General features: G+C 37.9%; 1 protein-coding gene across 6 annotated transcripts; it reads right to left on the minus strand.

The window, feature by feature from the left end:
- Positions 1 to 334: 334 nt before the first annotated feature.
- Positions 335 to 86,288, minus strand: GALNT1 (polypeptide N-acetylgalactosaminyltransferase 1). Of its 6 annotated transcripts, none has more exons than XM_021528776.4 (14): positions 86,148 to 86,286; positions 61,072 to 61,246; positions 44,884 to 44,993; positions 44,552 to 44,784; positions 36,924 to 37,098; positions 23,513 to 23,679; positions 17,613 to 17,820; positions 15,973 to 16,143; positions 14,395 to 14,512; positions 13,345 to 13,525; positions 6,289 to 6,428; positions 5,202 to 5,300; positions 4,307 to 4,441; positions 335 to 1,963 (listed from the first exon to the last, which is right to left on the minus strand). In XM_021528776.4, exons 4-14 carry the CDS (start codon positions 44,688 to 44,690, stop codon positions 1,817 to 1,819), a joined length of 1,680 nt encoding a protein of 559 aa, XP_021384451.1. In that variant the 5' UTR covers positions 44,691 to 44,784; positions 44,884 to 44,993; positions 61,072 to 61,246; positions 86,148 to 86,286; the 3' UTR covers positions 335 to 1,816. The 6 variants fall into 6 exon arrangements, with proteins under 6 accessions (XP_021384451.1, XP_085429792.1, XP_021384452.1 ...); XM_085573666.1 differs by lacking the exon at positions 86,148 to 86,286 and adding an exon at positions 66,618 to 85,857; XM_021528777.4 differs by lacking the exon at positions 44,884 to 44,993 and having other exon boundaries at positions 61,072 to 61,241; positions 86,148 to 86,288.
- Positions 86,289 to 110,742: the final 24,454 nt, after the last annotated feature.

A 110,742-nucleotide genomic window follows, 5' to 3' on the forward strand; every position in this document is an offset into this window, starting at 1 on the left:
TTTTTTTTTAAGTTATCTTGGTATACTTCAATATATTTCTCATAAATTACTTTCCTAAATCCACTTCAATCTCATAAGATTTGCAGGGCTATCCAAACAAAGGGGTCAATAAAAGATAGATATTTGGATGTTTTATCTAATATTAAACCCACATTGTCTCATCCTATGTATTTTAAAGTAGTGATGAAATAGTACAATTTTTTAGCCTTTCTCCTGTTTTCTGTACGAAAACTCTTGTGTATTGCTGCAGAAATAATGGAGAGAACACTGACAACAGCAACTTGGGATAGTAAATCTAAAACAGCCTTAACAGCCAAATATAATTTCACACAACTTTTGCATGAGTCTAGGTTTAATTTGCTTTACAGGACAGTTGGCCAAACAATGACATTTATCATAAAAATATCCTCTCCATTAAGTAAATCTCATTCTCCTTTCCAAAAGAAAATTCAGTGTATACTCTGAGCTTTCAGTGGCTCATTTTCAAGATCAGCTCACACAGATTTTTCTTAACAAAACAAAGCAATTCAGTTAAGAAATGCAAACCAATGTAATGACATAGTCATACTGCATTTGGCTGTGCTAACTTTAAAAACCATGCCAATTTCACAATTTTTCTTTAGGTTTTATTAGAAAAAAGCAGCAGATCAACATTACAATTCAGAGTCTAATCTAAATATGCACTTGACAATGAAGCACATCTGAATATGAAGTGAAAAAGGATTCCAGAAAACCTTCAGTTTTGCCAATCTTCTACGCAAATCATGTATCTTTTCTTCTGGCTTTCCGATGACTGAAATCAAACAAGGAACAAAAGATTTATTGCTATGAAAACAAAACTGTAGTACAGTAGTAGAAGTCTTGGGCGCTAAAGCATACTGAAGTTAACTTAATCTCAAAGTGTACTTAAATCTTTTGTTTGGCCATGAAAGTCCATAAGCTGACTCACCCAAGTATAAATTGAAATGGCAGGTCTGGAAAAAAAATAGTTAGACAGCATGTTAACCTCCAGTTTTCAGACAGTAATAAAAAGATACAATTCCAACAGCCAAGAAATTAAAATTAAAAGGAAAGTGGATCTGACATTCAAGAGTTCAATTTATTCTTATGCTCATTTTGTTTGCGCCCAAAATAATTTTAGACTCACCAGGACAAAAAAAAGTATTTATGGACTATCACACAATTGAAAAAGAGAAACAATTGCCTTTTGACTTGGTTATTTTCCCCCACTGAGGTATAAAATCTACATATAAATTTGATACTTCACTATAACAAATTGTACTTTTCATAGTTCTGATTTAGTTTCATTAAACCCTGTTTACTTTTTGCTTTTAAACCACAGAATTCTTACGTCATGATACTGACTCTGGTTTGCAGCTCTTTCATTTATTTGTGGATCTATATTTAGTAGTCTGATTACCACTGCTAACCAGGAAAAAAAGAATTCTTGAAACTTTCTTCATTACAACAGCACTTTCAGCAGAGGTTACTGATGTGCAAGCAAACTAAAACGATATGTAGCTCTTCAGAGAGACTATTTCATTGATTATGCTTCCACTGTCCAAAGGTTCTCTAAATTATTTGCTGGAAGAGACTCTTTCGATCTTGTAAACATGGGCACAGTTTCACTGCTACGTGTGGTAGTTTCACATCCTTATACGGAAGGCTGGTTCACAGATACTGAGAAGCTGCAGGAGTTCTAACAGCTGAGGAACTGTGGATTCAGAAACTGAAGTTTCTTCTGTTGCTACTTAACAGCGTAGCCAAAGTATTAGCCGAGGTAGCCCAGTCAATCCTTGCTTTTCTTTAGAACCTCTCAGAATATTTCTGGAAGGGTGACGTTGCGGAGCAGCCACTGCTGGGAGCGGCTGCCGGTGCAGTCTCTGATGCTGGGTACCTGGCTGTCCTCTTCTGTGGCTTTGTCCAGGCACTGGTTACTGTTCACATGCAACAGGGTTAGTTTCTTGAAGAGAAAATAAAAAGAAATTAGCTTTATAAAAATCACCAGGCATAAGGTAACCAAAAAATTTCTAGTTAGCATCAAAACTTTTCCATAGGCAAGTAGGAACTAGACAAGACCCTGTGGTTGCTGACTGCAGATCCCAATCCTAAAAAACACTTAAATATCCTACATGACATTGTAGACACTAAAAGCAGTGCTTTATGCAAACCAAAACAGTCTTAACTTGTAAATGATGCTCTTTGTCAAGCAACATCCACCATTCTTTAAATAGGACTATACAGCTAGGGATCTTTGAAGAGTTAGAAATTACAAGTTGGTAAGATATACAACTTCAGCTATTAGTTATAATAGTAGCTTTTACCAGATAGAAATGAACACATTGAATATGTTTTCAAAACTACTTTTTTTCCCTCAGCTGGTGACACAATACTGACCTTACCCTATGCTCTTTCAGCACTTTTTGGGCTCTTTTTTAAAAGTATGTTATTTTATGAAAAGTATGTGCAACTTCACATAAGTGTATATCTTTTGCAGTACCTACTAATCCCTCTTATGCAACCTTTGGTAAACCACTCTACACCTCAGCACTATCCTCATGGAAAAGCGATCCTCAGAGGCTGCATTTCCTGCCACTGTTCTACAGATACTCCTCAGTGCGCCAACTTGCCTATGGTACCACAGGCATTACTACCTGTATTTCCTCTCTCATTCAGCAGCTCAGCCAGGGCAATGGAATGATTGAAAAGTTGTGGCCTTACGTGCACAAGTAGCAAAGGATAATAGGAAAAAATCTAATTCAAAAACCTAAGCACATCAATCTCCTGCACTCATAGATGTGCTGAAAAATGAAGGTGGGTGTTGAACAGAGGAAGAAAGAAAAAAAAAAAAAACACAGGAAAAAAATCACTTAGCTATGTGGGCAGGAGTTCTTTTTAAGTGCCCTATAACTTTTTTTTGTGCTTTTTTAGCCAGCTTTCAGTTATGTTCTGAAGATTATGCCTGGATTTTCTACTGACAAATTAAAGAGAAAAAACATATATAATCAAATTTGTGGCTGAGGATCAACATAGGGGAAGTCTGTGACAATCACTTCAAGACAGATTATTGCATTTAAGTGTCTAAAGATGCATTTTTATTATCACTGATAAGGTAGAAACCTAATGAAAAGCACTTGCTCTTTGGTAAATCACTGTAGGTGGTAGTAATATTTATATTATCTGCTTAAGTCAGACAAACTAACTGCATTAAAACCAAGAATGAATGGTTCCCAAGACTAACTTAATCCTGCAAGTCTTCAGCTTTCTTCAGTGTCCTGTCAACAACTGCCAGCAATGTGCAGAAATCCTAGCAGAGATCCATTGTCTTCCACATTAACTGCCATCCTAATCACAAAATCATCATATTTGCTCTTGGTCTAAAAGGCTGCAGGCTTTGTTAACATCTCAGCTACTGAAGTCTATAGCAAGTGTATTTAGTCAGAAATAACCCCCACCTTGCTTTTTAATTAGTGAAATGATTTTTTAGTAGCTAAATATCTGACAATTCTTTTTAAAAATAGTCACTGCAAATACTGGCAAGATTCTTCATCCACAAATTGTCTCACAACTGCCTTTTGCAATAATTGATTTTAAATTAACAAGCTCAAGAACTACTTTCTTCCTAACTATCCATGAAGTCAGAGTTCTTGATTGCATTACTCAATCATGAAATCATTTCTAGAGCTTGAAAATCAAACTAATGATGAATTAATCAATGGACAATTTCTAGATTTCTAGATCTGACAGTTCAACACGTGAACTTCAAAGTAAATTTGAACATTATGTCAAAGAGAGAGTATGATTTCAATAAAGATGTTTTAAGCATCTATACCTTAGACATAACATTATTAGAAAGGTAAAATAATCTTCATAAGTTTGCAAGGCTCATTTTTTAATTAGACAAGTATTTCCTTTTAACTTTGTGCAAGACATGTTACCAAGTGCTACATTTGTCACCACATCATTACTCTTATCTTTTCTTGCTCCAGTAGACACCTGGAATACTTCTCCATATTTGATCTGATTCTAACACAACACTACACTGGCAGATAATATTTCTCCAGAGGGTCCCAAAGCACATACCAAATGTTATTCCAAAAGCTCCCCCAAAACTCACCAGGTAATTAAATCAACACAGATGTCCACTGAGTGACTACATAGTGAATTAGTAACAGAGGAAACATAATCCTGACTTTATTTCCTGTTTTGTCTGTCCAATAGTGGTCCATACCAGAATATGTTGCTCTGCAGGCTCATGTAAAAGCCAAAGTTGCCTCATTTTACAGCCAAAAGTCATAAGACTTACCACTGGATCATATTCCCAAAGCTGATTTCCTTTTAGATGGTGGCACTTGAGCATCGTTACTGGGCCGTTAAGTTTGGATACATCTAAACACAAATCATCTGTTCGAATTTCTTTGTTGGCAGTATATGAGAAAACCTAGACAGAAAAGGAATGAGAGGAAATGAAAAAGAACTGCTTCAACCAAAAAACTCCTCGAGTGGGGGTAAAGGGGAACGTTTGTACATTACTTCATTTATTCCCACTATTTTTTTTTTTTGCTTCCTGTTCCCTTCATAATAGCGAGGTATGGAAAGATTTTTAAATTTTTTTTTGGGTGGAAACAAGTATAAACAATCACAAGCTATTCAGTCAAAATAGACTTTTTTGAATTGAAGACTGTTTGCTGTGAAGGAACAGGAGCGTCCCTAAACAGATGTAATCTCTGTTTATGCAAAAATAATTCATCAAGAATCATTAAGAAAGTAGAACAAGAAAACAGATCCCACAACTGACACCCAGAAAAAGATACATTAAAATATATTTCAGGCACAGGCATGTTTGGTTTTGTTTTTGTTTTTTTTTAAGTAATAATGCCAATCAGGAGTTCCAACTAGAATGCATTTCCAAAGAACCTACAGTGATGAAGTCTAACTCATAGCATTATTTTCCTCCCATTATTTTGTTTTTGAATTTAAAGTTGATGTAAAATGTATTGCAATCAGGCCTGAAAAATATACAAGCAGAAACCACCACCAAATCTTCTCATGCATTTCCTCTTACAGGCACTTTCTTTAATGAGGGTTTCCTAAGTATATTTTGAGGATAACTACTGAAAACATCCAAGAATTGTCCCAATGAGTACTACTGTCTCAAGTAATTCAATACATTAAGAAAATTCCTTTTGAAAAATTATCACCTGATTGCCACCCATTCCATGGCAGTTAAAGATTCCAACTTTCTCATTTTCTTTTCTTGCCATGTTATCTAGACATTGATTTGTCTCCACATTTCTTATCTAGAAGGGAAAAAGAGCACATCACCAAAGGTTGATATTTTTAGAAGATAATTAGGTCCTTATCAAACCACAAAGGCATCAGTCCTCTCCATGCACCAGAGGTTATGTGAAATAAATGATCTATATTAGCAATGAGGCATCATTGTCCAAGATTCAAACTCTCAAGCAAATGCTCAAGATACCAGGTTACAGAACCATGATTGTTACTTTGCTTTATTTGGGGGATCCTTCCACCTTGGGGGTACTTCTTGCTCAAAGATTCAGCTACAACAGAATGGACACAATTGAGTCTGCAGCCCAAAACCTTCAAAAGTAGTAATGTCTATATCATTATATAGTAAGCAGGCATGAATATCAAGTCTCTTGATAGTCATGAAGAAGCATGCTCTGCTAATAGTGTTTCTTTTAAAATCAACAGTACAAAATCACTCTACAGAAAACTTGATATGTAGTTCAACATTACTTGTAGAGGAGAAGGTGCCTATTTATTTAGGACAGGATCATCTGTACTATTTCTACAGTTAAAATGATTAAAGAAAAAAGAGAAATGCTCAGCAAGGCTTAGGGGTCACTAGAATTTGCTGGTCACTGGTGAGGGTTCTGGGGATAAAGGTCAGAACAGCTTTTAGGCAAAGACCTTGCTTGACTTAGTATAGCTTTCAAGCAAAACTTAACTCATACTCTATGCACAGAACGTTATACAGAAAGTCATCCACAACTACATTTCTGAAGGAATATTTCTAAAGCCATTTATATAACATTTTGTACTGTAGTAGAAGAAAAAGAAAACATTCAAATTACAGTTCTGTATACCAAGTTCAGTTGTCTGCCCCACTAAGAAGCCAGATTTGTCATTCTACATGGGACAGAAACACAGGTGCAAGATACATGAACTTTGCTGGAGACAGCTTGCATTCACTACTCAGTTCAAAACACAACTTACTGCACAATGTACTTTACATTGGGAAAACGAAAGATGCAATCTTACCTCTCCCAGAGAAAAGTAGTGGCGTGGAATTTGGGAATCAGGATAAACATTCTCCAGGTACCAGGAGAAAGGCTTGCACTGGAGCTTGCGCCTTAGCCCAAGTCGTGACGATATGTCCCCATAATCAACTTTAGTAACTCCTGAAAAAAAAAGGAAGTTGTATTCAGTGTCTGCTAAGAAATACAATTTAATTCTGCTTCATAAGAAAACCCAGCAGTATAATTTACTACTTCCATGAAAGACTTTCTCCTTAAAAACTATCTCTACACAAAGGGGTTTTTGTTTAATGTAGCATTATGAACATATCTGTCAAGACCTGTGACTTCTTTTTCTACAACAGATAAGATCTCTACATCTGGGCTGTGCATGACAATCTCTTACCTGTGGTTTGTGGAACAATTTGAGTATAGTTGCTTACTAAGTTAATAGAGGAGAAAGGCTGAAACCTTTTTAGTAACTAATGCCATTCTATCCCCAGTGGTAACTGGAGTGCGTACCTATGCAGCAAAACACAGCACTCTCCTTCCGTGCAGCAAGCAGAATTCCAATTTAATTTATTTCTGTAAGCTAGGTACCACCTGCTGGACTCTTCATCATCTATCTAACTGCACAAAGAAGCAGGCAGAAAGCAGCCTTCATACAGAGCACTAAACCTTAAATAATTCAGCATTTGTTCAATATAACCGCAGCATTTGCAGGAAGTATGTTCTCCATTATGACTGTTATCATTTTCTTGTGGTAGTTTGCTTGCCTTTTTATTCCTTTGCTCCTCATTTATCAAAGTGCTCCTTCTTCCTGTATCCTCCCACTTCTTTATGGTTGCTTTAATTCCTTCTGAAAATTAATTTGTGCAAGTCCCATCTGCAGATGGGTTAAGAATGGTGTGCATGAACAGTAGGTAGTTTTGCTTCACCTGAATTCAGCACTGTCGTAATTAATGTTCAGTGATAATAATAATCAATAATAGTAGGATAATTTCTACTTTTCAAGCATCATGTATTTTTTTCCGTTTCCCACACCACACTCCATATCACACTGGTCAAATGCACTATACTACCAAAACACTCAAACAAAACAAAAAAAAAAGAACAAAAACTGGCCCCAGCAATTTAAATTCCCCTAACAGACTACAAATATGGCTCAGCTGGCCAGTACACTACAGACCTCCAGCTGCACACAGTTTTCAGAAATCTCTCCACTTGGAGGACTGTGATTTACCTCTAAAATTCTTGACCTTGGAAAGAGTTTGAGACATTTCTAAGCTGGCACACTGTGTATTAAATGGACTTGCCAGCAGATGGTGTCTTTCTACTCAAGTGAGACAGATAATTGGATCAAACTTTAGCTAACTGTCTGTAAATGCCAACGAAAAACACAATATTCCAGAAAGAAAAAAAAGTTAGTCAGGTTTTTAGGCTTTTTTTTTTTTCTTTTTTAAATGAAAGACTTCATTTTAATAAATATATTGGAAAGCTATAGTGGTAAGGGAATTAAAGCAAAGGAAATTGTGTTTGTATAGAATCCCAGAAAACTTCTGTCTGGGCTTTCAAGTCACAGAAGAAATCCCAGACTCAAGAAACACAAGACAAAAAAAACCAAACCAAACCAAAAAGCCGAAAAAACAAGCCACAGAATGCTGCTCTATCTTCATGAAAGCAAATATTTGCTCTACAAGGAAGCAATACTCTCTCAAAAGCTAATGCAAGAACAGAAAGGTTCCAACCACAGCTAAGTATTTGATTCTTCATTTTTCAGTGATGAAAAAACAGCTGATAGATGAAATAGTTAACATTCCACTCTCACAACAACATTACAACACTCAAAGCATACTCAGGTTGCTACACTGACCTCCCAAACCAGCACTGTGAAGGCTTTGTCACATCACTGAGTGGTAATAAGAATTAAAGTCACATCCATAAATAATTCAATGTAAAGTAAGACTTAATAGCATACAAGCAAGCTGTTTCTTAAAGTAGTCTTAAATGTCACCACACACACAAAAAAGTGCCAGTTGATTTTTCTCTTTCATTGTATTTCATGAAACCATTTTTATTCAGAAAGGTTTTCAAAAAATCCTCTCTGAAGTCAGGTCTGCACCAAACCATACACAAAGACTACAGTTAGCAGCAGGCTAGCAGAGGCACTGAAGAGCAGAACAGTTAGAGTTGCCCTTGAGGTGTCCTCTAGTAAGGCTGAATGATTCTTTTCCCAAGGTTTTGGTACCTTATTACTCTAAACCAGCTTGAGTATTTCTCTCTTGTGCAGTGCCAGTTACTTAGGGGGAATTTCTGTTGGGGAAAAAAGAATGGAAGTATAAAGCATACCAAAAATTAGGTACAGGTTTAAATCACTATTTCCTCCACAGAGCAGTAAAATTTATATGTATACCTACAACAGTGACATATAAGCTTCTAGGGGTTTTGGACATTTGTTCAAAGGCTAAAAAACAAAAACCAAACTGCAAAATGTAAATTAGATCCGATCTCCTCTGAGAAGACAATTATGCCAGATTCCAAAGGAATAACGAGGAAGACAGTCATGTCCACTTGTTTTTTCAAACCTTTTGTCCATTAAAAAAACAATTAGGAAAAAAATCATATAACCACAGAACAGTTTGGATTGTAAGGGACTTCAGGATCATCTCATTCCAACCCCTCTGGCAAGGGCAGGGACACCTTCCTCTACACCAGGCTGCTCAAAGATGCATCTAACCTGACCTTGAACATTTTCAGGAATAGGGTATCCACATCACACAAATCAGAAATAGTATTTAAGAAACCTTGCTACTGTTGCCCTTATTTGACAATAACTATATTTTTCCTCAACCTCCCTGCTCCTAACCCTAATCACATGTAAAAGCCTGGGCCTCCCTGGTGATTCTATTTGTCACACAACTTACTGTGGGACAATCACATGCTTTTTTTTCCACACACATGCTTAAAGACGTACTCATAATATAAATATTGGTAATGCAAAAAACATCTACTTCAAATAATCCAGCCACACCACAACCAGCCATGTTGCAACAGTCATGCCATCCTCAAATTTTCAAGAGCTGAAGATTTCCTTGCACAAGTTTAATGTGTGGCAATATATTTATGCTAAACTATTTTGAAAAAAAATAGCACGTTGTTATCATCATGGTTATAAATTGCTCAGTCATTTGCAAAAGCAGAGTATGAAAACTATTTCATCTAAATCTAGCCTTCTGATAAAAATAATATAACTTGTTTTTATTTAGTATTATGAAACTCTATAAACAATCATTTAAAACCGATTTGAATAGCTACATTATTTGCATTCTCAATTAATGCTAATAGGGAGTAGTAGCTGAACACAAAACCACATGGAAACATTTAGTATGTACTTTGAACACTTAGCTACACTGCAAGATGTGGACTCAGTCCCTCCTCTGTCATCACTATTATTTATGGTTATAAATAATGTTTTCCATTTCCAGTCTCTACATACTGAACCTTGACCTGCTGTGCCTGGCTGGAGCCCAGGGCATGCAGTGATGAGATACAAAGCCTACAGATCCATTTTTCAGGATGATGGACTCCTGTCTCTATCTAGGTGACTCCAGCTTAGGTAATTCCACAGTACTGTCTTTTCAGGCTTCCTGCCAGCACACTTAGTCCCAGGACAATACACCTTCTGGGTACATCCCAAAATATACCTCAGAATATACCCTTTGGGGCAAGGCTGACCAGCCTAGTGCTTTGCAGCAGCTGTTGCCAAAGGGGCAGCTTTCCCTTGCTAACCTTCAGATTCCCGCTGTACCTCCTGTGCTGACACAGATTCTAACTTAACACCAGGGAGCCAGCCCACAGAAGTAACCCTGACAAATCCAGAAAGTCATAGAAGCAGTTGATGCAGATGAACGATCAGCAGGTGAGGCGAGGTGAAGCCCTATCACCTTCCCTACCAGCACACCTGCCATGAAAAGCAAGGCACTCCCCTCACAGCAAGCTGTGAGCCAGGCATCGTCATCTCGTGATGCCTCCTCATCCTGGACAATACAGTCCTAATCTTTTAGTCTAGAGAAAGTGATGAATGGCCAGCACTAGAAATAAAGAAGTGGCAGAGTCCACAGCAAGAATGACTGGAGCCAGGAAACAGATTATTCACATGCTGGATTTGTTTTCTGAAAGCTGCAGAGAAAATGGTCTGGGAAGCAGGGCCCTGGTGTAGCACATGACTGCGAGGAAAGCTACCAGCTAATGAGAAAGGGCTGCAGCCAGTGCCTGCACTGCTGGGGACAAGAGCTGCTGCCTGCAGAGAGACAGGCTGGATTCTGGCTGAGCTGCAGCTGCAAAAAGGTCCTGCCCAACCTCCATCTGCACCTCACCGCTCTGGAGCAGAGTGATGGTTTCTAAAATGCACACAAGCTTCATACAGACAAGCAGCCATTTGTACTAGGTTATACTTATAAAAGAAGGAAAGAATTACAGGCTTACTTTCCAAGAGGGCAGCTTTCCATTTAACTACATTACATCAATAGTAGAAAGTCTCTTGTGTTCCTATCATTTGGGAAGCAAGACTTTTTTTCCCAGACAACACAGATTACATGAAGTGGGAAAGCTACCTGAAAATCTTACATTTGCTTTCCTGGACAAATCCCTCTGCGATTCACTATCTTAGGGGAACAGAAAAGAAAGTATAAAGGAGGAAACAAACGTCTTGTTAGCTAGGCTCAGTGATGCTTGTCAGTATATTATCTCCTCCAAAATCCAATTTTTCGCATCCATATCAACTAGTGAGAAAAATCCTGGGTGCACAGAGGATTGCTTGTTTTCCTCTTTCATCTGCACCCAAGGCTTGAAAACCAGCATCAGTCTAAGAATCCTCACCTTGCTCCTTGCAAGGGCTCGCGACACTGTCACAGTAATACTGAAAGTACACATTTGTACTAGCAAACAGTTTGATAGGCTGTACACTGTGTTCTGCTTGAGGGTTACTACACCAGCATTCTGTAAGAACTATACATTTAAATTTTTATCACTGAGTTCCTAAACAACTAGTGCCTGCAAGGAACTTAATGAAATTTGTACTGATGCTATTTGCTGTCAATGGGCAAAATCACAGTCTGCAACACTCAGCTAAGATTGGAGATACCAGAATTACAAGAATAAGCTGTTTGTGACGTTCTCAAAATAGCAGTCATTGTTAATTAATATCTACTGGCTCTCACAATTTATGTGGATTTGGGAGGGTGAGTGGCATGAGTGGCTCTGAGTACATTTGTGTGTTCATTCTCTGAACAACAGGTTTTCATCAGAGCTAAAGAATGACCCGCAGTGCTGGGCAATCTCCTCACAGCCCCAGGCAACAAATCAATTTCAGAATAACCCAATTTATTCAGATACAATATTATCCTATTCTCAAAACACTTGAAAATTCTGGCACTGAACTTCAGTGCACGGTCAATACGGTCACGGGGACACAAGCAAGAGCGTGTGACAGGAGGCAGGTGCAGATGCTCCAAGAGCAGCTTGGCCAGAGCACATCCCTGTCCAACAATCACTCAGGCCATTAGCATACAAATTATGCAGACATGCATCTTTTGAAAGGAAAGAAAATATACAGTGCAGTTACAGCTAATTGCTTAACTTACTTCCACCATTTCAGAATTTTTACTGCCTTTGGACAATGCACGCAAATTGTACAGTACTGCAATGCTATGAAAATCCTATCAAAAAAACCCAATCAAAGAGTATAACTCCTTTTGTAGCTTACGCTTACTACACAAAATGGAAGGCACAAAGAGGTGATATATAAAATAACAGAGCCTTATCATGGCTTATCAGTAATTTACATTTTTAAAAGAATTTGATTCTTTTTTATAATTAGGTCTTCCTGCAACTTTTAAAACCTAGCTTGACATGGATGCATAAGAGCAAACTTTACCAAAAAAGACTGCACCTATTTATACACAACTTTCTGAATATTTCCACGTGCTCATGTTTGAATTCATAATGCTGTATTAATTACACAGGGCAATAACAATAAGCTGTTAGCTTCTGATTTCACCTAAAAAACTTTGAATAGTAGCAAGACTTTTTATTAATTAAAAGTCTCATTTGAGTAAAACATTCTTTTAAGGCAAAACCACCATAAATCTGCACTGTCAGTTGCTTTCACATACATCTGTAAAACCCATAATCTAAAATTTGAAACTGTTCCGACTCACATTACATTGTATTACAGCTTTTAAATGTCAATAGTAATATAGGTTTAATCGCAGGTCATAAGTACTAGTTTTAAAGAAATTTCTTTGGGGAAGCAGATGCAGCATGTAAAACTACCACTTAATACACAAAGTTTAATGACTCAAGTATTTAGAAAGGTTGCCTGTTGCTACCTGAAGTTTGTCTTTTTATATAACAATAAAAATAATCTGTAGTTGAAAGTAATAATTCTATATTTCCCAGGTATCCTTTCTGCTGCTGAATTTTTTGCAGAAAATCTGAGTTCATGGGAAATTTTCGCTCATATTTTATATCGTCCTGTTTTGCTAACATGCACATAAAGAAACAATAGTAAATACCATCAAAGTTAATTAAATTGGCGGCTTGCCCCTATACTCTAGATAGTGAAATACAAATTCTATCAAGACAGAAGATATTAACTTCTGCCACTCCTCCTTCTGGGTTTCACTTAAATCACTTGTGATGTATTCAACATGGAATGCCTACAACATGGGAGCCAGAGCCCAAAATTCAGCACATTGTGATATGACTTTGGATGGCTGATTTTCAGCACTACAACTGAGCTCTTTGATGTTCCACTGAGCTTCAATTCTATTGCACAGGAAGCTCATTCATAAATCATGTTCATGTTAAAAAGAAAACAAACAAAAACCCCTTCAGGGTATGTCTCTGGCTAACAAAATTATTTTTCAATTAAGACCTTACTTTTTGTACACCTTAAGTGAGTTCTGTCTTAGCAAACTTCAAAGCAATAACATTCTTTTATAAATACTCATGTTATTTCCCAGTAGTAGCAACATTTTAATTCTTAAGAAGTATTTCTTATAACCAAAGACACACTCACCTGGGGAAATAATGTAGAAAAAGTTTTTGAATTCATCCATCCAGACTTCTGCGAGCCGCCTGTTATTTTTGTTGATTATCTGCCCTGTACCGCCTGGGAAAGTGTAAGGTGTTGCTTTTCTGAACACATGCCCAACATGTGAACAAGTTACAATTTCCAAAGTGCCACCACACTGCCAGATCTGGAAGAGATAGAACAATTATTGCATAGTTACAAATTGTTAAAAAAAGTTCCAAAACATTAATCACTTCCTTCTGTTCAAGGTGGGGAAACAACATTAGCTGAGGTCTAGAATGCATACTGCATGGAAGAGAGCTGCATATTTTTTCCTGCTCAACAGCTAAAGATGCTCACAAGCCCAAGCAAGGCAGCATATGAAAGTACTTCAGCCCCTGGAGCAATACTGCATCAGCCAGAGATTACTTTAAAGAACGGGGCAAGCTGACCACAAAGGAAGGAAAAGGCTCACATGAGTCACAGGAACTAACAGGTGTCCAAAATAGTCCAGAATCTTCATGTAAAAAAACCCACACACTTCCCAAGTCTGAAAATACTTTCCGTTTTATCTTGGACCTTGATAAATAGCAGATTCAGAAAGCTGAAGTACTTCAGAAAAATCCCCACCTGTGTACTTTCTGCTGATAAGTAAAATGAAAGGATATTGTGCCATTTGGTAGGAACAAAAATGAGAATACCACGGGTTAGGGTCCATAACCAAATGAACACATGAAATCATGAAGCTATCAAAGAGCAAGAAGAAAGGGGTTTTAATAGAGGTGCTCACATGTCATTGGCACATTAAACAATGATGACACCACCCTTAACTGATGCTCCCACAACAGCTTTTCTACTTGAATTCCTTTCAACACATAAACACTCATTCTTCAGAATAACCATCTTAATCTTTTCATCACAAAGCTATACCAACAATTCATAGCTGCAACAGAAGAGGATACTGTTGCAGGTCACAGATCTGTGTTTTACAGAACTCCAGGTGCACTGTCCTGATTAAATAAATTAATGATTAAAACACTGCAGAGTTTTACCTACCCTGAAGGAAATTTCTAAGTTTTCTCCACCCCAAATATCCATTCCAGCATCATATGTTCCAATTTCCTGAAAGTAATCTCTGTCTATTGAAAAAAGGCCTCCTGCCATTGTAGGTGTCCTGGGGGGAGAAAAAAAAAAAATCACATTGGTCACTGTAAAAATATACTTCGATACATTTCACACTTAGACACTGACAAAACAGCTGTTTATATCCCAAGTTCCTAGCCTATTCCTTCTCAGTAAACTTCCCTTCAAACTCTGTTACTGTTGGTGTATTTGCTAACTCAAATTTTTCCAGACATGGAATTAGGTAGTGGCATAGCGGCAGTTCTCCTTTTCTTCTCATTTCAAACTGGTGTCTGGAGAGAGAAACAGTCCCTAGAAAGCTGCTGTCATTCCTGAGAAGGACTTCTGCCTTCAATGCTGGTAACTCATGAAAAGAAAACCAGTTTCACACAGGAAAATTATACTTCAGGCTACTGTTCTTGAAATGGTTTTGGAAGGCCATTAAGCAGCCTGATTGCTTTCACTTTTATTGCTTCATACAAGAGAATTGTACAGTCAGGGTTGCATCCAGATTTTCCTTATAGATTCCTTATTGGTACAAAAAAAATAAACCTCTGCTAGCAGTTTCTCAGAGCTTTGGAAGCATCTCCCAAATTTCAAGTTTTTCAGACAACAAATATACAATAAATAAATTACATGTTAGGCCAATGACATAACTTTGTAGTTCAATTATTTACACTTTAGCATAAATTATTTTTTATTATCACTATTTTCCTGATATGCTTAGAGCTTTTTCTGAAAGACACATTAAATATAAGCTAGGTCACAAGCTAATTAAAAACTTATATTTCTTTCCCCTGCTAAAAGGAAACAGAGGGAAGAGAGGATTACAATTAACAATATCCTGAGAAGACTTTTTAATTTCTTAAACTAAAGATAAACAAAAACCTGCAAAGGCAAGATCCTGAGCTTTACTGTAATAATGCCCAGTTTTCAAAAAAGGACAGAAAATCTAAGTTTGCAATTGTTAAAAGGTACACATTACACACAAACTGTCTTCCTCATTACCTTTCTAATAAACCTACATGACATCCGAATCTAAATTCACCTCCCATCCCACCTTTTAAGACTTAAAGTTTGCATATAAATGAACATGCATAAGTATATATACACACATGCATATACCAAAAATCAATGCATGTTTACAAAATACAGTTTACTTTGTTATAATAAAAGATAAAAACAAGGTTCAATTTTAAAAAAATAAAAAAAATCTTTGTTAAAAACATGTTCATCATTATAAGTGCTATCTGAAAACTAGTAATTCTGCAGTAATTAACACAGAACTGAAAAATATTTCCAAAGTGACAAAGTGATTGATTCCTTTATTGCTACCAAAAGTTACCAACAACCAATCCATGCAAGAACTGTTATGTTGTTCCTTCAATCAGACAAAAAAGATGCTACAATGTTTGACTAAGTACTTAATAACCTTAAGTACTTACTTTTGAGTTTATCATAGAAAGCAAGTATCAGACAAAGATTTTAAGCAATTTAATGATTTCTCATTACCTAACAGGGAGGGTTCGGTCTCCTTTCCGTCTATCCATCTCTCTCTGAGGAACAGGGTACCAACGAAAATTCAACTTCCAGTTGAATCCACCATAGGTCATGTCAGAACCTGCCATATATTCAAAGGTGTCATCACTGATTACATCAATGATGGGACAAACTACTGTCCTCCTAGGAAAAGGAAAGAAGCAAAATTATTACATTTTAAACTAATAAAATCTATTAGTCAAAAGAGTAAAGAGGATGCTTGGGGTTTTTTTTTTAATTATTGTTTTTACACATACAGTTGAAATTTTTATAATACCATCTCTTAACATTATTCAATAAATTATTAACAGGAAAATTCTGTCTTGCTAATTGTAAATCTGATACAATTTTGGCATTACCAGTAATAAATATTCGTCCCTCCACAGACAGAAATAATGATCCCAACTTTCTCATTGCTACATAGTGATTAGATAGAAAACAAAAGGTTCTTTTTTTGTAGTTGAGTGGTAAAAATAACTTGCATGTTTTGAAATTAAAACTTGGATATTAACTCTGGGTAAGTATTGTTATACATCCTCAGGACTAAGAGATGACAGTAGTTGTTAACAATGTACAACTACATCACAGTCAACAGGAAGTGGCCTAGTTGTCCACTGTCCTGACATTATTAATACATATATTCGCAGAAACCAATTCTAATCCTCTTAAAGACATTTAAGCAACCATGCTCAAAGCAGGCTTCCTGTCATGGGAAGCTCGGTAAAAAGATTCAGAGGCTGCTTGCAACTGAATTCAAAGGACTTACGAGAGTTGCACAAATTATAACAATGTATGTATTGTAGTGTCACAAACCTAATTAATGATTACAAAGTTTACTTTGTCTTTGCACAGTGCTGAATAAAGATTCTTCATTGTTTGTAGCATTTTCATGATGTAACACTATTTGGTAACATCAAATTTTAAGTGTGATTTTTATCTATTACAATAAAAAACTAGTGATCTTTAGCACCCTGTTTTATTCTATTTAATATGTAGTCTATTAATAGACTAGTGCACAAGTACAGCTACTGTTCAGATGTTTTTAAAACATGGATATTTTATAATGCAGACAATTCTCTCACCTTCATCCCCAATACAATTTCCATCATGTATATAAGTGTAGATCAGCATGACTACAATAATTATTCTAACTTTAGAAAACACACCCCAGAAGATCAAGACACAGCCCACATTTCCACAATCAAAACCATTAGGTAATAAAGAAATCATAATGAGAGCCTGAAAACAGTTCTTGTTCACAATGTTGGTGCTACATGAAATCAGGGCTTGATTTCTTCCTCAAGAATATCTACCCAAACTCATGAAGGAATAGGCCAAGCTGCAGACTGAAGACCTCAGTTTCCTCTAATTCCTCAATTTCATTCATTGCTCCCACTATTTAACACATTACTTCATGCATCCCAATATAGACTCCATTTGAAACAGAATTTTACTTTTAGAAGTTTAACTAAATTAGCCTTTTATCCTTACATCAATGACAATTTATTCAGCTCTTCAGAAAGTAGATATTTGCTTGTAGAATATTTTGTAATACTTGGAAAATTTCTTAATAAGTGAAAAAACCCAAGATGGGTGAATAGATTGATAATTACCTGTCAGCTTTGATCCTTGCCAGCAGAGGTTCAAGCCAGCCTACTGTACATTCACAATGAGCATCTAAGAAGGTGATGACCTGGCCTTTAGAAGCAGCAGCCCCCTTTAATCTTGCTCTAATCAATCCAGAACGCTGTTCCATTCGAATCACATGAACAGGTACTTTTAATTTTTTCACATAACTCTCCAGTGGTCTTTTCAAGAAGTCTGTGAAGAATGATCAAAACTGTTAGTTGCATAGTTCAGCTTCTTTTTTTTTTAATGAAGAGACTTGAATTAAGATACATTTCCTCTGGTCTTGTCTATCCTTTTTCTACTTTCTCGGATAATTTCCTCTACACTTAACAATGCTCCTTTCCACATCTCCCAAGTGTTTCATTTGATAACACAGAAAGTTCTTCCTCCTCTTTATTTCTTCATTATGGAAAACCCAAAAAGGAAGAGAAGGTTGAAAGCTTATACAAAACCCAGATGGGATTCACAAGTTTTTATGGCAGAGAAGATGTGACACTTACTTTCAAAAAAAGGCAGCTTGGACTTGTCTACCAAGAAAATACAGAAATGGTTCGACTAGCAGAATATAATGAATTGCCTCCTACAGTAATGCAACTTACAGATAATTTCTTTGTGAAAAGTTTAAAGCACAATCAAACTCCTTTTTCAATTGTGCTTTCTCTAGGGTTTACTGGCTAATATTTTTTATATTAGATTATCACCATAACACCTAAAAAAAATAAACTATACATAAATGAGAATCTGTAACACCAACAAATCTCAATGTAGCATGAATTATGAAAAACAAGTTATTCAAAATACAACAGTCAGTTACCATACACCCAGAGACTCAAAGTTTCTTGTACTCCAAAGAGCTATTGGGTTGTGATGACTGATGTCAAAGGAAGAACAAAGAAGTGAGGAAGAAAGCAATGGACAGTCACAGAAACAGACATCTGCAATAACTTAAAGTTTCAAAATGTGTAAAAAAGGCAAAATAATCTTATTGCTTAGCTATGGAATATTAGATTGTACACTCAAGGCACATGGGAATTGAAAGCTGTATCACAACAGTGCATGGCTTGTTGTAGGATTCACATAAGGTAGGAAGTACCTCATACAAAAATAAGTGTGACACTGGAGGAGTGGGAGGGGAAAGCTCAGCATGAGCTCTTAGTGACTCTTTTCTAAACCTCAAGAAGGAGGGTTGACTTGAAGGTTATTACCATTCCTTACCACTTCTCCAGATGAATGAGTTCTAATTACCTTCTCATGTTTTGCTGTGCAATGTTGCGACTGCCACTAAAACCCACAGAAATAAGTTCTAAAATGCCTTAAAAGTTAAACTGTGCTAAAAGTACATAAGAATTTGATACATTTAAATATTTGTCTCTGGAGAAACTTAAATCAAATTAATTCTTATTTTGCACATGAACAGAGACTCAAATACATACATGTTTCTTAGTACAAACCGAGTGTACATGTCTGAACATTTTACAAGACTGGGATTGGTTGAGCACAGAGATCACAACCGAGTCTGCAGCAAATATAGTCTCATCTCTTTACAGTGTAGCTTTCCAAAGCCACTAATTTAAAAGAACTACTATCATGGCAATGTTTATAGCTTTAATGCACAGAGAGACTGTGCAGCATTTCTCTCTATGCTCACCATCTGATGAGCAAGACACACAAATCAATGTTTCTGTGCACATCTCAGGTGTAATACTGATAAGCTTTTAAAGTAGCTCCATCCACTTTAAACTTAAATTAATTAATACGGTGTGTGACATTGGTTCTTGAATGTAGTTACATTAACAGAATGGTAAAATTCTGGCAGAGGGAAGAGAGAAAGATTGCAGTAATACAACTGCAGCCAGTCAAAAACTTGCATAAAACACAAACTTACATTACAGAAATTCATGCTCAATGTATTGCACATGAAAATCTTGAGTCCTACCTACATTTTCTCGGCAAAGTGTTTAAAATTTCATTTTATCAAGTACTTTTAACTCCTTTTTTCTCTAAGAAAGAATCAGAGATATGTGCGGTGTTTTCACTACAGAGGGGAAAAAGGTTAAGAATAGTCTTTCTCATGTTTAACCATGTCCATAAGAGCATTCTTATGAACTATCACCTTGTTCAAAACTGCTAGGGACTATTCCCAGAAACAAAACATTGTGACAGACCTCCAGTAACCGTGTCCTTAAAATATCACTAGAGCTCCAGCAAAATATGCAGAAATGATAAAGCTTGATCTCTCATCCCTATAAAAGCATAGTAAATAATTCAGGCATCAAAATTTCCGAAGTTCCTCTGCTACCAGCACTTAGGGTAAAATGTTCAAATCTAAGCAGCTATTTTCCCTCCAGAACACCCTCTCTAAGAGCAGTACACATCCCTTACAAATTGCTCCCTTTGTTCAAGTAGCAGAAAACTAGCTTTTTTTATTAGTCATGCATCCAGAAACTAGTAATAGTTTCTTATAACGTAAAACTTGATTTTTCCCTTAAACAAAAAAATCCAAATATTTGAATAATCTTTTAATAAATGTTATACACTTTGGCCTACAAGAAACATCACGATAAAGCCATGGAGATGACTTTTATACAAACTTATTGGTCAAAATAATTTCTATATTGAACACTGAGATGAGAAGCCTTATGCATTACAGAATCAGCTGCTTATAAATGACCCAGGATTAGAGCTGACTAATTTTTTAGCATTGCTTCGTATACTTCCAAGAGTGAGGTTTGGTAATATTTAAAAAAACCAAACATCTCCACAATACTCCTAATTTGGAACATTAAGAATTCATGTTATTTCATAGGTATAACTCTTGTGGGTAGAGGTATAACAATAGATTCATAGGTATAACTGTAACTTTGTGGTGGATATTGTTTTCAAGCCTTTTCACAGTCAAAAGGGTGCATAGTTTTACCTAGGACTGAGCATCTTCTGTGGAAGTAGCAGAACTAAGGAAGATAAAAGAGCAAATATATTCGGTTCAAGTCAACTAAGTGCATTAGTTGAAAAATATCTTGCCAATTCTATTACCAAGTCACGCTGATATGAATATAAATGAAAAATTCGGTTTCAACCCTTTCTATTATTAAACTACAATAAACACAGATTTATTATTTTTATGAGCATGCAAACATGTTTTTCTTAAGAAGTATGAATACTTTTTAATTATTGTTGGCAGGATTTAGTTGCAGTCATGTTGCTCTGACCTGTATCTCTGTAGCTAAGTTCTGTGGATGTGGTCGATGTCGATGCAATCTGCCTACCACACTCGGCTAGTGGGTGCTGACCTAGTCTGAGGTGCCAGCTAATTGTGATTTCTCCTGTTAATTGTTTCAAACTAGTTACCAAAGATCAATACTTCAAAACAAAAGTTGCAGTTCTGGTCAGTAACTAGAGAACAATTTTACAGATATGTCTTGTTTCTCCAACGCTTTTCTTTTGGGTATAAATAAATGCCTGCTATTATGCAAATTCATTCTTCTAAGAGCATGACACTAGCAGGTACAAAGTGTGCTTCAGGCAGACTGAATGCTTACTTTATTTCAATTAAAATTACTCTGATGTTAGAATTCAATATACAATACCCAGGCTGAACATAGTATTTTTCTGGAAAAGTATGCTGTTTTAATTCAACACAAACAGAATGCTTAAGTAGCAAACACAAACCCTTCACATCTTCAGGCATTGAACCCTTCTGTTTTGTTTAATGTAAAAGCATGCTTGATGGAACCATAACAAGTTCTTGGAAAACAGAACAAAAATAACCCCTCTCAGTAATTGTTGAAAATAACAACAAATAAAAGATGCCTAAGTGATCTGAAATGAAGATCACAGGCTTCACAAAGAAATGCCGGAACAGGTTCAGTAACAGCACCAAATAAATTATGAAATGCTCTGTCTTTCAGCCTGGAATCAAGTTAATATGTTTTTATTACCAAACACAGAAACAGAAAATGTATCTAGAGAAAGCCACATGCTTTTTTTAAGTGGACTAAAATTCTATGATTCATAGTGAGGACATATTATTGCTACATTGGAATTGATTTTTTCTAAAACAGAAAATGAAGAGGCAAAACATAAGTAATATGATGTCTACATATTCTAATATTAGCTTGCTCTTTATTTCTAGGTCATACTGAAAGCTGACCTATCACAAATAATAATTAGCACTGATTTGAATTAGTGCCAAGAACTGTTTTGATACATAAAATTTAGAATTTTTACATAAAGGTTAAAAACTACAACAAATCAAGGAGTACACAAATTACCCACAAGTGCAAAAAGCAAAAATTGCATGTCGTGCCTTTGTAAAAGCAAAAGTTGATCATGCCTCTCATTTAATGTGGAACACGTTTCTGTGGCATTTTGCATAGGCATTTCTCCTCTGCTGCCGGAATGTAATTGTATTTAATGCTTCTGTTCTTTCTTCCAAATTGCACCGGAATTAGCTGAAGCACTTAAGAGTTGGGTAAAAAAAGGAAAAGCAAAAGCAAGTGATGGTGCCCAAGAGAGAGGAAAGGAGCAGAGACAAGTGCAAACACAACCTGGGTACGTGTGCTGAGCTTCCTCAGGAAAGCAGAGCAGTGCAAGCTCAGCTGTGCCCCACACCGACCCAGCCAGCACGCCAGGCATCGTGCACACACGCATAAACTGAAGGGGCAACTTGGTATGTGTGCTACCACCTTAGTGGTAGAGCAACAATCCACTTCTAATGCTCTTCAGCTACAAAAGGTCCCGTTAACCATGTTAAGTTCCTATCTTAAAGCCTCCTATTACACTATAACCCATGTATCATAGAGCTACTTGGGGCAAATCCAGCACCTTTCTTTGTACACACAGATCTTGGGCAGATCTTGTCATCTGGACAATAGTCAGACATCTCACTCTGAAGCAGGAATTACCATAGGCAGCAATACATGAATTTTGCATCACTAGAATGAGAAGCAATAGGCTGGGATGTCAGTATGCTGTAAAACCCTTCTGTGTCTTACACACGGGAATTCCTTCTGATGCAGGCAACAGCCTACAACTGGTGATTGCCAAGACTTTTTCTCTAGTGGCCTACCACATTGGTTCCAGTAGGAAACTTTCAAAAGAGAAGGAAAAAAAAGTGGATCAATATAAAAATATAGACATGTATATAGACATGTTTTATTTAGTAAACCTGTCACCTCTATTTGCTAACACAAGAAAAAAATACTTCATAAGCCATACCATCAAGAAATATTATGTAAAGAACAAGCCAAATATCAACTATTAATCAAAATTAAATGCTAAGTATTATATAGAATATTATTTTTATTTCTAATATTTCTAATTTTAAAAAACTATAAAGATTAAAATCTAAATAATAATAGTATATTTCACAAAAAAATCAGTTTCAAGTTTTGCTTATTACACAAAGCAAGTGTCATTCTGTAGCATGGAGTATTCATCTGGAGTGCTATTTATTAAGAAATGGAACCTCCTGCAGCACAGAAACTGAGTTTTAACTTCCCACAAACTGAATAATCAAAATTGATCCCTCTGAACACCGAGCCTAACAGTGGCAGTGATAGTAAATTTAAATGTGTGCAACAAACAGAGTTGCTTTTGCTATTATTCACCAGGTGATTCAAGTATTAAACACCTTCAAGCTGTATGAATGTGCTAAAATTCTAAATGCAAAACACAAAGTTCATGCTGCCAACAGAAAAGTAACCGGACAGCTGAAGTTACACCAGCTTTCAGCGCAGCATGATTCATCTGTATTCCAAAATGGGCATTCCTCCCTCTGCCTTCCCTGCCCCAGGTGCTGTGCTTTGCTAAAGAGGGCTAAGCCCACGTCAAGCCAGCTTTGGTTTTTGAAATGCAGCAGGTTAGGCACCGGCGCTGTCCTCACCTCTCTCGCTGGCGTCGTCGACGAGGACGATCTCCTCCAGCATGTGCCGCGGGGAGCGGTTGATGACGCTGTGCACCGTCCGCAGCAGCGTGCTCCAGGCCTCGTTGTGGAACACAATGACAACGCTTGTCGTGGGAAGGTTGTCCGCGTACACCTTCGTCTTACACCTGCAAACCAAAGTAAAGCAGGCTTTGTAAAGGTCAAGGCTTCAGTTAGAGCTGCAAGTCTGAGGTTTCTCTCTTGAGGATTGCTACTAACATCCTGGATATGTCAATTTTATGCAGAGTGTGACAAAGGAGCACACAATGCATATATTATACATGCTCAAAGTGCTATAAAGTTTGCCAAATTAAAAGAGAATTAAATTCACTTTCCAAAGTTAGCATGGAAAATAATAGGTTTAGCTTTCCTAACAGCATAGATAGGACATTTATATAAACTATGGCATACGCTTCAAGTAACCCCACATGCAGCCGAAAGTTTTACATTTCACAATGCTATTTTAAAATAAATGATGTTTTCATTATCTTTTAGAAAAATCAATACGCTGCATCCAAAGTGCTGATCACAATTCTGAAAAAATTCCAATTCTGCTCTAAAAATTAACCACACAAATTTAAGTGTTCTCTGCACAGATCTGTTTCTCCTGCACATTTAAAAATGACACTGTTACTTATGTAAGATTTGATGTTATTAATCCTTTAAGAATCCAAATTGAAGAAATATATGCAGATCTCAAACAAAAGGAAAACACCGAGGTGGAAAAATAAATATATTCAACGGAGCTCCATTCCAACAGAAAAGCTTTTACTAGATCCCAAATCGTTGAGTCAGTTCACTTTAATGTAACCTGATCTAAATGCTACAATACATTAACAAGTATTCATGATTATCATCCTAACAGCAGCACTGTCCAAGGGCTTGAACAGCACAGAGTGCATATCCTCTACCCTAAATATCCACAAGCAGTGCTTAAGGAGCAGCCTGCTAATACAACAGGATCACGGTGTCAGCATCCAATACCACGCCAAACAGTGACACGAGGAATGTCAGCCAGAACTAGGCTCCCAACATCAATATTTTATTAGCTGGATAACTCATTTAGCCAGAGCACTTCTCAGAGCAGCTCTCACAGCAAGCCAGCATTTCAGCTCTGAGGTGGTGACAAAAGCCCAGCACGCACAGACATCTCAGAAGGGATCAGTAAGTCCAGGTGCAAATGAAGAAATACCTGGAAAGGCTTCTGTGAAATCATTTCTGAGAATTGAACCAGCCAGATCAGGCACTATCTGCCTTCGATATTATGCCTACTTATTATACAACTATGCCAAATTTAATTATTCATCACATTGAACTGAACATTATAAAATCTTTATGGAAAGCTTCCATATATCCCTACATTATCCTGATTTATTTCACATGTTAAAAAAAAAAAACCAAACTTGCAAAGCATGCCAAATGAAAAAGCAACTTCTTTGGTATCCCTTGAAAAATAAAACAGCTTTTCACAAAAACACTATGAATTTCAGATGAAAAATTCAATCATAAGCCAAATAATTTTATCCCCATGTTTGCCATTTGTTCAGTCTACTTTGCTACTTTAAACCCGAAATGTTTTATTCCTTCTGCTGCACTGCTCCCTAAACCAGAAAATAAGTTTCTGACTGTAGACCTTTAGCTAAATAGTAATACAAATCCACCAATTGCTCTGCTACTTTTTGGAAGAATATTTGTAAAAAAGTTGAGAGAACCTGTTAGCAGTTCTCTATGAAAAGCAGTAACAATGTGTCATTCACCAGGAATATCATGCTGGGATAGCCACAGGATCTACTATTGTAGTATGAAATCTGTCATCTTCAGCCTTACCTTTTATCATGGTTTTACACAAGATTTTATTTTACTGAGCTCAAATCAATGAACTGGTATAAACATCAGCCAAGTGATCAGGGCCTACAATGTTTATACAGCATTGCACTGTCTGAAATACAAATATATTAAAACATTTGAGATCTGTCATTGAGGAGGAACTTTTTAGCACTAATAGGAAGTCTTACAGGAATTTTTTGGGGATCTCCTCCCCATTGCAAGGCATTCCTCCTGCTCTGTCCTGCAGAAGATGAATCTTCACTTTGCCAAAATGAAACATGTCTATTCTCACCCCCAGAGGCCAGCCCTTCCTGGGATAACAGCTTAGGAGTGACCCTACACTGGCACTTGGCTGCTGGCTAGGTTTAATCCATGACACTTGTTTACCAACATGAAAAGGGCTGCCAGGAGAAACACGGGGTGGTTTCATAACAAAACTTGCTGAGCATTTTTGAATGCTATACTTAAAGTGTTTGGTATGAAATTCATTGATGCAGGCAAGACAAATGAAAGGGTTGAAAATATGAGACTTGTTTTTTAATTTTCCATTTACCTGCCCTTCTATATATATTCTATTTTAGCTGTATCCATACAAATTGCTATGAATAAATACAAAAAAAAACTTGTTTTGAATTTTGAAAACCTCGGTAACTTCTGCCCCAGGAATATATTGCTGCAGAACATAAGACAAATAAAATAGAACACTTGATGCCCATGATTAGACATTACCCTTCTAAGGAAACCTCATGCTTTATTCTATTAACAAACATTTAAATAAAGAATTATTTTGTCTTTCATTTGAAAACAAATTACCCCAGAAAGGAGTACTACAGAATTTAAAATAAAGCATTAGCTTCAACCAAGTTGTGCAACATTAGAAGCAGAATAAAACCATGAGGGGTATGACACACAGGCAATGAATTAAGGACAATTTGAATTTTAATGAGCCACTAATACATTATGTTCCTTTTGTTGGATCGTGCCTCAAACTGTTTTAAAATTGAGTGCATAACATTAGGAAGGCATACCATCTCCAGTAATTTAATGAAGACTCCAAACAGCAGCTGAGAATGTCTACTCCTCATGGAATGCATCATCCTTTCCTTAATCTACAGCATTCACTGTAGATTATGCAAACTCTCATCTAATGAGACTCCATATATTATTTAGATTGTGGAAACTCCCCAGAAACATCATATAATTCAAATATAAACAGAAACTTGTGTCCTAAAGACACTGAAGAAAACCAGGCCAGATTGTTAAATACAGAGTAATGGTATTGTCTTCCCAAGTCACTGTTACAGGTGATGGAGCCCTGCTTTCCTGGAGATGGCTGAACACTTGCCTGCCCATGGGCAGTGGTGCATGAATTCCTTGCATGTGTAGCTTTTGGTGTCCTGATTAAACTGATTATCTCAACCCATGCATTTTTTTCCCTTCTACCCTTCTGATTCTCTCCCTCAGCCCACTGTGAGCAAGTGGCTGCATGGGGCTTATTTGCCACCTGGGGTCAAACCACAAAAGAAATAGAGTGGAAAATTACATAGAAAATAGAATTAAAATTATGAAAGAGTTTTAATGCCCCATCAAAAATCAGATGTGAGAAAAAAAATTACATTTAGTATCTAGGCTTTTTAAAGCTATTTTAGAAACACACAACTATAAAGATATGACTTTGCTCTGACCTTTGTAAGATGCTCACGCTTACTCTTCACAGAATTTCATCTTTTTGTAATCTTACATCATATATTCAGAATATTGAGTACTGCATTCTGGTCTGGGGCCTTCAACATAAGGAGGGCATGCACTTGTTGAAGCAATTCCAGAGGAAAGCCACAAAGCTGTCTGAGGGCACCTCTCCTATGCAGACAGGCTGAGAGAGCTGGGGTTGTTCAGCCTGGAGAAGAGAAAGCTCTGGAAAGACCTTATAGCACCTTTCAGGACCTAAAGGGGGTATAAATGAACTGGAGAGGGACTTCTTACACGAGTTTGTAATGATGTGATAAGGGAGAATGGCTTTAAACTGAAATAGGGTTAGTTTAGATTAGATAATAGGAATAAATCCTTTACTGTGAGGCTGATGAAACACTGGAACAGGTTGCCCAGGCTGTGGATGACCCTGAGAAATGTTCACAGCCAGGCTGGATGGGGCTTTCAGCAACCAGGTCTAGGAGAAAGTGTCCCTGTCCACAGCAGAGGGGTTGGAACTAGAGGATCTTTAAGGTTCCTTCCAACCCAAACCATACCTTTCCATGATTCTACGATTCTCTGATTCCATGAGAACAGTTTGGCCCAGCTCATTGTAACTACGTAGTTCACATCTCCCCAAGAACACAGGGCAGTGTTAGAAGCTAGAATACTTTATAACTTGAAAACAAATTTAATGGACTAAAAACAAAGAAAGGTGTACAGATCCTAGCATTTATCTGTAACACTGCTAAACAAGAACAGTAACAGCAAAATAAGCACATGTTGTCCCTGACAACCTGTAGCCAGAATCCAAAGTTTTAAGTCTATTACAAAAGCTTTTTAAATGAAAGGCTAAAAGCTACTGCGAGGTTTGTTTTGCTTGTCCATTATTGCGACTCTTTGTGAAGGTATAAGTTGAATCTTTCATAGAAGGTCTGCAGGTTTTACATGGGAAGATATTCAGAGAAAAAACCTGAGAGAATTTTATTTAATGGACTAGGTATAATCACTTGAAAACTACCTGATGCTACTTCAAATGCATCTGAAGAGCCTCTGAATAAACTGCTTTCCTAAATTTGCTTTCAACCCAGAGTACAAACAGTCCACAGGAGATGTTACAAAAATAACCAGAAGAGACAACAAGTAAGGCAATTTTGTCTAAATAAAATTAAGCCATTAAATCTCATAGCATAATTGTTGCTTCAGCACAAACTTGCAGGCAAAGAAGACAACTTTTCATTTTGCACTTTCTAGAACATCACAAGCATACACACTCAATCCTTTTTCACATCTAACAGAACTCTCTTCTCTCCTTCCAGCGAGGGAATAAGGAAACAAATGTACTTCGCCACTGCAAGGGCAGAAGAAATCTACCAGATGATCCTACAAGATGCTTCAATTAAATTCATCAGAAGGTGAAATTCTTCTGATACCCATCTGATCTCCTCAGTGTCTAATTCAGAGATAAAAAAGCTACCCACTCTGGCCACAGCCAGGCATGCAGAGACTCAGGAAACTTGGGACAACACTTGTGCTGTCCTCATGCTGCCTCTCTCCGTTTACTGTTGGGCCTTTGACAAACATTCCAAATAAAACATTAGCAAAACCCTGCAACTGTGCAGCCATCTTACTACAGAATAGCACTTGGCATTTTATCAATATTATAAAATTGCATTCATGGATCAATTTACTTAGATATTATTCCTGAAACCCAAGATTGAGTGCTACATATGTAATGTTGGCAAATCTTGAAAGACATATTTACAGTGTTAGTAGTGATCTCTGCACACCCTTCAAAGGCATACTAAATCATCTCTGAAAGTGAAAAACAAGGATTTACTATTTGGATAGCTCTTAAATACCTTCTCATAGACTAAAGAAATTACATCCCAAACAAAGCTACAAGCAGGGAAGAGGTCTTGTAGAAAATCAGTTATACACTACCATAATGCTCATGCAGTGAGACACAATGAGGAAAACCTCATTACTGAGGCAAAATATGAAATAAATTTTAGGTCATTTTCTAGAAATGTGAGGGCATAATTACAGTCTGCATTAGAAATAAATGCTAAATTTCTAAAGTACTACAGGACAGGTTTCTACCCCTTCTGATGCTGCCAACATGTTGTTCTCCACAGAGGAGAAATGAGACAACAAGATACACATTGGAACTTGTTTTTTAATATGGATTGTTCAGAATAAGGCCACTGATATCTAGCTAATCATGAAAACTAACAGAGTCAGACACTACCTGAGATATGATTTGCTCTACTTCTTTCCAGTTCTATTCCCATATTCCACCAGCCTTTCAAAGGAACAAGCCATGAGCAATAATTTACAATGGCTCAAAAACATTAACAGCAGTAAAACATGTATGCAATCCTTGTTTTCTAGCCCAGTGCACACAGCCCAGAGCACTCTGATAAAGGACAGAGATGGAACACAAGTAAAAGAGTCTCCTGTGCTCTGAGCAGCTCAGTTGGGCAATCCCAGTGGAGCTCAGATTGGTGCTCGTACGTGCAGTATGATAACACAGTGCCAATGCATTTCTGAAAGCTGAACTAGCAACAGACTGGGGAAGGAAGGGAAGCGTGTTTAGTCTTCTTACAAATTTAATACAATCTCTCATCTTGGATACTACAAACAACAGTTATAAATAAAAACTGCAGTTATAAATAAACGGCATCCCAGGACTTAAATTTGACAATGACACATAGGAGTAATCCAAGTCTTGCTGAAAATCAGGTTAGAGCTGAAGTATTGACAAAATACTACACAGCACAGCCTCTGTAATAAATTTGTTTAATATTACTGATGCAGTACAAACAACTCACGTTTCAGTATTAAAATACATTGAGAGTCTCTGGAAAGTAAGCATCAGTATCCTTTGCCTTGAAAACACACATTTATTTTCCTTTGAGGTTACAAAAGTTAATTCCAGATCAATAGAAAACAGAATCAGAAAATCTGAACTCCCCTCATGAAGCCTCAGGTTTAATTACTGATATCTGATGAATATCGCTGCAGCACTATAAAATGTCAGTATTCCATTGCTTATTTGTTCATATGCTTTAAGTTATAGCCTGCAATAAAGTTAATGTTACAGAGCTGAGGCACAGCTATGCCTGACAAGAAACCTCCTCTCTACTTAAATCCAGGTGAAAACAAGTTTTGAAATAAAACTCAGAGTCACCCTGAAGCTGTTGAGACTGACCTAAATTTCCATCAAGGGAGAATACCCTGTAGCAGGATATCAGAGAAAATGTCAAAACACTATATCAAGAACCACCAGGACTCAAGTCACGGGGTGTTTTTCTGGTAAACACTGACTTAGTCTTTCCTGGATCACAGAATCACAGAATGTGCTGAGTTGGAAGGGACCCACAAAGATCATCAACTATATGCAGCAGCTTCATAATATCATTTAACAGGGGGTGCTAATGAATCTGCTTTTTACATAAGTTTTAAGAACGCTCCAAGCTCCTAAATTGAAGACAGTCAAGCTGGATAAAAATCTGATTTTCATATAGAAGCAATACAGTTAAAAAGACTAAAAGCAATTCTTCTGAGAGATAGGATCACTAGCTGTTGAAACACGCCAAACCACATTTCACTACTTAGATTTTGCATACCACCACAGCTTTAACTTGCAACTGAACAAAGAAAAAGCACAGCAGATAAGGTTGCAACAAAACTTCATACTACCTTGAACGTGGTTCTTCTAAGCAAATCAGAACAGTTCATTTTAGCAAGAGATTTTTTTTCTGTAATTCAGAATTCTTTTCTGTAACTCATATCACAACTTCAATTATTCTTTCTGAACAAGTGCCCTGGATGCAGGCAAATCCCTTATCCTTATTTAAACATTTCAATGCAGCCTGCTTAATATCTTCCTTCAATAGTATTACATAATTTACCTGACATCAAGAGTATGAAATTTTCCTTTCTTCTGATCTCAAAGATTTGGATATAAGAAAGGTCGCATTATCTCATGAGTCAAGTAGAAATCTTCTTAAACCCTGAAAACAAAATCCAAAATGGTTCTTAAAACCATTGTGGTTATAGAATTCAAGCAGAATTTCACAAAAATAATAGTAGCTGCAATTGACTATTTTCCTTATCCTGGAAGCGATCACAGAAAAGCATCTCTTGACAGAAAAAAGACCAACTCTGTCCTCAGAGTCTGAAGTTGAACCTAGATCTCTAGACCAATTATTTTCCATACCTGACCTAACAATCTGAATAAATTTCAGGATATGGTAGCTCATCCAAAATAGATGAGCATGAATAAGAAGATTGCAATTAAGAATGAGACTGCCAAGTGTTTGTGCACATATTCATCTGAGTGTGTGTGCATATATATATATATAGCTATATATATATATCTGTGTGTATATAGTGTAACCCCTTCCCACCACCAAAAATAAAAAACCAACAGTTTACAGGAAGTAAGCTGATATTTAATGCTATTTTTTCTGCTCTAAGCTTTCTCTAGGGAAAAGGTTTATAGAGAATGTCTTTCAGCTAACTCACTAAATCAATGTGAACAAGAACAATTCCAAACATTGATTCTGCAACAGGCAGCAGAAGCTATAGGCACCACAAAAGCCAGATGAAAAAGCATTCCTGCTTGAAAGAACGGTGAAGTCTCTAGTACCTCTCATGCTTTCTGGCTTCCATGACATTGCTGCAAGTTACACTGCTGGTGATGAGGTCAGCAGATTTCTTTACAGATGCCAGGTTAATTAACAGTCTGGATTTCTAGCTTGAGTCAAAAGCTCCACTTATGTTGAAAACTTTGCTCTTTTTTTAATTGTTTTTACATTACTATGACCTGAGCTAAATGATTACCTGAAGTTCACAAAGTATATCACAACTTATGGAGCTATTTAAATCCCCGTGGCTTTATGAGGATTTTAATGCTCAGGGTCTAAGAAAGCTTTCCTCCCCACCACGTTCCACATAATCCAGTGCAACTGTGGGCTGCTGCCAAATGCAATAAACCCACCTTTTGCCATTACAGTTTAGTCTCATCCCCTTCTTTCCACCAGATCTGGTAATCAAAAATGTGTGTCTTTCTTCAGTTTATTGAATCAACAAACAATACTTTTTTCTACTTTTTTGGTGTCCATCCAGTCAGTGAACATCCAGGCCACACAATCATCAGATTAGCATCAACAGAAGTGATGAGAAAACTTCTTTCATCTGCAGTCCGCATTTATACCAAATTATATGTAGTATAAAACTATCCCTTAGCTATTCTTTTGAATTAAATAACTAAGTAGGAAGCACACTTTTACAAGCCTCATATAGAAACAAATACCTTGAGTGCTGTCTTTTAAAAAACCTATGACATATTACACTTGAGTCCCAAGACCACACTCTTGCATGTGTGCCTACATTTGTTTTACTATGAATAGTTCTACTCAAGCTATTTTCCTCACATTGAGATTATGTTAATTTTATGGATGTGTTATATTTTGATTCAAGTATAGTATCCTAAAGTATAAAGCAAATAAAATTGCTTTGAGAAGATATAATTCTGAATTCCAGTATATTCTCATGTGCATATGTCATACTTAAAATCAGCATTATATTTTTAAAGCACAAATATGAAAACCAGATTGTTGTAACTGAAAGAAAATATATTTTATCATCTAATTAACAGTGCTGAAATCTAAATTCTATTATTTCTAACCAAAGATATGACAGAATCAGTCAAAATTACTATTTTACTAGATTTCCTCAGAAAGAAGACCAGCATAATTGCCATAAACTCCACAACATACATGTAACATAGAATATTGGCTTTTAACTTGGAAAATTGTCTACTTCCTCCTAATTGTGGAAGTAAGCTTGGCAGCAGGAACTAAGCAGGGTAGTTTGATCCAGAAAAAAACACCTTTAGAATAATAACAATCTGACAACATTAATGTACTAGTTAAACACAAAGATCTCAGAGATATGCACCTTTCTTTTTTCCATGAAGTGGCTGAAGTTGTAATTTGTATGGATTTAAACAAAGCTGACTCAAAATATGTAGGGTCATCTGGCTAAAAACTCTCATTACACCTTAACATGATTTATAGCACTCAAAATACCAGCACGCCTACCTTCCTGAGTACAGACAATTTGAGGAAATTATAGTTAAAAGATCCCAGACTCTATGCAGAACTAACTGAGGTATAATAAGATGCCTGATAACCTTAATTCTGGCAAAATTATACCAACTGGAAAACAGAAAAAGGAAGATCTCTTATGCCAAACTGTATAGAACCTGTAGCCTTGGAAAAAGGTTTGCTGAGGGATCAGCAAGGAGCGTGGATACTCCTGCTTGCTGCAGGTCTGCCTGGGGAAGCCCATCACCATCCAAGAAATATCAACCTGCAACTATGACACCCTGCTAGCACTGCATCACAAGCTCCAGTGGGGACCAGAGCCCACATGAACACAAAATCATTCTGTCGCAGCTATGCCTTCATTCCTTGAAGACTTGATTGCTTGTGCCTGAAAAAAAACAAGTGTTTTAAGCAGCTCTTTTCAAGTGAAATGTGTTTTAAATTCACAACAGGGAAAAAATGTCTACTTAAAAGTTTTATATAGTCCACAAATTGTTATCTAATGAGTTCAGGCTGGAAAGCTCAGCCTTAGAACACAATACTCATTCTTCATTTTGGAAAGCAGCTTCTGAAGTCACCTCCAACTACTGTACTGAGAGCCAAACCCAGTCATACAACATGTGCAAATTTCTTGCCTGCAACCCCTCTACTTTCCAGGCTGAACACCAATCTAAGGCACACAGGGCACAGCTGAACATGCACTTTACTCACTGGTGCCTATTTTATTCATTGCCTCCCTCATCTTCAGCAAAATCAAGGCAAGACTCCAGTGTTCCTGATCATCCATCTTTCGCTCTTTGCTGTCATGTCAAGCCCACAGCTGCATATTTTCCTGGCAACTGTGAATCAACTCCCACTTTGATGATTGATTCACAGGCTAGAATAAGACATGCTTGCAAGAATAATTCTATTAACAACTTAAAATCAATCTGGTATGCACAGCTGCTTCTTCCCCTGCAACAGCTTTCCTCCAGAGGTTGTAGCCTTGTCCATCATATTAGTTTGTTATACTAACATGTCGCAGTCCAGATTCAGGGAAGTATCCAGGCTGAAAAATTTTCTTCTGGTTTAACATTTTCTGTTGAGTAAATCACACTCAGCTGGGATAAAGAGAAGTAGATCAGTGTTCCCAGTTACAGACACAAAGTGACCAGCAATTCAGGCACCTATCAATGATTTCATAGGTGTCTGTGTGCATCAGTAATTTTGTGCCAAATAATAAAAATAGATATAAACCTGAAAATACAACTGGGGCACACTTGGCAGAACAGAGATGCCAGCTTCTGTAGATGTCTTTACTGAGGAGTTCCCTTAGCTGGAGAAGTGCCTAGAAGTTATTAAAGAAGCTCACATTTCTGTTCTTCTAGTAAGGGAACAAAATTTCTTGGCCGAAACAGAAACAGTGTGACCAGAGTGGATCATCTGCAGAGATTAACCTATGAGCACTCCAGGACAAACACACTTGCTTTTGCACAGGTGATAGGGGTTTGGCAGAACTAGAAATTAATTGAAGGATGAAGCAGTCTACTTCACAAACTCCTCTCCAGCTGACACGTCATGCCATTCCCATTAAATACATGTGGCAAATTGGTTCTGGCACTCTTAATTCCACCAGCTTTCCAATGATTAAACGCTAGGCAAAACCTCTGCAGGCTTCTGTACTTCAGAAAAACTGACATGCTGGAGAATTAGAGGACTTGAAATAATCACTTCTTCCCGCCACACCACATTAAAGGAAGCAACCCACAAAACTTGTGAAGAAAATAATTACATGGTTGAACAGCTAAGCGTGCCTTTGAACATATCCTGCTTTTTCAAAATCTTGATTGAAAGTGCTACTGGCAGCTGTGCTGTAGGCATATAAGTGTGGTAAGGAATGATTAAAAATTACCCATTCTCCTTCTCCACAAACTATTTCCATATTACCAGGGACATAGATAGAACAAATTACAACAGAAGTAACACTAATGCAGCAGAGAGTGTTTCTGACTTTGGAGTATTTTGACTAATCAGATAAATAGTTTCATCAGACATACACACAACACCAGAGTACATTTATAGTGTTCACAATTCTGAACATGGTTACAGTGTTCTTGAAGAATAATACTGATCTGCACATACAGATTAAGAAACCCTTGCATTGTAAACACAGTATTGTACTCAAATTTGCCAGAGAAATGTTAAGATTCTCCATGACTTCTTAATTACCATGACCTTATAAAGTACACATTGAAAAGATGACAAATGGTAGAGATTTTTGGGAAGCGTTTTTCTCTCAAAAACTACTAAAAACGCATACACACATAAATGTTAAAATTTTGGCAGGAATTTACAAGAAAAGAAAAATCCAACTCTCTCCTGAGACTATACCTAAAATTACATACAAAGATTCCACTTTCACACACCAAGTATATAGAAAAAAATGGAAAAGAGAAGAAAATGCAACATTACAAAACTTATAGAACATGTCTCACTGTGAAACACAATAACTGCAGAGTTGGGAAAGATAAAAATTTCTATTTAGCTAAACTGGATTTTGAAATAGCAATTTCAATTGCCTGCAAATTTGAGTGATGCCTAGGTCATAATTTTCTAATAGTTTATAACAATTTCTTTTTCCATTTTTGTCCAATTCAAAGCCTAGACCTCTCAAAGGTTAAGATAAAGTCAACATTTTAGAGCGTCAAATGTACATTTCATATTTGAAAATTGATTTTAAACCTACATTATTTCAATCTTGTGAAATAATATTTTGAAAAATACACCTCCATTATTAAGAACACCAGCAATGCATCAACAACACCAGCCCTACCAGGAACTCCAGAATCACTTTCATCACAACAGATGAAACACAGATCACTACAAACCAGTTTTTATCACACATTAAAAATGAAAAGCAGTAAGAGCTTCATCTCACTCTGCTAATATTATCTTCTAAGGTAGGAGATGAAAACAAATTCGTTCAGGAGCTAGGCCTTGTGTATACAGCAGCAAAGCAGAGCTTCTAAAGAAATTATTCTTGCAAGATGATGTAGATAATTAGGAAAATTTTGTTTCTTCAGTTTTATTCAATCTGAATGCCTCTTTCATAAAGATGAGGGGTTGAGGTGGGGGGAGTCATCATCTATCCTGTCATAGTCCCAGAAGAGTAGAGCAATCTTATTTTTTGTTAAAACAAGACTACATTTTTTTTTAAATTACTTATGATTCAAATAGCTCTGAAAGGATCAATATTCTAGAGGCAAGATCAAAAACAAACCAGATGGATATTAGGAAACATTATAATGAAATCTAAATGAGGCTTTGCACATTTCATTAGGTAAGAAAATTTTTGAAGTATTTCTCTCATCACCCAATCTCCTTTATTTTATATAATGCAGAATTTTAGTCTGCCTCATTACAAGCAATGCATGAATTTTTCAAATAAGTGATTTTTTCTTGAAATGCCAATGCTTAAGTTAACTTTCCTTCAGCCAAATTAATTTCTATTCCCTGAACAGGCTTCATACTTGTAATCAGATTTAAAGTTGAATACAACGAATAAAACTAGTTTCTGCTGGTCCATCTTATATACAGATTTTTTTTCTATTTTACTAATAAGTATCTTACATACAGAAATTCTCCAACTGTTTGCTGGAACAGTAATACTTTAGAGACCTGTACTGTTGTTTTGGATTAGTCTTTGCACATTCTTCATTTAAAGAGAGTACAGTTTTAATACAACATAAAGTACTTACCCTTCTAACCTGACATCAGGTAAAGATCTGTTGAGTGCAATCATTTCACTTGCCATTAAATTAAATTGATTTATTTTAAACATTTCTTTCATTTTCTCTTGCTCCTCTTTTGGAATGACCACAGGCTTCCCCATCTCTCCAGGTCCTTCATGTGGTTTTTGTACAGGTTCTGGAACTTTGAAAAAACAAAATGTTACTAACACCTTTTAAGCTTGTTTTTGTTAGTCTATACATTAATCTATACTCTAGGAGTGCTCACATTTAGAACAGTCCTAAACCCACCAGGTTTTGAAAGTGAAAACCAATCTTCACATTTGGGAGTTTAACAGAAATAGTTAAATGCTTTTCTTACACATCACAATTCAAGTAAAAAAACAATAAGGATTTATTTCTATCCACTATTACATCATAATTGACTTTACGAAGTTCCTGTAAAGGAAAATTCAACTTTTCCAGGAAAGCCTGCATGTGCAAGAAAAATCTGGGATATAAATGAGGGGAGACCTCACAGACCCTTGCAGTCTGCAACTTCTGGAGGGGAAGGGGACGGGCAGGCACTGTTCTCATCTTTGTGGTGATCAGTGACAGGACCCCAGGGAATGGCCTGAAGCTGAGTCAGGGGAGGTTTAGGTTGGATATTGGAAAAGGTTCTTCACCCAGAGGGTGTTTGGGCACTGGAACAGGATCCCCAGGGAAATGGCATCAGAATCAGCCTGACAGTGTTCAAGAAATCTTTGAACAACACTGACAAGCACATGGTGAGACTCTTGGGGAGTCCTGGGCAGGGCCAGGAGAGAGACTCAATTACCCTGACGGGGCACTTCCAACTCAGCTTATTCTGTGACTGTGATAAATGATGTTCCAGAACACTAAAGGTTTCATTAACGTGTAGCTTTACATATATTTCCACATTTTTATTGTCAGAATGACATTGACAGCAACAGTTTAGAAACAATTTCTCTTGTTTGTACTAATGTTGCTTTTGTGCAACAAAATTATATTTTGAAGGTTAATATTAGTAAGAAAACATTATCAAAACAGTAACACTACATGTCTTAAACCCAAAGAAATTTAAATATCAAATATCTGATCAAACTGAAGAGGAAGAATGGGAAAAAAGGAATTCAGACTCTTTAATTACTTATGGTTTTAAACCAAATATGTAAAAAAATCAGAACAGTTTTTAAAAAGTTACACTTCTCTTTACAAGTGCCATTCACTTTTATCCTGAACAGAAATGCTCAAATACTAAATTTAAACTATATTACTGCTTTACAAATTCAGCAAGACTTTAATTTTAAAAATAGCAATTTAAGATCTAAACAGAGGAACAGAAACTATTTTAAAATAAAGACACCAAATCCCCAAGAAACAAGCTAAGCTTCAAATTATCTTTAATTTCCATCTAGGATAGCACAGTGCAATTAAACCTTAGGCAGAGAGTAAACGAGAGTAAACAGCCACATAAAGAATAAAAAGAAAATTAAAAAAAAAAGGCCTGAGCCTTCCATCTTTGCTGAAACACTAAGACTTAAATATATATTACAATAAATGATGCTTTTTGCATCATTTACAGGTTTTGCATCATTTTACAGTTAGCACCAGTTAGTGCTAACTGGCAACAAGCACAACGTGCTCCTTGAGAAACTTCCACTTTCAAGTACCTGAAGCGATTGCACTAGTTGGATTCACACAGGAGCATTTAGCAGAGAAAATCCTCCCATCCTCCTCCCATCACAGGGTGTTTTCTTTTAACCAACCTCTCCTTGATGGCCTGTTGAGCCATAAAACCCCAGAAGCTGCCAGCCAGTCATTCATCCACTGAAAATGGATGGAGTAAGTGTGTTGGAGCAAATCCTGAACAGATGGGCCGAGGTGCTTGTTCCAGCCACGGGCTAAGCTGAGCCAGCAGCTTGCTTTGCATCTTTTGCCTCTTCAGAAGGTGCGGCTGGAACCTGCATCAGAACTTGCTGACTTGCAATTGCATAACCTTTTAAACTAGAATTTGTGCCTTCCAGGGGGTAATTAACTTGAAATTATGGTATACAAAAAAGTAATTATTTGGGCTTAATTTTATACATTCAGCGTGGTATTATTATCTGGGCTATCACAGCAATTTTTCTTAAGTGTATAGCAATGACTACATAGGTTCACTTAGACAGAAAATTATTTAACAATGGGTGTTCCACGTACCTAAAACAATTAAAAAACTCTATCAGATATCGCTGTATGCAGCATGTTTTTCAGAGTACTGAAGAGTATCTTATCCTACCAAATGACCTATTTAGAAGAAAAAAATAATTTCACTTTTCATTTACACTTCCAGTTCTTTCTTAACTTTCACTAAGCCAGTTAAACTGAATAGCTAAATCAGCCAAAAGCTCATCTCTCACATTTGCAGATCCTCCTCTTAAGATGAGAGTTTAGCACATGACATGTGCTTAAGATGAGAGTTTAGTTTAGTGACTTGGATACTGGTGTACAAATTCCACAGATTCATCAGTTGAATTTTGAAATTTCATTAGTAATTATATACTGCTCAATTACACATTTTACCTCAGTTCTCCTTGCAGAAAATTCCAGCAACAACTAAACCCAGATATTTGTTTAACTCATTAAACACAGGCAGTCAAGCTGAGGCACAGGCAGGGCAATGACTTTCCAAGAAAAGTTAACCATCAGAAGATGTTCTCTCAAGTTTCTGAGAACTATCTTCTCTTGGGTTTTTTTATGGTTATCTGTTTCCCCACAGAAGCACGTAGGTTTCACACAAGCACTAACCAACAATGTTTGCCCAAAATTACTACTAGATGCATTGTTAAGAATTCAAACCACAGTCCTCTTTTGTCAGTTAAATACAGAAAAAAAATTTATTTTGAAGGACTCTATGTACTTGGTAGCATTCTTCTCACAAACAGAAATCAAATTTATAGCCACAGGTTTCAAAACTAAATGAATGACTGAATCACCACCTGATTAAATAAGAAATCTAGTAATGTATTTCCAGATATTTCTTATTTGTATCAGTAAACCATTAGTTTCAAAGAAGGCTTGATCTCTTCCAGATCTTCATTAAAAAATCGGGAACTCTTTATGTCTGTGGACTACAATTTTCTTTTTACCGGGCAATATGCCTGATGAAAACCAGATAATTCAAAATCTAAGACCATCTAAAGCCAGGAAAAAGGAGTGGATTCTTCTGGTGAGATGCCTTTCAAGCCCATGTAAACTGACCAATGCAAAGTCCAGTCAACTTTGGAGGCATCACCATAATTACAAGAGCTGTTTGGACACGTAAAAGTTCAGAGCAGTTCTGCCTCTTACATGCAACTCAACCTTAACAGAACAAGACTGATTTATGAGAAATGGTTCACATTTTCAATAATTAAATCTTGAAATTGCTCACTTTTCTTCGTAGGACTTTTTCATGCAGATGAGGTTATTCAGAACCAAGACACAATTTAGAGATTCCATCTTTACCAGAGCTTGAAATTCAGAATACAAAGTCTTGATTGGCAATTGACAAAAATGGCTGGTCCTAGTTTAACTTTGTCATTGCTCCAGGAAAAAAGTGTAAATAGCAAGGAGCTGAGATTACATGACTCTTGCAATTCACCAGTCCTAATTCTAAAAAATTCTCCAGTGTCCCTAATCATTACACAAGGGGGAAGGTACCTTGAGGTAGAAAAAAACAAAAGGAAAGATAATGAATCTGAAAGTTTATTTAGAAATCACATCAAGTGCCAAAGCTGGAAGTTTGTTTTTTTTTAATCAGACCTTTAGGAAGCCTATAACTGGGGGTAAAGAATGACTCATTTAATTTTCATTTAAGTCAAGACCTGAGGGATGACATACAGGGTTCTTAGAGAAATAAGACAGAGCTGCACAGAAAAAAAAAAAAATCTTTATTACTTAATTAGTAAAACCGTGGTACTACCTAGGTATATTTTGTTTACAAGAATGGCCCCTAATGGTCCCTAAGCTGTTGGAGAACATCTTGAACCCTCTCTTTAAATCTGGAACTTGTTTACATTTATTAAATAAAGCTCTATTCCTGGCTTTAAAGTCTAAATTGTAATGTCAATTTCCATAGGAAAACAATAATGCTTAAGTAACTATCCCATAAATTTTAGATTTGGGATAAAAAACATAACATCGATGATGTAACTTACTACGGTCAAGTGATTTTCTTTCCAATTCATAGCAACATTTGAACTTACAGCAACAGCCTTCTATAGACAATTAATTACCCTTTGTAAATTTTATTGATTAATCACCAGGAATTACGAAAAGGGAGCCACCACCCAGAAGATGTGGCAATAGGAAGAGCATGTGTGGCATTTTGGATAAGTGGTGTGCACCATCCATGTCAGAGGAGGCAAGGCAACCTCAGAGCTGAGCACCGGGAGGGAGCTTTCCCCCATTTTCTCCCAACCCCTCTGGTCACACCAGGGAGAATAAAGAGCAGCAACATCAGTCAGCACAAACAGGGGCTTCTCACAGCTCATGGGCTGTTGCTGGAAACACTGTTGGGTGTTCTGATCCCAGCTCCCCAGCTTACCTGGTGAAGCCACTGCAGATGTCTTCTGCCTTGGTGGAGAGAGTGGGCAAAAGCTTAAGTCCCCAAACAAATCATCCCACACAACTACAGTCACTAGATTCCAGCTATCCCTCCCTCTGGTATAATCTTAGTTAGTCTTGTACTCTCCAGACCCCATGCCAGGCCCCCTTTTCCCCAAGGCATCTCCACTTCCTGGCTAGTGGCCTGTCCCTCTTCTACCTCACCTTTTGTCTCCTCAACTCCACACCTGTGTCATTTCAACTCCCAGCTTTTAATCTCTGTCAGAGCAGACACCAAGGCTTTCATCCCACTCACCTTACAGTTCCCCACAACCACATACACCAAGTTTTCCACAGTTGCACATTCCTTTACTATTCCTGATTTTCAGCAATGCTAAAAACATTACAGCAGGATAACCTAAAATCCAGTATTAGACATATAACCTGAAGTTCCCGATTTAAGATGCTGGCATCTTGTGCCATCAATACCAATGAGAAAGAGCCCAAAGACAATTTTGGCTATGGCTTTTTCCTAAAAAGTATTTTCTTTCTATAAAAAGAAAATACTTCCATTTTCTGTATTAAAGACCTATGGAAAACATCTTTCTAACTTCATGAAAGCCCAAACTGTCCAAAGTTGTCCTCAAAATCCATTGTCCCTGCTGAAATAGCTAAAGACTGATTTTTCCAACTAGACAAGCACAACCTAAAATAAACTCTTCAGAAAAACTTAGTCCTATATTGAGGAAGTTCATTAAATGCTACGGAATTCTTCCATGAATTGCAAAGAGAAGCTATATACCAGAGTGACATGGACAAGATGATATTAAATTCAGAACACTAGCATAATTTATGCTGAATCAAGAAAACTAATTCAATTATGGAAATTAAAAGCAGAGGAAAAAGTGAAGTGAAAAAGCAGATTTTGATAAAAGCTTCACAGACAAAATAGCCTCAATGTTATCTGAAAAACTTCAGGCACTGTGAGCAGGAGTAAACCCACTACAGACTCCAAATCAGTAAACTATTGGAACAAGTAAAAATATCTATGATCAGGCATGCAGCTTGGTTAAAAGGAAATGTCACAGGGTCAGCCAAGGTTTCTAGCAGACATATTCCTGCACATACCTTACTACAAATCAGCTGTTAAAAAAAAAAAAAGCACCACACTGAAACAACCCCACCAAACAAGAAAATGTACAAAACTATATACAAGGTTTTATTTGGGTGGGTTTTCATTTGTTTGTTTACCAGCCAACTATAAGATATTATAAACATATCAAGAATTTTAACACACACAGGTTTGGGTAAAGGTCAGAATGAAGACTGTACTCAACTAAGTAAAATTAGTGTTGCATAGGGAAAGTCATAATACTAATCTGTCAAAACTGAAGACTCTCCCTCACCTGAAGGTTGCCCAATGACTTAATATGTCATCTGAAATTTCAACATTATCAATCTATCACACTAAGTTGAGAGATATTGACTTCACCTGCTGTTTTCTGGCATAAGTTATCTGCTTTATGGGAAGTGAAAAAGTCAATCTCTTCCTACGTAACAACACAGCAGTCATTATCTTACCACATAAGAATTTCCAAACTTCTGGAGGAAAAAAAAAAAAGGGGACAAAAAAAGTCTGAGTTTCTGTAAAAGATATACTTTCTCCATGAGCCTAATTAATTTTCTTACCACTTTGCTTTTGTCTTGTTGAAAAAGAAACTCAAAAAATTCAATGCCAGTAATGAAAATTTAAGTTAATTCTGTAAAATTCAGGTGGATTAGAACCCCTTTAAAATGTTCAGATGTAGTCATGAAAACAGGATTCCAGAGGTGCTGAGCACAGAAATTCTACATTCTATACAGTACTCTCTGTGGAGATTTATTGGCTTGTTTTCATCACAGGGAAAGAAAACAAGTAAACCAAATCTGACACTTCTTAAATAACTCCCCAGTGTTATTCTGTAACAGAGCAACATTATTCTTAAAATACTTTTGAAAATTTCCCAGGAAGATCAAGATTCATACCAGATGTCAACAGGTGAAAAAGTTTTTTGTGATGGAAAGCAATAACCTTGACCGCAATTAACCACTGGACTTAACAATTAGCATCACTGAAGAGGTTTCCGACATCAGCAGTGTAACACAGACACAGCCTTTTCAGTGGGAGAGACACCAAGCTACAAAATTAGATGCTTCACAAACAAACTGGAGGTGGCAGCTGCCTGGAGTTCTAAATGCATATGCTGAGACACTGCAGGGATGAGAAATCTCCCTGCACCAATCCTTTCTCCCATGTGATCAACTATGCTAACTTCCTAAAAGCAAAGTTGGCAACATCTATAGTAGTGCTGTCAAAAAAACCCAAACAAAACAATCCCACACTCAGCTCATCTAATTGGTACTCAAAAACTTAAGATGGCAATAACAAAAGTGAAAGTTTATCTGAAAACCTTTAGTACTGAATAATACAGCTCTCATGTAAAAGTTATCTGGACAAGCATGTACTCATATTTGTCACTTTTACATCCAAGTTCATTCTATTATCATAAACCTTTTCATTACAATATTTACTGTGCCTTATTGCTACATTTTTTGTCCAAACTTTGGGTTAGCTGGGTTGTGGGGCAATTAGGTGGGCTGTTTATCAATTTGGTTGGTTGAAGTCTTTTTTTGCAGGGGCAGGCAGACAAGTGAGCTTGGTTGCTGGTTTGGTTTATTAGCACGTCTAATGAAGTTAATAGTGCCTTTGCTTCCTCACTCATGGAAATTTAGAATATGCTTTAGACTGCATTAACATGGCTTACATTTCTGCATCTTTTGTTGCATAGTTTTTTAGGGTTATTTCATATACATTAGTGCTTAAAATTCTACAGCTTAAGTGTTTTAAGTCTGCAACATATGTTTCAGGCAATATGGTTATTCTCTAGTCATTCAAAGAAACAGAATATTCTGTGACTCCTAAATGCTGACACAATGCTGCATTGTTGAGAAAAAAAAAAACCAACTCTTTAAAAAGAGTGCAATTTTAAAGGAGCATAATTTAAAGAGTACTTAGGCAGAAAACTTACCATCTCCAGCTGGCAGGCCTCGTTCCTTTTTCTCATCACATTTATTGCATTCACTGAAGTACAGCAATAGAAACATATCCAGAAGGACCCAAACCAAAGAGGTGGCAAGGACCACCTTGCAATATGCAAATTTTTTCATGGCACTTTAAGTCAAATACAAAAATAAAAAAGTATAAATAAAAATATCAACAGGGTTTTTTTTTTAATCCAGTTTGAGAGACCACGTTCTATATCTGGAAAAAAAAAAAAAAAAAGAAGTCACAAAATTTACTTGAGGACAGATGCTAAAATCAGAAATTTTAACTCCATTTTAAAGGTAACAATTTAGTTACCTTATGATGTATGCAAGAAAATTAATGTCCTATGCATTCCAGTGAGATAAGGGAATGGGGTCAATTATAGCAGCATTATTCCAGTCCTTTATTATGCTGACATTCATCACCTGAAACATCAAAATGAGTGACCAAAACAGAGAAGGCAGGCACATCTAATGACATTAGAAGAAACTCTCTGTATCCTCTGCAAACCAGGACAACCTAAATGAATGAAAACCAGGAACATCTTGGGAAGCAGGGTATCACTCTCTACTGTGTGAATCCCATGGCTAATATTTCATATGCTTCTCCCATATAGCACACACTGATATTCTGGGTCCATCACTAGGAATGCTGGCCTACAAATGTCAGGATTTTACACAGGATCTAATTGCCTATTGCACAAGCATCAGAAAGACAAATGCTTTACTTTCAGCAAACCAAAAACAAACATCCCTTTTGATAAAATAAAAGAGTAGGCAAGGTTAACAAAGTACCCATAAGCCACCATGATCATTTACTAGGTATTCAAAGCTAAAGTTAGCAATTCTGATACTTGAACTGCCTTTTTCAGTTTAATGTTTTATTATAGAGCAAATGCAAACCTCTATACATTTTTCAGTGTGTATACATTACAATTTTAGAATGCCAACCTTTGAAATTCTCTTTTGCCCTACTCAAATTACAGATTTAGACACCGACTGCATATTTCTGTGACTAGTAGGGCAGAATCAAGAATAGCTTTGAGCTTCCTCATACTAGAATATGGAGGGTTTAATTTTTAAATTTTTTTTAACCACTACTGACATATTTCAACTCAGAGTACTCCTGAAACGTTTACCAGTGGGAACAGCATACTAGTTAAAACCAGAAATGTAAACACTCTTCACATAGAAAATGGAGGGAATAAAATAAGTAGACTTTAAAGACATGCTAAGATTTTATAAATTACATACACTAAGTTTTTCTTACATGCTTTCAGTGAAAACTAAAGAATTTATAGAAAAGAGAACTTTAATCACAAGCCTTTGTGCTGGTTTAGACTGATGTAGAGTTAATTTCCTTCAATGCAACCAGTAGAGGCCATGTTTTGAATTTGTGCTAGAAAGAGTCTTGATAATTTTTGTCAGTGCTGACCAGTGCTTACACACTGTGGAGGTCTTTTCTGCTTTTCACCCCACCCCACCAGTGAGGAGGCTGGGGGGGCAGAAGGGAACAGCTGACCTCAACTGACTAAAGATATTCCATACTATATGGAATCATATAAAGCTCAGCATATAAAGCTGGGGCAAGAAAAACAAAGGAGGGGATGTTTGGAGTGATGGCTTTTGTCTTCCCAAGCAATCACTGCATGTGGTGGAGCCCTGCTTTCCTGGGGATGGCTGAGCATCTGCTTGTCCAAGGGAAATGCTGAATGAATTCCTTGTTTTGTTTTACTTGTTTGTGCAGCTTTTGTTTTAACTCATTTTTCATTCCTCCATCCCATTGGGGTGGTGGGGAGTGAGTGTTTGGCTGCTGCATGGGACTTGGATGCCAGCTGGGGTTAAAGTACATCAGTTGTGACTATGCAAAAACCTCATTAAAAGCCTGCATCGTTAAAACTGCACTTCCTTTAGTATTTCATTGCTATAATCTGACCCCTGCCTCCCCCCACCCTTCTTAAGGTGACATGACATCCCATTTCTAAATTCAGCTTATTTCTTCTTACTGGCAGCAGACACATTCCTACCTCCCTGCACTCCTTTACACTGAAGGATGTTCCTTCACACAGCTTTAGATGGTACAGTAACACAGGAGCTTGTGGCCTTCCACTTTGTGGACTTCCACAAAGCTAGAAACCCTCTGCTTCCTGCATAGGTGTACATTAAATACCAAGAATTTTGTTTGGGATCTCAGCTTGCATGTATATAGTTTTGATGTTACAGGGATGACTGTAAAAAACTAGGAACTGCAGAAGTATCTATGACTAACAACCTGATGATAAAGTAACAAATGAAATTACCACAATGAAACATTAAGTGACATACATTATAAAAAATTCCCAGGGGGTCTTCGGTTGGAGGTTTTTTGGTTGGTTTTTTCGGTCTTTTTTTTTTTTTAATAGTTAGGAGTATAGACCTGAACTCTGGATCTTAGAACCTGTACTATGAAATTCTATAAAACCATCAGCAGCAGTGAAAGAAAAACTTGCTACTGACCACTATATAGAAAACAGAAACCAAGCCATCACTACTCCATTACACAGTATCCGCTCTCTCATCTTGAGTGTTATGTGAACATCCAGTCTTATAATTTCAAAAAGGATATAGAAGGATTAAAAGGAACAAGTGGGAAATGGAGAAGGATGAATACAACAAAGAACAGCTTTATTTTAAGACAAAAGTAGCGTTTTTCCTGGCTGGAAAAGATGTAACCAAAATCAAATGGCAGGTCTATGAAAATCAAAAGCTGTATGGAGATGGTAAATAGAGATTGACTGCTGCCTGTTAACTCTCTTTTCTTACATTGACAGAAATCAAGTGAATTCAGCACAAGAGGTTAAAATCCAGAAAGGGAATACCACCATCCCCTGCCAGCACTGCAAGTCTCCTCATCAGCTATTAAATACCAAGTCCTCTCCCCTACTTCAGGCAGTCCCCTGAATGTGAACTTCAAGTCACTGCATTCCAGGAGAGTACAGCGAGGAAGTATCATTCCAGTGTCCCCTATTTTCTGCCCCAGATATGCATATCAACCACTGGCAGAAACAAATACAGTATACAGACAAAATTTGTCTGACATAGTACATGACTGCCCTTAAACTCTTCATATAACAGGTACAAAGTCAGACACCATAGAAATGATTGGGCAAGGAATCAAGTCACACCACCAACCCTGCTTGTACTTAAAGAACACAAATGCTAATAAAATACATGTTTTGAAAGAAAACTCTACCAATTCTTTTAATTTCACACTTCTTGAATTCAGACATGTGAGAGATTAGACTGTAAAACACACAGAAGCACAGTGCTTTGGAGTCCTCAAATTAGCAAGACACCAGGAAAAACACAATCTAGACTTGCCGTCCATAAAAATACCAACTATATCAAGTGCTTTAGAATGCACAGCCTGGCGGCATATCTGCCTCTAACAAAAGAAAATTCCTTTGTCAGTTCAGTGAAATGTCAAAAAGACACTTTGTGAACCCTTTGAATCCTTTGAGGGTTTGGGGAAGTGATGAAAAGACAGTGATGCGAAAGTTCAACATATAGTTTTCCATCAATAAGGCCCTTCCCTGTACCTTTATCTAAAGGCTCTCATTCTCCTGGGCAGTCTATCATCTCATGAGTTACACTGCATTTTTACCACTGCTTTGATGACAGCACTTCCCCTGTCTGCTTCCCCAGCAGTGCACTGAAGCAGAGGGGCCCAGAAACTCGGATGGAGCGTACCAGAGCCTTGACCCAGAGCTCTGGGAAGAGGGCTCTGCCATTCAGGGCTTGGGTTGTATATTTGGCTCCTTCCTCTGCTGCTGGAGAGGTGGTGGTGGTGGCCTCAACCAGTAGAGGAACGCTCTGAGTGCTGCTTCTTCAGTGGAACAGGCTATGGAGCAAAACGAGCAAGGATGAACAGCAGGTGGATGCATCTCCACAGAGACCTCAAAGTGCCACGAGTCTGTGCCCCATGATGCAAAAAAAAGAAGAGACAGCTAAGCATTATACTCAAAGGATAAGTGGATGGAAATTCCCAAAATGGAGGCTGAGAGAGACAAATCCAGGAAATTGTAGCAACAGAAGGAAAGTTGGCAGATGTGTTCTTACACAACAATTATACTGCCTGGGATGCTGTTGAAAGACTGATGAATATGCCTGAATTACATTTCCCGAGCATGACAGAAGGTTCTCAGATAATCCAGGAGTACAAGTTGGAACAAAGCAAAAGCAGCAACAAGAACAGCACTTTAAGAACAGGGTTAAAAAAAAAAGGCTGAGAATAATGCAGATCCAGTGCTCAGCATGGCAAAGATTAAGATATTCAATGCCTTTTTCAGCTCCTTTGTTATTGGAGCCTAGAGGGAGAGGCTGCAAGGGTGAAACTTCACATGCAGCACACAGACTGGGTTACGGATCTCTTAAACCACTTGGACATGTGCAACTCCATGGCATCAGAAAGGTGGCATCAGAGCATGCTGAAAGAGCAGGCTGATCTTACTGCAGGGCCATCATCTATCATCTGTGAAAGGCATGAAATGGTGATCCAGAGTTTCACAATCTCAAGATCAGGAAAAAAGTTATCATCAAGTAGGAAAGAAGAATCTGGAGAACCATCTGCTAAGTCAGTCTCACTACAGTCCTTGCAAAGATTATATAAGAAATCTTACATACAAACACACAAAACCCCAAACCAAACGAAAAAACAAACAACAAAATAAAGCAAACCCAATCCCAACCAGATCACCACAAAACAAAAACCAAAAGGGGAACAGGCAGTACAGATACACCAAAGCCATACCATACTTGAACTATTTGGCAACTCACTTCAAGGAGAGCATTGGTTTGGTGAACAAGGGAAGAGAAATGAATGGTGTTTGCGTTAGCTTCAACAACTGCGACAGTCTTCCAGAGTACTTTTTCAGAACTTAGTGAGATTTAATCTAAAGAAGTGAACTATCAGGGGGTGGACTTCTAGCTGGACCACCATGCTTTATAGGTTCTGACCAGCCATACAAAGTCCAGCTGACAGACTAGTGGTGGCTCTCTGAGGCCAAAACTGGAGCTGACACTTGTTAGTGTCTTTACAGAGAAGCTGAGGCACAGGACTGAAAGCATGCTCAGTGAGGTTGCTGGTGACACCCATCTGGGCTGGAGCATGCAGACAATACCCTGAAACAACATGCAGGAATGGATCTGGTGGCCAATTCAAGGGACATTCAAAGGCTAGAAAAACAGACAGGTAAAAACCTCAAATATTCAGTAACTAAAAAGTACAAATTCCTGCTCTTAAATGCCAAGTTGGATGAGGCCCTGAGCAACTTGATCTAGCTGTTGTTATCCTTGCCTATGGCAAGGGCTGGGAACTAGAATATGACCTCTGACGCTCCTTCCAACCCAAACCATTTTATGACTCTATGAGTATATCTATATAGGCTGGGTATTACCATGCTAGGAAGCTGCTCGGCAGGAAGAAACCCTTGGAGCCTTAAAGCAAATTCAAAATGAATCAGCGGTGTGTTCTTATGGCAAAGAAAGTCAACTGCATCTACAAACCAGCCTAGCAAACACAGAAATAATCCCCACATACACAGGCTTAATAATTGCATTTATCTAAACAGTAATGTAATAGAATTGAAGATTTTTGCAAAACCAAGTATTTTTCATCCCTTCAAAACAATGGATTATAGATTACAAAGTCCTTATACTATGGAAGAAAAAAGAGTATTAAAAACACCTTGGAAAAGGTAGGAACAAAGGTTGTACTTTATCAAGAATAAAGCGAAAAGAGAAAAAATGGGTACATTCAAGTCCTGTTATTTCTGAAGGTCAAGTGAATTTTTCTTTCCCATGACAAAATCCATTATACATTTGACACTACAGGAAAAGGTCATCTTTAAAATTACTGCTCATATAAAGAGCATTGTTTCACTTAACAACCTCTTTTACAAACACAGTTGTCATGGGAAAGAAAACTTACTCTTTTTCAGTATAGCACAAAAATAATCAGTAATTTTTATCTTTGGATCAACTTCATCTCTGTTTATACCAGTGATCAGTCTTCAATATGACTTTGTAGCAGATTTGACAAAGGACTTCATTGCTGTTATTCTGCTAAATCAGGATTCTACACTGGTTGCAGCACGTAACCAGACAAAGCTGATGTGAAGTTTGTTTTCTAGAATTTCAGATATGAACAAAGAGAAGCCGGCACAAAATAAGGGCTCGTCAAAATTCTGACACAACATTTGCTATGTTTAAGCTATTAATATCAATTTAAACCAAATGGAAAATAATTAACTGAACAGCATCTAAGGAAAGATTGATGGCTTACACAAAACTGAATTTTCAGCTTCTCAGTCCACTTAGTAATGAGGGAGAAGAACTGGCATACTGTAAGGTAACATATTAGGCATGTTACAGATTTTTGAGCAAATTTCTAAAAGATTGTTGTGAGCATTGCTGACAACTCCATATCTCTGAACTATTAGTGAGGCCAATCTCATTGGTTAAATCCATATTTGAAAACAAAAGTGATGCCAACACTACAATCAGGTTCCAGAACTACTTTTGCTGCTGGGCTGATGTGTTTTGTCTTGTTATTTTTTTCTTTTTTACTGGCCCATGCTCTAAATTGGTTCTAGTGCTTGTTTGCAGAGAGCTCATTACCATCAGAACATCAGGTTGGTTTGAGGATAAACAAAGCACTACCTTTCAATACTTTGAAAGCAAGTGATAAAAAACCATTTAAATTAGGTTAGCCCATCACCTCTGGAAAATAGATTATTCTTCATCTTTTTCACAGTAACACAAATGCATCCAGTAAATTTCAAGAGGCAAAAATAATACTAAAGAATTTTAGGATGCCAGTAGTTTCCTTCTCAGAAGTTAATATAAGAGAAGACTATTTCATGGGGCTATGCTCATTTCATGGATTTTGAAAGGTTTTATTATTCATCTGTTCAGTACAATTCAGCAAGTAAGTTCTGAGGAGGTGATGAGAGAAAGCAGATCATACTAGTCTGAACAGTATGAAAACAATTCATTAAAAGCAAACCTGCACTTCAGAAAAATCTAAGAAATGTAGGTCAGTACAATAAATTTCTATTCTTCTTGCTCTGAGTAGGAAGACTACACTTTTAATTCATCAGAAGAAATTTTTAAATTAATAAGTCAAATTTTTAATTGGCCATTTGAAAAAAATATCAATTATGTTTCTAAAAATGGTTGGCCTTGGAATAAAGGTAGACTAGCAAACATAGAAGTGGCTGACTACAGTTGAAAAACAAGGATGAACTTCATACACAAAGGCAGAAGCTATTGGTTCATACCTCCTTTCCTACAAATTAACAGAATGCATTATACTTAAAAAAGTAGCAGCTCTTGTGAGGTTAAAATCTCTCATCACATAGAAAAGCAATACCAGAAATGGAACAACAGTTATGCACTCCAACTACAACTTTGTCAAACTGCTTACAACTGTATGGAACTATGTGACTGAGTACTTGAACCTCTGGTTCTCCCTATCCAGAATCACAGAATCAGAAAATACTTCAGGTCGGAAGGGAACTTCTTACCCAAGTAGTCTTTACTTAACCTCTAAACTTTTAAGATTATTTCTAAATACTTCTACATAGTACATTTACTTCTAAATAGTAAGGAAACAACATTTCTGGATTGAAAAAAAATGGCTTTTAAAAAGTTTGGCTTTTAAAACAAGTTCTTTCAGTTAATGCAAGAAAGTTAATTGAAAATACAATGCTATTTTGGTACCTATAGTTTTCAGAAACAACTATAGTCATTGTGCTTCTGAAAACAGTTTATAATTTCACAAATCAGTGTTTAATGGTTTCTCAAATGAGTTAGAAAAAATGCCAAATTCCTGCAAAAGAGCATTTTTAAGAATGGAAAAAATATTATTTTCACAACTGCTCAAATAAAAACCTTTGAAATCACTCAAATTACACTCTTTCCCAGTCATAGTCAGACCTCTTTAGTTTGACTTTAAGAAAGTCCTGTCTTGCTTTCAGGAAGAAACTGCAGTGGGCAAGGTTTCAAAGGACCAGAAGAATAATATTTTAATCAAATAATAGAAGTTCAAACCAATTCAATGCACAGATTTTGGATTTACATTCTTTTTTTTACAGCAAGTTTTGCTATGTAAGAAAAGGAATAAATTGATCCAAGAGGGAGATTAACTATTCCCTATCAGAATATCACTGTAAATATTGCAAGAGCTCAAGAGGATAGCTAAAATTTGGAAATTAAGAACACAATAAAAGTACAAAGACTACTGCTGTCATATAACCAGCTGAGATTCACTAGATGTCTATTCTATGACTTTGAAGTAGATTTCAAATGTCTGAGGCAACAAGTTCATTTCTCTGTTGTTCTACAGGTTGCATAAAAATTATCTAAAACCAGACAACTCATTCAGGGACTCTTCACACATTGCCATTCTCTCAACTGCTTTAAAATTTAAAACATACTTTATTATGTCCAGTGAGAAATCAAAATGCATTACTTAATATTGCCAATCTGATAACCAAAAAACAACTATACATCTTTTTGTAGAACTGCTTCAAACATTTTAATGAGAACATCATTAGCCCAGGTTAACTGCAACACATAAGAAAATGAATACACATATAACACCCTGAAGCAAAGAGAAGTGGGTGTTTGAAGGGGCATTATGTTATTGGCTGTTACAGTCCTGGCAGGTAATTCAAATCACTACTATTCAAATCTTTTCCCTCTTAGACTGAACAGCAGAACTGCTTCTCACGACAGGTGCAGAATAGGCAATCCTTTTTGGAAAGCAGATTTATAAGCCAAAAGATAGTTATTTCTTTTCCTGAAACAACGGCAGTCCTAAAATGGGTTACTGACACCTCAGATGCTGACAGAGAATAAACATTTCTCTTCCAAGCCACAGCTACTATGCATGCACACTCTGGGAGGGCTACTGAGGGTGCTTGACTAAAAGAAACAGTCAGCTTGAGAATACAAGCAGTATTTTCATCACTGAGTATCAGAGGCAGCACAAAGACAATGAGCAATTCATCAGTGAAAAGCTTTTGTTTTTAACAGAGATGATTTAAACACTAAGCTCATAAACCCTTGACATGCAATAATTAATGGCTGAAGATGCATCAGTAAGTCCTATTTGAGCCTTCTGCTACCCTTCACAGCAGCCTAGAAGGCTGAAGTGGACAAGAACCACTGGAATAGTTTTTCTTTTTGGAAGATTCACAGATGGTGACCCAGCACTCAGCTTTTTCAGCACAGCAACACTCCTGCCAGTCAGCATCCCAGAGCTATAAACTGACTCCAGTTTTTAATAACTCCCTGAAGAGCTGTGTTAGCTGGTCTTTCAACCCCAACACTACAGGACTTCTAGAGAAAAATTGAGGTCACAACAACACAGGTGTTCTAGGTGAGGACCTCCATTTCCTCAGGAAAAACAATCTATCATGTAAGGTACAGACTGTGCAAGTTTGCCATTACTCAGAAGAAACAGCTTAATATGAAGTAATTTTAGGCTCCCTATTGGATCTAAATGGTCTTTTAAGAAATTAAAAGCTGAACTACCCAAAATTTATATTGCACTGGAGTAGTGTCACAGTAGCAAAGATTAGGCTATTATTACACTATTAGCTGTCTACAAGGAAAAGCTGTAAACACCTCCACATGTTTTAGGCTCTCAGTCTTGTGACAGGATGTAACACAGCCTGAAGGCTTCTAGCCAAAAGCAGCATCACCTGGCCTTCCAAGGCATGGGTTCCCTAAGAAACAAAGCATGCAAGCAGTTAAAGATTTCTAATAATCAAGAATTCGTACATTTCCAAAAATTATTTTAAATAACTTGGCAAGTGCCAGTTGAGCTGTAAGGAGAATAGGCTACCTGATAGGACTTTTTATAAAGTTAAAATTCTTTCTGAAGAAAATTAAATTTAGTACTGTGAGCAAGCTTCTTTAAGAAATCATATGCACTAGATTAGACTATGTGGAAGTAAAACCACAGTAAGCTGTTTCATATTCTCAATGCTCATATTTTCCGTCTTCCTTTACAATGTTTCTGCACGGTTCAGAAAATCAAATTGACTTCCAAAATGTTTTAAAAGTTATACATTAAAACATTTAAAAGTTCTACATCTTCAAACAAATGTGTCAAATAATAGAATTTTCTGCAGATTATACTTTCTTCAGTCTGCACATGTCAACACTCAAAAATGTCAACCAGCATTTGCTTTTGAAGTATTTTGAGGAAATAAGAATATTCTTCTTGAAAACAGTGATGAACACAGACAAAAGGGTTTCAAATTTACTCTATTCTGCTATTAAGTTAGAAGAGAAGAAAACTAGAAACTAAAGTGTCAGTATGAAAGAATTACAAACTTCAAGGAGAAATTTTTCACTACTTGAAGGTCAGGCAAATTCACCATCACAAAACTAGCTACATGTTTTTCATAGACAAAACCTTATGCAGGCTCTGAACAATCAAATAAATAAATCTTATACAAGACATCCATGACACCTCTATTGTATGTTTTAAGAAATTATTAAATCTTCCCAGCTAAGTCTCAAATGTTCAAAAATATCTAATCTCCATAAAGCTTCTGATTATTTTTTAGGTAGGTATCAAAGCCACAGGCTAGAGTGGAATAAAACTGTTCATCAATTATTCAAACACTTTTAAAGATGGCAGAAAATTATATAGGAAAATAGCCATCGTTAAGGATGAATCACTAATGGGCACAAACTTGATTTAAAGAAAAGCAGAATAAGCTAATTAAAGAAAAAAATATTATAGAGGAGACTTCTGGAAACATTGGGCAAATTGCAGTCAATAGATTCAATCATCCTTTTGTGAGTAAGTGCAGAAACCTCTAATCCTGAAAATGTTCTACTGTAGACTAAAAATCCAGCCAGGGAAAATGAAGAAGTACCAAATAACTTTGAGGAACACTTTTCCTCTGCCTTCAGCATATGTGAAAAATATTGAAAATAGTGTTTTAGAAAAAAGCTTTGAAAAAAGCACAGGTAAAGAAAAATTCATCATGCATGCTACAGGGGCTATAGGGTGTTTATCATAGAGAAGGTGGCTGAATTCTGCCTAGACTAACAGCAGAACTTGCTGAAAAATCAAATACAGGCAGATATCAAGTCAAAAACTGCCGAAAGGATAACATGTGTGACAAATCATGAAGACATGAAGAATTAGGATATATAATTTGAAAACATACAGGTGACAATCACTTAACATGCAGTAGATTCCACGACCACAAGTAAAATGAAGAATGATATTGCAAGTAGAATAAAGAATGGCAAAGAATTCAAACAAGCTAACAAGTTTTACTTCCCATTCCTTTAAAACTGCCACCACAGATAGTTTAAAATAAAAATTGAAAAGTACCATACTTATCATGTCTAGGAAAACACCCAAATTCTAACTAAAATAAGTCAGCAGTTTTGCAGGGCTAAACACTTTTGAAATACAAAGATATAAGAACTCCATCCACAAAAGTCTAGCAATGAAAAAAAAAAAGAAAAAAAATGCCACAAGAATCAGAATATGTGCATGTTTCTCTTTCTCTAGAAAAAAGACTGATCATATATGGAGAAAAAAAAAAATAAAAGCTAGCATTGTCAAATTTTGAGATACATGAAATTTTTGCAATGTTTCTCACAAAAACTTGTGCTCTTTTGCTTTATATCCAGAGGCAAATAAAAAGTCTACCTTGAGAGCAAAAAGGCTGTATTTATTTATAGAGAAAGGCAATGTAGCTTTTAAGCATACAATCCCAGATAAGCCTGTTCTCACATCACAAAGCTGTGTGCTCAGCAGGTAACTTCTGCTGCTAACAACTGTTTTGTACTTAATTAACACAGACAGTATTGCACTGAAGAGAAGTTTCTTCACATCCACCCTTCCCTTTCCCCCTTAGACTCACTTGTTTTAGATGGAGTTTTTCTTAATTCTGTCTTTCCAGGGATCACTGACAACACAAATTTGAGAAATACCACACTTTTAAGTCCTTTGTTTCAATTGTTAACCCATGCAAATGTACACATGATATAAAAAGAAAAAACATGAGATTTTCTTCAACCATGAGACTCATCAATTTTTTCCATGTAAAGTTTATTTCTAAAGTAGGCAATATCCATATTTTGGGTTCTACACTGAAGAGGTGAACAAGAAGAAGAGAACTCTAAGATAAAAAGCTGAGAAGACAGACTAATAAATGCAGAGTTCTGGAAATTCTTTAGAACTTGAGAATATTTTCAAGACTGGACAAGGGAAGAAGAAACTGTTAGGGAGAAGTTGTTAGAATAGTTTTCATGCAGACTGATATTTCAATGGCTCTTCTTCACAACTAGAGTCCTGAGTCTTTGTCCATGTGGAATCTTGGTCTTAAAGCAATGGTACTGGTATCTTCACAGGAACTGATCCTAAACTCTAGAATTCAGACTTCAGGTGAGCTACAGAGGTTTATATGCTGATCTGTGATGCCTGACTATAGAGACCCTGGGGGGCATTTCCCTGGTTTAGGGAGACACAAGAAGCTTCCCTCAAAAAGCTGTCAGACCCCATTTGCTCCTTTCCCTGTTCCTATGTCTGTTCCTGTGTCCCTGAGCCACTCCCTCCCTATTCCCTGATTGACCCTCATCTCTATACTGCCCTGAGACCAGGGACACGTCCGGGCCCCTCTGGACAGGAGAGTTAGATCTGGGAGATGTGTGTGCTGGGGGGACTCTGAACATCTCGCTGCACGGCTGAATTAAACATCTGTGGCTACCATGCAAAGGCCCTTTCTGCTTCTTTAGCCTGGACTTGACTTGTAGCAGTCCAGGCTGCTACACCTGACATCACAAGAGAATTCTAGAGGTATCAGTACTTCCCGTTTTGAGCAAAGACTGGTTTCACACTGAGACATTCTCACTGCAGAGTTCCACTCTCCCTTTCCTTTTCAGTGCCTTTTCCCCTCTGCTGTTCAAACAAGCAAATTATCCCTAACTCTGACATGAAGCAGCTATGACCAAGTCAGGTCCCTGCAAGCTCTTACACCTGCATCTCCTAGTTTGCTACCATACCAACAACAATTAAGATAATAGGTAACATAGACACAGGATGAAACATGATCTGCTACTGCTGGACTCAACACTGTAAAAGAAGAGGAGGAGAAAGTGACAGAAGAACTCACCTAAGAAACATAAAGGAGCCCATATGATTCAAAAAGCCTGGGGCACACAGTATCCACCCATCCAATAAATATGTATCAGTAACTGTAAAAGTGGATAAATATGGGCCAAATCACAGAGATTTTAATTGATCATGCACATACTTCTTCCCAGCTTTCAACTTCATTGAAAAACAAATATAAACTTTACATTCAAGTTTACACTTCGTCAAAAGCAGCACTATGGAAAAGATAAATTGTGCTCCACAGAAATTAAAGTCCTATTTTGTTAATGGCTTCAAAAATCTGCCCTTAAAAAAAAAAAAAAAGAACAAATTGATAATGTTTTGAGTTCATTTATGGGAGAAAATGTTAGAAGATAAAAAATCAATAAAATATAAAAAAAAATAGTTTTCACTTAGGCCATGGAAATTATTTAAACAAGATCATTTTCAAAAGAAAATGCTACATTTTCATTATTCTGCAATAAATGCTTTTCAAATGTTGCTGCATTTTATTTCTTGAATATTTCCTTTTGTTTCTTAAATATTTATTAGAAAAAAAAAATAGGCAGATTCTCTCAAGCATTAAATTTCAAGACTACAGTCTTAAAGTTAGTGATTCCAAAACATGTTTTTCATCTGGCCCAACTTTCATCCTAGTTTGACAAATTTAAATAAAATCACAATATAGAAAATGAATCAGTAAGGTAAAAAAGTAAATAAAATTTAGAATTTTTTATTTGTTGTGCTGTACAGCAGTCCAGAGAAATCTAAAGAGTGGGATATGCAATTTAAGGCAGAGAGATTATTTTGTGGAAGAGTTCACTTATTTCCCCAATTACCTATAAGTGTGATGACAACAATTTTCTGCATGGTTGCATAGAGAAAACAATTCAGGAAGGCAGGTATGCACCAGACTTCAGCAAAGTACTTAAATTTCTTCAAATACTTTGGTGCTTATTGCTTTGCTTTTTTTTTCCCCCAGAAACTGTCAGGCACTTCATGAAAAAACAGCTAGTGTATTTAATTTGACACCAAATTATTTTTGAAGGTATAAAGCTTCTAGCAACTTGAGATGTTTTACAATTCAAAATTAATTCCTGACTAGAAGCCAAGAGACAAACAGGTCACCATAAAAAAGGTCAATCTGTCAGACAATATTAAAGAAAGGAATGTGATGGAAGTGTTTTGGAAATTCAACTACATATTAATTGAAAATCACGGAATTTGAAAAATAAAATCACTGCTAAAATTTAAATTAAATCAGAGATCAGATATTTTTTTAAGCATCTTTAAAATTACTCTTCAATACCTTTTCTGAAAGGTTTTCACATTCTCTGAAAGCTCTGGAATCTTTCCAAGGAGAGAGAGGAGACATGCCTTAGAAGCCAGACCATGGTTAAAGATTTATCAGCACACTATTACTGTGTAAGTAGCTGCTACTCCAACATACCAGCCTTCTACTCTGCCAGCAAAAATCTACACAGCAATGAAAAAACTTAATCAGAGAACTGACACAACTGAAAAATAACCAAGAACAACTGTATTTATTGAGCCACATCAGACTCTCAGTGCAGACTCAGACCAATCAGATATTCTCCCCAAAAGAAGTTATTTCTCCTCAAATCTGTGATCTCATCAAACTCAACATTAGTCAACAACCACAGAAGAGGTGATTGGGCTACCGTGAAGGGAAAAAAAATCAGTAAAGATACCACTTGAGTGACCAAAAGAAGTAAACCTAGAAGAAAAAAAAATTCTCTGTTTTTTTACCCTAGATTTCTTTTTCCAAAGAGTCCTTTAGAACTCAGTCTGTGAAAACTAATCTATGAAAACTGCTAATAGGTTACAGGAAAGAAAAAAAATCAGGACAAAAAATTAGCAAAAAATGTCAATACCAATGATTCCAAGTGCAGGACACCATTCAACCCACTAAATGCAACTGCAGTGGTTAAACTTTTCTGCCAAAGGAAATGGACCTGTCATATCACATCTTTGCCTGTCCATCCCATTAAACTTTGGTTCTCCATCTTGCTTCAATCAAGCTTAAGAAAAGCGTAGGAGACTCACACACAGAGGAAGCTTCAGGAATACTCAGTTGTTAAACACCTCACTGCACAGCCAATGACTACACAGTGGTGGTCTAATACATCATCCTTTGTCTGACAAGGATGCTTTAAGAGTACTGTGTTTGTTGTAGAAACACAGATAATAAAACTCAGGCTTTCTTAGGTCATCTGGATGGAAAGCTGATCTGAATTCCAGTTCACTGGACTAAATAACTCTTTTCAAGATCTACTGAGAGGGTAAAGGTGAATTTAGGAAAATTAATAATGAGGTCCTTTATCCACTTGGAGACTATGTTTCCCAATACTCAGAGAGAACCACAGTAACAGTTTAATTAGGTCTGCACTAATATCTAAGGAGATTATTTTGGAAACTTGTTTAATAGCTGCAGACATCTGAACTGGTCCAACAGGATGCTGAAGGAACAGTAAAATATGGAAATATGCATACAGACTATTGACCCTGGCTGGATTCCAGGTGCCCAACAAAGTCACTGTCCCATACCTCCTCAGCTGGACAAGGGAAAGAAAATATAACAAAGGGTTTGTGAGTCAAGATAAGGGCAGGGAGAAATCTCTCACTATCACAGGCAAAACAGACTCAAGATGAGGAAACCAGTTCAGTTTATTACCAATCAAATCAGAGTAGGATGAGAAATAAAACTAAATCTTTAAAAAACTTTCCTCATGCCCCTCCCATCTTCCCAGGCTCAACTTCTCTCCTAGTTTTCTCAACCTTCTCACCCCCCCTAGCAGCACACGGGAACAGGGAATAAGGGTTAAAGTCAGTTCACATCCTGGCTCTGCCTCTCCTTCCTCCACAGAGGGTAGATTACTCACACTTCTTCCATGCTCCCACAGGAAGAAGCCCTTGACAAACTTCTCCAGCCTGAGTTCTTCATGAACTGCTCCAGCATGGCTCCCTTCCATCGGGTGCAGTCCTTCAGGAAAACACTGGTCTAGCATGAGTTTCCTATAGAGTACCCCAGAGACTCTACACTGTAAGTGATGGGCTCAGCCAGTGATGACCTGCCAGTGGCAGGTCCCTCTGGGAGATGGCTGGCATTGGTTCCATTGGAAACAGGGGAAGTTTCCAGCAGCTTCTCAGAGAAGATCCCTCAAAGTAAGTCACTAGCAAAACCTTACCACAGAGACCCAGTGCGATCCAGTGACAAAGCACACATGCAGGCATTTGCTCTGAAAAACACCCAAAGCAGACAGACTTGACCAAAGCATTAAAAATTCCTGGAACACATTTTGTACTCACCTCTTCTGCAGGTTTACAGCCATCTGGATGGTCCACTAGCACTGGTGGCAAAATCCTGACACATTGCTGTAGAGCACCTGTGGCAGGAACCATACAGCAGCAGACTGGACTAGGCCATTCCAACATGAATGTGGAAGCAAAAGAAGTATTCCACCAGAAAGGTCTTAAGGCTGTCCTAGAGGAAAAACAGAAATTCAGATAAGTTCCTAGCTCAGTTCTGGCAGAGCTTGAGGTGCAAGGGGAGGAAAGTTTCCCATTTAAGATTTTAAAATCTAAAATCCCATGCAAGGGAGAAGGAGTCAAAGACTGTTTCTAAAAAGAGGCAGTGAACTGTGCTTGTGAGGAAAACAACATATGCAGGGAAGAGTGGAGAGGTGGAACAAGTCATCAACATTTTTTAGCCTTCCAGATGATATGATTTAAGTGGGAGGACTGCCTGTCCTCCCAAATAAGCTGTTATCTATTTTTGAGTTCTATATATGTCGTTCTCTATCCAATCATGAATACTTAGCACAACAAACTATGAATTGTTCTCAATAAGGCAAGAAAACAGCCTCCTCAAAAAACAGCACGCATTCACATGAGCAGCTCCCCAGATGATCAGTCTTTTGGACTAAATCTTCCTATACATATTCTAGTTTATAGACATAGGGGTTTTTACATTCTTTCATCTCTCGCCCACAAGTTAAACATTAGCATTTATAATGACAGCTTTTGGAAAAAAAAGGTGCTATTACAGTAACACAGACTTGACGCTTAAGAAGCAACTTTTTTTCACTTCCAGAAAAAAAAAAATGACACCTGAAAAATGATGCCTGAGGCTTTCCAAGTCCTATCCATTAAAACTGTAGAATACTGAATGAATTCCTTCAAATTTCTGCCTCTGCCCAGTTAACACAGCAATATTTGAAGAAAATTCTAAACAGCTAAAAACTAAAGAATGTGCCTTAACATTCAAGAGAGATTTGTTCAATTTTTAATGCAATTGAAATTTGACTACACTTAGGTAATATTTGCCGTATATTATTCAAGCTTGTATCTTCCACTTGCCATATTATATATGAACCTACTAAGATAGTCAAATTTCTTGCTTAGCCTGTTTAAACTGTTACCTCTAGGTATCTGTCCAGGTAAAAAAACTTTTACAAAGGAGGAAAAAGAAAAAAAAAAAGTTGCTGATACTATGGTAACACAACAGTATGGAGAAAGCATATGGTAAGGAAGGCTAAGATTAGCAGTGATAGAAAAGGTGTTTGTCAGCCACCTAATTATTAATTATTACCCCAAAACTGAAGCAGATAAAATTAGTTTGTAATACTTGGCAGTTTCCCCTTTTTCTGCATACCAAAGTAGAAGGAGAAAATGTCTTGGCTTAAAGTCTGATTATTAATAGAATTGGCTAAAGATCTCCTTGAAATGATACCAATTTTTATCAAATCTGAAAAAACAGGGAAGTTTCAAAGGGCCAGAAAAATATGACCCAAGACATATTCAGCAGGAAACCTAACATAAATCACATTGTTTCTTTTCTGAACATGTTAATATAGGAGATCATGACATCATTCTGAAGCGACCCAACCTCCTTATCAAAGCCAAATAGCTGCTGCCTTCAAGAGGTTAAACAGTTTTCCATTACATATCCGACTAGGCTCCACACACTGCACTGTAACATGCAATACACACACACAAAAATATTAGTGTGGGTCATGTTAAATTGGCCTTTCATCTAGCGCTCTTCTTCACTGAAACTCAGGTGCCTTACAGAGGTGGGTGGAGAACATGATCTATTTTTACCCATGGGGAAACAGGTCTGTTACTGGCCAAGTGGCTAGCAAGTCTGGGAGCAAATTTTCTTCTATCTGCTCCAAAGTTTAAACTGAAGTATTTCTCTCTACATCTGTCTGGTTAGATGAAGATCCTTACCCTAGTGATTTTGCTAATTTATATATTTTTTCAAAGGACCCTAAGATTCAGGCTCTTTGTTCAGTATTGCCCAGACACTGACTAGAAATAGTCCTTATAAAACACAAGACCAAAAGCCAAACAGTGAGAGAAGGACACACAGGGAATGGCCGATGTTACCATTAGTAAGCAAGGCACAGCTACCAAGGGCAGATATTCACTTATGTGTATTGAGTTTCCACACATTTAAAAGCTTATTATTTCCCTTGCTCTTTTCTTTGGGTTGCAAAAATGCCAATTCAATCATTCCTTCTGCACATAGCACCTTTTCTAAATCATCAGTCATTACATTCCTGATGCAAATAAAGTGTGCCTACATCTTTCTTAGAGTACAATCGCCAAAACAGATACAGCACTCGAATTTCACAGTACAGAACAAACCAAAAGGTTCAACTTCACATCTTCCATGACCAATTAGTCATGCCAATACATAGACACACCTCTTCTTGTCAACCATACTGCAGTGTCGGCTTTCATTTTATAATCCATGGTGAGGAATGGAGTGGCAGAAGAAACTTGACAGATGTTCTCCACATTTTATTTTGATCTAAATATAAAGCATTCAACTTATTCTTCTAAATCAAATCCTATTCTCCCAGACCACCTTTCCAACATTTTAGATTTTTCTGAATTGCCATCCCACCTCTGTGTAACTGCATTTATTCCCAAATATGTCTTTAGATTTCATAACCATATGCCAATTAGCAAGTATGAAAAAGAAGAGTTAGCTGAGGCAATTTTACAAAATCCCATACAATATGCTTTCCTTGCTGAAAGAGAACTACTGAAAAACCTCTGGCTACTGTTAACCTAATGAGTTTACACACATCCTAAAATAGTTTTTTTTATCTAGGTCGTATTTCCTTAGTTTGCTCTGTAGCAGTATCACATGTGGCTTTCTCCAGTCCACAAGCTTCCTGTTAGACAGGATATTACATTGCCTTGATTCTGCATTTCTGATCTGCACAGAACCATAGAATGGTTTGGATTGGAAGGATCCTTAAAGACAACCCAGTTCCAGCCCTCCACCATGTTCCACCAGAACAGGTTGCTGAAGCTCCATCCAGTCTGGCCTTGAATACTTCCATAACATCTCTGGGCAACCTGTTCTCATGCCTCACCACCCCAGAATAAAGTTCTTTTTATATCTAATCTGTAGCTACCCTCTTTCAGTTTAAAGCCATTACCCACTGTCCTATAATTATCTGCCCTTGTAAAAAGTCCCTTCTCAGCTCTCTTTTAGCTACCTTTATGTACTGGAATGTCTAAGGCCCCTGGAGCCCTCTCTTCTCCAGGCAGAACAGCTCCAAATCTCTCAGCCTGTCTGCACAGGAGACATCCTCCAGCCCTCTGATCATCTCGGTGTCCCTCCTCTGGACTGCCTCCAGCAGGTGCACCTGGTCTCTTTGCTGGAGGCCCAGAGTTTGACACTGCACTGCAGGTGGGGTGTCACCAGAGCAGAGGGGCAGAATCCCTCACCCCTCACCCTGCTGCCTAAACTGCTTTGGATGCAGCCCAGGGCATGCTCATCCTTCTGGGCTGGGAGTACACATTGCTAGGTCACGCTGAGCTTCTCATCCCTAACAAAACCAATCCCCACCCTACCTGTATTTGTATCCCAGGCCAATTCTCCATCTCCCCACCTCCTGCTTATATACAGGTCATGATGTTCTTTGGTATGGAATATCCCTTTGGCCAGTTTGGGTCAGCTGAACCAGCATGCTCCCTCCCAGCTTTTAGCACACCCCCACACCGTCAAGAGCATGAGGCACTAAAAATTCCTTGCCTTGGAGTAAATTCTACTTAGCAACAACTAAAACATCAGTGTGTTATCAACATAATACTCATACTGAATCCAAAACAACTCTGTACCATCTACTAAGAAGAAAATTAATTCTATCACAATCAAGACCAGGACATCATTTAAAAATGAAGAAAGGTTTATTTGAAACTTATTTAAACCTAAACAAATTTTAGCAAGTCAATCTAAAATGCTGACCAGATTCACAGCCACAATGTTTGTAGAGTGCAAAATATAACTCTCATATTCAAGCAAGTGGCTAAACTGAATTGTCTCAATATTTGCATTCCTATTATGCAGAGAACTTTATTCTGATACATTTAATGTTTAAAACAGCAACAATCATGCAGAGCTATGCCCAATGAAAAAGTTATCCCTACTTGTCACACCACTCCACTTACCACTTTCACCTCTTCCTAAATATAATACAGATTGACTGTATTATTTTTTAGCCACCTTTCTCATCTGTGCAGTCAATTTCTTTTGTATTCAGTGCAAAACCTTCCCACACATACAAAATCATGCACATGTCATAAAATATGGAGCCAACTCCATTGCATCAACTTTTTTTTCTACTAATTAATTACAGCGGTATGACCCTGCACAAGGTCAGAAAAATCAGTGTAAGAGACTAAACAGAAAAGTATTAAATTATTAGGGTGCCATTAAATGCTGAAGAAAACATATTTGTAACACTAAGAAAACCACATTGTCTTCCTGTTATTCCTGAAGTAACCAAAAATACATAAAAAACCCAGAGTGTACAACAAAACAACCACAGTTTTGTTTCATAAGTCTCCATGACTTTATCTTATACAAAAAGACAGCAAGGGGGGAAAAAATCATTTGAGTAAATTTTTCTTAAGGGAGACAATCCAAAGATTTTTTTTTTTCCTGCATGCACTTTGTCTCAAAAAAAAAAAAAGATTCATAGGCATCATTTATAATAGAAACAGCAAAACCATAAAGACAGGTATTATGTTTAACAGCTGTTAAGTACACACTGCTATCATATTATCTCGCCAAAACTTCGGAAAAAAGCTGTCAAGGTAACAGTTGCTTTGATCAGACTGACATCTAAAGTGCATGTCATTGCTTTTCTTGGCCTTCACTAACAGGTTGTTCACCAACCCGGCGATGATTCTGGCACACACAGCCATGCAGCAGCACCTTCCTCTCACAGGCCTCCTGCTGCCCCTGGGGACAGGACTCAAAGCAGCACAAGCTGACACAAGCAGCTTCGGCTTGTGCTGAAGAAAGGCACCAAGAGTGATAGGATCCACAGAGGTATTTTAAAGTATGATTTTTAGAAGTCAAATGTAAAATGCACCCCAACCTGTACCCCCAAATCAAGACTACTGAAAAGCACATTTTCATGTTGCTTGAGAGCACTATACTGCTGGAAAGCACCAGAAAAAAACCAAAGATACAAGACAGTCTACTGCTCTCACCAGTGAAGTGTCTACTGTTATATTCAGCATCATTACTAAATCACTTTGGACTGTAAGAAATAGCTTTTTCATAATTTAAAACTACCTACACAGAATTGTTCAACTCACCCCCCCCCAAAAAAAAAAAGAGAGAGAGAAAGAGAGAAAGAGAAAAAGCTATCTTTCATAACTTCACAACTGCTCTCCAGAAAGACAAAACCCCAAATTATTCAAAAATCATGAGAAGCGCTGCAGGTTTGTAAAGATGATAGAAATCTTTCTTAACTATCATGATTCAAAAACATTAGTAAGGCAATCAGCAAAACCAGTTTATTTTGATAGCATTAACTTACATCAGCTTTAAGTAGGAGCACAGAGCATCAATCCAGACATGTTTGCCTCCAGTGGGACTATCAACAAAGAGTTGTGTGTTGACTGCTGCGAGCTGGCAGACACCCTCTGCACCTTCTCTTCAGCCACCAGGAAACACTACCCTCATTGTTTTCACAAGTATGCAAAGCAACCAGCACTGGTGTGTATGGAGGATGTGAACCACAGTGAAAAATGCATGAGACACGTCTCAGCTCCTTCAACTGACAAAACATTCACTATGAAGGAATATAGAAGCCAAAAAAAATTAATGTTTGTGTCAACAAAAGTTTTTTGTTTGCATTGTTTGTTTATAAAGAGTGGGTAGCGTAATGTTTCCATTGCAATAGGCTATGAAAACATAAAGACTGAGCTGTACTTTGCTCCAGAAATTCCACTTTTCTATACAATTTCAACTGCAGTCTTGTCCGCTCACCCCTTGCTAGGAAGAGCTCAGGTAGGACCAGCAGCTGATGCACATCCCTGACACTGCAGCCAACACATTTCCTGTGTAAAGAGCACTGACTTTGGACCTCACATGCAACTCTTCACCACAAGTCACAAGAAGCTCAGGAGACATCAGATGGTTATCACTCACTCTAACTGATCAAGTCATCTTCCTCAAAACACATGAGTATGGCAGCAGCAACCAGGCAGCATCACCAGCCCCTCCAGGGTACAAACCAGCAGTAACCCCAGCTACACAGGTGTGTGTGCATAGCCATCTACACAGTGTGAATTGCTTCACTTAGTTCTTATAAACGCAGCTCAGTTTCCATTTTCAAAATACTGCTCTTTGCTAGAAAAAGTGTACACAATATTAACGAGGGCCCCTTCAACTGAGAAACATGGGGCTTTAACATTTCCTAGTCTTCCCCAGCTCATGAGAAAAGACTAAATGTTTCTAGACCTACTGAGTAAAAACATCCTATTTAATAATGAATGCAAAATAGCTAAATACATAACTACATTAAAATCAATGACAGCTGCCCTCATAAATTTTACATTCTGTAAAATTGCATGCCCTATGATCAATGTTTTTTTCAACAGCATGCAGAGGGTCCAGGAGAGCTGCCTGCTTTATTCTAGGCTTAATATTCAAATGAATAATCTGTTACCTCTCTTTCTCTGATCTGATGCAAGCACCCAGACCATAGTAAAGTTTACAGGTGTGGATAGCATGGGAGAACAGAGTTTAGGGTTAAAAAAAAGCATGTGAGTTATTCCCATACCCATTTTATTAATTTCCACTGATAATTACTAATGGAACTACAGAGTGAAATAACTACAAATCAGAGATGATCAGAAGGATCCAAAGTTAAAGACATTAAAATATACAGTCTTAATGGTACTTAAAAGACAACAACCTCTGCCTTCCATGGGCCAAGAAATCAGTTTTCAAGTGTTAACAACTGCAGAATAATAAACGTACAGCAACTCTATCCTATATGCAGAGAAAGAAAACGGAATTGCTCTACTTCTAATCAAAGACATAGATTTTTTTGAGTTCACACACACAGAGTATTATAGCAGGAATGACAGCACATTACTTAAGAGTGAGAAAAGTGGGAGGGAGAGGTAACTAAGCAAGATCCTAAGACTTGCCATTCACAAGAGGCAGTACTTGAAATAAATCAACCAGTAAATTTGCAAAAGCAAATGTCACATTTACACAATGCTTCCCAACATTTACAAAGGGCATAAATGATATTAATATTTTCTCACAAAGATAATAAACAAAGTGCTAAGTGGTAGAAAATCCCCAAAGTAAAACCACTGCTCCACACATCTAATTATGTCTCTTTGGACACTGAGAAATCATTTCTTGCAGCACTTTGGCATGAGATAGTCCACTGTCTATTCAGCTCTATAGCTTCATTGCAAAAGAAATATAAATATTGGAGTTCTAAATTAAATAATTTGTGGTTGTATACAAGCTAAAAAAGGCTGCTTATATATTTACCAATTTAGGAACCAAATGAAACTATAAAAAAACCCTCAAAAATCTAACAGGAAGTAGTTTCTTGCACTATGTAATTAGCACTTGTTAATCAAAGAGGAAAATGAAAAAATTGTATTCTTGTCCACAAGATTTTACTGTCATATATCATCTCACATTACATTATTAGCCCCCAGTAAGTAATGGAAATCTTAAGAGACAGCTGTTTAAGAGGTGAACAAGCATATCATAACTCCAAAGTACAAAACAACACATTGCTTATTAGGAGGACTTTAACTCAGGGAACAGATAAGTTTACAGCACATAAAAGTAAACCTTTAGAAAAAGTTACCCTAGGGCACAGAAGTAATAGAGACAACCTCCTCTGGGGGAAAAAAAAAAAAAAAAGTCTGGCCTAGAGACTCAGTCCTTTGAAAATATTAATGTTCTATTTAAAAACAAAATTTTGTGGTGAGGGAAATAAATAGTGAAGAGGGAATGGTTTTCTGCCTTCTGCCAGATTTAAAGCTTTTCAGTAAGACTGTCTGTCAGTGTCAACAGGAGAAAACATACCCAAACCAACAAGCTGCTTGGCTGAGCATATGTCTTCATGCACAAATACTAACCCTCCCACAGAAATTCTAGTTTTGGATACATGCATCTGCCTCCAGGCAAAGCTCTGCTGCTTGCAACAGTATCTGAAATTTGGCTGAGCTGACAAATGACTATCATTTTTTACTTGCAAGAGTAGCAAGATCACTTTAAACAACAGCAGCAACAAAATATTCCGTTCTTCTAAGGAAAATGAAGAAGGCAAACCTTTTCTGGCTTCAGGTGAGATAATGGTCCCTAATTCAGGAAGTTTTGTTTACCATGAAGGAACACAGGAAACATTACGCTATCAAGTTTCCAAAACAATGGATTCAGTTAGTAATACAGATCCCAATTTTTTTCTTGTCCCTTTTTTGTAGTCAGTAACTACATTCAGGTAGTTGAAACAGAATTCTGAGAGCCATTAACACTGTCAAAATAAGGATGAGGAAGCTGCGACAATAACCCAATGAATTAGCTTTTCTTAAAAAAGCACTGCTGTTCTAATGCAGCCTTTGGCAATGCAGCAATCCAGCCCACAGTTCCCCAAATCATGCTGCAAACCTTCAGGTTTCTTCCTAGAAATATCCCATTTCATTTGATTTACTAATTGCTGAGTCAGTCAGCTGTTTGCAGCATCTTTCTTTTTACAAGCACAAACCCAAAATATACTTCAGTATTCAGGAAGCAAGGTATGCAGTTTACATACACATCATTCTTAAAATAAGTGGGGGAAAAAAAATCAAGAATGCTGAAAATCAGCACTGCAGCTCAAGGACTGCATAACAACATCCCTAGTCCCTAAGCATTTGGTCTATCTCCACATTCTGACAACATCCCAGTCACAGATTCAGAGCTAATTCAGCACAGAAATAAACTGCAATTGAGAATTTTTTGCAAACTATTTCACAATACTTGCCTAAGGAAGGGAAAGAATGTCTGGGAAAAGACTTTATTTCAGCAGCAGGAGCAAACACATGAAGCTAACAACATAATTTTTAAATTTTGAGAGTTGCCACTGTTCTTACACTAAATCTCAACATGACTATTATGTAGTAATTATTTCTTGTATTTTGTCCAATTCTGTAGTGTTTTTCAGTTACTCTTTATCAGTTTTCCACCTCAATTTTACAAGCTCTTTAGCAGCTGGGCCACAGACATTGTTAATTGCATCATAACATCATGAGGAAAGGATTATTAATCTATTATTTGGCAGAATGCTTCAGGGAATGAGAAACTTTCATTACTGGAAATCTCCACCAGTTATTCAGATATGAATTTGACCATTTAGAATTTTCAGTAAGTGGAAAGACATGAGCTGCTTCCCTTAACATCTGACTGATTCAGGGCTGAGGAATAACTCTTGCTTGGATATTCCAGAAAGAGATGAAACAGCCATATTCTATATAGAGGCTCATCCTAGCATACATCAGAATCTAGGTAGCAATGTGAAAGCAAGCAGAATGTTGAAGCTTCTAATCAGCCCCTAAAACCAAAATTACTGAAGATAAAATAGTGCAATAAGCAGGCTAGGCTCCCACTATGCTGAAGGAGAGTCAGGATATTGAGAACTATGACTTACAGAAGAATAAAATCAGAACTTTTTATGAATGGATCTGCTATGCTATAGGACATTTCAGCATACATCAAAAGTGAAAGAAGGCACCTTTAAAAAATACAATGAAATGAAAAGCAATTAAAAAAATTATTGTATTGCTTTTTTCAATCAACACTGAATTCCTTTGGACACATGGGAAAAAAATTTGGAAGCACTATAATGTCTTAAACAACTTATCCCAAATTGTTTAACTTAGCATGCAGCAAAGCAAGCAGGGAGCTCTCAATACTTCTGCCAACTTCATGACAGACCAAAGCAAAGCCTCCCAACTCATTCAGCCCTCAGCTCAACTGTTTGACAAAGTTATATGCTTTGCAAATGACTCCTCAACATTGGCTCAGGTGGAATGTATCAACTAACTTTTTGTATAGGTTATGAAATCTACTATGCTATTTAAAGACTCAAATTCAAATCATCACTAGTAACTAAACTAGAGAAAGCAGTGTCAGCTGAAACAGCATTTCTAAAACCTTCCTCTGCAACTGAAAAACCTCAGGCTTGCAAATTCCTCCCTGTGAGGCTCCCACCAAAACAGCAGATCCATTTGTCAAAGTAACTGAGCTGGGTTTCCATGATGATGATAGACGAACATTTAGCTTCACAATACTTCAATATAAAATTAAGAATCAACTTATAAGTAGTAGTTCAAGGGTTTAATCAGCTTCAAAAGAACAGTAAATGCTGAGAATGGGCATTTGCTTTTCAAGCTGAAGTGTTCCACACACCAAGAATGCTCAAACTAGTGATTTGTCAGCATTGCTCTTAGATTTGTAGCAAAAAGTGTTGCACACTTCCAGAAAGCAAGTTCTAAATAAACTCTAAATAAAAATATGATGACTTAAATACGATCCTTTCAGCAAAAGCCTTATCAATCTTCCACATTAATGGGAAAATTACATACAGAATGGAAAATTAAATTTGAATTTCCAAACCATAACGACATTCTGCTAATTCATCAAGAATGAATATGGCAAAAAAGTTTGTAAAAGGCTTACAGTTCAATGTTATCTTCAGCACACAAATGCTAAAGAAAATTACAAGTATTTAAAGAACACGTACATCTAGCTTCTTATAGATGGTCCACGGTTTGGAATACCATGTAACTTTTTGCTCAAGAGACATCATGTCTTATCTAAATATATATACTGTCTTTCCCACCTCCCCAGCAATTATTCCAACACACCCCAGGACTATATTGGTGTGCTCCATGCTGTAAATGAAAGCAGAGAATGTGACTACTCTATATTTTACTGGGACATATAAATCCATCCCAGATCTTGCAAAGATCCCACAGGTATTTTTCTGGAAACTAAATCCTATGTCAAGAGTAAATTTGCTCTTGTCAGAGTCCAGAGGGGCAAAAAGAAGGTCAAACTGTTCTTTTCCTATGTAAAATTGGCTGGACAGGCAAACCATGCTAGTCAGAAATTTTACCTGTCAATAGGTAAATTGTCCCCAGTCAACACTTCCACATTCCCTTCACAGTTCTGGATTTGCCATCTCTTTTACTAATTACCTTCCTATACCTCTGTAACGTCACTATTTGACAGGAGAAATAGTGAAGAATTAGTTAGCCACTGAAATACTTTGTTATCTTCTAGAGCAACACATTTCTTGCCAACTTTTCTGTTCCCTTTTGCTACAGGTTTTATGTTGCCCAGTATCTATCTGCCTTTATTTTGAGCTCCTGATGAACAGCTGCCAAAGCCTCTAATTCTGACACAATGCAAACTACTTTTATCTGCTAAAATATGCTTGGTAGCATCACTCATGCCATCCAACCCCAACCCCAATTCTCCTCAATCTCAAATATTTTCTCTTTGAGACAATCTACTTTTGTGACAGTTCTCCACAAAGCAATGTCTCATTATCAGATCTTTTTTGGTTTGGGTTTTTTTTGTGGTTTTTTTGTTTTTTTTTTTAAAGCAGAGGCCTAGCCTTTAACCATTTACAAGGTACATACTTATTGAAATAATTCCAGTACAGTTTTTCAATATTGTGACCCAGTGATTTACTTATGCTTTGAAAAGTATGCCAGTGACCCATGAACATCACCAGAATGGCAGGAAATTTGAGTGCAGCACGATGTTTTATATTACATGCAATTTGGAATTTTTTTGCTAACATGCAGAGTAATCCCTGTTAGAAAGACCAAAATAAACATATAATTCAGATACCATTACCAAGAGATCAAAAAGTAGTTACAATGCACCTTAAGACAACCTATACTTTTTCTTAGGATTTAGTAATTTCAAGGCTTGAAGTAACCAACTCCTTTCATGATTACACTGGTTTGTGCCAAGGAAGTTGTTATTATATATTACATGTACAAAAAGCAGATAATTCATGTAAAAACTGCAATGAAAGTATAGGTGACAGCAATGTTAAAAATATGTCCATTCTTACACTAAAATTTCACTTTAGTAACAGTCAAGTCTTTAAAATCATATCAGCTCCTAGCATTCATTCAGAAATGTCAAGAATATTGCTTATATCCTTATTTGCAATATAAGAAGTCTTTCTTAAGTGTTGCTATGGCACTACACTGTAGAAAACATGTCCACCAAAGAAACAAGGTCATAACTAAACATCCAACAACAGAACTTGAAAGTTCCTTTATTAAATTTTTGAACTTCAGAAAGTTGTCTTATTAATGATCTCATACCACTTTTCTGTGCAAGTAGCTGTCACAGTTAAGAAAGATATCTCAGTTTTCCCAATAAGAGTAAGGTACCCAATTTAATTTTAATGCAGGAAATATTAGCACAAATACAGTAAAGTAAGATTCTTTCCTTCCTTTTTCTCATGCAATTCAGAAAGCAAATAACCTAGGTTATCAGTCTCCTTAATTACATCAGCTTACATACTTTATATGCATGAGCAATACATTAATCTTCTCATCTAGTCTATAGTCTGCTCTCCTGTGCTCCTCTTTGGTTTTCCAACAGAGGAACAGGAGATGTCATACTTACAAAATAGTCACTTCATCAGCTAATTGTCTCTTCTACAAGCAGCTTTCAACTATTCCCATTAAGAATAAAAGATACAAAAATAACTCTTTCCATAAGTTCAGACCAAACAGTTCCTAAGCAAACTGTGGAAATTTTGTTTCAGGGAGAAGAAATATGATCAACCATTCATTAATATAAGTAGAGCAGTTTAACTTTTACCACTATGCTCTTCTAATTAACTGCCCTGTAGCAGCAGCTGGATACTTTTTTATAATTTAAAAGGAGCAGCTGCAGTACCAGCCACAGCACACTGAAAAAAAATTTTAAAAGACTGACAGAATGTTGACGTTTAGAAATAAATTGTGGTCTATCTGCAAACAGATCTTGTCAAAACTATTTATCCTGCCTTGTGGAAAGCAAAACTTTTGGGTTTTTTCTCCCACAGAAAACAATAACCTCAGCACCTTGCTGCTGCCCCTTACAATCACTCCTTTATTCCTCCACCTGCAAAATGTCCATTCCCCTCACAATACCAAGACATCTTCCCCATGCCTCTTAATTACCAAATTGTCAATGGGTATCAGATGCTAGGGTTCGTTCCAAGGTTTGGGTATCCCATCTGGCCAGTCAAAAGCAAGGCTCGCTGCTGAACTGGAAGGCTAGAAAACAACAGATAACTGTTGAGTTGCCTTTTTTCAATTTCCTCCAAAATTGTGTAAATTTAGTATTTTGGGGATTTTCACCCATCAGGTATTACTAAAAGCCATCTATAAATTGGAGCAGGAGAGTGGTGGGGGCACAGGGTAAGAATGAGAGAGGGCTGAGGGTGAACAGAGCAGGAGATCAAACTGTCTTGAAAAGGCAACCGTTCCCTTCCAGCCAAAACTATTTTTGTTGCCTGACTGGGGCAATCTTTGAGTAAAAACAGTATTAGCTTTTACAAAAAGGATTACCACATCTTAATGTCACCACACTTGACATACAATCAGAAAACAGGCAGACAAACTGTGGGCAGGGAACAGAATCCCAGCCAGTGGTGGCACGCCCAGGGAAATGCCCCTCCCATCACTTAGGTGTGATTTGATCCATACATATTGCAGGCAAAACCAAAAGTTTTCAAGTTTTCACTTTTTGTGTATTAAAATTCCATCCTTAACTTTCCTCTCTCTTGAAATAGCAATTTAAAGAAAAAAAATTTTATACATCTTAAGCTTTCTTTTTGAAGCTGAACAGAAAACAGTATTTCCTCCATAAACCTTCATTTACAGTGGATAGAAAGATTTTTCAGACATATACAGAGTTTTAACACAGAAGTGTTTTAAAATTTCCCTAGTCTACACACAGTTGACTTCATAAGCTTGGAGACTTTTCATTTATGTTCCTCCATAAACATTCAAGCTTTTACAAATTTTTTTGGCTTTTTACCCGTCCATCTGAAACAAATCCCTTCTGGAAAAGGAAGATAATTCTTCAACAAGTACGCGTAAGACTGGCTAAACTTCTCCAGTTCCAGCCACCATCAAAAGAATTAAACTCCTTTCCTTAAAACCTAAGACTTGGAAATGGAAATTTTAAACATAGTGTTTGCCAGTTGAGCCATTGTGATGATATCCTCTTCAATAAGCCTGACCATAACTAGACTTCAATCTACTTCAAATACACCAGTCTTCCTTTTGCTCTTAAAGCCTTGCCTCTCTACTGTGACATATCCTAAGTTTTACCTTTTATGTAACAGTTTAATAAATTGTTAAAACATAAAGAAACTCATTAAGCTATTCAAACCACATTGAAATATCTTTAGTAAATTCGATTATGTCAATAACACATGTGAAGGAAAATAAAAGATCTTACATCTTTTCTGGATACTCTCCAAGCACCAGTACAGTAAAATGAACATTCTCAGTTAGCTGACTTTGAGGTAATTTCCTTTTTTTTAAAATTTAAATACTTGAGTTACACTAAAAGTGATGATTTTCTGGAAAACACTGAGCTTCACTTTCAGACAGCCAGATCTCTAAGAAAAGTGAAACCATGTATCAAAACCCTGAAATTACTCTATCATTTTGACTTCCTTTGGATACATTTCTCCACTCTCATTCTTGAATCACTACCACGTTCTTCTGAATAAAATTAATGATTCAAACAACCACTCATCACATACCCAGACAAATGGAAGAAATAGAGAAATCACAAATCATGGAAACCGATATGCTACAATAATAATTGAAATAAACTGTTTTAAACTAACAATTAGTCAGCATTTTACAAGTGACAGATAAAGGAGCAAACAGACTCTTAGAATAAGGAGAAATTCCTCTTGGGTTTGCTCCATAGAAATATACCACACAGCTCATCCCTGCCGACGGAAGCAGCAGTGAATCATAATTTCATTTGCCTCTGCAGTAAAAGATGGTTTGGTTGTAAGAAAGTTGGTTTCAAATATTTTTGCAGTCACAGAGTTGAAAATTCAGCTATGAAGACTGCAAGGTCAAACATTTGATTTGGAAATAAGTGCTTGATGTGGTATTTAACTCTTCTGCAGAGAAGTGGTCATAAAGAAAGTTTGTTCACCCTAAAAATCATTCCATTGTGGATTCTTTTATTAAAAACGCTCATTATCCAAACTAGCAGATTACTGCAAACTAGTGACCACAACTCACTGCTATTCAACTCTACTGCAAATAACATGAGGTATGCTATACAAAAAACAAAATAAAATGCATTGTTTTCCTGGCAGAAGGCAAGATGTTTTATGAAGTTTTCCATACAGAGGAAAGTGTGGTTAAAAAAGGAGTCCTTAAATGCCTCTCAAATATACATAATACTCACAAAATATAGAGAAACCATTGTTTCAAGCTCTTAGAAGCTCCTACTGTGTTTGGGAAAGCACAGTTAGGGGGGAAGAATGAATAGTCATAATAGTCTAAAACTGCATAAGAAAGCTTTGATATGATCCAAAGCAAGAAAATTACATATTGTTGTACTTTCATGAATCAGATCCCAGCTGAGATTGGGTCAATTGGTTTCTTGCACACAGCAGATTTCAAGCATTAACTGCTTGCAGAAGAGTGATTAGTTTTTCCTGGACATGGAAAGACAGAATAAAGATGTGATTTGACAGCTCTGCAAGATCCAAAAGCAACTAAAAGAAAGAAACATGAGGAGGAAAGGAAAGAAAATAAATAATGTCTAGTAACAAGGGGGTTGGTTTAATGGTTTTTATAGGGTTTCTTTTTTTAAAGGTTTAACAAACTCAATGCACAAGATTACTTTGTTTCCTGTGGGCATTGGTTTCCGTAATTTTTTTTAATTAACTACTGCAGGTATAAAGATTTTATGATTTAGAACTGCAGCACAAAATTAGATCTAGAATCTAGCAAGTATAGTCTGTTAGAAAAAAAAAAAGTTTTGTGCTGAATCTGCATACATTGCTTTAAAATGCTTTAACTAGCTCTGGTTGCTCACTAGTCTTTTTGAATTCTTGATGGTTTCTAAACACTCTTTTTCATTTGATGACATGATACCATAGCAGAATAATGTGAATATTACAAAATAACATTTGAATTTGTAATAACAAAAAAAAAAAAGGCAAAAAAAAAGCTGTACCACATACCACATCTTTCAAATATCCAAGTTAAGATTTTCATCAGATGCTCTGATGTACCACATTTCAGTATCTTCCAACTGCACTTTTGCAAGAATTGATGGATTGCTTAATATTTTCTGCAGGAGTCCATTAGTGTCACTGGACAGTCGTGGTACCAAATGCTTTTCTCTTCTTTAACGTTTTGTACAACAACAAAGTTAAAATACAAGTAGTATTTTAACTACCAACACACAACTTTAGACTTGATAAAATATTAATGCAGCTCCCAGCAATTCAATGAATCTATTCACAGTGAAACATGAAATACAAATTTTAGAGCACACAAAAACCTATAATGAACACTGTTTTTTCTAAAGCTATACTAAGAATAATTTTAAGCCCTTATAACATCAGTTGTTTTGAAGGCTAGATTATCAGCCATTTAGTTCTGGAACTCTGTGTAGCCTAAGCTGTCTTTAAGATGATGTTATCTATACAGTTTTAAATTATTTTATTCCAGTGTCCATAAAACTTGTGATAGCATACATAAATCCAATTTGATGCTGAAAAAACCCAAAAACCGACCAGCTAAAACATTTTTGATGAGTATGTCATCTAATAGCAGCAGCTGTCCCACTCTGTTTTGTTTTAGCAGGGAACTTGATAAAGAATGAAGAATTCCTGAGCATCCTTCATGCCACATTGTTCTCCCTGTTCACTTCAGTGTGCAATCAAACCACAGTAGAAGTTGCAGGAAAGGGACCACTGAGCAACTTGGAGTTGTTTTCTCAAAGCTATCTCAGACCACATTTCCAAAAGGTTGCCAGGCTGTTCTTCTAAGAGGACAGATAATTAAACCTAAGTCTGAAGCAAATGTATATCTAACTTACTTGATTTTCCTATCTGTAACCCTGCATATAGACACACAACACTAGAGCAAGGAACAAGTCCCAGTAAGAATTTAAAGGCCTTTCAAAGACTCTAAGAAGGTACAAAGAGTGCATTTTTGACCTGCATTAAGGCTCATGGAGAAGGTACTGTGCTTTCCTATTCCCTACAGTTATTGAACAACCGCGTATTTTTCCTGCCATTTCTGAGACTTTCAGTTCACAAAAATAAATCTCAAAATCAAATATTTAGAAACATCAGCCTGAAAAAGTTCTTCAATTTTATAACCATTCTTTGCAGACAGAGGGCCTTAAGGGATGACTTCTTTCTTTTTTCTTGAAATATGTATTTCAAATAAATTTATTTAAAGCATAGCACCTCTGCTGCACTGTAAGAAGCTTAATAATTTGTTATATGATGCGTATATATCCACATTATCTTCAGAATTTGAAAAGAAAATTTTACTAAATTATTACTAATATAAGTACCCAGCTTTCTAAAATTTCTCATCAGCAAGACCTGAAGAAAAAATTGCAAGATTATATTGGAAAAGGGGTGAACAAAATTACACACTGCTAGCAGGGGTGGGGGTTTTCTTTGCTGTTCTAAGTAGAGCTGTTATTTAAGTATCAGCTTGGGACTGCTCTGGTGTGCCATCTTCAACCATTTCTCAAAGATAAGACAGCAGATATTTGAATCATTCACATGACACAATAGACAGTGGCCTTTAAAACCACAAAGTCATCTGAAAAAAAAAAGTTATGTGAAAAAGCATACTTCATTTCTTTATGGCAAACTCACAGACTGGACATCCAAATTAATATTCCAATCAGGGGAAATAATTCCTAACAGAAGTATTGTCTGGAAACAGTAGTTAAAGCTGGGTTTGGCACCTAAAATTAGGTTTCAGCTTCTGTGTTTGAAAAGTGTATCAATCCAAATTACCCTGAGTATGTAATGAACTTAAAATTAAATAAATCCATTAGTTTAATTTTAACTTAAATGGGTCCTTAAAGATACTTTAAAAGTGCTCCATCAGTGAATGTTCTCAATTGAATGTATTTAACGAAGAAACATAATGAACAGGATATGCACATAAGAGCCTGGGCTGTTCTTAATGCTAAATTATTCATAGTGGCAATCAAACTGATGAATGTCACAGAGTAAAAAGACAACTCTGATCAATCTTATTTTTTTGCCCATAACTTATAAGCATTTAGGCCATCAGAAAAATTGGAAGCCTATTGTACATGGGGTTTGTTTACTGTTTTTTAAAAAAGCATCACCTAGAAAAGTTAAGAACTGGTCTAATGAAATTACATCTACTTGTTACCCACTTTAGGTTGGGGTGAGAGGCAGCTCTATGCTTGACCTTAATCCTTGCTCACCCTGGCCATGGTAGTTAAACTCATTTTTGAACACTGTTGAGGAGACACCTGGTCAAGGGAGGGGATTGTCCTGCTCTTGGGCAGCCTCACCTGGAACACCATGTTCAGTTTTGGGCACTACAATACAAGAAAGACATAGAACTATTAGAGAATGTCCAAAGGAGGAAAACAAAGGCGGTGAAGGCCATGAGGGAAGCTGAATGAGAAGTGGATGAAGTCACTCTGTCTGTTCAACCTGGAGGAGACTGAGGGGAGACCACATCAGGGTTACAAATTCCTCATGAAGGGAAGAGGAGGGGCAGGCATTAATCTGTTCTCTGTGGTGACAGTGACAGGACCTGAGGGAGTGGCCTGAAGTTGTGTCTGGGGAGGTCTGGGTTGGACAAGAGGAAAAGGTTCTTATCACAGTGGTCAGGCACTGGAAGTGCCTGGGCTCCCCAGAGGAGTGGTCAACCAGCCCAACAAGGTTCTAGAAGTGTTTGGACAATGCTCTCGGGCACATGGTGTGACTCTTGGGGATGGTCCTGTGGAGGGACAGGAGTGGGACTTGAGGACATTTGTGGGTCCTTTCCAACTCAGTGTATTCTGTAATTCAGACCAATCAATACTAAATACTTCTTCGTCTTTATAGACATACACAGTCATTCGATCAATTTTTCATTCAGCTTCACCATTCAGGTATGTAATAAGAATTTTCAAATCTCTCTATATATATTGACAATTAATTCCAACTTGTTACCAGTATTACCATCTTTTCCTGGTTTGTTCCTCACAGACGAAAACAAAATAAAAAAACCCAAAATAAACAAACAAACCCTTAAAAAAAAAAAAAGCAAACTCAAAATCCCAACCCCAAAATTTATTTCCTTCTCCCTGGAAGAGTCCTGAAACTATCACTTTCCTTTTAATTGTCAGCATAATTCTGGTTATTATTCACAATTTGCATTAAAGTGCTGCTGGCATACTCAGCGCAGGTTTAAAAGGCATGAAAAAGAGAAAAGATAATAATGACCTGTGGCTATGGAAAAGTAAACAGATTGGGATTCAAGTTCTTCAGGTTCTGTTGGCCTTTGTAATGTGGTGCCTGTAAAATCAGACCAGTATTCCTGCCTCCTGTCAAACTACTTATTGAGAGATATGTATGCGCTCTGTTATTTTCATCATTCCTGTGGCTGATAGGAAGCACCAGCTGAAATTTTGGAGTCTATTCTAATGCACTGTAAAAATAAAAAATCAAGGAACATGACATACCCTCCCGCTTGCCTGTAACAAGTTTTCACAAGCAACTTAGATGCTGAATATCATTCTGACTCAATTGTTCCACATAACCAGGATGACAAATTTTGTCGTATGACTTCATTTACACATCAAGAACCCTGTTACAGGAAGATATATTGGAACTCAACATGAAAATAGTACTGCATCCCATTACAAAGAAATATTTGTACAAAAAACACTAAGAGTTCATCTACAGTAAGAAATCCCATTAAAAAATGTAATTCCTAGAGATTCTACCACTTGCACAGTTTAACCAATATTGGTATTAGTGAAAACAAAGTAAATTTTTCCAAAAAACTTACAATATTACACTTGCTTGCAATTTACAGGACAAAGCCTTATAAAGCAAGATGAGAATTAGGGAACAAAAGAGCAGTTCACACATTCTGCCTCCAAAGGATGCTAACGTTCTTTCAGCTAGACAGCAAAACACTGAACTGGATTATCTTTGGGATAACTTTTCTAAGAGTAACGTTTCTAAAAGTTGATACCAGCAAGAAAAAAAAAAAAAAGTATGAAAACACTTCCCTCCTTAACTAAGAATCAATCTCACAGCAGCTTTACATGAGCCACTCCCAGAGTCTGAATGTGCACAGCAGAAAACTGATGCTGCTTTACATTGTTCTTCTCTAGCAGGATCTCCTCACAGGAGAACACAAATGTCTTGAGGACCTTCAGATTACACGTAACAGCCACACAACACAAGTAGTGTTCAAATTCCTACCTGTATATTTCTCTTAAAAGGTAGTCTGACAATAGATCTAAAACCATCAATGAGAGTTGCTGTGGTCATTAAACACTGAATCCAATGAAAAGGCACCATTACAAAGCTCTCACTCTCGAGGCTAACTTTTTAATTCCAAAAAAAAATGAAACTGACCACTCCAATGCCAAAATGAAATACTTTGGGAAAAAAAAAAAAACCTTTTTTGAAGTCTATGCATAGTCAATTTCCATACCACAGTTTACCGTTTAAAGAAACAAGAAAGAAAAAAAAATAACAACAGAACAAAAAGCGTGTTGTGGCAGAGTTTTTAATAATAGAAAATAAAGTTCTGGATCACAAAAACAAGGTTGGCAAATGGTATCAAAAGCCAGTTTAGGAAGGCTAACTTGCCAAGGATACCTTTTCTCAACTGACCAAGTCTCCAAACACATTTGCTTTCAGTGACAACTGAGGTTATGAGCTAAACACATCTTTTCCATGATGACTGTTCAGTTCTGTTGGTCAAACACAGGAGGAATCAAAATTGCTTTTCCTGCAAGGGACTACAAACTAGCACTCAGTAACATGCATAGTGAAGGGCTTTAGAATTCAAGCTAATTCTCTTTTCTGGGTTATAAAAAGACCTTTATGTGAACCCAATGGTAAGAATGCCTCCATAAGTTGGGAATTCCTACAACAGCACGTGTATGAGATAATTTATGCAGTGCTCAAAGTCACAAGCTTCCAATTTAGCCAAAAGTAAATGCCCCTAAAGAACCTTCATATTTCATACTGCAAAACTGTATTTAAGTAATCAAAAAGTGAATAATAGAGCAGTTAGCCAGCTCTTTAATACATTAGCTAAAAGTATATCAATTCCATTGATTTTTACAATGGGCTGATTCCACATAATGGATTAAGCTCTCTAGAAAGACTGTAAAGGGGAAAAAATGCTTTGCCAGAATTAGTGGAAGATGGTGTCAAAGTGCTTTTATGACAAGCATGCATTTAAAACATTTTATTTGGGGATGCTAAATTTAGAGTACTTCTGTCAGGAATAGACCTGGTGCTAACAGTTGAGTAAAAGCCATGATTTCAATACTGCAGATATATTTTCAATATTTCAGTTATATTTTCCTTTAAGTATTTTATTCCTAGCTATGAAACAGGAAGTTTGAACTAGGAATAAGTAATCAAACTTCAACATGGCAAAAGGTTAACAGCAGAATGCTTCAAGGTTCCATAAATTTAGCAACATTTAAAGGCACTAATTAATGAGCTGAGAAATAAAGTAGAAAATTTAATAGTTATATAGGTTAGTCAAGTATATAAGTCCAAAAACATAACGAACTGGAAGCTGATCAGCCATGATGTACAGGTAATACACTGGCAGATAAAAGTCAATGTTAATAAATGCAGAAGAAGTGTCACTGAAAGTTAAATAATTACTAGTATGGTCAGCAACCTTCTAAATTAAGTAGGCCTAGTACAAACAAGAGGATTACAAGCATCCCTGTGGAACTCGGGGAAGATCTCTGCTCAATATGAGAACATTGCTGCTGATAATTAAAAGTCTCAAGATTCAAAAGCAGCAGTGGCAAGCACTAGCAAAACTGCCTTCATATAAAACTAGTGCTTCATTCTTAATGATGACCTGAAAAAGGTTGCTGCAGCATTAGACTAGGTAAAGAATTAGAAATCAAACAGAAAGGTTCACAAGACAAAGCATGAAAAAACAGTTATAAGAAGACTAAATGTAAACAGAAGGGAAATAATTTACACCTCAAAAATTAAGATGCTGCTCAGTGAAAGCAGGAAGTATACAGTCCAGAGATACTCTTTTTGATACAATGCAAATTTAATATTCACTTGTGTCTAGTGCATCTTTATTATAAAGAATAAGTCAATATTCAAAGGAGGACAGAAAAAATTGACTGGGATGAAGAACATCCCATGTAATGATCCAAGCCTACCTCTATTAAGTACTGGTGCAAGACACATAGCACAACAGGAGTATTCAACATTTGTCTTTAATACTTTTTGTATCTGTCATGAGTTATTCACCTAGATGAACTCCAGATAAACTCCAGTATCACAATTTACCATACTAAAATTAACATGTCAATCCTTCAGAGGAGGGGGGCACCAAAACCACCTCCTCCCAAACAAACTTTAAAAATCAAAGTGCCACATTAGGATGCAAGTGACGCACTATAACTTGGCCTGAAGCACAGCATCACACACCTCCAAATTTTGGTGACAATTAATACAGATAAAAATCTCCAAAATTCTTAATGAAGTTATTGGTTAAGTATGAAGCAGTACCATTTTAAACAGCACCACTACAACTATTAAAAGATATTTTAATGCACCTTACACACAAAAAATCATTTTATTTGAATTTGTAGGCTATTTCTTTTCTTTATAAGCAGTGACAGCTCCTGATCCAGCTCAGCTTGAATCTAGAGATGGTCCCTGCACTTCCATGAGAAGATATCTAAATACACAGGCTGGGGAAGACTGCAGAGCCAAAGACCATACAATTTTGGTCCTGTGAATCAAACTTTTGTGCTATGTGGACAGTCTGACACCATATGCCCTAAAATAAAAAAACAAACCAAAACCCACTAGAAATATAAAATGTAAAATCTGTCAAGAATCCCTTGTCTCTTGAACAAAACATGATGCAAATTGCATTCAAAGACTTTAAGTATTTGGAAGTACTTTATTTTTAGATTAGTGTCCCCAGAGTTACTTTTTGTTCTCAGACCAAAGACAAAGATTACACTCCTTTTGTGAAAGAATAAAAAAAAATATTTTAAAAGTTTACAGCTAACATATGGGTTATCAACATATATGCAACAATGAAAGGACAGCAAGATATTATTTTCCTAAAGCAGCATTTGGTATTTAAATTTATTCTAAATTACCTCTTTTTTTTTTCTGTACAGCTTATTCCCGAAGTCATTTGAACAAATTCACTTTGAGATGATGAGTTGGGAGGAACAAATCTTTGTACAAATGTGAAACGGTACCACCTCACCACTAGGCTAAGAAAGGACTGTCACATCACCATGCTTTTCAAAGCATTTTCATGACTTTTATTAGTGTATTTTAATTGCCCTATTCCTCAAGGTACATGAGGGATAAGGTATACCCATTCATGCAGCTTACAATTCTGAGCAGACAGACATCATCCAGTAACAGGCCATGTGCTGTCCTTATCACCTTGATTTTGTGTGGTGTCCTTGCCAGGTAACGTTTGTATCATTTTTCTGAGGATGACCATGCTGACACAATTTCCCTACTGACAGTAGTTGTTTCAGGTTTACATTCTTGTTTCACAAGTAAGCCTGAGAAAATGCAGCAAACTAATTCAAAGTGCTAGCAATACCACTTTAAAAAAGGCCAGCATCACAGGAGGACACAGACACAATTCCAAGTCACAGAAAATGATGAAGCTGGCACTAGAAAGTCAAGTGCTATCTTCAAGATAAGTAATTCTTTGTATTTACAAGAAAAACGAGTTCTGTGATGTTCCAAGTGTTCGGGGTAGCATGATCTTCAATGTCTTTGCAAAGGGATAAAGTTGAGAGCAGGAATATATAATAATACATGGTTAGTTACATAGTTTTGGTTTACACAGCTGTTGGCTATGTTCGTTTACAGTTCATGTAGTGCCAACATCATTTATATAAACCGAGGAGGCTGTTTCACTCCTGTTCATCCCCATAAAAGTTATTTCTCTCAGCAGCTGCTGCACAAAAACCAGTTTCTATTTCAGTATCTCACGCTATAAGTTCACGAAGTGGCAGGTTCCAGAATCTACTAAAAACAAGTGGGACCTAAAGAAACTTGCCCACGGTTAATAATATAAAGGGGGGGCGGAGGTAGAGGGGGCAGAAGACACGCACTTCTGCTTTCCCAGGAACTGTGGAAGGAGGTAGCAACCCTCTGTTAACACGGCCAAAGTCACATGAAAACCAAGTTCCATTAGGCAACCAATTAGAATGGTTCTTCTCCGACCCTCTTCAGCTTTATGAATTAAAATGCAATAAAATAAGGCTGATCCGGAGCCCAGCAGATAAGAGAAACTCAAAAATATTAGTCACATGTTACGTAATAAACATCAACTGAACGAACTTGATGTGACAGCGGTGAAGAGGTAGAGCCGATGGTGCCCCGGTACTCCCCCCCGCACACGCACAAACAGCCACGCTGCCGGAGGCTGCTGGCACACAGCAGCTCCCGAGCCCTGGAAGCAGCAACAGGACGTCCCCAGCCCCCCGACCCTCTCCGCGGCGAGAGCAGCTCGCAGAGCCGCCGGAAGGCAGCCGCAGGCTGTGTGTGCGCGTCCCCCGCGCCGGCTGCTCCGAGCGGGCACCGCGGCGGGGTCACCCCGCTCCGAGCAAGGGCGGCCGGCCGAGGCGGCGGCTCTCCCGCAGGCGGCCGGAGAGGGAAGAAGCCCGGCGCCGCCTGAACTTGGAGCTTCCCTTCCCCCGAGCCCCAGCGCGGGCGGGAGTGGGGTGGGGGGAAGCGGAACCCGAGGCGCCCGGAGCCCACACTCACCTCGGCCCTCCTCTCCGTCGCTGCCGGGCAGACGTCGGGGCGAGGCGGGGGGCGCCGCCAGCCCCGCCGCTGCCGCTCCGGTCACCGGCGCCCGAGCAGAAGAGTCCCGCAGGGTAAATCCTCCGGGCGGCGGCGGGGACGAGCCGCGCTCCGCCCGCTCGTCGCGGCGGCCGCTGCCTCGCACCAAGTTGAGGCGCGGCCGCCGCTGCCGCCGCGCTGCCGGCGGCCGCCGCTACGGCCCCGGGCAGCCGGCGCCTCCGTTCGCCGCCTCGCTCCGCGGCCGGCGAAGCAGCACCGCACCGCCGCCGCCTCGGCCCCCCTCTTCCTGCGGCTGCCGGGAGCCGCGCTCCGGGCGCAGCAGCGCGGTCACACGGAGCCCCGCGGAGGAGCCGCCGCCACCGCCTCCCTCGGCGCCTCGGAGCCCCCCGCTGCAGCCCCCCGGCGGCGCCCGCTCCGCATGCCCCGCGCTCCGCCGCTCCCGCTGCTGCCGCCGGCGGCGGCGCCCCCGCCCGCTCTCCCGCGCACCACCGCTGCCGCCCGAGCCCCGCTCAGCGCCGCGTCTCCATCGCCGGCGGCGGCGGCGGCGGCGGCGCGGAGAGGCGGGACCAGGGAAGGGGCGGCGACCGCCCCGTGCGGCCCCGCTCCGCCCCGCCGCTGCCCCGGATGTGCGGGGGTCGCCGTGGCGGCGATGTCGGTACCGGGGCGGGGGTCACTGTGGCGGGCGTGCGGGTCCACGGCGCGGACGGGAACCTCCGCCCAGGCCGGTGCAGCAAAGCCGGCGAGCGCCGGTGTCCTGGGTTCCCGCCTGCCCCGGGCGAGGGCGGCTGCCGGCTTTGGCGGGTCCTAGTGCAGCACCTATGGACCCAGCGTCCCTGGCAGGGGCCGTGCGGCGCTGCCAGCCCTGCGGGCTGCGGGTGCGCGGCTGCCAGCCGGCGGCTGCTCTCCGTGGCGTGCAGGCTTTGTAGCCGAGGAGTAGGTGCGGTGTTTCCCTGTGTCATCCCTGCTGCGCTGGCACCTGCTGCACCGCGCTTAAGGTGTGCTTTTAAAGTAGGTCTGGCTGGCGAGGAGCTGCGTGGCACCGGCTCGTCTTTCCTGTGCCTTGTGATGGGGGTCAGCAGCAGCTCCCAGCTCCTTGCCGGACCACGGCTTTGGCACAGTTTGTGCGCCGTCAACGCGGTGCCCCAGCAGCGATGTTGGGACTAATAGCTGAAACAAATGTTGCATTGGATCATTAGGCTGCACCAAGTCTCTTCTTAGCAGTGGCCCCTGGGCAAGGAAGCTTTAAAATGTTACTTACGTGCCCTAGGACCACGTTTGTGTTCTAAGATTATTCCATACAACTAGAAAACCATTCACACACGCACAACAAGCTATATTCTGACACTTGAATTCTGTGCAGTGTTTTATCATCTCCCTAATCTTAAATGCAGCTTTTTAAAGTTTCTAGATTAAAATTTGTCTGTCCCCTTTAGAAAGTCTAACTCACAAAGTTGCAGCGAAGAAAACGTTGGGTTTCCTTGACAAGTGAATCTTAAATCTCTAAAATGATATTTTAAAGAAGTATTTGTTTACAGAATCCAATAATCATGCTGTGCTCATCATTTCTTGGCAGAAACCCTATATTCAAAATAGAACTTAAATAGGGAAAGGTAAAAAAAGTGTGTGGACAAAGTTAGGTGAATGCTGAACACATCATACTGATGCCTCATCTTTTTAGGGGGATATTGCTGGTGCTTCCATTTATTTCTCTCTTTAAAGACCTTTCAGTAGAGTCACTGACTGCTTCTAGCCCTTTATCCACAACACACTTCAAGTTGTGGTATTTTCATTTTATATAACCCTAAGAGTTAATTTTTATTGTCCTACTTGTTCTTGTTGCCCTCCAAAGTAACTTAGACCTTTTTAAAGGCACTTAGGTTTTCCAGACATTCGTTTGGGCTGCTTTTTCTTAAGACAAAACCAGAGAGTTCAGAATCCTCATGTATGAACACAGATCTATTGAGGATGAGCATTAGTTTGTGAGGTAGCATACTGGACTCTGTTTCTTCATATATTTTGAAGCTATTTCAGGCCCAGCCTCTTTAGGAAGTAGAGGGCAGGCAGCAGCATGGTGATTGCATTCGGAGTCCATTTGCCTTTTCTCCCCTCACTAGGGAAGAGTCAAAAGTGCAATATGGATTCCTGAGAAGACCAGGGTGCACTGAGAATTCGACTAAAAGAGGATCTGACTAGTGTTGATTTAAACAGTTTGAATTTTAAAAAAATATATTTTGGAAAATGCCTGAAGGTGTAGTCAAGTGAGAGAGTAAACATTCCTGTGAAAATACCAAGGTAGGCAATGTATAAACAGTAAGACAAGGAGGGATTCTTTGCCCAGTTGAGGGCTCTCACATATGTTCACCTTCCGTGAGATGAATGGGATTCCTTGTGTTGCTAAAACAACTTAAATGTTTGAGCTTTGCTGTATTGCTCAGCTGATACATCCACCAGGGAGAGTGTGCACTGACAGGTAGCTTCCCTGTGAGAGGTAATGCACACAGGAGCTGTCAAGCTGCCTTCATTTAGCATTTATAGGCTGGGCACTAAATATGTATGTGCTTATACACAGACAGATAATACAAGAAGTGTCAGATTTTCCTATTAAAAAAAAATGTTTCAAATTTACACTATTTTTCATTATCTATTGTATGCAAGCAGATTAACACTTGTTCTGCTATGACTGATGATGTCATAGGATGTATCCCAAGTTCTTCTGGTGAAATGTCTTTATGACACCTCAATTATCTATTCTATTGCATTGCAGCCAAGTCCAGGAAACTCACTTAGCAAAAATGCTATTAATTTCATGAAAAGAAAAAGTCAATGTAAGATGTCTAGATACAGCCAGAGACACTTTAAGAAGTGGCATGAATTCATTAAACTCTGTAAATGAAAAGGTGTCATTTTGGAATAAATGAACATTCAAAAATGTAGTCTATAATGTAAGGGCTATATTTATGGCAGTTGTATTTAGATAATTATACTGAGATTCAGGTTTATGGATTGTGGAGTACTACTAAGTCAACTTTGTAAAATTACTATTGGAGGAATCGTTTACAACCTGTACATCTTTGTCATGAGAATGAATAAACACTTTTTAAAAATCTTTGTGATAGTTTGTAATTATAGTTTGATTTCATGAGACTCTCAAATTCCTCTAACATATATACTGCAGAATTGCCTGGAGGAAAGCAAGAAAAAACTTTGAGTATTTTTTCTTACTTTGGTTACATGTTTATCCAAGGTGCTCCACTCCTCTGATGAGCCCAGAACCCCACAAAATACCAGGTCTAAGGAAAACAGTATAGGCGAGGAGCCCCTCCCTGACCCATGTAATTTGTACTACACCAGGTACTAATGGGCACAGTTCCCTGCACAGGTCTCCATCCTGTGTCTGCAGCCCACCTACAGCTGCAGGGGGGTGAACTGACCATGACAAATGCCAAAGCTGCTGGATGAGGAGCTGATGTTCAGGCTATCTGCAAGGTAAAGGGAAGCATCAGTGACCAGACCCCACAGGCAAGGCACATGTAACTGTAATTCACATCAGCAGCATGACATGTCCTGAGGACAACAGCCAGGAGTAGCCTTGCCAAAGAATCCTCAGAGAACTGGGATTAAAATACTCCCTAGCTGAAAGAGGTTACAGTGCCAGGGTTTGGCAGTTAGCTGCATCTGAGGCAGCATCCCATTTGAACTGAATGCAAACAGGCAATACTTCAGTGCAGGTCATTTTACTCATTCAGTATTTAGATGGTACTTAGAAACCTTAGAAATAAAACTTATGTGCCAGATACAGTCTGCTTTGTCAAAAGGAAGAAATATGTAAATACTGTCTTCACATCAAATTTGGGGAAGTGTTTGTCTCTCCAGAGCTAATTACCAGTGAGGATATTGGCATTTATTGTTGAGGTTGTTACAAAGGGTGTCATAAACTAACTTTATTATAGCAAAAGTTGAACTGTATTTGCATTATTTCTATTACATCATCTTTGCTTTACAAGCTGTCTGAAATAGCTTTTCTTGGAAGGTCTCCAACAAAGCATTCTCTTTGGGGCTACTAACTGCAAATAAGATTAAAGTTTAATATGTCTGGTAATCAGTTTTCTTTTAAAGAGAGCAATCTGATTTCTTATGGTCAGTTGGGATCCCACAGATCCTCATCTCCTCTGTTTTTCAACTTGCTGCTTTCAATAACCCAAAAAAGGCAATTTGCCAACAGATGTCCTTTTACCACTTTTCCTGAAATGGAGCACCATCTGAGAGGCAGTCATACACAGCTTATATTCCAGAATCCCAGGCTCCTGTATTCTAAATGTAACCTCTTTTTTTTCTTTTTTTTTTTTCCCCTTGAGCCTGAGCATGAACAAAGTGCTTTATGCCGTCCAGTTGTTCCCATGTCATGCAGTGAATAAAGGTAGGTAAATCTCCTTTGCTTAAAACCAAACAACAGGATGAGGTAATCTCTGTAGTCCTCACTCAGATCATTTATTTGATCCAAAAGAACTGTGGCTGTACTAAGTGGATTTTTCTTGATATCAATTAAAACATCCTTTGGGGCAAACGGAAAAAAGAGCACCACAAAAAACTTGTATGTCTTTCATGAACCCAGTCCTACCTCCCAACTAGATCTGATTTCACTTAACTTTTAAGGATGGAAGGAGGAAGCATCTGGGATCTGTGCTGACACCCAGAGGCAGGGTAAGTATCGTAGCATGGGTCCCTGCTGGGTAATGATTAGCATTGACTCCAAGATTCCAGAAGGCCGTACAATAGCTTTATTATTCTATACTAATACTACAGTATACTATTCTATACTTATTAAGAAACCCATCACCCTTGCTGGCAGTCTGATACAGGTTTTACCAGATTGGTCAATTGAATTCAAACACCATCACCATTGGCCAGTTAAGAAATCAACCTCTGGTAAACAAATCTCCGTAACACATTCCACATGTGCACAACAACAGGTGTAGCAAGTGAAAATAAGAATTGTTTATCATTCTTTGCTCTGATCTTCTCATAGCCTTTCCCAGCACAATGCCCGGGAAAGTTGTGCCTGCTGCTCTCTGTGAACTGTGGCCACAGGTAAAAGAACATTGTCTCACCTCCCAAGGTGAGGAGTACAAAGGTCCCAGCACTGTCACTTCCCATGAATGCTCCCTGAGCCCATGAGTGCACAGCCCTTGTCTGCTTTGCTCCTTTGCAGGGAAGAACTAGAGAGAGAACAGGTCTCCATCACAGAATTCCTTCCCCTGTATTGGACTGGAACTAGGATACTGTCCTGTAAGTGAGGAGAAAATTAAGGACAGAAAAACAGTGAGACTGGACCTGCAAAACTGGACTGAGTAAGCCTAGCCCTAAAGATATCATGTGGGATTGGCAGCCTAATAATTATTAAATAATTTGGCATCCTGTGCAAGCTGCCTAGCAGCCACAAGGCGCTCCTGACATCTGTGTGACAATACTGTACCATGGAAGGGTCAGGAGTTGCAGGAGATTGTGAATCATTAAGGAAAGCTTTTGATAAAAGAGCATTGCATTTTTTTCAATATTCCTAAAACTCATCTTGACTGATAATACACCTTTCCTATTGGGCCTACTGGAGGAAACCTTAAGGAGGATAACATCTTCAGACTGTTAGCTCCTCATTGGGGGACAGTTTCTCACATCCCAGTCCTTAAATTATTATTTTTTTTTAACTCTTCTATTGAATAAGTTGCCCACAGAGGTTGTGGAGTCTTCCTTACTGGATATATTCAAGAAATATCTGGACACAATCCCATGCTGTGTGCTCTAGAATGACCCTGCTTCAGCAGGGAGGTTAAACCAGATGACATACTGTGATCCCTTCCAAAAAACCCATTCTGTCATGAAAATGAGCTTTCAGGTAAGATAACATCAGAGCATATCGGTATATTCATCAGTTTGGTTGTCAGAGGTCCAAGAGGATTTAAACCAAGTTTGCCAAAGTAGGAGGTTGCTTCTAGATGTTCAAACAATTAAAAGAATGTAAATACCAGTTTTCAAAATATTATTGAAAGGTTTTGGCAGGTATGAAAGTGCTTTCGTTTCCATTTGCATCAAACCTGGAATATATTGATCACTCTTACACAGCCTGTTGTTATTCCATATGTGATAAGTTGTTTTGATACTTATTTTTAAGTTCTGTAACAGGAAAAAAAGGTGAATCCTGTTTTTCTAGGACAATTCTGTCACAGCAATATTTCAATATATTACAAAACACTTGATCCACAACTGCAAAATGTGTATGTTCAAAAGACAAAAAAACAAACAAACAAACAAAAAAACCCACAAAAAACTCCATTAGATTTCATTCAAGTACACATGCGACCAAAAGGACTGAAGATTTATCACAAACAACTCCAGCCTATAAAAAATGGTCCCATTCTGGAAGAAATATGAATATGCTTTCTCCCAAGAAAAATAAAGGCAGCCTGAGGGCAACATAAAGGTATAGTAAACGTCTAAAAGATGAAGTCTCTATTTTATTTTTTACCACAATAACTTTATGTTATGGATAAACAAAGACAAGATATAATTTTATGCAGCCATTTGAAAGTTCATAAGCCTGGCTAAAGCTTTTCAGGAGCAGCCTTAAAAACAACAGTAAAACTAGCAACTAATAAGTTTGCCCGATACACTGTCTCATCTAGAGGATAGTAAGGTCTGTCTAACACCACCAGCTCTCCCTGCAGATGGGATCCCAGTGTTCCTACTTCAGCAGGATGTTTTTCTCACTGACTTAAAAATAATAAGCTATTAAAGTGAGAGCAGATATTAAATGTTTTCATATAAAAAGCCTGTCACAGATTTCTCACCCAAATGCTTCCATCTATCCTTCACTATTTACCATCGCTGTTCACGCAGCGGATCAGCATGACAATTTTTTTGCCAAAAGAGAAACAAGGCAATTTCGTAGGGAATGTTTGAGGCCACTTGGAAACCAATTGCTTGAAGGAGAAGATACCTTCGAAAAGGGACTGTAAAAGCGGCACCCGAGGCTTCAACTTTGTACCTTGATGGCTCCTTTAATAAACAGTCTCTGTTTATCACATACAGAAGAGCAAAGGGGAGGAAATGGGCTTCCCACAGACAGGTCTGCAAGGCGAAGTTACCGTCTGCTTCACACATCATAGATTAAGCAGAATAAAAAGGCTGAATTCATCAGTGTAGAGATACACTGCATCATTAAACTATGCCTTCGGTGACAACTGAATAGTCCATTTGCCTTCAGCAGCTTTCTAGTGAAGGCAATGATTGGAACTTAATAAACAGTTGTTTTAGAAAAACACTATTTGTTATATATATGGCTTGTTAAGCACAAACAGCAGAAGAAATCAGGAACTTTTTTGTTGTTGTTGTTGTTACAAGCACCAGAAGAAATTACGGGCAGATAAAGGACCTAGACTGATGTGATAAAAATATACTACTTACCACTCACTTCTCAGGTAGAATAAGCCCTTAAGATGTATTTGGTAAGTTTTTCATTAGTCCAGTATTACTAAAGTGTGCATTGAGTAGCATTCTAACATGTTATTTTCAATAAAGTACTCCACCCCTAATCTAGATTCCAGTTTGATGTCTCAACTGGGTTTTTAAAATGACTAATACCCACAGCAATTCAACCATTTCATTACATTTACCATTTACCTAAATGGCATTGCAAGTGAGCAACACCTGCACCAATGGATGGTTTGGGACAGACCAAAGGTGTGTCTAACTTTGTATCACCTCTGACATCTCTCAAAATGAGTACCTTGGAAAAGATTAAGAAGGCCAGTACAAACAAGTGGTGACACCTCCCCATCTTCCAGCTAGACTTGGGTTTCCTTCCTCTTTTCAACACAAAGGTGATTTGCTGTTCTCTTGTTTTCTACAACTTGTAGGAGTCTGCAGAGGCAATAACCCTGAAGATGATCCTTAGTTACGTCTCTCCTGAAGTATATGCCTAAATGAAATGCACTAACAATATGCAATTGCTGTGCGTGAGCTTTGTAGACAAGCAAGCTGCTGGCAAAAGCAAAAGGCAAATATCACTACTATGTCTTAATTCAGTTTCGCCATTATGATCATTCCCAGACCATGGAAATTCACATAGCTTCCCTAGGGGTTTGATTTCTGGAAACAGTGGATGATATCAATGTGGGTCAAAAAATGTATCCAAAGTATAAAGATGTTTTTCTATTTAACCAAGAAATAGCTCATCACTATGATTTCCTTGTTATTGATTTTCAAGAATTAGGAAGATGTCTAAGTTTTTACTGCTCTATTCTTATTATTAAATCCTCCTACCCTACAATATCAAGGTATATACAAGTATAAAATATTTGGCTCAGGATATGTTTAAGTGATAAGGGCATTCTAACATGTTTCTTTCTGTCTTGCTGTGTAGCAATGATCTTTGATCTTAGTACATTCACTGCCTCCCTTCCAGGCTTGCTGATTTTAGACAAGGTGGATGAAAATCCCTCCACCTGGAGCTATTTTAATGCTTACTGCACAAATCTTAATTCCTGTACAGGAACAGAGTGCACTGTGGCTAAACACAAGCCCAGGATGGAGGGATTAGAGAAAAAAAAAAATATCCAGCACCTCAAGGCAGTACTTGGCAGCTGCTGTTTCAGCCTTAGAGCTACAGCAGCTGCCACAGCCAAAACAGCAGTGCTTGGCACAGACAAAATAAGGGAGGTTTGCCTGATGTGCTTCTTCCCTTGTGGAAGAAAGGAAGGCAGGCAAACCTTGTGGCTTGCCTGCATTTTTAACTCATCCTTTACATGATGATTCTCCAGTTCTACCTGGAGAGTAAACTTGTAGATCCAAGAGAAAGGCTATGTTTTCATCCCTATTACACAACACAGCCACAGAAACCTCTCCTATATTCCCTCCCAGGTAAATATTATGCTAAATTAAAAATAAACACATTATTTTCAGAAATTATAAATATAAAATATCTTATGCATTTAAATTATATATCAGAAATCCTAGAGGGGGACAGTAAGAAAAATGCTTTCATCAAATGTAACAAACATGGAGACTGTGCAAGCAATGAGCTATACTTTTAGGAAATGGTGAGAAAAAGATTGAGCATATAATCTAGAACCAACAGAGCAGCATTAATGTATTTAATTCTATATGAATCTATTTTCATAGTTTTCTTTTCCTCCAGTCTTTTCCAGAAAAAGGTTTAACTCTCCAGAGTGCCATTTCTGAGACAGCTTCCCATAATGCAAGAGGGAAAAGTCTATGAGCTTTCCAGGATAATAAGCGAGTAGCAGATGTGTGTGAGTACAGCTCAGTAAGTAGGTATTTCCAGAGAGCTTAGACAAAGTGGTTAATACGATGCCCAAATATCACAAGTCCCAGTGGGATAGTGAAGCTTGCTATGGAAAAGAGACAATGGAAGAAAGTCAAAGACAGTGCAGGAATATGACCTTTTTGAACCGTTTCAAAATCCAACAGCCTCTGTGTGAACTGTCAGTCTGATGCAGTCAACAGAATGATGCAAAATAGGCTGTGGCCATGGAAGGTAAAACAGTACCTGCTCAGGGTTATTAGCTACATTCCAATTGTCCTGTACTAATTCTGGGGCTAACCATCAGAGCCAGGAGTAAGCACAATTTTATTATTGCTAAAGTACAGTTTTAAAGTTGCACCTTTGCATCTAAACAAAGTCTAGCTTTTTGCTACTCATCTGAATGCACACAAGATCTGAGTTTTATTAAATATTGAAGCATTGGCACTGGTCAGTGCAGGCGCTAGGTGAGTAAACATGCACATCCCCCATGCTTTTAACCTGAGGTTCTCCCAGCTTTTGCAGATGCAGCTGCCTCAGTCTCATTCCTTTTAGAGAGACAGCTACACTTACACCAAGGCCAGGAGACACCACACCAAATCCTAAGTACACTGCACGTGACCCTGTAATGCAGGGTGCAACCCTGTGACCTCCCTCCCTGCTTTTTGGGAGGCAAACTGGGGTCTTGCCTCAGGCTGCAAAGCAAGTCAATGACATAGTGCCAAAAGGATTCAAGGTCTCACCCTGCCTCCCATTCCTCAGCTCCATTATTAAGTCATGCTTCTATTTTATTACATGCATCTCACTTTTCATTACAATGTATCACTGTGTAGCAGAGTTTTAACAATAAAACTTATTTTATGATTTCAAGTATCCTTCTTTGGATAAAGAGAAAAGCATTTTCTTCTAAAATACACTCCCATCTTGAAATGTGTTAAATCTCTAGCTGAAAGACTATTTATGGTCTGCATAGTTATTCTTTCAGGGTATGACATCATCCTCAGCACATGCATAGCCCCGAACACATAAATTATTCTTCCTGAAAATTCCTTTCATTACTTTCATATTGTTAAACATCACCCAGTGGCAAATTTGTAACTGCTGTCTCTTGTCTGAAATTGATTTGCATGCTTATTTCTTTTGTTAACTCACTGGGGTCTCTTACCTTTTGTGTCCACAACAGAACAAAGAGTGTAAATATTTTAGGATTGAGAGAATAAATTATTCTAGCTTATTTGCCATTTTCTAAACCTGTATTTATTTACTTCTTATAAATGACTGTTTTTTTCTTGCAAACAATACTCTTTCACACAGTTACACATCCTCTGGTATTACCTCAGATGCAAAATACTATTTTCTACCCAACCTTTGATGTAGGATTTCAGCCTCATCTTCAGCCAACTTCTGCCCATAGCTACTCTCCCTGATTTTGAAAAGGAGTGACCTTTTGAAGCGAACACAGTTTTGTTCATCCAGTATCACTACTCCAACTAGCTGAACATTATCAGGATGATCTCTGAAAGTAACAGGTTTAATCAGAGCCCCTCATTCAGTCTTTGGAAGTACTCTTCAGAAAGACAATACAGGCTTAAAATTGCTTTCTTGCAGGACCTCGGAGTGGCTGCTGCAGAGTAAATAAGGAGATGGCACAAATAAGAGTCCCATGAGGAAAATCACTTTAACCTGAAGAATACTGGAATACCCAAAAGCTGAATGGTGATGAAAGCAATTACCTGAAAACATAGGCAGTGTTTTGATATTTTTGCTATTGCCTTTTCTTCATGGCTTTTGGAGCTATTTCTCTCTTAGTTCCAGTAGTAAAGCCAGCCCTGCAGCTTACTGCTGTCTATCAGCTAAGCAAGTGGCAAGTATTACCCTTTGTTATGGTGGATCAGACTCTTAATCTGAACAGTACTGTCTGTAATGAATCAAAAAACCTCCAGGGCATTCTCTTGTATATGGCACAGTTATTTGCTTCCATGTAAAATAGGCTTTTTAGTCACAAGTGCTGTGCTGCTTCTAACATCCAAATAGTGATAAACTCCTGGTCACATATTCAAACAGAGCAGGAAATACCTCCCTTTCTAAATTTCTTTCCTCTATGCTGTCAGTCAACCAAAGTTCTATTAAACGGGCAGATTTGCCTTCCCTCATGTATCCAATAAAAGCAACCTGCTCTAGTGGAAAGTGTCTCTGCCCATGGCACAGGGGTTGGAAGTAGCTGATCTTTAAGGTCCCTTCCAACCCAAACCAGTCTGTGAATATTTTTTTTTTGTTTGTGCTCTCTTAGGTGATGACCTTGCTACCAAACAACACACCCTGATCTTCTGAATAGCACCTTTATTAGGATTGCCGTGCCAGAGACACTTCCCTATTCAAATTCAAACAAATTTTTGGACATACACAGATACAAAGGTAAAGAATGGAAATGGACATAACTGATTATTTTTCTATTTGAAAACAAGTTTTCCTGCTGTTCTAGACAGATGGAGAGGAAAAAAAACACAGTACTTAATGAGGTGGGACATATTGTACTTCTTGACAGTACTGCTGAGCCAGAATACCATTTTTTTAACATGAAAACCAATGCAGGAAATAATGTGCCTTTCAAATACAGATTTAAAGTAAAAACCAATACACAAACCAAATCATCTCACCTAATTTTCTCATAACATAATGGCTTTACTGCCTATAATTGTACTGCTCTCTCTTCCTCCCATTGCCTACTCCATTCTTTTTTCTCAGAAGATAACAGATGCTAGCAGACCTAGCACCCTCAAGATAAAAATACCTACGAAATCATGCACAATTTCTCATTAATTCTTTCAAAGCATACTCCCAAAGGAATATTTTCATGCACTGCAGTCATATAACTAAGCTCTGGGCAGTGTGGGGCATAGTTTACACTGCTAGAATAGAAATTCTGCTCTAACTGTATGAAAAAGCTTACAAAGTTTATAAACTTGCAAAGTTTTGGAAATTCTCTGCTGGCAGGTTAAATTACCCCCTGCTCTGAAAGCAAAGATTGAAACCATCTGTGAAGAAAAAAAAAAAAATGAGGTGTCAATTATCTAGAATGAGTTTATGCTTTACATACAGCTTGTTAATAAATATTTTGTCAGACCACAGCAAGTCTACTGAGCCAACCCAGCCTGAGAAAACTTATTTTACCCATGTCATTGGGAAGCATGAAGAGATGAAGGCTCCTCCAGGGCCGGTGCAGTCACTTGGAAGAATGTTGTTAGCTGGAATGGAGTTCAAAGGACTCTGATGGGTAAGAGCAGATATCTTTGGCTGCCAGCATCAGAGTTAACAAAATCTGGGATCTTCTACACTTACACCCTGCTGAAGAGAAGCCAAAGTTACCTTGACTATCAACATTCATCAGTAGGTTGGAATCATACCATTTAAGGTCTACAATCCTTCCTCTCTCAAAAGCCACAAAGATAGCAAAATGAGATGAGTCCTGGAGCAACATTCAAAAACACAGCTTTTGAAATTTCAGAAAGCCAACTCAAATTCCTTAAATGTGATTTTGGAATAATTCTAATTTAATTATTGTGTTTTGCCTCAGAGTTTTTGTGTTTTGTGCCTATGTGTTTCAATTAACATTTTCAAGCCAAAACCTAAAAGCATTTTGCTGTAAGTAACAGTAGAAGCTAATGTAAAAGCTAATGGAGATTGTTCTTGCCATTGAATAAGGCAGAAAGGAAAATAAGAACCCCAAAGAATTTACCATCTAAGGGCTCATTAAATTCAGTGGGACTACTTCCAAGATTAAATGAACACTTCTGGGCTGAGTATTTGTGAGATCAGTTTCATATTGCAGACGTAAGATACAAAACTTCCCCTTGAGACTGGAGAATAATTATGCATAACAGGAGGCATGTACTCACTTACTGTACTCTATAGCAAAGCTTTAATGGTAATAGGAGAGCCCTCTGTCATCTTCTTATACACACTCACTCATACCTCCACATATGTGTATATATAGATGTTTTATCTTTTTTAAAATATATAATTGTCTGAGTATGTGATGTCCAATCACATAATATTGAAGTCACTCTATATTTTTATATATATATTTATCAAACTCCAATCTATCACTGCTGTATGGCATAATACAGAGTAATCAGAATTCCTAAGCTGAGAAAGCAATGGGGCAGTTAGAAACAAAATCTTTCATACAGGTTGCAACTTCATTCTTGTAAGACATCAGAGCTCCCACTTCCAGTTTTAGACAAATATCATCTCATTAAGTACATGAAATAACTCCTCTTTCTGCAGGAATTCTAGCTCCTGCTATTGTCAAAGGAGAGTTTTCGTAATCAGACCAGGCTTTGCTCCACCCAAAGAGAGATCACACAGACAAGGCTATGGTGTCCCTTCTGATGCAGGAGTTACATATTTTAAAGAAGTATCTATTTCATCATCACAAATAAAGGAGAAAAACTTCAAACAACACAAAACTCAAACCCCACCAACCAATTTTATTTTGTCTATGTATTGTTTCAGAGGTAGAAAAAATTCCCTCTTCTTAGCCTCATGTACAATTTTAAACAATCAGAATAATATGAAAGTGGGAAAGTGGATATTGACCACTGCGTTGGGACTAGGCAGGTTAACATTCTCGCAAAAAGTAAGAATTTAACCCTTAAAACTACAAGGGAATACAGTCTGCAGGAAAACCCTTACATCTTGCCAGACTGTTCAAACTAGTTTCTGGTATTCATACTAAGCTCCTACTGGGTTGGGTATTTTGCTTGTTTGAACAAAAATTTGGGATTTATGCAAACATTCCTGAAATACAATAAACTTGGATCTTTTTAATCAGGAGATTGAAAACTGCCTACCTGCCTACAAAATCAACATTGCTTCATCAGTAAAATCACATCCTATATTGCTCTCATTTAATCAAAAGCCAGCCTTCTTAAGTTAGTAAAAGGAAGTGGCTCATTGGCATTAGCTAACACCAACATTAAAAAAAATAAAAATAAACTAATAGCTTATTCAAAAATTAAGGCAAGAGTGGAAATAAAAAAAAATTAATTGGCGTAGACACTTTTCTGTAAGAAACATAAAGAAAATACTATCAATTTTCAATAAGCATTTGCAAAGCACACATTTAGAAAATCACTTAAGATTTTATCATGGCAAAAGAAAGAAAGAAAGATAGCATCAATATTTTAGATTCTGTAACATCTGTTTACAATCAAGAATTTTTTCTGAAGTACTATAAATTGGCAATTGTTTATGTACAGTAATGGACTCAATTATTCCTACCCCAGATTATGCAATAAGCATATTCAGTAATGAGATAATTAAGCAACACATATATACTCTGAGCTACAGCACAGCCTTGACAGCATTAATTCTGCAAAATCAGAAGACATGCACACATTGCAATGTCATTTATTCGCACTTCATTTTTCAGTACTTCGTCCTTCACTGTTCTCTTCTGTAATACTAATGTACCGTTGCCTTGCAAATAATTAAAATTATAGTCTGACCACATGCAGTTTGAAGAAATTAATGTGTGACCTTCAACACTACACAGGAACACATACATGTTAGAAAACAAGGTTACGTAGCATTAGGGAAACCACTATGCAAACTTATGCACATTTTAAAAGTCAATACACCAACCAAAATTTTAAGACAGCTTTTTGTTGCACAAAGATGTGTGCATTACATCCTTACATTACAGAAATGTTTTGTTAGATTTTTTTTAAGTGTCCGTCAAAGTGTCAGGTGAACCACCATAATTTGTCTCCAGGCTTTAAATCTGTCAGAAATATTCTCCTATTATTTTTTCATTCTTTTTTCTTCTTTTTTTTTTTTTTTGGTAGCCAAACACTTCAGTTGCTGATAGCTGCCTTGGAAGGCCTAAACCTCCTGAAATTTACTAAATCCATGGCAGAACAAAAATGCTTCACATCACCAAACTCACATTATCTAACATCTCTTAGAACTTACTAATTGGGAGAGACTGAACGTCACTGCAGATTAATGCACCTCCTTTCAGTATGAGCACCTGAGTTGAATCTAATCTGCACAAAAGTGACTAAAAATCAATCTAATCTGACAGTGCTGAAATTATTATGTATAATTATATGCATTCTCAAATCCTTAGCTGGAGAAGACAAATTCCTTGAAACACTTCAAGAGAGGAATTTAAGTATTTTTAGGGGTTTTTTTTGTTCTTTTTTTTTTCCTTTTTAATAAAAAAATATGCAGATAACATTTTAAATCATAAAAGATGAAAGGTGATCAAGACAATATCTTCTGTTCATATCAGCCCTCAGTATTTGCTACAGGAAACAACACATTCCCATGCCAGAAGTGTGCTGGAGGAAGGAAGGAATTGGGGGAAGGGAAAAACCTTGAAAAGCACTCAGATGCATCATTCTTAATTACCTGAAAATATGCATTACATTTTAATGATGGGCTCTTTTCCATTAAAGGGGCAGAGATCTTAGCTTGCTCATATAATGACACAATCAGCAACATTACTGGTTGGCAAAGGACTGTATATATCCACCTAATACAGCCAAGTAAACTCAGCCTTTTTACCAAATCCAGAGCAATGGACATGACCAGTACAACCCTGATTTGAAGCTTCTTTTCCTTTTTCCTCCCTGAGGAAATTCCTCCCTGAGTGATATTCAACTACAAATTAAAAAATATAAAAGACAATACATCTATTTTGTCAATAATGTCAGCAATAATACAACACCAAACAGTACTGAGTAAAAAAAAAAAAACAGTAAGTTTGTTTCAATAGGCATGATTAGTATTGAAAAGATTTAAATTGTTTTGCAAAATGTTTATTGTACAACATGACATAGTCAACAGCACTCAGTTAACAATGATTTTCATCAAAATTTTTCTTCAAACAGTAAAATCCATCCATTTATAATGCCAGTATTAAAAAAAATCAAGACAGAAATTATTAAATCATTGCATTCTGAGCATTAAAAAGCACAGAAAGACCATGTGTCAGAACTTAGAACATGACAGTGTGACTAAACCAACAAATTTGCATTTGGTGAGTAGAATAGTTTCTCATGTCTAAGAAAATCATATTGTTTGCTAGTACTGTCTTAGTTATAATCGCAAAGGCACATGGTCAGTGGAAGTCCAGATTATACAATCCATCAGGATTTCCAGAAGGCTTAAGGAAGCTACAGATCTACCAAAAAAAATACTGAAGGCTCTTGCACCGATAAAGAATTTTTCAAAAATAGAATAAAATCACCTACAAGAGTTAAGGAAATAAACTTTCCTCACAGAAATGTATCCTGGGACTTGGGGTGCTCATTGTATTTATAAGAAAGCCAGAAAAGGAGCAGGATAATAAAACTTCCCAAATTTCAAATAAAAAATGAGCTGACCAGTATTACTTAGGAAAAGGGACCTTGAGGTTAGGACAGCAGATTATGGAAAGCTTGGTGCTCAACACCAACATCACAAAAAGAAAAAAAATCTCTTATTTGAAAAGGAATTGAGAATAAAACAAAGAACATTTCTTTACTACCTATACAGTGACTGCATCTTCTACATGACTTTTATCCCCTCCATCTGAAAGGATGTAGAGCTCAACATGTTCCAAAGAAGGCAACAAGGAAAATCCAAGCATCATCTACCATATAATAAATAGCTACATAAGCTAGAACTTTTGAATCAAGACACAAAAATGCTCAAGAATGAATAAGGTAGAAGTTGATAAAGTCTTCAGCTGCAACAGATAGAATGGGTCTATAATGTCTGTCTAAAAGAATGAGAGCCAAGAAGCATCAAATGAAGCTAAAAGAGGGTCAGATTCAAAACCAAAAGAAAGGTTTTCACACAGGCAATGGACCTGCAAGAGCTTCTGGTAGTGGAATACCATAAACAGACTTGTTCAAAGGGCACTAGATAAATTCAAGGAACTGGAATCTAACAAAAGCTACTAAATACACAGAAACCATCTACAGAAAAAGTGTTACCCTGTGTAGTTGCCCTGTTTGTAGAGTATTCCCTGCACATCTGCTTTCAGCTCCCACTGGGATGGTGCACTGGGTTAAGCAGTCTGACCCCATCCAGCCAGCCTCACATTCTCACTGCTCTGTGTGAAAGCACATGCCTTCAACGAATAACCATGGAACTGACAGAATCACAGAAAACAGAACTGCAAAAATTCTTGAGAGGTCATCTAATCTACTCTCCTGTCTCTGGGTAGAATCAGTTGTGCATGATCTTTTGTGGCAGATGCCTAACCTGTTTTTCAAAACCTTCAAAAGCAAGTTATTCTAGTGTGAAGCAGGCCTTCTCTGAAAAAAAGCTCTTTATAATACAACCTGAATCTTCCTTGCTGCAAAGTTAATCCCTTTATTTCTTCATTGTTACATACACAGAGAGAGATGGTCCCTCCCCTTTTGAAGTGGCCTTTCATATCCTTGGACTTCTCTATCAAAACCTAGAAAGAAAACCCAAGCCCTCTTAAATTGTTGTCACCTTACCATTGAAAAAAATACCAAGCATCATTCCTTGCAAGCAAAAAATTCCTTTATATATTCCAGCTTGAGTGCATCACAGAAAGTAACAAAACAGATTTTTCTAGTAGGGACATAATTATTAAAAAAACAAAACAAACCCAAATAAAACACAAACCCAAAAATGTGTGAAGTCTGTTTAGTATATAAAGAATGGCCCATTGCACATAATAAATTGATTTACAACAGGAACAGAGAACTGCTCTTCCTTTCCTGCAGGAACCTCCTCCAGTCCCCTTCTCCTCCTTATCCTTATGTTATGTAGATAACCCACATTCTCAACAACTCTTCATAGACCACACTCCCTAGACCTCAGAGGATCCTTTCCTTTTCTTAAGACAGGAAGGATTTGGTGAGAGCCCAGAGGTGCAATACCCAAAGTTAGACATAGCATTCAAACTGAGCCTAACCAAAGCTGTGACAAGTGAAAGGAGTAATGTGTGTGCCTTGCAGACTTCCTGCTTGTGTGACGTGTGTGTTTCAGGGCACTGCAATCCTGCTGATTCATAGCCAGCTCCTAAATCACCCAGGCTCTGCAATGCCTTCTACTGCAATTGTTATCCACTCATTCTTACCCCAACCCGTGATTTATGGAGTTTCAATAATTTTCTTTTTTTTTTCCTTCACACAGAACAGTTTCTACTAAAGAAGAGACAACCTTTTTAGAAATTTTAGCTTTGCACTGATGCTAAGCACTAGCAATTTACTTCTTCTGGTCACTTCACATGAACTGCAAGGATTTCCCAGGATCAACAGGTGAGACTTTTAAAATCACTGGCTGTAGAAATTTAAGCGAGAATTTGTGCTTGTCTGTGCTGATTTATTTACAGATATATATTTTTAAAAAAACCAAAAAAAAGAGAAGCTCAGAAGCACTTTCTCTAAGTTCTAATCTTATGCTCCAACTGGACTCTTCTTGAGTATTTTTGTCCATCCAATCATCTGTTTTCCACAGTAGAAACTCAGAGCAGACATTGGGTGTAGTCTGACTAGTTCTGCACACACCAGAGTAGTTCATCTAGCACTTGAAGTCCTTGCCAGCATTTAGGAAAAAAACAAGTGAGACTGACAAACAACGACCAAAGTCAAGTTGTCATCAAGCAGATGTCAGACCTTGGTTGAATTCTGCACCTTCACCTTCTGAGTTTTTTTTCCTGTGTTGAGAATTAATTGTGAGGAAAGCAAGTAACACCCACAGATTGCCCACTAACAGTTAGAGACACTGTTGGCATTACCAACTTACTCAAATTTGTATCCCAATTGAGATGTTAGATAAAAATACCGCAGGCGTAATGTACAGATAAATGCAAAGTTACTATAGAATTAAGAGTGCATTAGCACCAGAAGACTTGCTGTAACAAGTAGAGATGCATGAGCTAATCCCCCTGAGCAATTTATTCAGTGACTTCAACCCCTGTTCTGGTAATGAATTCAATGGGACAGTTTTATTTCTGTGAATTTATTCCTTAGAATTATTAATAAATTAATTATATAGCCATGCTCAGTCTCCAGATTGCTCGCAAACTAATAGCCATCCCACCAAGATTTTATGTTCATAAATCAGATTACTTATTCAGCTAATCCACATATTTTTCAGTCTACAAACCCAGAGCATTTTCAAGGTGGTTACTACATTAAAGATTATCCAAATGAGTGTCATGACATTTTTATCTTTCTCAGCTGAGCCTTTTGGAAATCAAGAACTTGTTCACATGAATAGATGTAGAAAACATTCATCAAACTCTGAATGCAAACTAAATAGGGAAATTCTTAACCCATTTTAACTTTCAAAAATAAAAGATTAAATTTACTATGATGAACTAATTTCATAAATCTTTTGAGACAGTACCTAAATATATAAAATATTGCTTAATAACTAATTATTTGGGATATACAGAATACAGGATTCCATTAACTTGCACAATGGCCAGTTTCTTCCTTTCATAATGTATCCAAACAGAATCATGTTTAAAATCAAAGTCAAATACTACATGTAATTTTTTTTCCCCAGCATAAAACTCTATTTTACCATAGTGAAATCTGTATTAAACAAAACCTTTTGGGTTGGATTTCCTTGTTTCACAGTATTTTGGTAAAACCTGCCAGGCATACAATTTTTGGTCAGTAGCCCACACTTCAAGTAAGACTGATAAGCAGCTGGTGTGCTATCAGCATGACTTTACTTAAGTTAGTAGCAAAAATTCAAGTACAGCTAAACTGCAAACAGAAAAGCACTTTGACTCTTATTGCTCCTTTCTGATGTGTCAAATTTGTCATATTTTAAAATAAATTTTGAGAAGGAGAGACTACTAGGAAAATGACAAAAGGCATTTCTAAAGACCCTGCTTCTCTTTTTGTGTTACTAACAATACAGAAATGGCTTCAGGAAGATTGCATTGTATTTTAGATATTTGATGTGTGCAGTAAAAAGGCCTTTAATATTACCAAAGTAGTCTTCGTAATCCACAGTTCAAATACCTATTTTAAAGGCATTTGGCATTATATTTAAACAAAGCTAGTGCAGTGCCTGCAGCTGCAAATTGCAGGGAACAAATGCAAATCACAAGAGTTCACACTGCAGTCTCTGAAAAGTCATGAAAGCCTCCAAGTACTTTTAAAGAATAAGGTACAAAACACCACCAAGAGCCTACAAGCTACCCTGCAGGAATCCATTGCTTTTCACCTGACAGAGCAGTGAACATAAGAACTTCAATCCTTCCCTTTTCCAGAGCCTCATACGGGGCAAACCATTGTCTTTGGGAGAGATAACAAAACCTGCCCAACCTTTCGACAGATGGCAAATAGAATAGAAGCTTATCTTACAACCCAGGACACTATGAAAATTTAAATGACACCCAGTAGACACATACAGAACAAAAATAGAAAAAAACAGTTGTTTTTGTTTTTAATAAAAAGTTGAGTCTTTTTGAAGAGTTAAAACCTTACAAATCATAGCACAAATTGCACCTGTGCAACGCTGCTAAAAATGGTTAAATTAACAAAAAACTTGCCTGAACGTGGATACCGTTGCCAGGAAATTGTAATAGTACAAATCACTATGTAACTATCCCTAGGAGCTATTTCTTAACTACCACAGCTTCCTAGCTTCATTTCAACCTACCATCCAATAAAAGGTTATTCCCACTTTGTAAGTACAAAAAACACCACCAAAAAAAGCAGGAAGAAGTTATTTAAGAATTTTAAACTCTTCATTCTAATTCAGTGATACACAGAGGGGTTATATATATTCTCTCACATCATTTTAGGTACCTGATAAACTTACAACCTGCAATATACCCAATGAGTAAAGCCACTATGTCATCTTTAATCCACACATTTTTCTATAGTACAGAAGTAAAGAATAATAGGAATATTTACAGCTAAATAGCCAGGAAGGATGTAAGCTGGGTACTGAGAGAGATTTAAGTTCAAAGCTTGAAATAAAATAAATACACAGTTACACATACTAGTCTTCTCCTTTTGATGGAGCAGAAGAATAGCCACACACTTGGACTGAAAGCATCCAGCACATTTCCTCCCAGGCAGCATGAATGTGTCAGTCAGAAGGCCTCCCACCACAAGCAGCCACTCCACTGGGCTAGCTCACCGGTAGGAAGAGAGCTGGCACAGCTCTCCACTGGCTGGGAAGCTGCACTTGGGGCTGGGGCAGGGAGCACCTCTGACTCACATGGCTCCTGGCAACCTTGCTCTCTCCACTCTGCTTATCCTAACTCACACAAAAGGTATTTCTGCTGGCTTTCCACTTTTTTTTTTCTCCCAGTGCTTTCTTCCTCCAAAAAAAAAAAAAAAAAAAAAAAATCTTAAATTGTGAGGCAGCCACCATCCTTCATCCTTCACATGTCTCAAAACAAAAAGCTTCACACTGTACTAAACCCCTGAGCATGATGAGAAAATTATCATGGTCAATTTTCATCCAGCCAATGAGTAATAAAAGCCGAAAATCCAAACCAAACAAAAAACCCAAAACCCCACATCACAAATCTCAGAGAGGAGCCTGAGATCTTCCCTAGTTCAGGAGATTCCTGCATTTCCCCCAAATATTACTTTAAAAAGTACCAGGGGCTTTTCCAGCTCCCTAAGACGATTACAAACAGGCAGGTTGGAGACTACTCACATCAGAAAGCATGCAGAGTTGTTGCTGAGCTGTATTTAATTTTCATATTAGCAAGGTAGCATATAAAAACATACTTTGCAACACCAGTAAGAGAAAGGCATTCAGATCAAGCCAGGTTCAAAATTACAGCAGGAAGAGCCTTGCACCAAGCCAGGTTAGGAATTGCAATTTGCACTTGTTCAAATGAGCCTTCATCTGTATCACAAAGTGCCTGGTTATTTAAGTGTGTAACAGGAACCCAGCAAGATACATATGACACTTATTCAGCAGAAAAACACCTCTTCATTTTCAGCAGAGCTGGTTATAGGCAGCCACTCAAAGGAGTGGGGAGAATGTACCATGCAACTGCACAGCCCTTCTCTCATCCCTAACTCTATTACTCATCCCCCACAGACACCGTCACTGTTTACGTTGCCATTGTTCCTATTTCTCTATGAATTATGGGTGTTCCAGGATTCTGAGGCAGATTGAGAACTGGCTGAACAGCAAATCCAAGAGGGCTGTAATCAGTGGCAAAGGGCCCTGTTGAATGTCTGTCACTTGTGGTGTCCCCCAAGGTTGAATACTGGGCCCAGTGTTGTTTAACTTGTTCATCAATGACTCGGATGAAGGGACAGAGGCCTCCCCAGCAAGTTCCCTGATGACACAGAGCTGAGAGGAGTGGGCAATACCCCAGAGGGCTGTGCAGCCCTTCAGAGGAACCTCGACAGGGTGGAGAGATGGGCAGAGAGGAACTACCTGAAATTCAGCAAAGGCAAATGCAGGATCCTGCACCTGGGGAGGAGTAACCCCCTGCACCAAGGGAGGAGTAACCCCCTGCACCAGGACAGGCTGGGAGCTGAGCTGCTGGACAGCAGCTCTGTGGAGAAGGACCTGTGGGGTCTGGCAGACAAGTTGTCCATGAGTGAGCTCTTCATGAGCCCTGGCCAAGAAGGCCAATAAGATTCTTAGGTGAACATTAGGAAGGGCATTGCCAGAAGGTAGAGGGGTGTGATCCTGTCCTTCTACTCATCCCTGCTGAGACTGCCTCTGGAGTGCCACGTCCAGTTCTCGGCTCCTCAGCACAAGAGAAACACAGAGCTCCTGGGCTGAGGAAACTCAGCCTGTCCATCCTTGAGAAAACGGAGAGAGGACCTCATGAATGTCTGTCAGTATCTGAAAGGAAGGTGCCAAGAAGATGGATCCAGGCTCTGCTCAGTGGTGCTGAGCAATAGGACAAGAGGTAACAGTGAGAAACTGATGCACAGAAAGTTCCACCTGAACATGAGGGAGAACCTCTTTACTGTGCAGGTGACCAAGCAGTGGAACAGGGTGCCCAGAGAGGGTGTGGGATCTCCCTCACCAGAGATACTCAAGAAGTGTCTGGACACAATTCTGCACCATGTTTCTGGGATGACCCTGCTTGAGCAGGGAGGTTGGATCAGATGACCACTGTGGTCCCTTCAGACTGACCCATTCTATGATTCTGTCAAGCATTTGATACTGTGTAAAATTCCGTTGTACTTAACATTGCTGCAATACACATAGGCCTTCTGATTTTTTAGTAAACAATAGATAAAAATGAGTACAGATAAGAAAATGTCTGGCTAAGCACTATTTAAAAACTTTCACTGATGCAGCATGTTAAGTCTGTGCATGATTCACTTGCATTAAAGATGCTCCTCTCAGTAAAAACATGGCTGTGATAAGGTATGCTTCCTATTTAATTGGGCATGCCTGGGAGCTGAGCACACAACATGTGCGTGGAAAAGGGATGGGACCCAGCCCTGGGAACAAGAAAAGGCTGACTAAGACAAGATCAACGTTTTGAGCACACAGCAAAGTAGATCTGGCTTTATCAAGGGACACAACTCCCCTGCAAGTCCCAGTGCCCCTGCTAATTCCACACTCAGGTCACCCTTTTGAGCATGCTGTCAACTGAAGCGAGAAGAAACATGAACTGCAGAGCACACACAAGCCTGAAACGCTCACTAAGGGCAAATGCAACCCAGTTTACCGGTTGGCTTTGTGGTGCTGCTGGCAGCCTGTGTGCTCAGACAGAAAGACAGCAACTACAGTTAGAAAGGAGAATATAGGACTTGGATGTTTGTACAAGGTCCTGCTTATGCACCTGGAAAGCAAATCTTGTCCTGCTTTTCTGCTACATACACAGGTGCCTGGAACACAGCCTGGAAGTCCCAGCTTTTGTCTTCAACTCTCTTTCAGGCCACCTTCAAAGTTTTTGTCTTACATAGCACTGCCTGGCACCCCTACTGTGCCCAAACTCAGTCCTCGTTAGAGCACCATTTATAAACGTGACCTAATTTTTATGCCTGAATATCAACTTCTTGGACCTCTGCCTCTCCACAAGGCATGTGCTGGGACAGGATCGCATGCAGCTGCAGCTGGAAACCCAGCAGACTGGCACTGCACAGAAGTAGCTCAAACAAACATGGCAATAAGTTGACCAGCATGTTGAATGCAGGTGCATGCTAGCACAAAACTCAGGAGTTTTCTGTCACTAAGCAGTTTAAGAACTGTGCAACATCACCTCACCACCAACCAGTTCTCTGGGGCACGGTGTGAAACAGC

The sequence above is a fragment of the Lonchura striata genome, chromosome 2 (genome assembly GCF_050655825.1).
Source record: "Lonchura striata isolate lonStrDom1 chromosome 2, ASM5065582v1, whole genome shotgun sequence".
Taxonomy (NCBI): Eukaryota; Metazoa; Chordata; class Aves; order Passeriformes; family Estrildidae; genus Lonchura; species Lonchura striata.

Bases quoted from the DNA above. Each gene is read 5' to 3' on its own strand.
- GALNT1 (XM_021528777.4), bottom strand. From the start codon at position 44,690: ATGAAAAAATTTGCATATTGCAAGGTGGTCCTTGCCACCTCTTTGGTT. The intron at 14,513-15,972 runs GTAATGAGAAAT...TTCTCCCCCCAG, and splicing joins GACCGAACCCTCCCTGTTAG to GACACCTACAATGGCAGGAG. The intron at 5,301-6,288 runs GTAAGATTGCAT...TTTCCCTTCTAG, and splicing joins ACTACTTTTCTCTGGGAGAG to ATAAGAAATGTGGAGACAAA.